This window comes from Lagenorhynchus albirostris, chromosome 3 (genome assembly GCF_949774975.1).
Source record: "Lagenorhynchus albirostris chromosome 3, mLagAlb1.1, whole genome shotgun sequence".
NCBI lineage: Eukaryota > Metazoa > Chordata > Mammalia > Artiodactyla > Delphinidae > Lagenorhynchus > Lagenorhynchus albirostris.
Window position 1 is genome coordinate 132,860,020 of NC_083097.1, and position 129,941 is coordinate 132,989,960.

A 129,941-nucleotide genomic window follows, 5' to 3' on the forward strand; every position below is an offset into this window, starting at 1 on the left:
CCAGTCACCCACTTATTCTTAACCACAGAATCCAGTGACCTTGGTCACCTTGCCCACCTATCTACTTGCATTCATCTTTGGCAGACCTGGAGTTAATATGGGTTGATGCCTGCCTGATGCCTCTGAATTCAGGAATTCCAGGGCAAACTCAGGGCTTTGTGCCAATCTCCAGATTGGCAACTTGAGCTGAACAAATGAGTTGTAGTTTGGATGTCCTTGTGTAAACATTCCCTAGATTGATTTTGTGGAGTTGGCAGCCTGATCATCATGATCATCTTGCCAGGGGCAATGATTACAAGGCCACTTAACCTCTTTCTAAGAAGAAAGAGAATTACCTGTTTATGTGGGAGAAAGAAAACAGCGAGAATGAATGAATGAGGAGGAAGAAACATTTACTCTCTGTCCTCTAGACACTTCAGTTTTGAAAGTCACCTTCCTGTGGACTTCCTGAAAAAGATTCTCAGGTAGCCTCTGGATAATCGGAACAGTGACATTTGAGTTGGAGAACAGAGGGACCAATCCTCATCTTGGGGTCACAGGTAGCAGGTGGCAGAGGAGTCCTAATAGTTCTGCCTGCCAACGGGCCAGTGGAGTTGGGCGAGGAGCAGCAGGAACTGCGTGTCGCCAAGCCGTTGGCCTCTGAAGGGGGGAGGCAGTGGGGATAGGTGGTCGAGCACTCATGTCTCCTCTTGTCCTCATTTCATGTTGTAGAGGAAGAAGATTAATTTGGCTCTATAAAGAATTAACTAAGAGACAGCCCACATCCCTGTGCCTGGTCTTGCACTGTAGAATTTACAGCCAAGAAGAAAATGTATTTTTGAAAGGGCAACGGCTGGTCTCATCCCTCACCAATTGACACCCCATCTGTCAATGCCTTTTTTTCCCTTCCTGTTCTCTTCGCTTCGTGGTAATAGGAGACATGGCTCATGTTTGGTAATTGATAAGATTTCTTTGAGAGAAAAAAATAAAGCTTTCAACTCTCTTGGCCTAATTTTTCATTTGTTTTTTTTCATACAAACGCAGTATGAGTCCAACTTTCATGTGTGTATGTCTTTACATAAGCCAGGCTCACATCCCTTCATCACAGTGGTGGTTCACAGACTTTTGAATGCAACAAATTTACTTGAAATACTCATTTAAAATGCCAGTTCTAAGCTTTCCGCATGAAGATTTTGGGGTTCAAAGGCTTTTGGTGGATAATGGTCAATGTACCACACTTTGTGTAACAGGGCCCAAATATGATATACCTAGGCTAGTACACTGTGATAGGCCAAGTAAGGCAATAAGAATGTAGCTCTTGATTGGCAAATTTAACTTAATTGTAAGTAAATTATAGCATTTTATATCAAAACAAATATAAGGTATTAGTACAAATTTTTAAGACAACTACCCACGGAAGTTTTGTGTTTTCTGTGGGTGCTATGTGATACCACAAAGGCTGTCACTTGATTTTGTTACAAGATGGGGATGTGCACTTGCTCGTTGAATTGCCAGCAGTTTGCAGGTTTGACGTTTGTGTTGGGGCAGGGGTTTTGAGCAAAGGAATGACCCGGGTTTACCTATTGAGTTATGCAGTGCTATCAGAAGCATTGTTGGTAGTTTTTATGTTATCTTTTTTATTTTGCATCATGTATTCTAAAGTATACTTCACAGCTGTATATTTTCATCCTGCTCTCTAAGAGAATAGTATTCTCTGGGGCTTCCTTTCCAGGTCTTAAGGAAACTTTAAAATATGCACAAAAGCAACTAGTATAGAATTAATACCAGTTGATAGCAGTTTGGGAGAGTGGTGGCACTTAGGAAAGTGATTTGTGTGGCCTGTAGGTGACTGGAAACACCTTGGCTCTGCTGGATGAGGGGGTAATATCTGGGCCTTTGGTGTAGAGTAGACTATTACTTTAATATCAAAAAACAAAAATATTCCGCTGAACAGAGGCTCCAAAGTACAACCAGGTTTTGAAAATCTTGTTATCTTGTCCTCCGATCGCGGCATCCTCATTTCCTCCAGGTGCTAAGCAATGCTTACAAGATCAGTGATAGTGAATTTGCCTTAATACTAGCGTCTTTCTGGTGTATGCGTAAATTTCTTTTTGCAGAGGGTGTAGGAAATGCAGTACCAGGGTCCACCCATCATCCTTCAGTTTCATTGTACACTTAACCAATATTAGTTAACATTCACAGAGCATTTATTATGCGCTCTATATGCAGTATCTCTTCATTCTTTGGACAATTCTGTGAGGTAGGCAACCATTTCTACATCTCAGATGAGAATGTAAAGAGCCAGAGAAGCTAAATAGTTGGAGCCCACCTAGGCTAAACCCCAGTGGTACTCGGCATGACAGCAAACTAGGGCATTCCTTGCCCTCTTTCCCACTGCTTCCCGCCAGCGCAAGCTAGGAGTAGAGCGCAGTTCCAGAGAGCAGAGAAATACCTGGGGAGCTTGTTAAGCTGCCGGGCCCGGGCTCCACCCCCAGGGAATCCGCACCACTAGGAAACACCCAAAGTGATAATCATATAGATGGGGGAAACACTGCGTTAGAGCAAATTAACCTCTTCCCCGAACGCTGATGCGCTGCGAGGACCGGGCGGGTCACAGCCGCTCGCCACACCCCCGGAGACGCAGAGCGCGGGCAGATGCTGCCCCCTGGCAACCAGGCAGGCGCAGCGAGACCCGCGTCGCGGCTGCGCAGTGCCGCCCTCTGGCGGCCCCCTCTCCTTCCCATCGGCCTCAGCTTGCGGGCCTTTCAAACATGGAGGAGCGGGAGAGGGGGGCGAGGTCGGCTCGCGCCGGCAGCCCTGCGCGCCCGCCCAGCCCGAGGCTGGATGTCAGCTCTGACAGCTTCGACCCACTGCTGGCCCTGTACGCGCCTCGCCTGCCTCCCATCCCCTACCCCAACGCGCCCTGCTTCAACAACCTGGCCGAGTACGAGAGCTTCCTCAGGACCGGGTGCCGGGGCGGCGGGCGCGGACGGGCGCGGGGCGCGGCCGCGGGCTCTGGGGACCCCGCCACCGCCGCCGCCGGGCCCTTGGGCAGGACCCGCCGCCGCCTGGACGTCCCCGCCCCGGACCCCGAGCGCATCCAGCGCCTCCGCCGCCTCATGGTGGCCAAGGAGGAAGGGGACGGGGCCGCCGGGGCGCGGCGGCGGGGTCCGGGTCGGAGCAGGAAGGCGCCGCGCAACGTGCTCACGAGAATGCCCTGTGAGTCCGGCGGGCGGGGCTGGGGCCGGGCCAGCTGTCGAGAAGGCGGCGGCCCTGGAGGCGTTTGCGGGGTGATAGCGGCTTGGTGCGGGTCTATGTGTATCGGGGGAGGGTCTTGGTAAAGGTTGAAGAGATAATCAGCGACTGTGGGGAGGGTCAGCTTGAGGAGTGAAGAAGGGTCTGTCTGAGCTGCGGGGGAAGAGTGGTAAGGCTGTGGAGGTAATAAATAGCCGTGGGGAGTGTCTGCTTGGATAACGTGAGTAAAGGTGATGGGGTCCACGGAACTGCCTACAGAGGTGATGAGGAGCCTGCAGAAAGGATCTGCAGGAGTGATGGGGGGTCCGGAGAGGTGGTGGGCCTGGAAACGGGACCTCACAGGTAGGGTTTGCAGAGGTGTTGAGGTCTTGGGACCACGCACGGTGCGGGGAGGGAGGGCATAGCCAATATTAGGGGTGGGAGAGTGCTTGGTCATTGAGATTTGGGGATGTTGGGATGCAGTGTGAGGAAATCTGTTCAGGTAGCACAGGAGACATGATCCCACAACCCCTGCACGTTAAGTGACAGCTCGTTCTCAGTGCTGTAAGCAGGAGAAGGGCTGCAGGGTGTTGATATACCTATGTTCACATTAGCAAGTCACAAGTCCTGGAATGCAGTAGGCACAAAATACCAGTGAAGCACAGACGCTATTTTACGGCCACTCTGCCAGGCTGAGTGCAGGACTGTGTCTGTCAGGCTCATACTACCATATGCACAGGTTATTTCATGTTCTGAAGGTGTAAATGGCACAAGGGAATTTCTTGCAGCCTCCTAACAGATCCTTAGAGTAAAGCTGTAAACAGCAGAAGTTGCTAATGTGTGTTAGGTCTTGTATAAATGGAATAAAAACAGCCCAGGGTTATATCTTTGTCATCTGGCAAGCAGTTCTGACATCTGCCCCATGGACACAATGACCTACTTAGCCATTCAGAGCATCTGTATCCTGATAGCTAAATCTTGGCATTATTAAATCACTGCCTTTGGAATGGAGGGTTGTGCTAAGCAAAGGAATATTTTGTTTCATTTCTAGAAATGTGTTTGTTAAGAGAGAAACATCCTGAAAGGCTGAGTGCTGTTAGGGGTGGCTTTGTCGGATGATTTACTATGCTGGAGAATCCCTGCCTGAGCTAGGGTTTATTCCAGTTTGCTTGCCCAGCAGTGGCACAAAGATAGATTATGCATGTTCCTAAATTAAGAGCAGTTTGGGGGACCTTATTTTGCCCATACTTTTTGCCACTATCAGATCTTTGAAATGCACTCCAAGTCTCAGATTGTAACATTTATTTCCATTTTGCCAATCATTGCTTTGCTTCCAAGATTTTCAAGAGAAAAGAAATATTTCTATGTGGTGGGTGGTTTTGCCTTTACCTGTGGAGCGCTTTGCTATATTATTGGTATGAAAGTGTGTGAAAGCCAACTTTATTGACTTCCCATGATAAATATATGCCTGGAATCAAAGTCTCAGAATGTGCCCTCGGCACTGAAAATTTTAATCCCACCACTGGAAACACTTGGGTGTACATGGTAAAGATGAGTAGATAGCACAAAGAGTTGATGACCTTCAGAAAGCGAAAAAAGTACAGAAGCGTGGGTGAGGATTAGATTTTTTCAAGAAGTAGTTCATGTATGAGGTCAGCTTTAGGTCTTGAAGTTAAGGAAGGGCATGGTTGAAGATAACAGCAATTATTTTAAAATCAGACTATTGAGGTATAATTTACACATAGCAAATTTCACTCTTTTAAAGTGAATTTTGACAAGTGTATGGTCGTGAAATCACCACCACAATCAAGATACAGAGCAAATCCGCACCAGAAAGTTTCCTCATGCCCCTTTGTAAGTCAGGTGGTAACTTTATTGTTGTTAATTATAGCTGCTATTATTGAGCCAGTATGTGCTATACACAGTGTTAAGCCCTTTAGATGCATTGCATCTCATTTTACCCTTGGATCCACTTTTATAGATGAGGAAACTGACACTCATTGAGTTCAACTTCTTGCCCAGCATCACGTAACTAGTCAGTTTGCCGCTCATCCTGGGTTGTCCCAGTCCAGGGGCTATATGCTTAACCATTATGCTAGTCTCAGGGGAGGAAGAATACATTCTAATGTTTCCTTCCTTGCTTTTTTTTTTTTTTTGGTGGGTGGAAGGTGCTGCATATGTGGTTTGTGTCCAGATCAATGAGAACTGAATTTGGGTCCAGAAAGGGATTGGTAGCCAGAATGTTTTGAAGACCAAAGAGTTTTTCTTTGACTTTGTTATGAGAGAGAGTGGGAACCATGGTGTATATTCTTAAGCAAAAGGCTTTGTAGGGCAAATGTTTCTGATTGCTGAGTTTCTAGTAGTAAAATGTGTTTGGGGAGGTAGAGTAGAGCACAGGCTCAGGGGCTTGACTGCCTAGGTTTGAATACTTGCTCCTCCACTTTCCAACTGTTTTACTTTAAGCAAGTTAATTAAACTCTTTGGGGCCTCAGTTTCCTCATAAGTGAAGTGAGGACAATAATAGAATCTAGTTGTGAAGTTTAAATTAGTTAACACATTTAAAGGTTTACAATTGTAATGTGGTCTAGCATGTAGGGAAATACTCAGTGAGTGTTAAATTTTTATTGTTGTAGATTGCTGTTGTGGTTATTATTAGTTTTAGACTCTCATAATTAAAAGCCCCAGGTCAGAATGCATATAACCTGCCAGTATTGACTGTTGGCTCAGCTGTTTACTAGGTAAGTAACTTTGAGGAAATTATTTAAACCTGTTTGAGTTGTGAGGATTAAATAATGTGTATAAAGTTAAACTTACCATAGGGCCTGGCCCATACTGAGGGCTCAGTAATTGGTGATAATGTTGGTGACAGTGATGATGATGCTGTTGCTGATGTGAAGGAGGGGAGCTAGGAGACTCTTGAAGTGAACCAGTCATCTGATGGACCCTGGACTGTATTGTTAGTTGTGGAAAGAGAAAAGAAAGGGCAGGTCTTAGTTATTGAGAATCTATTGTTTGGACTTAGTATTGGCTACAAGCAGGGAAAAATAAGAGTGGGGTTAAAAATGACCTGGATTTGGAAGTGTGTGGCCCAAGAGTAATGGCAATGGAGAGCGGGATTTGGAAGAATAACTTTTTCAAAGATAAGGCATATGTGTATGTGATATATATGTGTGTGTGTGTATCTATCTATCTATATATATAGAAGCCTGGTTCATATCCATTTGGAGTTTGTCACAGACACTGCTGCGAAGAGATTCAGACTGTGCCTTCTGATTCAGAATGTGAAGTTCATTTTTGTCTTGGCGTTTTGCTCTGATAGGTGGTGCTAGTGTTGTATTTTTGATCACATAAGGAGAGAAATACTTCCTGGAATTACACCTTATTAAATCTTTGGAAGAAAAAAAATCAAAAGAAAAGCACACATGTGAGGGTGGAAAACCTGAGTTTGCCATTTAATTAGAATAAGAGACAGTTGTTAAGATACATGCCTGTCCTTCCTCTCTGATTTAGGGGTGCATGGGGAGAAATGGTGCCCCTGTTTTCTTTCAAGTTAGAAAAAGAGTGGTCTTTCCACCCTTTGTGGAACAGATACATGTATGGTGAGAAAGGGGAGTGAATGTGTATAGGTAAACGGAATAATCCAGGCATTGTGATCAGTTTCTAAGAAATTGAACTATAAAGGCTTATTCCTTACATGACTCTAGAAGTTAACTAGTCTAACCTCATTTTATGAACGAGGAAATTTGGGCTTATAGAGAAAAAGTTGTTTGCCAAGTTCATACAACTAGTTATAATGACCTAAAAGTTGTTTACAGTGCTTGATTTGACACTGTCTATAACACATATCCAGATATATGTACATACATCCTTATATGTCATAGGTTCAAAGAATTTTAAAAGATGGCTAGAGGAGGGATAGGTGATGACGATCAGACCAAGGTTCTCATGTTCCTTTCCAAGACCACTGTTTCTGTCACTCTGCCTCCAACTGTGCCTTCTTGCTGAACCCTCAATCTGAGGGTGCTAAGTCTCTTAATCCAAGCATATCTTCTTGTGTTAATTTATCACTGCCATCATTTATAAGCCAATCTATGAGTGAGGGGTAAGGAGGTTAAGAGTAACCACCTTAGTTATCCAAGTTGAAGTGCAAGACTTTTGTTCTCTTTTATGCCACTAGAAACAAAACAGAGATTTTTTGTTTGTTTACTGTCAATGACAATAACTTCCAAAGAATTGTGCCTTGCAAACTTGGGGGGAAGAATGAGACTGTGTATGTGTGAGTGTGAATGTGACTGTGAGAGAGAGAGTGTGTGTGTGTGCACGCGTGTGCTCACGCAGTTTTCTTTAGGGAGATTTTATGTAGTATAGCCAGCATATTTTGAAGGCTAAGTTAACATGAAATAATAAAAATAAAATTCAGCCTTGCTCCCAACCTCTGAAAATAAGAGTCCATCATAGTAAAAGCTGCAGTTTATAATCCCAGCATTCCTCCCATGAGTTGTCATACTGCTCTTTTTGTATGATGCTTATCAGCAATGTCATAAGAGTCAGATGCTCAGCAGGTGCCTTTATACCAGCAAGGCTTGGAATACAACCAGGCCTCTTCCTCCTAGTGTAAAGATGATATACACTGAAACACTAGTGGCCCCAGAGAGCTTGTGCATGAAGTAGCTCAGACTTGAGAGGCCGAAAGGCCATTATTTCTTAGACGATTGCATGTGTTTCAGGGCAAATGAGTTACATGGTTCATTTCCTTTAAACCTGTGACGAGGGTTTTTGTTCTTTGGAAGGCTCAAGCTGGATATGTGGTTCATGAGCTTTATCCTGAAAAAGGTTGTCTTAACAGGGCACAGAACTGAGAAGAATCTAGCTGCTGATGCACACATTTAATGTAGTATTTCTTTTTTTCCCAAAAAAGTTTTAAAATGATGGTGCCTCTTAGAATCAGTGACATCATAGAAATAGGGTAGAGAGGTAGTGAAACATTTGGATGGTAGCCATACAGCTCGTTTATCCACGTTCCAGGGAATCTTGTTTCGATTCAGTGTGCATTGCCTACGCTAGCCATTTTGCCCACTGGGCCTTCCTGCTCCTGTGGTGTGGCTGACACTACACCGTGTTGCCTTGTGTTGCTGGAGATGGTTGGGTGGTCTTGGTTGTTAATTCTGGGAATGAGAGCAGGTGTTCATGCTGTGCTGACTGTTCTTCTTGTTTCAGTGCACGAAGGCAGCCCTCTGGGTGAACTCCATCGTTGTATCCGGGAGGGGGTGAAGGTGAATGTTCACATCCGCACTTTCAAGGGACTTCGGGGCGTCTGTACGGGCTTCCTTGTTGCATTTGACAAGTTCTGGAATATGGTAATTAAACCTTTCTCAAGGGGCTGGAGAACCTTCTAGGGATTAAATTTTTCATATATCTCAAGGACCTTATTCAGCAAAACCTCCAGAATAACTTCCCAGAGGAGCTAGAATCTTTGCACTCTCTTGGGCAATAACAAAAAAGTTCTTTTTATTGCTTTTCCCAAAGGCAGAGGCTTCCACCTGGAGTGATTTTGCCCATTCCTCCTTCCCAGGGACATTTGGCAATGTCATTTGTTTTGATTGTCACGACTGTGGGATGGGGTACTACTGGCATCTAGTGGGTAGAGGCCAGGGCTGCTGCTGCTGCACATCCAACAGTACACAAAACAACCCCCCCCCCCACCGCCCTGCCCAACAACAAAGAATTATCTGGTCTAAAATGTTATTAGTGCCAGGGTTGAGAAATCTAGCCTTAAGGAATAATTACTTATTTCATCTTTTAGTAATTTTATGTTGATTTCCTACCAACTATTTTTCATTCATTTAAAAATATTTGCTGACTTCCTACTTTGGCTGGGCACAGTGCTAGGTACAGAAATTTCAGAAAGGAACTTTTACTCTACAGCTTTCGGAAAGACAGATGTGGATAGAGGGGAAGCAGACATATTAATAAGCCAGACACTTTGCATAGTGTTTCCTTGTGAAGGAGTGTACCACGTGCCCTCAGTCTTCTAGAGGCTTACTGTCTATTTACTAAACATTTGTAGGAGAGAAGGGATATATTATAGCACAACTATGATAGGAGGCAGTTAAAATAACTTTGATAATAATACTAGTTGCTAATACTTATTAAGCCCGTGCTATGTGCCAGATACTGTACTAAGGGCTTTATATATAATATCTCAATGAATGAGTTGTGGGTCTGTCACTGTTTTATTTCACAAATGAAGCAATTGAGGCTAGCGATTTCGGAAGATGGGTCCCAGATCACACTGTTAGTAAGTGAAAGGACCATGACTTTATCCTTTCTGGCTTCGGAGACCATGTTTTAAGCTGTATGGAATCAGAAAACCTGGATTTGAATCCTAGCTTCACCATTTGGTAGCTGTGTGACTCTAGGCCAAGTAATTTCTCTGAGCCTCAGTTTTCTCATCTCTAAAGTGTAGGGAAAATATTTTATTATAATTTTACCTTTGAAGGAAAAGATTTAAAAGAATATATTTGATAACAGTGGTGGTAATCATAATACTGTCAGCTTATATTTGTAGGGTGATTCACACTTTTCAAAGTAATTTCTCATACCTGATCTGATTTGACCCTAATAGCTCTCCTGTGAGGTTGATCTCTCCACAACAAGAATTCACCAGCAATTCTATGCGTTACCCTGGTTAATCTCTATTAATTGCTGTCATAAGACATACAGACTGAAAAGGGAAAAGCAGCAGTAGTGTTTCTTAACGTGTGGTCTGAGGCTGTCCTGCATCAGAATCATGGGGTTTTTGGTTCAAGTAGAAAGTTCCTGGGCTTCATCCCAGGATGAAGAATCTCTAGGAGGATAGCCTTAGATTTGTATTTTAATAAACTTCCTAGATATTCATGCTCCCTGAAATTTATGAACCTCTACCCTGCGTTGGTAAAGTCACCTTACCATAGGGGAAACCCATCTTACATGGTCATAGCCGCTTGGAATTCCTATTCAGAGGGTGCCACGTATAACCATTTGTTTCTGCCCAAGAGCTGAGTCACCTGTTAAGGTTAGTTCTGCTATAATTAGATGTTATTCTGCCTTTTAAATTTTTTCCTGAAAGCTATAAAAATAATATTTGAATGCTACCTTATTTTCCCCACTTTGGTCTGTTTTTCTCTAGGCACTTACTGATGTGGATGAGACCTACCGAAAACCTGTTCTAGGCAAAGCATATGAACGGGATTCTTCATTGACTCTCACTAGGGTAGGCAGTTTCCCCTGACTTTCTGAGTACCCAACATGCTTTCAAGCTTAGGAATTAAGATCACTGAGCCCAGGGACCAGGGTTTCCAAGTGGAAAAGCCCTATTGCTATCAACCAGGTATGCCTGGACCACGGTCTTCATTAGTCTCTTCCCATGCATCCAGCGAATCAAAAATGAGTCTGTGCTTCTTACGTGCATATTGTTTGAACAACAAGTTACCTCTTATAAGGTTTAAAAGTCTTTCAGTTTTATACCATAGAAAAAGTGGGTGCCTTTTCTCTTGACATATTTATTGATTTATCTGAGTTACGGCTAGAAATAGAAAATTCGTTACTAACTTTTTTTTTTTTTTGCGGTACATGGGCCTCTCACTGCCGTGGCCTCTCCTGCTGTGGAGCACAGGCTCCAGACGCGCAGGCTCAGCGGCCATGGCTCACGGGCCCAGCCGCTCCGCAGCATGTGGGATCTTTCCGGACCGGGGCACGAAACCGTGTCCCCTGCATTGGCAGGTGGACTGTCAACCACTGCGCCACCAGGGAAGCCCACTAAATTTTTAAAAATTGCAAAGCAAGCAGTCCACAGAGCATGATAAAGGAATCTAGTCTGTCTTCTACATATTGGAAGAGGGATGTTGTAAGCTAAAGGGAAGGCTAATACTTGTCATTGCTTTCCTTATAGCTCTTTGATCGACTAAAACTGCAGGATTCCTCCAAGAAGGAAACAGATTCCAAGTCTGCAGTTGAAGACTCCACTCTGTCCAGATACTCCCAGACATCCACCTGGAAGGTGGCTTCAGTGTGGGGACGAGGAGACACTGACCGGGGTTCACGCAAGCGTTCCCGCTCCGTCCCTTCTTCCCTGCAGGCATCGGCAAGGGAGGAGTCCAGGTCAGAGCTGTCAGGGAGGACTACACAGACAGAAGGGTCGAGTGCGGGAGGTACCTTTTCCAGGGCCACCACCCTTTCCAGGGGCCAGCCCCGTAAGAAAAAGCGAAAGCCCAAAGTGGATTACCAGCAGGTATTCACTCGACACATAAATCAGATTTTCATTCGAGGCGAGAATGTCCTGCTGGTTCATCTTGCACAGTGACCAGCTCGGCCTCACTTGAGCTTTGGTTTTTCGAAATAAGATGCATGAATCGCTGCTATGCTATATCCTAGTATCCCAGTGAAGCTATGAGTTGGAATGATTCCCTCTGGTCTGCCATGTGCAGAGCATAGAGCCAGGCTCGGGCCTTCTGGGAGATGAGGTCCCTGAAGGGGAAATAGGCCTTGAGAGGGTGGGTGGGTGTGTGCATTAATATCAAGGCAAAAGCTGTACAGAGGTACATGCATCTTATTTGGTATCGTGGTCTACTTCAGACACTCAAACCAAATACTAGATTTGAATTAGGGAGCATGGTATGAATTGAATTCACTCCACAGACACTATAGCACGGTGAAGAAAAAAAACACCTCAAAAAGAATGATCTCGTTTCTAAAAGCTAGTGCCCTGAGTACTCATAAATTTGTTTCTAAGAGTAGCAGTATAAATCACCCTGAGCCCTGAACCCACATCTTGTAAATGACCTTTGAATTTTGCTCTACACCATTCTCTCTTGATCAAGAAATGTAATTTGTTATCTTTTAATATCTATAAGATATAAGAAGCCCACCAGTTTATGTAAGAGTGAAATTTGGGTAGGTGGTATGCTCAAAGCATCTAGCAATGAATGCTGTGTTTTTATGCCTCTCCACTTTATGGAAAAAAATATGGGACCTCGTTGTTGGTCTTCCTCTTGCCAGAGATAGCTTCTGCAGATGGTGTACCAGATGGGACTATAAGATGCTCTTGTCCTTCTCTTTCACTTCTGTGGCATGGTGCTAGTGCATGTACCCTGTGTATTGCCCCTCTGTATATAGTGTGACCTGTCCTGTGAGCTTTATGTCAGGAGACTGTGACCTTCATGTCTGGCTTCAAAGAGTTCTGCGTGGACTCAATAATACACACTCATCATGTGGCCGAGAGTACTCTTTCCAGGCAGGGCTGGCCCCTGTCTAGAGTATCTTTTAGGATGGTTTCCATGAAACAGGGGTGGAGTTTTATTCCCTTGTTTCAGACCAAAGAGGTTCTCACAAAGTACAGCGGTGGTGTCTGTAAGGGACACTTTACTCAGCCTGGCTTGAGTAACAGGAACACTAGACCACCTGCTACTACTTCTACTTGAACCATATGCTTTTCCAATCACCAGTGCAAAATAGGCTATATCTTGACACAGACTGTTAGGCAATGTTGACCTTTTGTTTTGTTAGTTTATACATTATTTGGTTTTATTTTAGATAACTTAGGTTCAAAGTGAGAATGATAAATAGCTAACTAGTTAAAACGTTTGAAAAGAAAAACTTCCTCTGCTGTATTTGTCGTGTTACTTAAATAAGCCTTCTGAGAAGCTGGTGAATCAAGTTCAAGGAGCTGGGACTCTGGCTCATCATGTAGTGAGAGGAGAGCAGACTAACCCCTCTGTGCCTCAGTTTTTTCCCACCAGACACCTACCTCACAGGGGCACTGAGTAAAAGAATTTGGGGAAGGCATTTTAAAGTCTTTTAACACGTGTAAGTGCCATGAGTGATTTTTACTCACCCTGTTTCATAGCTTGGTAAAAGTTCAGTGTTTCATGAGCAAGGTAGGTGCTATATAATATCAGAGAGTAATCTCCATAGGTGTCACAGTTATGATCTTGTTATCAAAAAGCAGTGATATCTTCAGGAACTGTTTTCCATATTCCGTTCCTTCCTCCTAAGGGACAATGGAAGTGTTCAGAAGAGTATTTTCAGTAAAGGAAGAGGGGCATTTCGTTGCTGCCCGCCCCCCCCCCCGTATCCCAGCCCCCACCCTCTGCTGGTCAGGATGAGAGGGAATTCCACTGCACTTTCTGAGGGGTTTATATGACAGCACCGAAGGAAGGATGCGCACCTAAAAACAACGCATCCCCAAAGAGGCATCTGTGGAAGTTGTTTTGTTTTGTTTATTTGATTTTGTTTCAAAATGCATTTTAAATATACTCTTTAGAGCCAGATTAGGTGCACTAAACATTTAGAGAAGTTCTAGGTTACAAACGCTCGTGAACAATTATCTTTGGAATCTGCCAGTCTAAATCTCTTCTAAACAGTATGGCTAAAATCTCAGTTCCCCAATTAGTAGTTGTCTTGTTTAATCATCAGGCACCCCTGCCTCTACCTCTTTACCAGTCCTCCCTGTTTGGCAGTCGCCATCTGTCTGTCCTCTTGTCCCTCAGCTAGAAGGTGTAATGGTTACTAGATTTTCCCAATAAAGTGGAAATTTGGAATCAAAAGGAATATAATCAGTTTCCATTCATTGTAGTGCCTGATTAAATCTAACCTGATTTATTTTAAACACATGCTCGTTTTCTAGTTTGCATTTAATTTTCATGTATCCATATAAGGATTGATTTACTGCTTTTCTGCCCAAGTTACTAATTCTGGATCTGAAAATTATTTTAAAACTGTGTGTCGGGCTTCCCTGGTGGCGCAGTGGTTGAGAGTCCGCCTGCCGATGCAGGGGACACAGGTTCGTGCTCTGGTCCGGGAAGATCCCACATGCCGCGGAGCGGCTGGGCCCGTGAGCCATGGCCGCTGAGCCTGCGCGTCCGGAGCCTGTGCTCCGCAACAGGAGTGGCCACAGCAGTGAGAGGCCCGCGTACCGCAAAAAAACAAAAAAAACAAAACTGTGTGTCATCTGTCTTATGTGCCCATATACCCCCATTTATTTGTTTGGTTTGGACAGTGATTCTGGAATGAGTATTATCTAGTAAATGTGCTGTTGTGTACAAAACATGATAACCATATTTTTAGAGAAGTAATTTTTTTTGATTATTGCTTTTTCTTTATTATGGGAGAAATTGTTCAAAAGGAATGAAAAATATGTCCTAAAAATGTATATGCTGCTCAAAAATGTGGTCATCTAGGACATTTAAATAAGTTGCTATGGAAATAGCTGAAGTCTTCCTCAGAAGGCAAGAAAAGAAAAGGGGAAAGTAAAAGCCAGAATGGTAGATTTCTGGAGGCCCCCCATCAACTCGTCGAGGGGGTCCTAAGCAGCCAAAACACAGCAAAACTGGCTTCTGGTATTCTCTAGGGATTTGGGCTTGAGACACTCGTACTTATTTTTGAACATTCAACTTTGATTCTTCAAAGTAATCTCTAGACATGGCAGTGTGTTTTCAGGGCAGTTCACAGGGCAGACCTGTACACTTGTTGAGGTCTTCTCAGGAGTATCCAGCTTTGTTAGGAAGTAACAAGGGATCGAGAAATGGAAGGTGTGGCTGCACCCCCAGAACGATTTCATGAGCCATTCTTTGTACACAGAGATGGTTCTACTGCTTCACCACTAGGAGAGACTGTACTTTTGGTTGTTTGTGCTAGTATTTGGGAAGTATTTCTGCTTCCTCTGAGAGACCATTTACAACAGGTGGGCCGTTTGTGCGATGGTTAGCTGGAGTTATCAGTGTCTAAGGCAGGTGGCCTTGGACTGGTTGGTTCCTTGCTCTCCGTGCATGGTGCATGTCAAGTCAGAAAGCCTAGAAACCATTAGCGTTAAAGTCTAGGTGCGTAGAATCCTTGCTAGAGTCGTTAGCGAATGAAGAAGGCCTTTACCTATCCTCATGGTGAAATAGTCCAGGAGTACTTTTCGAGATTGTCAGGCCATGAGCTATGAGCTGCCCTTCATCCTCAGAAGGCTTACAGAAACCTAGGTGTACTGCTTCTATCCCTTGAGAAAAAATGGAAACCTAACTTGATGTAGAGTGGCTATTTGTATTTCTGTTTGTACTGTTTCCATAGCAGCTGACATGGGCAAAACCATGAAATAGAATCTGTTCTGTAAATTACTTCTTTAAGTTTCTCTTAATTTTGCCTTTATGAAAAAATTAAAATTATTCAAAGACAGCTAGCTGTCACTGGTGCTGCCCCAAAGCTTTCTAAGCCTTTGTGTATTTTTTATGAAAGAAATGGTTGCTGAGGGAAGGTAAAGATTCACCTAAGAGTATCGTGGTATAAATGTAATGGTTTCCAGATGTTTTAATTTTCCTTTTCCTGTGCCAGATATAGAATGCAGTCGACCCCTTTTCAGTAGCTTCTGTTCATCAGCCTGTGTTCTTCTGGGCAATAACTCCCAGAAGGCTTTTCTTAGTGATTGTAAAGAAGGAAAATCCCATCTAGGCCTGTGTGGCAACGGTGAGTGGTCTGTCATGACTTTCTGGCAAATTGAGTTGATGGATTTAAGATAAGCCTTTGGGGTTCCTGCCACAGTTTTCTGGGCTCTGAGGAAGGGTTGGGCCTCCTTTACTGTCGGTGTTTCGAGTATTTTTCACATGTTTGTAAGTTCTTTTGCACTCCTCTAATAAAAATGAAAGCTCTCTGTCAAGAAATGGCTTTGGATGGTTTGGAGATCTGGGGGAGGGGGTGTGTGTGGAAGAAGTACACCCGAGACCTTCAGTTGGTCTTATTTATTTAGAATAAAGAGTAGTTTGATAAGCTACCAGAGTTAGTGCTTCTTTAAAAACATTCTCTGAAGAGATAGGAACTGTCCCTCAGGAAAGCCGTAAAAGCTGTTCCGAATACACTGCAATTGATTTTCATTTTTAGTCCTTCCAAGCAAATGTCTGATGTTATGTTTTTAGAGCTGTCGGTGGGGGGGGGATGTGTTTTAAAAAAATTTAGGGGTGATTGAAACAATGATTGTCTGGCTGAATTATGTGTGAGCTAAGTTCTAGGGCAGCAGTCCGGTTCTTGTTCTGTTGTCCTGACAGCAAAGCAGATAGTAAGCAGTGTCTTGAAAAGTGATTTGCTTATTTCATACTGACATCTAAAGGCATTAGCCTTCTGTTTGGCAACCCTGGGGATACCCCTCTGCACCGTGACTTATTAAGGTTTTTTAGACAAGGCTAAACCTGGATGACTCTCTGTATTTATAGTTTCACTGTTCATATACCAGCTGCTAAAAGAAAAAACATGACTTTTATTCTTGTCTTGAAATTACTCCTCATTGTTAAATTCACCTAAACCCTTCCTCCCAGGAAGGGTTTAGGTGGGTTGCTGCTAGTAACGTCAGCTTGCAGTGTTCTTCTGCTTTAGGTATTTGTCATATGGGAGTCTGGAAACTGTAATAAATATGATTAATACAATATACTGGCTGCTTTGTGTCTGCTGATTGGAGAGGGGTGGGTGCAGAGAAGGAGGCAGAGGAGTCTGTTACCAAGGGAAGACACTGATCTAGAAAGCTGAAACATCTCAGGCTTTCTGCAGTCTTATTGTTGTAACCTTGTGCCTTCTCTTTACCAGAGCTCACACACCTACATCACTATCCTTGAGCTTGCTTTGTTGTTCCAAGTTTATTTGAAGTTCACGCTTAGAAAAGGAAATTGGCCCACGTTGTGAATTATCTCCTCTAAGCCCCAAGCAGTGGTAATTGCTCTGTGAATTTATTCTACCTAATAGCTCACTGGCATTAATCCACTCTATTCACAACCTGCTGAGATCACCATTGACTCTGCTCACCTCGGAGGATTTTACTGCGTTTGATTCGTTGATCCTCATATGCTTCCAGGAATATCTGAATTTGCCACCAGCTCCTCTGTGCATGTACAGGAAATTGATCTGCAGAGATTTGCCACATTGATTACTTGATCTCCTCTGTGTGCTTCTAGCTCTGAGTCACCTGAGTAAGGTGGAGAAGCAAAAATGACGTTGATTCTTAGAGGGGGAAACCTCAAGTTAATTGTCAAGACCCGATTCCCTACTTTCAAAGAACACATTAAGTTGGGCGCAGCTGACATCAGGAAGTTTCTAACCACCACGGTGGAGGAAAGGGAGGCAAGACCCAGGTGCTCCAGTTCTGGCCCTTGCTTGTTTGTTTTATATCTCAAAGGCTTGTGATTAAATGAAAATGTCCTCATTAGTCAAAATAAAGTCAGAAGAGTCCGCTAGCTTGACATATAAAATGTACAGTGATGGTTAAACATTGGCAGGGAGTGGAGGCCAGTGGAATGAGATTCATCTTCTGTCACTTCTTTCCCTATGCTTCCTGGGTAGGGTGGCAAGGAAAAAACAAGTTCCTTTTTGCCCATCCCCATTCTCTTGTTGGACATAAGTGAAGCGCATTTCAGTCTGCTCAGTTACCACTAGGTGGCAGTGGTTTAAAGAGAACTGTTTAACTACAGACTCCCGGGGGGGATCTGAGTCTCCAGATCTCCAGGCACTGCTACAATTTATTGTTAAATGCTCACCAGTCTGGACTGAGATAATCAAGAAAAACAAACTATAGTCAACCCAAGTGGCAATATAAACATCTCTTACCACTACTGAATTTACATAATGTGAAGTTAAGGAAGCCTGACCGATGGCAATCAGCCAGCCAACGTGCCCGCGGAAGAGTGATGAAGAGAGAGACGGCCCGCTGTCCACTATGTTAGGGAGTCTGTTGCTGTTCTCACATTGTGGGCTCCTCATTTCTTCTCAGAATACTGTCCGCTCCGCCTGGCCTCTTCCCACTGGGTAGGAGATTACTCCAGGAAAACTGTCTTGATACCCTTATTTCTTAGCCGCTGTCTCGCTTTTGGAAACAATTCAGTTTCTTCCAGTGTTGATGCCTGAGAGCCCATTTATGAGAGAGGTTGCAGTTCTCTCACAATTCTGTGACCAGAATTAAGCCTCCACTCCAAGGCTGCAAGCAAGAAAAGTTTCTAATAGACACAGAAAAGTGTGTTGTTTTAGGCTGGGCACTGGGGGCAGGAGGGGTGGGTGGGCAGTGCTGGTAAGTCTTCTAAGCGCTTCACATCAAGGCCTTCAAAAGACCTTCCCCTCTCTATGTCAAGGAATAATTTCCCAGCAGCCTGTGGTGAAGAGGAATACAGTATGTGAAATAACTAGACGCTGGTCTTCAAATGAACAACTAAAAATAAGATGATAATAAGGAGTTTTATTTCATGCCTTTTTGGACCATGACAACTTGCATCACATTTCACTCAGTTGCGCTCCGTGAGGGGGCAGAGGACAGAGCATGCGATAAGAAGTACTGTCATTCTTGAGCATTAGAGCCCTGTGTGCCAAGTGTATTACACACATTGCCTTGTTGAGATACAGCCACTGTGAGGGGAAGATTTTATCCCCAGTATATATGTGAGGGAACTGAAACAGGTTAAATAACTTACCAACATCTCTCCTGCTAATAAATGTCAAATTTGGGACTCTGTCTCTATCTATTGATTAGATATCTATCTATCTGTTGATTGTTAGCCAGTTGCACCTTAAAAATATCAAATCTCTCAGGCATTGAGTAGGAAGCTTTGAGGACAAGCTGAGTCATCCCCTTAGACTAATCAGAAAACAGAGGGCTGAGTTAAACTAGGGCTTTTGTTTTGTGCCAAGTGTCTCTAGTTCCTTTTGCCCTGATCTTCGGCTGGAAGTGGATACTCACATGGGCCTTCATGGCTCCCAGAAAGGACTGTGGCAGTGGGCAGCCCCAGGGCAGTGGGCCAGCTGCGGCTCTGGTAAGAGTGGGTGCCAAGTGAGGGCCACTTGGTATTTCATTTCACCCACCAGTTAGTTTGGCCCTGGAAGGGGTATCAATCCAATAGTCTTGTTAAAAAAGCAGGGGGAGTGGCTAGTGGGCTTTCCCAGGTCTTCAGAATGCATATAGAAAGGCTGCCATCCCTTTCTTTCCAGTGTTCTCCAACACCTGGGAAGAATGCTTTCCCTAGGCCTTGCCTTCTTAATCTTATTATTCATCTTATTAAAAAAAAACTTTTCTAAAGGCTACACTGTGGATGTGCTAAAGCAACAGAAAAATAAAGATTACCTGAAGGCCTACAGTCTTTACCCTGAGACCTAAAAGGGGGCACAAGCAGAAAGGTTTGGCAAGCTGTCTGTCTGGTAATATTTCCCTTCTACTTGGTGATGTATTAATTTCCACAATATGGCAATCCTAGGAGGAGTGCCTATCTTAGATGCTTACTAGTGACTTCTGAGCCTCGGTTTCCTGATCTCTAAAATAGGGATAATACCACCTACCTTATAGGGTTGGTGACAGGAAGTGCTCAGCCCAGACAGCAAGCACTTACTGTCATTTATGCTATGATAAACTTGCTGTGTGATGCTCAGCTGCTTTCTTCACTTCCCTGTGCTTGCATTTCATGTCCTGAGGCCAGGCCTTTTTCTAACACACAGATGTTTGAAAGATTGTTCCCAGGCTTCCTGAGTTCTCCGTGCCGCCTCAGTTGGTTCTCCCTAGGTTAAAACTTCAGCATGTCATCAACTTCTTCACTGCTGGGAGAGCTGTGTGCTCCCCCAGGAATGACATTAGGCTCCACGGGACATTGATTAGTTGGGGTTACGAGAGGACCACAGGGCACTGGAATGGTAATTTCCTACATGGGACCCCAGTGACCCAGAGCGAGCTAGCTCAGCTGGTCTGAGCATGTGGCTAATGAGGGAAGGGTCATGGTTTCACTCCTGTGTGGGCCAATTAGTGTCACGTGGAAAAGCACGCTCCTGGGGCATCAGGCAGCAGCTTTACGTGTGTATGGCACTGGTCTCCAGGATGAATGTGTGGCCATCATCGCTATCAGAAACGCAACCCAAAGCCTACATCTTCCTTATTATTATTACCTAGCCCATGGTTTCCAAGACTTGGGTCATTTGCAGAGCATCTCCATGATTTTTGCCTTATCCCAAATAGACCACTGCATTTTTATTTATTTGATATGTTTTATACATTGACTCACTTTTTAGCTAACACTTAAAAAGAAGCTATGCATCACTACCATTAGTGCAAAATAGGGAAATTTGCCTTAAATTGAAAGTATACATGAAAATAAATAGGCAACTATTGAAATTAAAATGTTTATCTTCAGACTATAGGCAAAGACCTCCTGAGCCACAAGTGGTCAGTGTCCTCCTGTGTGTTATGAAATGCATGGATATAAGCTGCATGTGTTACGTAATACACACTATGTTCTGTAATAAAATGGTCACGTCAGCAAAAACAATATTCTAAAGCAGTTGCTTCCATGGGAGAAGTTGGAATGAGTGACTAGGGAGTTTCACACTTGAAGTGATGAAATTATTCTTGCAGGAATTTCAACACCAAAGATCTTTCTAATAGCCATAAACGTGTAGCTATAAAACCTATAGTCTGGGGTTTAATTTACATCCAGCTCTTTCTCAGAAGTCATGGCTTTTGTTCACACTCTCCATCGGCACTGTCATTAACACTGTGCTTCTTACACATCCTTATCATTATCGCCCATTTTATGATAAACAAAGCACAAACGTGCAAAGCAGATGTGTTGACCGCACATCTTTGTTCCCCTCCAGTCATGAGCCAATGCATGCTAATCTCCCCAGTTGGCCAGTTCCTTATGGAGATCAAGATATAACCGTTAGTGGTGTTGGTGATAAAAATGTATTCCTTAATTAATTGAACATGTTACATCCAATCCACTTATGAAAATGTGCACTGGAGGACAAATACACATAAAAAGACACACACAGAGACACACACGGGCCTCTTCAGTGTAGAGAGAGAGCCTGGCCATTTCCATTATTTGAGGCTTGCAATACATGAAAATAGTGAAGAAATGTCAAAGAGGCATAAATGTGGTGTATTTGTAAAATTCAGGCTGAATGACGTACAGCTTCCAATCCTCACTGTGTACCTGTGAGTGGGTGCATAGCCTCATTTGGAGGTAGAGCCACAGTCTGTATGTGAGGTGTTTGTGAATGTGAAGTCCAAAGAGTCCTCTCTCCCTGCTTCCAGGTCCAGAGATGAGCCCCAACCAGGAAAATTGTCTTATATAGGAATCTGGATTCAAATATACCATAAGGCAGAGTGTAACATTTTAGCGGTATGGAAACACGAAGTTGTCAGGGCCGTAGAAGTGTCAGCAGGTGAATAGCTTTTCCTTTTCTTTTCATGTTTCCCTTGCCTTGTGGGTTCTTGCTGCACAAGAACAGCCCACAAGAATAACTCCTGTTATTTCAGTGCTGCTTGGGTTATCCCACTTTTGTAGCTTTCTCATCCTTGGAAAGCCATGAATTAGTAACAAAAGGGCCAGACCATTTTATAAGTGCCAGAAGACTTACTCAGATTAGAAAATCAAAATGTTAAGAAGTGGGAATGCAGTTGTATCAGCTTTCTTCCCTTGTGTGTGGACCTGATGACTACTTTAACCACAAGAACTACTTTGAACGACTGTGTGCGCGTGCACACACACACGTTAAATATGACTCAAAAGTTGTAAAAAATTTGGAAGGGTGTCAGAAGAATTTTTACTTTTATTTATATCACTTGTGTGAACAAAATTTATTGTTAGTGATGACTATCAAGAATTTGAAGAGACCATGATTAGTAAGTATTGATTGGATTAAAAGTCTTCAGGAATTGCTATTTCAAGCATAAAATCTGATATTAAAAAACTATATTCATAAAAAACAAATTTTTCATTAAAAATTAAAGAGATTATTTTTTAGAAATTTTACACAAATTCAGTATTTAATATCTTCCCTAAATTTTGAATTTTATTTTCTTATAATTATATAATGAAGAGTAGTGAAGGCTTTTGCGAAGCCCCATATAGATGCCCGAGTCCCCTCGCATTTACCCCAGTGTGTGCTTTAATATTATAATTTTCTATGTGTGCTATGAAATGAAAAATGTTAGGAGCAGCAGTCTAGCCAGCAGCTTTCCCAAGGAGTCTGAAGCAAGTCATCTGCTTTTGCCCATTGGTGGCTATAGAGGATATTGGGATTTGACTTGATAAATCAAGGCATGACTGAAACAGGATTCAACCATGGTGAAAACTAATAGTACTTCATAAAGTTGTTGAAATAGTTACATGAGATGCTGCATGTGAAGTGCTCAGAATAATGCCTGGAACATAGGAAATACTCAGTGAATGGCAGTTACCATTACCTGGTACCTTGGATAACTAGTAAGTTGACAAATTCTGTTGATTCTGTGTCCACAATGCCTCAGCTCTGTTCTTTTTTTTTTTTTTTTGATAAATTTATTTATTTAGTTAGTTATTGGCTGCGTTGGGTCTTTGTTGCTGTGCGTGGGCTTTCTCTAGTAGCAGTGAGCGAGGGCTACTCTTTGTTGCGGTGCACGGGCTTGTCATTGTGTTGGCTTCTCTTTGTTGCAGAGCAAAGGCTCTAGGCACCCGGGCTGCAGTAGTGGTAGCACATGGGCTCAGTAGTTGTGGCTCACGGGCTCTAGAGCACAGGCTCAGTAGTTGTGGTGCATGGGCTTAGCTGCTCCGTGGCATGTGGGATCTTCCCAGACTAGGGCTCGAACCTGTGTCCCCTGCATTGGCAGGTGGATTCTTAACCACTGTGCCACCAGGGAAGCCCCTCAACTCCATTCTTGACTTTACTTTCCATTCGTCTTGTTCCACCCTACCATGCTTAGCATTTTATCACTGCTCACCTGACAGTTATATTCACCTCTTAATTTGTCTTTCAGCTTCCAGTATCTTCATTTTTGACTCCTCTGGTTCAGTTAAGATGCTTTAGGCAGCACGTAACAGAATATTCAACTTAAATTTATTCTTTCATATTTTAAGACATCCAAAGTTTCTAGAGTTGGTTCAGCAATTCAACAATATTAGGCCTCAGGCTTAGGGAGTATGTTTGTGTATGTATGTGTGTGGCTTTGTTCGTTTGTTTTGTCTTCCCCCTCATGGTGTCAGTATGGCTGCTATAGCTCCAAGTAGCACCACCACTCATGCTAACATCCAAAAGCATAGAGGAAAGGAGTGTTCTCCTTGTATATTTCCTTTTCCATTCTTCAGAAAGCCTCTTTCAGTTCCTCAGAACACATCTACCTTAAACCAATCATAGACAAAGGGCAATGGGATTACAACAATTGATTTGGACTTCTCATCATTTATCCCTGGGCCTTGGCCTACTTTCCCTGAGCATAGTACTAGTGCTATACCCAAATAGAACTGGGATTCTGATAGCCAGGAAAGAGTGATGGCTGTTGGGTAAACAACCAGCATTTCCAGCCAGTCCTTCCTACATACCACTGGCAGGTTCATCAGGGATTTCCTGCTTGATGAACAAGAGCTCACAGCCTGCTGGGTGAAGTCCCAGCCCCTTCACCTGGAATTAAGTGTTTGATCCCTAATCTAGCTGATGAGGTCAGATTTCACCAGCAAAATCCTGTACTTTTCCTTCATAGCTCCTTATTACCTTTTGTAATTATACATGAATTTAGGGAAGTTTATGACTAGTGTCTCTGCCCAACTAACTCCAGAATATAAACGCCATTAGGACCATGTCTGTTTTGCTCACCATTATACTCAAAACCTAACAATTCTTGGACAATTCATTCTTGAGTGAATGAATGTCTATACCTGTCAAAAGGGAGCAAGCAGCAATTTCAACAGTTAGATATTTAATCTGGCAGAAACAGGTTTCTATGCAGCTATCAACAGAAGTTGAAAGAATTTGGTACCTCAGCATCACCAACATTTTGTTAAAGGAATAATTGCCAAGCCCCATGTGCACGTGGGACCATTAGTAATTCTGTAGCTATGCAAATTAAAACAGTGATGTATGATTTATAGCTTTAATAACATTCTGAAGACTCTTAAATTTTAATCACCTGCAACATCCTTTTTCATATTCAATTACTTTATTAACTAATTAGGTCACTTGCTGAAAAAGCACATAAGGCTGGTGCTATTTTAATATCAGCTGAGCCTCACAAAATACCTTTGAAATGGTGCAAATGGTTTATTTATTTTAAACAGATCATTAAGATGCTATAATTAATAAACCAATTACTAAAAAAAGGCCAGATAGTGATAGATGCACAAGTACAATAGCAGTGTCCAATGGATTAGTCATTTTTATACACATACATCAAGGGTCAAAACTTAAATGAAAACCCACTGTAAAAAGTGCTTTCCTAAATAATTAATTTGTGCAATGACTGATAACCCTATCACAGCAAACCTGACTTGAGGCTTGTTCATTACGAAAACCTGTACTGTGTACTTTCATTTCATCCAATGACACTCACGATGGAAAACCCACAGCACACTAAGCTTGGTGTTCCTTGATTACTTATGAGGGGCTTAATTTGCAGACCAAGCTGGGCACTTCATGACTTATCAGTGTGTCAGAGTGAGCCAAGCCTCCCGGAGGAGAATCAGGAGGAGATACACGCAGGGTTGGCAGCATCCCTGCTTATTGATTTCTCAGCACCGTGTTAAGGTCTTCAAAGCAAACAGTGTGAACAAAGAAAGCTGAGGCCAAGGCTGTGGGGATTTTTCACCCAATATTCTCAAAGGAGACTGGATCGTAGCACTAAGCCTGCTTTTTTTTTTTTTTTTTTTTTTGCGGTACGCGGGCCTCTCACTGTTGTGGCCTCTCCCGTCGCGGAGCACAGGCCCCGGCCGCGCAGTGAGCCTGCTTTTGAGGGCACAGAGATGTTGGGACTATGGCTGAGGATGGGTAGGATGCAGCTCTGAGGCTTGGGGACAAATTTTATTTCTAGAATCAGGGTGAGGCAAGAGGAACCAGATTCTTTTGCTGGCCTGGGAAAGAATGTGGTCAAATCCTAGAGGCCAGGTAATTTTTCTGGCTAACAGCAGTATGATAATAAAACCATAATAACCACCATGTATTGAGTCCTTACTATCTACTTCCTAGAAACTGTTGGTTGCCCGTGTCATCTGTTGGATATTTCAGGGTATTTGTTGAGTCAACATTTATTAACTGAGCGCCTCCTGGGACCAGGCACTGTTCTGGGCACTGGAGATCTTGGAATGAACCGGACAGGCAAATCCCCCGCTCTCATGGTGTTTACATTCTATTAGAGAAGAGAAATAAAAATCATACATCACGAGAAAACAAAATATAAACAACCACTTTAGACAATGCAAAGTGCTAGGGCAAAAAGTCAACCAGGAGAATGGGAGAGTGTGATAACGGGTGACTGGGGCAGCTGTTTGTGACTGAGTCGTCAGGGGAGGCCTCTCTGAGGAAAGTAACATGGCAAATAGACAGGGGAGTCTTGAACAACTCAGAGTTTCCACCCGCCCAGCCACCCCATTTCACCAGTTGTTCAGTTCTTTTCTGCTTTGTGTCCTGTTCATGTTAGAGCAGGAGGGTGGCGACGGCAACCAGGGAGACAGACAGGGAGGCAGGGTGGGAGTGAGAGTGGAAGGTGAGAGAGACTGAAAGAAAATGGAGATGGTATCATTACGCTGCCATCATTAGCATTACTATTCTTTTGCAAGTGCGGGCTCTTTTTTGCAATCAGACCCCAATATGAACTTGTGTGCATTTTGTTGTTAGTGTGTGTACGTGAGAAACTGCAGAGAGAGCTATTTCTCTTCCCTTATGTCTTCCTGCCACTGTCATCCTCTGCAAGTGGTTACAGCTATGTTTTATGTATTTCCAATCTGTTTTAGTGCCTTCATGATGTGTTGATGAAACTTTAAAATATTCATAAATTTCCACATTGTCCCATGGATTCTAAGTTCTTTGGGAAAAGCGACCTAGCCCAAACAATAAATCTGATGTGTGTGCTCCTCAGATACGTGGAAAAAGTATCATCCTGCCTGGGTCCTTAAGAGAAAGCCTCAGAAAGGACCCCCATAATCTCTGTCAATTGTAAACTAAACAGTGGTCCAGTAAAGTGGAACCTTAGCTCGTGAACCATTGGGCCTTTTTTTTTTTTTTTAACACCCATGAAGAGCAGTATATACCCAACTCCCAACACCAGCTGAATTATCTCTGAGAGGTGTGTTGAGAACATAATATTTTAATGAGACAAGAAAAGGTTAAATATAAGCAGACTCTTATATTAATGAATAATTACTTTGGTGGGTGAAGTTCTGTCGGAGTCAAATGAATCTTTGTTCTTTCCGTCTTTACCAACCCAAGATGGATGCTAATCATGAATGTAAGTGAAAGGAGTGTACTAGTGACACTCTAGTATTAAGGAAGAGAGGCGCTGTGAGTTTTGCAGTGAACTTGGACAAGAAAAAGCCAGTTCTGTGTATCTTTCATGTCCTCGAAGGAGACTAGAAGCCATTTTCCAAGTCTTCATGAAAGTCTCTATTTTTCATTCTCATGGTTTTCTCTACCTACAACATGGTTCAAAATACATTATTCAATTTTTGTTCCATTAATCACTAGTATTGTAACAGCATTATAATCTGTAAATTGTCATTGCAAATGTCTATTTCTGCCATATTGAGTATTAAATAGATCTCTTCTAAGAAAATGAATTACTATAAGCCATTTTTATAGAAAAATTAATTCTGAGTTATAGATGAATACTAAGAAGATTTGGGAACCCAGTCCATTTGTGGCTTGGGTCTTCTTTCCTTTTTGAAATTTGGAACTGGAACAAGATGGTTGGGTTTTGAGATCTCCAAAGGACTGTAAAAAACAGCATATGATCCTTCACATGTGAGGGTGACCTCTTGGACACACATCTTTTATTCAAGGGTGGCTTCTTCAGGGTCTTCTGCCCTCTCTCACTTCACCCTTCCTCAGGGATAGATAGGGGGGGAGAGAACAAGCCTGCCTAGAGAAAACAGGTCGCAAATACACCAATAGTGCAAGTCCTAGATCTAATCAACCCCTTTCTCACATCTGGTAGTAATCATACCTTTTTGATTGAATGTCCTATTTGTAAAATGGTGTTTAGTGTCCCACTCCCAAATGTGTACACTTACAAAATAGACATCTGCTCTATTGTCAGTCTGTGTATTAATCATTAGCAAATTTATTTTTCTGTATTTTATTTTATTTTTTATTTTTTTTTGCGGTACGCGGGCCTCTCACTGCTGTGGCCTCTCCCATTGTGGAGCACAGGCTCCGGACGCGCAGGCTCAGCGGCCATGGCTCACGGGCCCAGCCGCTCCGCGGCATATGGGATCCTCCTGGACCGGGGCATGAACCCACGTCCCCTGCATCGGCAGGCAGACTCTCAACAACTGCGCCATCAGGGAAGCCCTGTATTTTAGATTAAAAAAATACAAATAGATATTCCAGCCTTGTCATGCCTTGCGGATCCTCTGGCATTCACCCAGGGCCTGTGTAAACCTACCTTTGAAGATCACTGCACTGAACAATTGACGTAACTTGTGGTAAATAACCAAGGGTTCTTGAAGAAATGTGCCTTATGTTGATGGGGAACAGCTCTACTGCTAGGAGCACCTTAAGAAGATTCGGGGCATTTCTTGCATAAGAATCTGGATGGAAAGTGCATTAAACAGAACATTCTGGCCTTTGACCTTCCCTGGAGTTTCTTTTGGGATCACTGGTCAAAGCTTTCAGAGATATGCAGTTATTTCATATGCCAGTGTTTCCCCAAGTTCTGCCCTGCTCATATTACCATCACAATTTTTACCTTGTCAAAGTACCATGGCATTATTATTTTAGAAATACTTGTCTTTAAATTTTCTCATTTTCACTTAATATATTCAAAAAGATTTTTTATATCACTGCCATAAATGGAATGCCAACCTTACTTGCCATAAATAGGAAGAAATTTTTTAAAACAACTAAGTGTGTAATTATTAAATGTTTTAAAACCACAATGAGATGTCCCCTCACACCTATCAGAGTGGCTATTATCAAAAAGACATGAGATAACAAGTGTTGTCGAGGGTATGGAGGAAAGGGAACCCTCGGGCACTGTTGGCGGGAATATAAATTTGTGAAGCCACTGTGGAGAACAGTATGGAGGTTCCTCAGAAAATTAAGAACAGAACTACTGTATGATCCAGCAATTCTGCTTCTGGTGTATATCCAAAGGAAATGAAAATAAGGTGTTAAAGAGAGAGCTGCGCTCCCATGTTCACTGCAATATTATTCATAATAGCCAAGATATGAAAACAACCTAAGTGTCTATCAATGGATAAAGAAGATGTGGAATATATATACAATGGAATATTATTCAGCCACAAGAAAGAAGGAAATCCTGCCATTTTGAAAGCATGCATGGAGCTTGAGGACATTATGCTAAGTGAAGTAAGTCAGACAGAGGAAGACAAAACTGCATGGTATCACTTATATGTGGAATTTAAAAAAAAGTCAAACTCATAAAAACGAAGAGTAGAAAAGTGAGTGACAGGTGCAAGAAACAGGGAGAGATTGGTAAAAGAGTATAAACTTTCGCCTGTATGGAGAATAAGGTCTGAGGATCTGATGTAAAACATGGTGTCTGTAGTTGATAACATTGTAAAATTGAAGTTGCTAAGAGAGTAGAACTTAAATGGTCTCACCAAAAAAAAAAAAAGTTAAATATGTGAGGTGATGGATGTGTTAATGAACTAGATGGGAGAGAATCCTTTCACAATGTATATGTGTATCAAATCACCATAATGAACACTTTATATAACTTACAATTTTGTCAGTTATACCTCAATAAAGCTGGGGGGAAAAGGCTTTAAAAATGCCCCCCGCAAAAAAAAAATCTTCCGTGTGCTACCCCAAATCACCAAACCAACTCAAACAAGCAAAAAACCCAAAGCACCACATGTTGGGAAAGATTGCCTTAAGCTATTTAAAAACTAACAATGTATCTGCTAGACCTTCTTTAAAGGGTTTTGCTGGCTATCTTGACACGTGTAATCAAGCAACAGATTATATCCTCAGCTCCATGAGGAGCTTTCCTCTTCCATTTGGAAGCTGTAAAATTTAGTTCTCAGGCTCCTCCTAGCTCTGCCATTGATTGACGTGCTGTGTGATGCAGGACCTCGCTTCCCCCAGCCATTCACTGATCTGAATCACTGAGAAGTCAATATTCTCAGCTCTGTCAATGCCGATGGTTCTCCTCCCATATCATAGATTTCTGTTTAAAAAAAAGATCTCATTTGGTGTTAGCAGTGCTAAATATTTGAGAATTCACTTGTATATTCTCTGGAAATATTTAGTCCCAGGTTTTCTCCTAGCTCTATTAAGAACGTTATGGGACCTCAGTTTCTCCTTCTGGAAAAGAAAGTTAACTTACTAGTCAGCCTAGGGTAACAAGCATGATGGGCAGAAGAGTCCCTTTTTAAAAAAAAATGTTATTTTATTTATTTATTTATTTTTGGCTGCGTTGGGTCTTCGTTGCTGCGTGCGGGCTTTCTCTAGTTGCAGTGAGCGGGGGCTACTCTTTGTTGCGGTGCACAGGCTTCTCATTGCAGTGGCTTCTCTTGTTGCAGAGCACGGGCTCTAAGTGCGCAGGCTTCAGTAGCTGTGGCACGCAGGCTCAGTAGTTGTGGCACACGGGCTTAGTTGCTCTGTGGCATGTGGGATCTTCCTGGACCAGGGCTCGAACCCGTGTACCCTGCATTGGCAGGCGGATTCTTAACCACTGCGCCACCAGGGAAGCCCCCTTTTTTTTTGAAAAGAAAAAAGTATGCTGCCTGGTGACGGAAGAACCAATCTATGTAACACCCAAACACCCAGACAGGCATAAATCCTGGCAGCCCAGCCATCACATTTCCTCAGGGCTGTGTCCCGAGTGCCGTGGCAGGCCAAGTCAACAGGGCCTGTACGCTCCACACATTCAGTATTGTGGAGGAAAGACGATGGATAGCCACAAGTCAAGGCAGCATGTGGGAAACATACTCAAGCGCAGCTAGAAGGGGCCACACTCCACACCTTCAGCAGCCTGGTTAGCAGCGTGAGCTTGGGAGTTAGATCTGGTGCAACTGCGGGGGCTGCCAGGACCGTGAGCCATTTTCTCCAGCCCTGCTGAGCCCCAGTTTGCTCCTAATCTGGAAAATAAGGCGTACACTGTGGATTTGCATGTTACTTCAGTAGCACTTGAAAGAGTATAGGCTCTTTCAAGGCCCTTTCTTCTTCGTGCATGTTTGGCCTGAAAGGGATGATGGGAGACCCAAGTCTGCTGTTTCCTCTGCTGGGTTCAATTTCCACCTGACTCTCTTGTGAACTTCGAGTGTGTCCTAGTGTTTAAAGACGCAGGGCCGGGAATTCCCAGATGGTCCAGTGGTTAGAACTCCACGCTTCCGCTGCCAGGGCCTGGTTTCAATCCATGGTCAGGATTATGCTCCACTTACATATGTTTATTATATGCTGTATATAACGCTATATGTTTATGCATATATAGTTATGTAGGTTTATGTACACAAAACCATGTACAATTTAAGGGATTTTCAAGGGCAATTCTGACCCTACCCAACATCTACCATATTCCTGCTTCTACAGTCAGACCTCCACAGGAGCTGTAACTTCATTGTAAGACCAGCTGACAGGACATCATGAGAATTCAATAGGAGAATGTACATAAACTTTTTAGCATAGTGCCTTACACATAGCTAATACTAAAGGTTAATAGAACCATGATTATAATGTTATTATTGTTTTCCATCCAGAGAGGGAAATATCAGCTGTAAGTGCCTCCTGGTTATTATTAATATAATTATCTAAGGAAAGAGAGACAGAAATCACTTCCCCTGGGGTTGCTCAGTCTTCTCAGAGAAGTATGGGTATTTCAGCTGATAGACACTGAGTCCCGGTGAAGGCCTCCAGGGTCCTGGTTCAGGAGTGGCCTGAGCAGCAACGGGGAGGAGAACAGGCACTGAGTGTGCCAGGACTGGGAAGCAGTTTCCTTTGGTTGGCACATGAGAGCAGAGCCAGTGGATAAAATCTGGAAAAGTACCCTGGGGTTAGATGGCCTTGAATATCTAGACTTGATTCAATTGGGAGTGGGGAGCCACTGACGATTTATGAGCGGGGAGAGATGCACAGGATATCTGAAGTGAAGGTTAGTGAAGTTAGAAAGTGAAGGTTAGAAACACGGAAACCGGTTAGGAAGCTGTTACAAGGTGTTTGTGAGAAGTCTTTCTGAGCTCAAACGAGAGATGGCAGAAGGAATGGAAAAGATATTAGTTGATTCAGAGCGATTATAATCCTGTATATTTCCTGAGCAAATCTTGGATTTTTTATTGTTCTTTTTTGCTATAAATAGTTATATATTCTCATATTTTCAACCAATAACAAATTTTAAAAAATCCTTTTAAAGTATAAATATGTAATTTTGAAAGCTACAATAGGAATTTAAATAATGACTTAACATTACTGAAGAATTTTACCAACCCCAGCACCGATGGCTGAATCCTGAGAATGCAAGTGGGAAGCCCATGGAAAAATCCCCAATGTGGGGACCATACTTGCCATATAACAATAAGAATATAACATATAACCTTGGCAGAGAAAAATACCATCATCTCAGATTACACTCTTAACTGAAACCAAATGAACATATTATCTGCTCCCAAATAATTTTGTAACGTGGTGAGGTAAAGGAGGAATAAAAGAATAATAAAAGGAAGTTGCCTTGCAAATATGTTACAAGGGGTGAATGAATATTATTATTTACATTGTCTAAGTCATTTATTTGTTAATGTTTAAGATATGCAGGTGTACGTACAAGATGCAGCACAATTTTTAAAGAAATTTTTTTCTTTAAAAACAAAAATTTAATTTTTGTAAAACTTGTATTGAAAATGCTACAGGTATGATTGCATCTGCCTAATAGTGTCAACCTGAGTATGGCCTTGGAATTCCTTCAAATAAATGTCTCCCCTCCCATTCAGAGTTAGAGAATATTATTGCATATCCAAATATATGATTTCCTACTAGTTTGTGGTATAGAATATTGTCATAGTGACATGAACAGTACAACCTGTCCTTCCCTACAAAACTACTTCCATCCAGCACTGAGCCAGTCCACGATTTGAAATTTTTGGTGTTTGGCTTTCCAACTGTAATGTGAGCATATTAAATGGGGTGGTAGTTGTGGTGTCAATTTTTATAGAGTTTTGGGGGGAAATAGATCTTACATTCCTACAAAAAATGTTATAATTTCTGTGTAGGAATTCAAGGTGATGTTTTATTTAACAAAGGAGTCACTCATACAACTGAGAGATTACAGACTTTTACATTTGTATTTGATGTATGGGTTCTTTCAAAGACAACAAAATTCTCAGCTTATAACAGAATACCACATTTGTAATAAATCATTTTCCTGTTGCGGGCAATGGGGGTGTCTTAATTCCCATTTTTAAACTTATTCCCATGGTGTGCATTTTCATTTATTTTCCAGCCATGAAATGAGAAAAAAAATCAAAGTAAAAAGAATAAAGCCTAAGGTTGTATTGGGCTTTTTCCTTGAAAAGACCAAGGGGAGAAAATGGAACCTGATTAAGGGCCCCATATCAAGGTAAGATGAACAGAAATCCAAAATAAGCCAAATGACACTTCCTAAAACATAGAATTATTACATGATCCAGCAATTTCATTTCTGAGTGTATACCTAAAAGAATTGAAAGCAGAGATTCAAACAGGTATTTATGCACCCATGTTCACGTTCACAATAACCAGTAAGTGGAAACAGTGTACATTTAATTAACAGACTAATGGATAAACCAAATGTGGTATGTACACACTATAGAATATTATTCAGCCTTAAAAGAAATGAAATTCTGACATACTCTAAACCTTGGATGAGCTTTGAGATATGCTAAGTGAAATAAGCCAGACGCAAAAGGACAAATGGGATACGAATCCATTTATATCAGGTCTTTAGAGTGGTCAAATTCAGGCAGAAAGTAGAGTGGTGGTTTCCAGAGGCTGAGGGAGGGGCGAGTGGGGAGTTAGTGTTTAATGGGTACACAGTTTTGGTTGGGGGAGATGAAAACGTTCTAGAGATGGATGGTGGTAATGGTTGCATAACAATGTGAATGTATCTACCAGAACTGGACGCTTTAAAACAGGGGTCCCCAACCCCCAGGCCGGAAACGGGTACCAATCCACAGCCTGTTAGGAACCGGGCCGCACAGCAGGAGGCGGGCGAGTGAGCAAAGCTTCATCTGCCGCTCCCCGCCGCTCCCCATCACTCCCCATCGCTCGCATTACTGCCTGAACCATCCCCCCACCCCCATCCATGAAAACAGTGTCTTCCATGAAACCGGTCCCTGGTGCAAAAAAGGTTGGGGACCAATGTTTTAAAATGATGAAAATAGTAATTTTTATGTTATTTTACCACATTTATACACAAAAATTCACCACATTATACACATAAAATATGTATCTTTTACCATAATTTAAAAAGAGAAGCCAAGTGAAATAGAGAAGTTAGTTGAATTGAATTTATGAGAATTAATGTCCAATTTTCCTCATTGCCCTTAACGTTCTCCCAAAATATATATGTAAGCAAGTACTTCAGTGAGAACAGAGTGATGGGTACACATTTAGTTTTGAAAGTGCAAGCTCTTTTAGGTATAATCTCCCCTTATCTAGGATATAATCTCAAACAAGTCTTCCATGAATATGTCCCTCAAGAAATCTCATCGATAAACTGGGGAAATATGGTCCTGATCACACAACTATTAATATTAGGTGGGTGTACCACTTACTTGAGGGTCTCATTCAGACAGCTTATCAATACCTGACTCGCTGCCTGCACGGGGAGTGAAGGGTTCCCTTAGAGGGACCCAGCAGTACCCAGGTTACCTGCAGACACACAGAATTTTCATTCTAAATAGTTTCTAATTCACTGCAAGTCAATCTTGCACCAACTTGACCCTGATATTTCCTGCCTTTCCCATTTGGAAAAGTCTCCTTTGTTTTAAAAGAGTCTTGGCAAACGTGTTGTTTAGTGGAATAAAACGGAAGACATTTTTGAAACACAGACATTGTAAGCTTCAAATCAGGTGCGCAGGAGAAAGAAGTGGTACACTGGAAACGTGGCCACCAGTTTGGAGAGAGTGTTAGCAGGAGTGTACAGCTACAAAGACCTGAGTAGCTAACGGTGGATTATTAACCTCCCAAACTCGATTCAATGTGACAGTGACACTTCACAGCACATTGCATCCAATCTCATTTGAAGCTGACAAAGATTGTTTCTGCTTTACATCTATTGGTTTATTAATGGTCTACAGCCTCTTAAGCAGATGCATATTCATTAGGTAGCCAGCTGTTAGGAGGTTCCCAGGTGTCGAATGTAACTCTGTCTTGGAACATTTTTTTTTTCCTTATCATGAAACAAAGTAATTGAGGCCTTATTAAAGAACCAGTTAATTACTAAAGCGATACCTTATGGCACCTTTTTATCATTCAAATTTGAGAGCTCTTGGGACATCTAAAAAATTTGGTAAAGAGACAATATTTAAGAGCCAACCTTTATTATATAATTATAAATATAGAGAGACTGATATTGTATGTGTGGAGATATACGTACACACCCTTCCGTGTTGGAGAAATTAAAAGTAAGTGAAACGTTCCTAAAACTGAAAAATTTCAGCTACAATATCCTTTCCTTGGTTCATTATAGGAATTAGGTCCAAAGGACAACACTGATGAACCTAGTAAATTAATTAAAGCTACTTTAATATTTCTTTAATCTTAATCACTTTCCTATAAAAGATTACTTAAAAATGGGTTTTGTGTAACTTATGCTTCAAACTTACTTCTTTTTAATTTAATTTAATTAATTTATATTTTATACAGCAGGTTCTTATTAGTTATCTATTTTATACATATTAGTTTATATGCATCAATCCCAATCTCCAATTCATCCTACCACCACCACCATCCCCCCAACCCCCCCGCTTCCCCCCTTTGCATCCATACGTTTGTTCTCTACATCTGTGTCTCTATTTCTGCCTTGCAAACTGGTTCATCTGTACCATTTTTCTAGATTCCACATATATGCGTTAAGGTACAATATTTATTTTTCTCTTTCTAACTTCACTCTGTATGACAGTTTCTATGTCCATCCACATCTCTACAAATAACGCAATTTCATTCCATTTTTATGGCTGAGTAATATTCCATTGTATACATGTACCACATCTTCTTTATCCATTTGTCTGTTGATGGGCATTTAGGTTGCTTCCATGACCTGGCTATTGTAAATAGTGCTGCAATGAACATTGGGGTGCATGTGGCTTTTTGAATTATGGTTTTCTCTGGGTATATGCCCAGTAGTGGGATTGTTGGATCATATGGCAATTGTATTTTTAGTTTTTTAAGGAACCTCCATACTGTTCTCCATAGTGGCTGTATCAATTTACATTCCCACCAACAGTGCAAGAGGGTTCCCTTTTCTCCACACCCTCTCCAGCATTTGTTTTTTGTAGATTTTCTGATGATGGCCATTCTGACCGGTGTGAGGTGATACCTCACTGTAGTTTTGATTTGCATTTCTCTAATAATTAGTGATGTTGAGCAGCTTTTCATGTGCCTCTTGGCCATCTGTATATCTTCTTTGTAGAAATGTCTATTTAGGTCTTCTGCTCATTTTTTGATTGGGTTGTTTGTTTTTTTTTAATATTGAGCTGCGTGAGATGTTTATATATTTTGGAGATTAATCCTTTGTCTGTTGATTCGTCTGCAAATGTTTTCTCCCATTCTGAGGGTTGTCTTTTCGTCTTGTTTATAGTTTCCTTTGCTGTGCAAAAGCTTTCAAGTTTCATTAGGTCCCATTTGTTTATTTTTGTTTTTATTGCCATTTCTCTAGGAGGTGGGTCAAAAAGGATCTTGCTGTGATTTTTGTCGAAGAGTGTTCTTCCTATGTTTTCCTCTAAGAGTTTTATAGTGTCCAGTCTTGGATTTAGGTCTTTAGTCTGTTTTGAGTTTAATTTTGTGTATGGTGTTAGGAAGTCTTCTAATTTCATTGTTTTACATGTAGCTGTCCAGTTTTCCCAGCACCACTTATTGAAGAGACTGTCTTTTCTCCATTGTATATCCTTGCCTCCTTTGTCATAGATTAGTTGACCATAGGTGCATGGGTTTATCTCTGGGCTTTCTATCCTGTTCCACTGATCTATATTTCTGTTTTTGTGCCAGTACCATATTGTCTTGATTACTGTAGCTTTGTAGTATAGTCTGAAGTCAGGGAGTCTGATTCCTCCATCTCCGTTTTTTCCCTTCAAGATTGCTTTGGCTATTCAGGGTCTTTTGTGCTTCCATACAAATTTTAAGATTTTTTGTTCTAGTTCTGTAAAAAATGCTACTGGTAATTTGATAGGGATTGCATTGAATCTGTAGATTGCTTTGGGTAGTATAGTCATTTTCACAATGTTGATTCTTCCAATCCAAGAACATGGTATATCTCTCCATTTGTTTGTGTCATCTTTGATTTCTTTCATCAGTGTCTTATAGTTTTCTGAATACAGGTCTTTTGTCTCCTTAGGTAGGTTTATTCCTAGGTATTTTATTCTTTTTGTTGCAGTGGTGAATGGGATTTTTTCCTTAATTTCCTTTGCTGATATTTTGTTGCTAGTGTATAGGAATGCAAGAGATTTCTGTGCATTAATTTTGTATCCTGCTACTTTACCAAATTCATTGATTAGCTCTAGTAGTTTTCTGGTGGCATCTTTAGGATTCTCTATGTACAGTATCATGTCATCTGCAAACAGTGACAGTTTTCCTTCTTCTTTTCCAATTTGTATTCCTTTTATTTCTTTTTCTTCTCTGATTGCTGTGGCTAAGACTTCCAAAACTATGCTGAATAATAGTAGCAAGAGTGGACATCCTTGTCTTGTTCCTGATCTTAGAGGAAATGCTTTCAGTTTTTCACCACTGAGAACGATGTTTGCTGTGGGTTTGTCATATATGGCCTTTATTATGTTGAGGTAGGTTCCCTCTATGCCTACTTTCTGGAGAGCTTTTATCATAAATGGGTGTTGAATTTTGTCAAAAGCTTTTCCTGCATCTATTGAGCTGATCATATGGTTTTCCTTCCTCAATTTGTTAATATGGTGTATCACATTGATGGATTTGCATATATTGAAGAAACCTCGCATCCCTGGGATAAACCCCACTTGATCATGGTGTATGATCCTTTTAATGTGTTGTTGGATTCTGTTTGCTAGTATATTTTTGAGGATTTTTGCATCTATATTCATGAGTGATATTGATCTGTAATTTTCTTTTTTTGTTGTGTCTCTCATTTTGGTATCAGGGTGATGGTGGCCTCGTAGAATGAGTTTGGGAGTGTTCCTTCCTCTGCAATTTTTGGAAGAGTTTGAGAAGGATGGGTGTTAGCTCTTCTCTAAATGTTTGATAGAATTCACCTGTGAAGCCCTCTGGTCCTGGACTTTTGTTTGTTGGAAGATTTTTAATCACATTTTCAACTTCATTACTTGTGACTGGTCTGTTCATATTTTCTATTTCTTCCTGATTCAGTCTTCGAAGGTTATTATACCTTTCTAAGAATTCGTCCATTTCTTCCAGGTTGTCCATTTTATTGTCATAGTGTTGCTTGTAGTAGTCTCTTATGATGCTTTGTATTTCTGCAGTGTCTGTTGCAACTTCCCCTTTTTCATTTCTAATTTTACTGATTTAAGTCCTTTCCCTCTTTTTCTTGATGAGTCTGGCTAAAGGTTTATCAATTTTTTTTATCTTCTCAAAGAACCAGCTTTTAGTTTTATTGATCTTTGCTATTGTTTTCTTTGTTTCTCTTTCATCTATTTCTGCTCTGATCTCTATAATTTCTTTCCTTCTCCTAACTTTGGGTTTTGTTTGTTCTTCTTTCTCTAGTTCCTTTAGGTGTAAGGTTTGATTGTTTATTTGAGATGCTTCTTGTTTCTTGAGGTAGGATTGTATTGCTATAAACTTCCCTCTTAGAACTGATTTTGCTGAATCCCATACATTTTGGATCGTCGTGTTTTCATTATCATTTGTCTCTAGGTATTTTTTGATTTCCTCCTTGATCTCTTGGTTATTTAGTAGCATATTGTTTAGCCTCCATGTGTTTGTGTTTTTTACATTTTTTTCCTTGTAATTTATTTGTAATCTCATAACGTTGTGGTCGGAAAAGATGCTTGATATGATTTCAATTTTCTTAAATTTACTGAGGCTTGATTTGTGACCCAAGATGTGATCTATCCTGGAGAATGTTCTGTGTGCACTTGAGAAGAAAGTGTAATCTGTTTTGGGATGGAATGTCCTATAAATATTAATTAAATCTATCTGGTCTATTGTGTCATTTAAAGCTAGTGTTTCATTATTAATTTTCTGTCTGGATGATCTGTCCATTGGTGTAAGTCAGGTTTTAAAGTCTCCCACTATTATTGTGTTACTATCGATTTCCTCTTTTATAGCTGTTAGCATCTGCCTTATGTATTGAGGTGCTCCTATGTTGGGTGCATAGATATTTATAATTGTTATATCTTCTTCTTGTATTGATCCCTTGATCATTATGTAGTGTGCTTCCTTGTCTCTTGTAACATTCTTTATTTTAAAGTCTATTTTGTCTGATGTGAGTATTGCTACTCCAGCTTTCTTTTGATTTCCATTTGCATGGAATATCTTTTTCCATCCCCTCACTTTCACTCTGTATGTGTCTCTAGGTCTGAAGTGGGTCTCTTGTAGACAGCATATATATGGGTCTTGTTTTTGTATCCATTCAGCGAGCCCGTGTCTTTTGGTTGGAGCATTTAATCCATTCACATTTAAGGTAGTTATCGATATGTATTTTCCTATTACCATTTTCTTAATTGTTTTGGGTTTGTTTTTGTGGGCCTTTTTCTTTTGTGTTTCCTGCCTAGAGAAGTCTCTTTAGCATTTGTTGTAGAGCTGGTTTGGTTGTGTTGAATTCTCTTAGCTTTTGCTTGTCTGAAAAGCTTTTGATTCCAGTGTCTTCCTGTCAATGATTGTTCAGCAGTTAGTTGTGATTCCGTTGCTCTTGCAAGAGGGAGCCCAAACTTACTTTTATATTTTCATTAAAATTAGTATTTTTTCCCTGTCAAAAATAAGATAGTTCAGGGCTTCCCTGGTGGCCCAGTGGTTGAGAGTCCGCCTGCTGATGCAGGGGACACGGGTTCATGCCCTGGTCTGGGAAGATCCCACGTGCTGTGGAGCAGCTGGGCCCGTGAGCTGTGGCCGCTGAGCCTGCGCATCCGGAACCTGTGCTCTGCAACGGGAGAGGCCACAACAGTGAGAGGCCCACGTAACGCAAAAAAAAAAAAAAAAAAAGATAGTTCAATTACTGGCAATCAAACTAGTGTTTTCAAATTGCCAAGTATTTCTAAATGCCCTTTATAGCAGTGTGTGTGGAAACAGACACTGCAGAAATACAAAGCATCATAAGAGACTACTACAAGCAACACTATGACAATAAAATGGACAACCTGGAAGAAATGGACAAATTCTTAGAAAGGTATAATAACCTTCGAAGACTGAATCAGGAAGAAATAGAAAATATGAACAGACCAGTCACAAGTAATGAAGTTGAAAATGTGATTTTGAATGTGCCCTTTAAGAGTGAAGTCTCTGTTTCCACCAGTCCTGTTGGACTCCCCAAACTAAGTGCCTCTGGCCTTCAAAGCCAAATGCTCTGGGGGCTCATCTTCTTGGTGCATGACCTCCAGTCTGGGGAGCCCGACTTGGGGCTCAGAACTCTCACTCCTGTGGGAGAACCTCTGCAATTATATTTATTCTGCAGTTTGTGGGTTGCTTACATAGAGGAATGGGACTTGATTATATTGTGAGTCTGCCACTCCTACACATCTCATTGTGGTTCCTTCTTTATGTCTTTAGTTGTAGAAGATCTTTTCTGGGAGGTTCCAGTCTTTTTTTATCGATGGCTGTTCTGCAGATAGTTGTGATATTGGTGTGCTCGTGAGAGGAGGTAAGCACACCAAGACTCAGGGTCTTTCTACTCTGCCATCTTAACCCCTGAATGTCTCTAAATGCCCTTTAAAAATCCTATTCTAAAGATGTCAATTCAAATATTCCCTTAAGAGCACCTTAAATCTACAATCTCCACTTCTACTTTTATTTGGTGACTGGGCATCTCAATTCTATTTCTCAAGTGCAAGAATCACAGGAGCAAATTAAAAATAGCCTAGAGCACATAATCTTTAGAAAACATTGCAGTACTCTTTTTAAAATGGATATCCTAAACAAGTAATCCAAGACCATCCAACTGTACTGTGGCTTGCTCTTAATATGTCTTCCCATCCCTTGAGGAGCCATTATATTACACTAGTCCAAATCTGCTGGAATTTTCTGCCTTTGAGATTTTTTTTTTTTTTTTGCAGTACGCGGGCCTCTCGCTGCTGCGGCCTTTTGCGTTGTGGAGCACAGGCTCCGGACGTGCAGGCTCAGCGGCCATGGCTCACGGGCCCAGCCGCTCCGCGGCATGTGGGATCTTCCCAGACCGGGGCACGAACCCGTGTCCCCTGCATCGGCAGGCGGACTGCCAACCACTGCACCACCAGGGAAGCCCTGCCTTTGAGATTTTTTACACATTATTTAGTTAATTTATTTTTGACTGTGTTGGGTCTTCATTGCTGCACATGGCTTTCTCTAGTTGTGGCAGGCGGGGGCTACTCTTCGTTGTGGTGCGTGGGCTTCTCATTGTGGTGGCTTCTCTTGTTGTAGAGCATGGGCTCTAGGTGCACGGGCTTCATAGTTGTGGCACGTGGACTCAGTAGTTGTGGCTCAAAGGCTCTAGAGCGCAGGCTCAGTAGTTGTGGTGCCTGGGCTTAGCTGCTCCGCAACATGTGGGATTGTCCTGGACCAGGGATTGAACCGATGTCCCCTACATTGGCAGACAGATTCTTAACCACTGCACCTCCAGGGAAATCCCTGACTTTGAGATTTGGTTAATGTCCTGTGCAAGTTATATCACCATTCCTGCAAAAGAAATCAAAGGTTTACTCTTCAGAATAGATCAGTTTTTATTCGCTCTGTGGCTCATCTCCAGCTGGTAACCTTTAGAAAATGTAAAAAGACTTCATAAACATTCAGTGCTTACTTAAAAAACATAATAGTTAACCATCTACTAATGGTCTACTATGTGTGGCATCTGGGACAGTGTGGTCAGAGATCAGGGATATGTAACAAAAAGCTGACAGTACATCTGTATGGCATGTACAGTCTTTAAATTGAAATGTCTGAAATATTAATAGAGGAGTAATGAGGGATAGTGGAATAAAACTGGATTTGGATTCCAAAAACCTATCCTAGGAGACATGGCTTCACTGACAGCTTTGCTCTCTTGGAGCCTGTTTCCTCATCTTTAACAAGGGGATAATAACTGTTTTACCTTCTTAGCTTAGGGCTATTGTGAATATCAGGGAGGAAATGAGTGTGAATCCATTCTGTAAACTAATATGCAAAGGCAAGTTATGACTTTGAAATACTCAACTTGTCTTTATAAATGCCCCTTAGATACCAAAAATATATATTTCACATATAAATTCACTATTAATGTATTTCAGGTTCAACAATAAATATCAAACTTTTGCCATACAATTTTCCACTCAAGTTTTTAAAGTCCAAGTAAAGTTTTTAAACGGAGCCCTGTGATACTCTGTAATGACCTATATGGGAAAAGAATCTAAAAAAGAATAGATATATGTATATGTATAACTGATTCATTTTGCTGTACAGCAGAAACTAATACAACATTGTAATCAAATATACTCCAATAAAAATTTAAATATAAATAAATAAAGTGAGCCATATGACAACCATGGCAATGAAAGCAAGCCATGCCTTTAGAACAAACCACCTCTGGTGGTCATAGTTCCCTCTGAGGAACTTTTGAGGACAGTGGAGTAATCACTTACCTCAGTCCCCAAAGCAGCGATTATTTCTTTTAAGCTTTTAAACTCTAGTACAAATTATTAAGAGTATAGGAGACCTTCAAGACGGCAGAGGAGTAAGATGTGGAGATCACCTTTCTCCCCACGAATACATCAGAGATACATCTACATGTGGAACAACTCCTACAGAACACCTGAACGCTGGCAGAAGACCTCAGACCTCCCAAAAGGCAAGAAACTCCCCACGTACCTCAGTAGGGCAAAAGAAAAAAGAAAAAACAGAGACAAAAGGATAGGGACGGGACCTGCACCAGTGGGAGGGAGCTGTGAAGGAGGAAAGGTTTCCACACACTAGGAAGCCCCTTCACTGGCGGAGACTGCAGATGGCAGGGGGTGGAAGCTTTGGAGCCACGGAGGAGAGCACAGCAACAGGGGTGCGGAGGGCAAAGCGGAGAGATTCCCGCACAGAGGATCGGTGCCAACCGGCACTCACCAGCCCAAGAGGCTTGTCTGCTCACCCGCCAGGGCGGGTGGGGGCTGGGAGCTGAGGCTCAGGCTTCAGTCCAATCCCAGGGAGAGGACTGGGGTTGGCTGCGTGAACACAGCCTGAAGGGGGCTAGTGCACTGCAGCTAGCCAGGAGGGCATTCGGGAAAAAGTCTGGAGCTGCCTAAGAGGCAATAGACCATTGTTTTGGGGTGCGCGAGGAGAGGGGATTCAGAGCACCGCCTAAACGAGCTCCAGAGACCAGTATGAGCCGTGACTATCAGCACGGACCCCAGAGACAGGCACAAGATGCTAAGGCTGCTGCTGCAGCCACCAAGAAGCCTGTGTGCGAGCACGGGTCACTATCCACTCCTCCCCTCCCAGGAGCCCGTGCAGCCCGCCACTGCCAGGGTCCCGTGATCCAGGGACAACTTCCCCAGGAGAACACACGGCACGCCTCAGGCTGTTGCAACATCACACTGGCCTCTGCTGCTGCAGGCTCGCCCCACATTCCATACCCCTCCCTCCCCCCGGCCTGAGTGAGCCAGAGCCCCCTAATCAGCTGCTACTTTAACTCTGCCCTGTCTGGGTGAAGAACAGATGCCCTAAGGCAACCTACATGCTGAGGCGGGGCCAAATCCAAAACTGAACCCCAGGAGCTGTGCGAACAGAGAAGAGAAAGGGAAATCTCTCCCAGCAGCCTCAGGAGCAGCGGATTAAATCTCCACAATCAACTTGATGTACCCTGCATCTCTGGAATACCTGAATAGACAACGAGTCATCCCAAAATTGAGGCGGTGGACTTTGGGAGCAACTGTAGACTTGGGGTTTGCTTTCTGCATCTAATTTGTTTCTGGTTTTATGTTTATCTTAGTTTAGTTTTTAGAGTTCATTATCATTGGTAGATTATTTTATTGGTTTGGTTGCTCTCTTCTTCCTTTTTTTTCTGTTTTTTATTACTTTTTAATTTTTTATTTTAATAAATTTATTTTGTTTTTTTCTTTCTTTTTTTCTCCCTTTCCTTCTGAGCCATGTGACTGACAGGGTCTTGGTGCTCCAGCCGGTGTCAGGCCTGTGCCTCTGAGGTGAGAGAGCCGAGTTTAGGACACTGGTCCACCAGAGACCTCCCGGCTCCACGTAATATCAGGTGGCGAAAGCTCTCCTAGATATCTCCATCTAAACGCTAAGACCCAGCTCCACTCAACGACCAGCAAGCTACAGTGCTGGACTCCCTGTGCCAAACAACTAGCAAGACAGGAACACAACCCCACCATTAGCAGACAGGCTGCCTAAAATCATAATAAGGTCACAGACACCCCAAAACACTCCACCGGACGTGGTCCTGTCCACCAGAGAGATAAGATCCAGCCTCATCCACCAGAACACAGGCACTAGTCCCCTCCACCAGGAAGCCTATACAACCCACTGAACCAAGCTTAGCCACTGGGGACAGACACCAAAAACAACAGGAACTACGAATCTGCAGGCTGTGAAAAGGAGACCCCAAACACAGTAAGTTAAGCAAAATGACAAGACAGAGAAACACAGAGCAGATGAAGGAGCAAGGTAAAAACCCACCAGACCAAACAAATGAAGAGGAAATAGGCAGTCTACCTGAAAAAGAATTCAGAATAATGATAGCAAAGATGATCCAAAATCTTGGAAATAGAATGGAGAAAATACAAGAAACGTTTAACAAGGACCTAGAAGAACTAAACAGCAAACAAACAGTGATGAACACCACAATAAATGAAATTAAAAATTCTCTAGAAGGAATCAATAGCAGATTAACTGAGGCAGAAGAACAGATAAGTGACCTGGAAGACAAAATGGTTGAAATAACTACTGCAGAGCAGAATAAAGAAAAAAGAATGAAAAGAACTGAGGACAGTCTCAGAGACCTCTGGAACAACATTAAACACACCAACATTCGAATTATAGGGGTCCCAGAAGAAGAAGAGAAAAAGAAAGCGACTGAGGAAATATTTGAAGAGATTATAGTTGAAAACTCCCCTAATATGGGAAAGGAAATATTCAATAAAGTCCAGGAAGTGCAGAGAGTCCCATACAGCATAAATCCAAGGAGAAGCACGCCAAGGCACATATTAATCAAACTATCAAAAATTAAATACAAAGAAAAAATATTAAAAGCAGCAAGGGAAAAACAACAAATAAACACACAAGGGAGTCCCCATAAGGTTAACAGCTGATCTCTCAGCAGAAACTCTGCAAACCAGAAGGGAGTGGCAGGACATATTTAAAGTGATGAAAGGGAAAAACCTACAACCACGATTAGTCTACCCAGCAAGGATCTCATTCAGATCTGACGGAGAAATTAAAAGTTTTACAGACAAGCAAAAGCTAAGAGAATTCAGCACCACCAAACCAGCTTTACAACAAATGCTAAAGGAACTTCTCTAGGCAGGAAACACAAGAGAAGGAAAAGACCCACAATAACAAACCCAAAACAATTAGGAAAATGGTAATAGAAACATACATATTGATAATCACCTTAAATGTAAATAGATTAAATTCTCCAACCAAAAGACATAGACTGGCTGAATGTATACAAAAACAAGACCCTGGGCTTCCCTGGTGGCGCAGTGGTTGAGAGTCCTCCTGCCAATGCAGGGGACGCGGGTTTGTGCCCTGGTCCGGTAAGATCCCACATGCCGCGGAGCGGCTGGGCCCGTGAGCCATGGCCGCTGAGCCTGCACGTCCGGAGCCTGTGCTCCACAACGGGAGAGGCCACAAGAGTGAGAGGCCAGCATACAACAACAACAAAAAATAAATAAAATAAACCAAGACCCATATATATGCTGTCTGCAAGAGACCCACTTAAGACCTAGGGACACATAGAGATTGAAAGTCGGGATGGAAAAAGATATTCCATGCAAACGGAAATCAAAAGAAACCTGGACTAGCAATTCTCATATGAGACAAAGTAGACTTTAAAATAAAGATTATTACATGAGACAAAGAAGGACACTACATAATGATAAAGGGATCGATCCAAGAAGAAGATATAACAATTGTAAATATTTACGCACCCAACATAGGAACACCTCAATACATAAGGCAAATGCTAACAGCCATAAAAGGAGAAATCGACAGTAATACAATCATAGTAGGGGACTTTAACACCCCACTTTCACTAATTGACAGATCATCCAAAATGAAAATAAATAAGGAAACACAAGCTTTAAATGATACATTAAACAAGATGGACTTAATTGATATTTATAGGATATTCCATCCAAAAACAACAGAATAAACTTTCTTCTCAAGTGGTCGTGTAACATTCTCCAAGTTAGATCATATCTTGGGTCACAAGCCTTGGTAAATTTAAGAAAATTGAAATCGTATCAGTTATGTTTTCCGACCACAACGCTATGAGACTAGATATCAATTACAGGAAAAAATCTTTAAAAAATACAAACATATGGAGGCTAAACAATACACTATTTAATAACCAAGAGATCACTGAAGAAATCAAAGAGGAAATAAAAAAATACATAGAAGCAAATGACAATGAAAACATGACAACCCAAAACCCATGGGATGCAGCAAAAGCAGTTCTAAAAGGGAAGTTTATAGCAATACAATCCTACCTCAAGAAACAAGAAACATCTCAAATAAACAACCTAACCTTACACCTAAAGCAGTTAGAGAAAGAAGAATAAAAATAACCCCAAAGTTAGCAGAAGGAAAGAAATCATAAAGATCAGATTAGAAATAAATGAAAAAGAAATGAAGGAAACAATAGCAGAGATCAGTAAAAGTAAAAGCTGGTTCTTTGAGAAGATAAAATTGATAAACCATTAGCCAGACTCATCAGGAAAAAAGCGGAGAAGAATTCTATTGAAATCAATAGAATTAGAAATGGAAAAGTAGAAGTAACAACTGACAGTGCAGAAATACAAAGGATCATGAGAGATTACTACAAGCAACTATATGCCAGTAAAATGGACAACCTGGAAGAAATGGACAAATTCTTAGAAACTTCCAAGGCTGAACCCGGAAGAAATAGAAAATATAAACAGACCAATCACAATCACTGAAATTGAGACTGTGATTAAAAATCTTCCAACAAACAAAAGCCCAGGACCAGATGGCTTCACAGGCGAATTCTATCAAACATTTAGAGAAGAGCTAACACCTATCCTTCTCAAACTCTTCCAAAATATAGCAGAGGGAGGAACACTCCCAAACTCATTCTATGAGGCCACCATCACCCTGATACCAAAACCAGACAAAGATGTCACAAAGAAAGAAAACTATAGGCCCATATCACTGATGAACATAGATGCAAAAATCCTCAGCAAAATACTAAGAAAGAGAATCCAGCAGCACATTAAAAGGATCATACACCATGATCAAGTGGGGTTTATCCCAGGAATGCAAGGATTCTTCAATATATGCAAATCAGTCAATGTGATAAACCATATTAACAAATTGAAGGAGAAAAAACATATAGGATCATCTCAATAGATGCAGAAAAAGCTTTTGACAAAATTCAACACCCATTTATGATAAAAACCCTCCAGAAAGTAGGCATAGCGGGAACTTACCTCAACATAATAAAGGCTAAATATGACAAACCCACAGCCACCATCGTTCTCAATGGTGAAAAACTGAAACCATTTCCACTAAGATCAGGAGCAAGGGCTTCCCTGGTGGTGCAGTGGTTGAGAGTCCACCTGCCAATGCAGGGGTTTGTGCCCTGGTCTGGGAGGGTCCCACATGCCGCAGAGCGGCTGGGCCCGTGAGCCATGGCCGCTGAGCCTGCACATCCAGAGCCTGTGCTCCGCAACGGGAGAGGCCACGGCAGTGAGAGGCCCGCATACTGCAAAAAAAAAAAGATCAGGAGCAAGACAAGGTTGCCCACTCTTACCACTCTTATTCAACATAGTTTTGGAAGTTTTAGCCACAGCAATCAGAGAAGAAACAGAAATAAAAGGAATCCAAATTGGAAAAGAAGGAGTAAAGCTGTCACTGTTTGCAGATGACATGATACTATACATAGAGAATCCTGAAGATGCTACCAGAAAACTACTAGAGCTAATCAATCAATTTGGTAAAGTAGCAGGATACAAAATTAATGCACAGAAATCTCTTGCATTCCCATACACTGATGATGAAAAATGTGAAAGGGAAATTAAGGAAACACTGCCATTTACCATTGCAAGCAAAAGAATAAAATACCCAGGAATAAACCTACCTAAGGAGACAGAAGACCTGTATGCAGAAAACTGTAAGACACTTATGAAAGAAATTAAAGGTGATACAAACAGATGGATGGATATACCATGTTCTTGGATTGGAACAATCAACATTGTGAAAATGACTATACTATCCAAAGCAATCTACTGATTCCATGCAATCCCTATGAAACTACCAATGGCATCTTTCAGAAAACTAGAACAAAAAATTTCACAATTTGTATGGAAACACAAAAGACCCCGAATAGCCAAAGCAATCTTGAGAAAGAAAAACGGAGCTGTAGGAATCAGGCTCCCTGACTTCAGGCTATACTACAAAGCTACAGTAATCAAGACAGTATGGTACTGGCACAGAAACAGACATATAGATCAATGGAACAGGTTAGAAAGCCCAGAGATAAACCCATGCACATATGGTCACCTTATCTTTGCTAAAGGAGGCAGGAATATACAGTGGAGAAAAGACAGCCTCTTCAATAAGTGGTGCTAGGAAAACTAGACAGCTACATGTAAAAGAATGAAATTAGAACACTCCCTAATACCATACACAAAAATAAACTCAAAATGGACTAAAGATCTAAATGTAAGACCAGACAGTATAAAACTCCTTAGAGGCAAACATAGGTAGAACACTATGACATAAATCACAGCAAGATCCTTTTTGACCCACCTCCTAGAGAAATGGAAATAAAAACAAAAGTAAACAAATGGGACCTAATGATACTTAAAAGCTTTTGCACAGCAAAGGTAACTGTAAACAAGACAAAAAGACAACCCTCAGAATGGAAGAAAATATTTGCAAATGAAGCAACTGACAAAGAATTAGTCTTCAAAATTTACAAGCAGCTCATGCAGCTCAGTATGAAAAAAAAAAAAAAAACCCAATCCAAAAACGGGCAGAAGACCTAAATAGACATTTCTCCAAAGCAGATATACAGACTGCCAACAAACACATGAAAGGATGCTCAACATCACTAATTATTAGAGAAATGCAAATCAAAACTACAATGAGGTATCACTTCACACCAGTCAGAATGGCCATCATCAAAAAATCTACAAACAACAAATGCTGGAGAGGGTGTGGAGAAAAGGGAACCCTCTTGCACTGTTGGTGGGAATGTAAGTTGATATGGCCACTATGGAGATTCCTTAAAAACCTAAAAATTAGAACTATCATAGGACCCAGCAATCCCACTACTGGGCATATACCCTGAGAAAACCATAATTCAAAAAGAGTCATGTACCACAATGTTCGTTGCATCTCTGTTTACAGTAGCCAGGACATGGAAGCAACCTAAGTGTCCATCGACAGATGAATGGATAAAGAAGATGTGGCACATATATACAATGGAATATTACTCAGCCATAAAAAGAAACGAAATTGAGTTATTTGTAGTGAGGTGGATGGACTTAGAGTCTGTCATACAGACTGAAGTAAGTCAGAAAGAGAAAAACAAATACCATATGCTAACACATATATATGGAATCTACAAAAAAAAAAAAAGGTCCTGAAGAACCTAGGGACAGGACAGGAATAAAGACACAGTTGTAGGGAATGGACTTGAGGACATGGGGAGGGGGAAGGGTAAGCTGAGACGAAGTGAGAAAGTGGCATTGACATATATACACATATATACACATTTTACACCAAATGTAAAATAGATAGCTAGTGAGAAGCAGCCGCATAGCATAGAGAGATCAGCTCGGGGCTTTGTGACTGCCTAGAGGGGTGGGATAGGGAGGGTGCGAGGGAGACGCTAAAGGGAGGAGATATGGGGATATATGTATATGTATAGCTGATTCACTTTGTTATAAGGCAGTAACACACCATTGTAAAGCAATTATAATCCAATAAAGATGTTAAAAAAAAGAGTATAAAGTGTTTGTGCATTTTTAAAGGGAGGGACTGTGACTCCTTTTTTAAAATTGAAGTATAGTTGATTTACAATGTTGTGTTAATTACTGCTGTACAGCAAAGTGATTCTGTTATACACATATATACATTCCTTCTTTAAAATATGTATTTTTTTCCATTATGTTTTATCATGGGATATTGAATATAGTTCTCTGTGCTATTCAGTAGGACCTTGTTGTTTATCCATTCTATATATAAAAGCTTACATCTGCTAACCCCAACCTCCTACTCCATCACTCCTCTGACCCCCTCCCCCTTGGCAATCACCAGTCTCTTCTCTATGTTAGTGATTCTGTTTCTGTTTCATAGATAAGTTCATTTGTGTCATATTTTAGATTCCACATATAAGTGGTATTATATGGTATTTGCCTTTATCTTTCTGACTTACTTCACTTAGTATGATAATCTCTAGTTGCATCCATGTTGCTACAAATGACATCATTTTGTTCTTTTTTATGGGTGAATAGTATTCCATTGTTTATAGGTACCACATCTTCTTTATCCATTCATCTGTTGATGGACATTTAGGTTATTTTCATGTCTTGGCTATTGTGAATAGTGCTGTTATGAACATAGGAGTGCGTGTATCTTTTTGAATTATATATTTATCCAGATATATGCCCAGGAGTGGGATTGCTGGATCATATGGTAATTCTAATTTTAGGTTTCTGAGGAACCTCCATACTGTTTTCTACAGTGATTGCACCAACTTACATTCTCACCAATGGTTAGGAAGTTTCCCTTTTCTCCACACCCTCTCCAGCATTTGTTGTTTGTAGACGTTTTAATAATGGCCATTATGACTGGTGTGAGGTGGTACCTCACTGTAGTTTTGATTTGCATTTCTCTAATAATTAGTGATGTTGAGCATCTTTTCTTGTGCCTGCTGGCCATCTGTATATCTTCTTTGAAGAAATGTCTGTTTATGTCACCTGTCCATTTTTGGATTGGGTTGTTTGTTTTTTTGTTGTTGAGTTGTATGAGCTGTTTATATATTTTGGAAATTAAGCCTCTGTCTGTCGCATTGTTTGCAAATATTTTATCCCATTCTGTAAGTTGTCTTTTGGTTTTGTTTATGGTTTCCTTTCCTGTGCAAAAGCGTGTAAGTTTGATTAGGTCCCATTTGTTTATTTTTGTTTTATTTCTATTGCCTTGGGAGGCTGACCTAAGAAAACATCGGTACCATTTATGTGAGAGAATGTTTTGGCTATGTTCTCTTCTAGGAGTTTTATGATGTCATGTAATATGTTTAAGTCTTTAAGCCATTTTGAGTTTATTTTTGTGTATGGTGAGAGAGTGTGCTCTCACTTCACTGATTTACAGGTAGCTGTCCAGGTTTCCCAACACCACTTGCTGAAGAGACTTTTTTCCCATTGACCCCTTTGTCGAAGATTAATTGACCATAGGTGTGTGGGTTTATCTCTGGGCTCTCTATTCTGTTCCATTGATCCATATGTCTGTTTTCTGCCAGTACCACACTGTTTTGATTACTGTAGCTTTGTAGTATTGGCTGAAGTCTGGGAGCATTATGCTTCCTGCTTTGTTCTTTTTCTTCAGGAATAGCTTTGGCATTTGTGGGTCTTTTATGGTTCCATATGAATTTTAGGACTATTTGTTCTAGTTCTGTGAAAAATGTCATGGGTAATTTGATAAGGATTGCATGAAATCTGTAGATTGCCCAAAGCACCTATTATTACCATGTCCTTGCTTATCTCCCCAGTCCCACTCCTTCTACATCAAGCTCTGGACACACCCTACTAAACTTCTGATGTTTCTTGTCCACTTGGGGTGTTCACATGTGTAGTTCACAGGGATGGCTCCTTCTCATCATTCTTCAGATCTCTGCGTGCATAAACACATGGAAGAACGTGTGGGTGGTGGTCCTCTGGTTTAGTGGCTCATTACCACGTTGTAGTCTTGTTTCGTAGCTGGGAGTGTTTGGACTTTACACTTTTATCATGACTGTTTTGTGATTGTTTTCCTAGATTTAAAATCTTGATGACGGAGAAGTGAAATATCATGAAAAAAATCTAGGAATACTGGAACTCAGTCTACTACCTAATATTTTAGCTACATTTTAGAAAATACAGTCCAATAAAACTGGTTTTTAAATTACCAGACACAAAAGATCAAATCTTCAACACTTCATTCATTAACAAAAGCTGATTCTGTGACTACTGTATGCATGTTTCTAAAACAGAGCTCTTCCGATATGGGAAGGAATTCTGCCTAGGATTTCCTTCCTATTTCCATGATTAAAACTCTACCAGGGGCTTCCCTGGTGGCGCAGTGGTTGAGGGTCCGCCTGCCGATGCAGGGGATGCAGGTTCATGCCCCGGTCCGGGAAGATCCCACATGCTGCGGAGCGGCTGGGCCCGTGAGCCATGGCCGCTGAGCCTGCGCATCCGGAGCCTGTGCTCCGCAACGGGAGAGGCCACAACAGCGAGAAGCCCGCGTACCGTGAAGAAAAAAAAAAAAAAAAACTCTGCCAGGCATACTTACTGAAGGCTGATCAGGGTGATCAGTTACTGGAAATCTGTTTTGGGGACCCTGCACAACAATCTTTGCAAAGCTACTTTTGGTTAATTTGTTTCTGACATGCCTGTTCTTTATTTATCAGAGGGAGGTCATTGTTCCATAGGTTATGACAATGAAGGGAGCTGATGTATATAAGGACGGAGCTAGCTACCGCCATTTCATGAAGAGGATGGAAATTTTGCTGGATTCCTCCTCTGTTAGGGATAAAATTTATCTAGGATTCATAAGGATTCACATGCATATGAATGTGGATGCACTATTTCTATAGCCATATCCTTCTGTGAAGTATTTGACAGAGAACAGTGTACAAAGTTGCCAGGCCCCCTTGCAAATAACTCAGAGGCCTTCAGGTTTGACCCATTTTACTCTCCCTTCTCAAAGGATAGAAAAGGAGGTTCAAAAGGTTTATAATTCACAAAGCACTCAACACCCAGTCTCTCAATCTAAGCTTTCCTAAAAAAACCTAAAATGGGTAAGAAACTCACTTCTTCATAATTATAAAAAGCTAGTAAATATGCACTATGTATCAGAAGAAATAATGTTGAAAACTGAGCAAGAGCTCTGGTGTCACCAACTTTTAATATTCAGGGTCCAGAGAGCAAGTTCATGACAGGCATTTTGCTTGTGACTGAAGTGAAAGGCAAAACTAAATTTTTTGTACCTCAAGCAGATCACCTTATAAACAGAATAAATCAAGTAAATGGATACGTAGTTACTAAGAAATACTTATCTGTTAATTCTCAACAGACAGGAGCAGTTACCCGTGGCCTGAGGACAACTGGGGACCCCTGAGACCCATTCAGGGGACCTGCGAGGTTCCACCTTTTCCAACCACATATTTCTGAGGCCGGACTTTTTTCATGTATTTCCACCAAAACAACATGGCACAGCAGATCGAATGCAGAAGCAGGTAAGAGAATCCAGCTGTATTCTATTAAGCCAGGTAATAAAGAGATTTTCAGAAATGTAAAACAATGCCACTCTTCTCACAGATTTTTATTTTGAAAAAGTTTTTAAATAAAACTGTAATTTGGCAGGTGATGGGCTTGGTTACTATAAAACCAATTAATATTTTTAAAGTTTCTCAGCTTTTATTTCAAATTTTAAAGTTTCTCACCTTTTATTTCAGTTAGTATTAACAGATATGACCCACATAAACAAAAGTTCTTTGGGGTCCTCATTAGTTGTTAATGGCATTAAGGGCGTCCTGAGGTCAAACTGTTCTATATACCAACTCTAAGCACTCTTATCTCAAATGGAAGAAATGTGCTTGGAGCATTTAAAGAACACAGATGGACAGTTAAGAAAAATCAAATGGAAATGTAGGGTTCCATAGTCCAGAACTCAGTTATTTAAAGTAATGACATTTATGATTTTTATTTTTTTGGCTGCACTGCACAGCTTGCAGGATCTTAGTTCCCTGACCAGGGATTGAACCCCAGGCCATTGCAGTGAAAGCGCCGAGTCCTAACCACTGGACCTCCAAAGAATTCCTGACACTTGTTTTAAAGGGTAACAAATGAAAATTATGTTTGCCCATCAGGACTTTCAAATCCATTCAAAATCCCTGGGAAACTTAGCATCTGAATTGGCTGCATGCTGATTCTTCCCCCACTGGGGTAATCCAGTGCAGTGTGAAGGGGTGCTAGGAGTTACTTATTATGTCTCTGAGAGCAGTGCATTAGCAAGGCTGCCATTTTCATAGAAGGAAGACACATAAGAATTAAGGTCATAATGAGTTAAAAGTAAACATAAAATCTTCTTTTAGGGACTTCCCTGGTGGTCCAGTGGTTGGGACTCTGTGCTTCCACTGCAGGGGGTGTGGGGTTTGATCCCTGGTTGGGGAACTAAGATCCTGCAAGCAGCCAAAAAAAAAAAAAAAAGAAAGAAAAGAGAAAGAGAAAATAATCCTCTTTTATGTTTTTGTTCTTTTAGTTTTTATATCAGATTGCTTCTCTGGATATTAGAATAACAAGATCTTAGTCAAGAAAATTGCAAGAAGTCAATAGAAAAATTGAGATCTCTACTGCTTCTAAAAGCTGAGAACATTCTGAGGGTTATTTGTGTGGCAAGTCGAGAGCTCACTTTCATAGTTCTCTCCCTCACATCTGCACTAATGTGGTAAGTATAAGTGACTCAATACATTCACAAAGCAGTTCGTTTACAATTTGCTTGTCGGTTAAAAAAAGAAAGTAGAATTAAATACAGGCAGATAGGAAAATCCTCAATTAGAAATCAGCTTAGTAACAGTCTCTCAGGCTTTCTTTTATTTTTAAACTTTTTTTTTTAATTTATTTTTGGCTGCAATGGGTCTTCGTTGCTGCGCGCAGGCTTTCTCTAGTTGCGGCGAGCAGGGGTTACTCTTCATTGCGGTGTGGCGGCTTCTCTTGTTGCAGAGCACGGGCTCTAGGCGTGCAGACTTCAGTAGTTGTGACATGCGGGCTCAGTATTTGTGCCTCGTGGGTTCTAGAGCACAGGCTCAGTAGTTGTGGCGCACGGGCTCTAGAGCGTAGGCTCAGTAGTTGTGGTTCACGGGCTTAGTTGCTGTACAGCACGTGGGATCTTCCTGGACCAGGGCTTGAACCCGTGTCCCCTGCATTGGCAGGTGGATTCTTAACCACTGCAACCAGGGAAGTCCCTCTCAGGCTTTCTTAACTACACACTCCTTTTAGGAGTATGAGGTTTGGGGGTTTGCTATGCAGATTAAATGACGTGCATGTGAAACGGTTAGCACAGTGACTGGCACATAGGAAGTTCCTGATATGTAAGCACATTTGCATAAATAATAAAAATGAGAGGCAGAGAAACATTTACAGCATATATATGTCAGTGCTGCTGATAGCACTTATTTTAATTATCCAACACTTCCATATTTTAAGTTAATTTTAGAAAAAATGTATTTGGGCCCAGAAAAGTCAGGTCAATTGATCAGGGTGTCACACAGACAGTGAGGGCTTGAAATGGGATTAGATCTGTCTCCTTCCAAGTCCATGCTCTTTCCACAATGCAGTGCTATCTCCCAGGAGAGCTGAAACACAAAGCCAGTTTATTTCAGAAATCTATTTACCATAAGGTATGTTCTGTGCTTAGGACAGTTAGCTTTATTCTAGTGTTTCAAAAATATTTGAGAAGAAAAAGGTATTAAGCCTTCCCTCCAAATATAAGTAACTGTAGGCCTCAACTTATTAGTGACTAGCTCCTAACCAACAGCATTATGGGGTATCATTCAGGCAATTTATTTTAAACAAAAAAGTAGACATCCCAAGTACTGTACAAGAACACTGTGTCTATTTATGGTTCCTGAAGATCATATCAGAGAAGTAAAAAACATTTTAAGAGGGAAAAAAATGAATCTGGAATGGCAGGGGAGTTTCACACATTATATGTAAATTGCAAGAAGAGTAACTAATTCCTTCTCTCCACAAAATAGTAGGCAAAATGAAAAACAGATACAACAGAGAAGCTATTGAAAAAGGAAAGAGGTACAGGATGGGCAAAAGGGAGCCCAAAAGACTATTAAAGGAGTATTTTCTTGCCAGCTCCAAACTGTTTTGGGGTATACAGACCTTTCTTTAGGTATCACTTAATAACCCCTTCAGAGACAAGTCATTAAATTGAATGGAACCCCAGTGAGGCAATTCTTGTTTTCTTCTTTCAAGGGCTCTGAAACAAAAATAACTGGTAAGACAGCAGACTGTATGTTGAGGTACAGTAATAACTAAGGTAGGGGTTCCCTTCTGTCTTCAGAATACAACATTGGAAGAAGGCATAGTAGTAAAGAAAATGCTTTAGAAATAAATCAGTTTTATTAGAAAGAAATTTTAAACACAAAAGTTTAGAAACAAAATATTTATTTCCTTTAAGAACCATACATATTCGAAAAGGTGATGCCATACCTCTCAATTTAAAGAAAAAATTCATTTAAGATTGCGGGTTTTAAATATCAGTGAAGATATTCTCCAAACTGCCACCAGAGCCTGGCTTGATTGCTCTGAAGTAACAACACTTGAAAGCTCTTATTCTTTGAAACTAATTTAAACACATTGAATTGTTGAAAGATTAAAAACCACAGTCAGCTAATTACACTCTCTCTCATCTCTTATTCAGCAAATGAATCACTTTTCATTACCACTTAGCTGAAGTACATGAATTTCTGCCTAATTAGAAATGTTGTAGATGGAACATTAGCAAGAATGGAGCAGGTCAGGATATCTTTGCTGCTTCATTTTTAATTCCTAACAGCAGTCTGATAGGAAGGAATAGAGAAGTCATTAAATAATTTTAAATTATTTATAAAAATTACTTTGCCCAAATTATAATTATTTCTTCCCCAAATGGTCTCTAATGTCTAACATAATGAAAGAAAAAGCAGTTCAACATTGATTTTAATGAACATTTTAATGTTATGTATAACAGAACTATATTATGAATACAATGGGAACAAAGTTTTATCAATAAAAAAAATTTCAACACAAAGTGGGGAGGTAATAATTTGATGCCTATATTATAGTATTTATTTTAAAAAATATTCCCAGCTTAAGGGTGAAACAATTTTGCATTCCAAACTCTAGAATCATGATTTTCATGTGACCTTAATGCAGAATTACAGCAGGAAAACAATTTAATTAATTTCCTTTATTTGCCATTAAATCGATAAAATCTTTGACTGCTACAGGTCTCCTTTAATAATATATATATTTAACTCCTCTCTATTGGAACCATATTGCTAATGCCATATTATATACACTCAAAACCAAAACAATACTGTATAAAATCTAAAAGCCAACATTGTTGAGTTCTAACATTTATATTGAAGGTCTTAATGGATTTTTACCCTTTTCAAAAATTTTTTGAAGACACCAAAAAAAAAAATAAATATTTTTCTTTTTGACTGTTCCTGACTATTACATGGTGGCTACAGGGATAAACACAGAAGGAAGCCTTGCCAAGTTATCACTGCAAAGTGTAAATAATGACTGCTAAGAACAAATAAAAATACTGGAGGTTTGTTTTTTCTTTTCTTTTAAAGGAAACCATAGAGCAGTCCTGAAAAAAATATTTTTCCGAGTTCTGCACAGGATAATTATAGCAGAAGAAATGGGAAAAGTCCCATAGCTATCACCAATTGCTTAAAGAGGTTTTGTTACAGTAAAAATTTGGATAGTATAATAGCAGTATTGCTGGAACATTAGCAAAAGTATATACATTCCAGTTACCTTTGATTTAGCCATAATCACATATGTATGCCTTTTTTGGACAAAAATATATATTTTTATAAAAAACTGATCATCCAACTTTAATGATTTCATATATGGACTCAAGAGTGGTAGTAAAAGGAACAGACCCAATTGTGACAAGGCAATTCAGGGGCAGAAAAATCAAGTTCTTCAGGAAAAGAAAAGTATAAAATTAGAGATTCAAACACATTTATTCAGCCCTATTCTAGTATTCCCACATATTATGATATTAAAATGGGCTCCTCAATTTATAAAGGCTTTCAGTGGTCTCACTGCCCCATTTGTGGTCTAAGTCTCACTGGGAAAAATGATTCTGACTGCCTCATCTGAAGCGCCCTTGCCTGGCCATCTGAAATACTAGATATTTTGCTTTTATAAAACAACCTTTTTGGTTCTTAATGTAGGTTTATTTTAATTAATTGATGAAAGAAAGGGGAGTTGACTAGCATTTTCCATCCCAACATCACCTATCTGCACCACTAAAAATCCTTCATTCAATCTGCTCCTTTACAATCTCTTACTTGCTAAAGTTGGCGAAATTTGCAAAGGCATCTTGCTTGGGTTGCACAGTTCCAGAAGTCATGGCTAAGTTGGGCATGCCCATTCCCATTGTGCCTGTCAGGCCCATCCCAGCAGTTGACATCCCTATGTTCATGTTCATGCCCATCATGCTCTGGTTCATCATTGGACTATTTCCAAGAGGGGCCATTCCCATGGTGCCAGTCATCAAACTGGGCATGCTCATAGGCATGGGTCCCCCCATCAGAGGGTTAGTTTGGGGCCGGACAGGAAGCATGTTCGATGGAGAACTGAGGTTTACAGCTCCGAAACTTTGGGTCATCACATTCATAGGCTGTTGCATATCTAACAGCAGAAAAGAGACAAAAGAACTTTATCACACTGAATTCTTAGATTCACAGAGCAGAAAAATACAATCTTCCTGACCATCAATACTTGTAAGCTCCAATAAAATTACTTTATAGTGATTTTTTTATAAGAGAAGTCAATTAACTTGTATTGTTTACTCTTGAGAAATATTCAGTGGCTGTTAGCTCTGATTTCCCCAAGATGTAGAAACAGTAAGAGTGGGCTGGCAGAAAACATCAGGCAATTTAAAACCATTCCTATAAAATCTATTACTGAATCCGACCTAACAAGTTGTCAAGAGCTACTGTGTATCAAAAACCTTAAAAAGTTTATATCCTTTGACTCCCTCTATTTTTAGAACATTATATTAAGGGAAAAAAATCACAAGTAAAAAGATTTATACAAAACCATGGAGTTATTTATAATAGGAAAAAAGCTGGAAACAACTGAAATAACCAGCAAGAGAGGAAATGCACACTAATATGATGGATAACTACAAAGATCCAAAAATCACGCTTTCTTTTTTTTTTTTTTTTTTTGCGGTACGCAGGCCTCTCTCACTGTTGCGGCCTCTCCCGTTGCGGAGCACAGTCTCCGGACGCACAGGCTCAGCGGCCATGGCTCACGGGCCTAGCCGCTCCGCGGCATGTGGGATCTTCCCGGACCGGGGCACAAACCCGCATCCCCTGCATCGGCAGGCGGACTCTCTATCACTGTGCCACCAGGGAAGCCCCATGCTTGCTTTCTTTAAGAATATTCAACACAGAAAAAACAATAATGTTGAATATGAACTGCAAGAAACAAAATATAGACAGAATGATCTCAAGTATTAAAAATGTGGTTAGAAAAGATGGACTGTGAAGAAATATGAATTAATGGTGATTATCCCTGGATTATGGAGTTCAGATGATTTTTATTTCTTGACATATCTGCCTATATTAAAAATTTTTTCTCAACAAATACTTTTATTTTAGTGATCAGGCTCCCAAAACTCACCACCATACAATAAATGTTAACATGTCAAGAGCAGAATACAAAGCAATTCAATGTGCCAGGAGGGATACCAGGTATTATGTGAAAACAATCTTAAGTGAATACACAGTTGCTTTCAGTACAGTTTTATTTCATGGCTTGAAGTAGTCCTGGCATAAGGGCAAAGGATTACAAATACACAAAGAAATGGGATGTCTTGCAGTAACTTACTCTGTTGTTGAATCATTGTATTGAGTGATGGCTGCTGGGGTTTGGAAGGCTGCATACCAGGTAGTAAGTTGTCTAGGCTGATGTTTACGCTGGGGTCAGACCAAGTAGAGGGCAGGGTTTTGCTGACTGACTTCTGGACCATATCTGTATTCTGATTATAGAGAGGATTAGGCTTCTGCAGCACTGTGCTAACATTTTGCAAAGGCTGGAAAATAGAAAAATGCTCTAAAAATTAAGCATCTGCTCTATAAAGATTACCAGACGGCAATTTAATCATAGTAACTCGAAATATATACGAGACTTTGTAATAAACTCTTGAAACCAATAAGAACAACAAATGTTCTACATTAAGGTCTTCAATATCCTGAATCACCAGCTTCCCATAATATTCCTCTGAAGTCCAAATCATGTTTGGGGTGGGGAAAAAACATATGTACACTAACAGTTATCCTCCCATCACCCCAAGTCTAGAAGCCACAATCCTGGGGCAACTATTAACTTCGGGTTAGTACAACTTTAAGGAAATATACAAGTGGAAATTTATTCGTACAAAATGGAATTCGGGGTATGATTTCTCATGTTAAAAAAACAAAACCATCAAAACAGCAAATTACATTCCACATAACCTGACTGACATATCCCTGCTCCATGTATATTTCTATTGCCTAAAGCAAGCAACACTAGTGGAATTTGGTACAGTATGGACCAATACAGAAGAAAGGAGAAATTCAGGAAAAAGCAGCAGAGGTGCCTGGTAGTTACTACCAGAATAATTGTAACAAGGACAGAAAAAGGGAAATAAATACAAATAGGAAGAATAATTTAAAATGGACCAATGCAAAGACTCACAACACAGTTGCAATTAAGATTGAAAATTAGTAGATTGGCTTTATGCTTAGACCATATGAAAGAAACAGTGAACTGGCTTGAGTTTGTTCAGTTCAATTTAATGGTACTGGTATGGCTTTCATGTCCTTTTTCTTAATGTTAGGTCTAATATCTGTTATACAGATCAGTCACCTTTCTGCTTCTTTCTTCTCTTCCTTCATCCTAACATCCAAAATAGGAGATTCTACATATTAAAATGAATAATTAGCATCATAAACAAATATTCAGAATAGCCTGAGTCAAAAATAGCAAGTTCCTGATACAACTCAGACACATATATTCTGCACTTGTTTGAATTCTAAGCTAGTATTAGGTAATTTAGATTTAATTTTAAAAAGTGAATTTAAAAGTTCCTGTTTAGTTATTTTCCTTTATGAAAATAAGAGTTGAAAGAAGAGCCTATATAAACATTATATAATGTAGAGCAGGTCCAGAATAGGGAAGAACATTCATTATTTTAGAGAATAATTTTCTATATTAGCAATATATCTCTATTCCTTCTTCTTCTTGTTTTTTTTTTTTTTTTTTTTTTTTTGCGGTACGCAGGCCTCTCACTGTTGTGGCCTCTCCCATTGCGAAGCACAGGCTCCGGACGCGCAGGCTCGGCAGCCATGGCTCACGGGCCCAGCCGCTCCTTGGCATGTGGGATCTTCCCGGACTGGGGCACGAACCCGTGTCCCCTGCATCGGCAGGTGGACTCTCAACCGCTGCGCCACCAGGGAAGCCCCTCTTCTCTTGTTTTTAATGTCTTTAATTTTTTATTTTTAGGCCATGCAGCACGGCACATGGGATCTTGGTTCCCCAACCAGGAATCGAACCCACATGCCCTGCAGTGGAAACGCAGAGTCTTAACCACTGGGCCACCAGGGAACTCCTCTATTCCTTAATCTTAAAAACAATTTTTTAAACTATTAAATTCCAATTAGTTTATTAGTTCAATAAATTTTCAACAAATGCCTCCTCTGTGCAAGGCATCACACTTGGCTTTGCATGGACAGCAAGAAGAGTGAGAAGGCCTTGCCCTGGAAAACCCAAATGACTATTCCAGGGTAGGGACACAAGGTAAACGCAATGTACAAAAGTAATCTATGTGTCACTTGCTTATTTTTCTGTTTTATGCTAATCTGCCATTAGATAGTTAGAGCATCTCAAAGATTATGAATCACAGTTTCCAAGGGAGGCAGACAACTTACCTGTGATCTTGACATGGGCAAACCCACACCTACAGTATTAGTGCTCATCATAGAGAAATTCATACTCTGGGAAGATGTCATTGTTGCCTGCGATGAGCCCATAAGATCAAATAGGTCTGAAGAATTTGAGGCAGCTGGAGGTGGGCCTAAAGCTGGTTGTGAGCTACTGACAAGCTCTACAGCTGGCTGTGAGGCACTGCTGAAGAGCTCACCACTGGCAGCAACAGGGCCTGACGGGGCTTGGTTGAAGGCACTCCAGTCACCAAAGTCTCCATTCCCACTTGCTGCTGTTACTGAGAAAGAAAAAAGGGTAAGAAAGTTTCTGAAATGCACAGACAATCTTCCAACTGAAACAAATTAGAGCTGATCTGTGTCCATCCAGATTAACATCTGCAGGTACCATCTCCATCTGGACATTATTCTTTCTCATGAATATTCCACCAGTGTTAACAAGGTGGCAAAGAAAAAAAACTTCCACATATAAAGTAAAATCCATCTCTTGGCATTGGCAGGTCTGAGGTGACACAAAGAAATTACAGAAACTAAAACTTTCCTTCAACCTAAGTTTGCATATCAAATAAGTTTCTAGCTAAACAAATATGAACTAGCCTGAGATCCCCAAAAAAACAAGAAAAAAACCTCTAAACTGGTTAAACTCTTTGCTGGGAGATCCAGAATCTTCATGCAAGGAGTAACTCAGTAAAATCAGACAGTTCAGCTCATTTTGTTCAATCATTATTTGGAAAGGTTCAAAGAGAAATCAGACTATGATTTATACCATCTCATGTAAATAAAACCCCAAATTCATTAAAAAGAAAAACCCAAAAACTCAATAAAATTAAGACTAGGATTACTAAATTTCTGTAAGAAGTTCTCACCCATTTGGCCATGCTTCCACTGACAACACAAAGGCTACAGAGAGCCATGATATATAACCTTAGTACATTGTTTACTTCAAATGGGACTGTTCAATCTATTTAAGTAAAAAGCGGGGTATAGTCTTAAGAGGGGAACTCATGCTAATATTTAAAAAAAGAAACAAAACTATCACTATGCTTCAAAGTATAATTATAACAAGTTTAAGATTTAATGCATAGAAAAGATTTAATGCATTTAATAATACAAAAATTAATAGGTTAGGGCTTCCCTGGTGGCGCAATGGTTGGGAGTCTGCCTGCAGATGTGTGGGACGTGGGTTCGTGCCCTGGTCCGGGAAGATCCCACATGCCGTGCAGCGGCTGGGCCCCTGAGCCATGGCCGCTGAGCCTGCGTGTCCGGAGCCTGTGCTCCGCAACGGGAGAGGCCATGGCAGTGAGAGGTCCGTGTACCGTGAAAAAAAAAAAAAAATTAATAGGTTAATTAATAGACTGAAATATTTAAGAGAACGGATTTTGTATTTTACTGGCTGTGTGACCTTACTTAACCTTCTCTGTGCCTTTGTATTTTTATTTTATTTAAAGGAGAGCTTTTATTTATTTATGTGGCCACACCGTGAGGCATGTGGGATCTTAGTTCCCCAACCAGGGATCGAACCCATGCCCCTGCAGTGGAAGCATGGAGTCTTACCCACTGGACTTCCAGAGAAGTCCCCCGTGCCATACTTTTTAAAAAATCTAAGTTGCGAAGACTGAATAACTTAATATATAGTAAGTGCCATTTGAGGTTTATTGTTACTTTGGATTAATTGTGAAAAGACAGAGGAGAGGCAAAGCATCACACTTTCTTTCCTTTAGGTATGCCATATAAAAGTATAAGTCAAGCTTCTATAAATTCTGCATACATAATACTATTTGGAACACAATAAATATAAAGGCAAGTGATACTTGCAAAAAATTTTTTTTAAACTAGGCTATATTAAGTAAACAAACCTTGCTTTAAGAAAGGGACAAACAGATAAATATGAATTAATGGAAGTTGAAAAAAGCAAAGGTGAAGAAAGAGCTACATATAAACTGTCATCTGAAAGCGAACAGTATGTAGCTTAAGTTAATTTCTTTGCACTATATGTTCACTTACAACTAGGAAATACATTTTGTCTAGCCTAAAAGGTAACCACCCACTATGATATTGTCTCATTATGCTAAATATCAAGAGAACAATAACATCGTCTTTAAAATTATATGTTCTATTACCATTTTATAATGTAAGCACCCTCAAAAGAGAAAATAATTCACTTAGAAACCCCAAGTTCTACCAACAGTTTAATATAAGAACTGGGCTGATATTCATTACTTCCGGGTTTTGCTAAAATATGTCTTTGATCTTCTTTACAAAAAGACTGAATTAAGAGTTTTACAATTAGTTCTATGTATTAAACAATTTAAACTAATTTAAGGAAGACTGCTGGATAAAGGTAAACTTTATGCTGATTTTCTATCTGCTTGATCTAGAAAACAGGGTAAGAATGGAAACTGGGGCAAAATGTGTTGCCCCATCTGAAAACTTTATCTGAGATGATTAATCATGGGAGGAAGAGATTTCTAGTGAGGCATATATTGTTCAGCAATCATTAATCATTGTTGCAACAGTTTCAGCCCCTTGCGTAATGGTGATCAGGTTATGTTAATCACATAAGATGAAGAGATGTTATCACTTAGCAACATTAACATATTTGAATTATTTGCATAGTAGCCAACTTTATATACATAAAAACTTTGAGAATTACACAGGCAGTCTGTAAAATTAGGGCAATGTTCATTTTCCACTTTGATTTGCCTATAGCAAGGTATTAACCCTTACAAGGTATAACCACACTTCTAAAATGAAGCAGTTCATTACTCCACAATCCTGGTTTCTGGGAAATACTTGGAATTTACACAAGTGGTCCAAATAACCCAAATCACATTAAAACCTATGCGTCTTTCTTCCTAAATCCTCACTAACCTAAACTAGACAGTACTAAATATAAATTTTAATCCAATTAATGGGGATAGATGACTCTACTTGAAATGAATAATAAAACTAATTCAGTTAAATATTTCCTCCTTGCCTCACCTCATGTTTATGATTTTTATAGCTAAATTTTTTATATTATCTCTCAAACTTCAGACTGACCAAATTTTATGGAAAAAAACATTAGAACCAACCCCTTTACAACCTAAAAGACACTTAATAATGAACTCAGACCCTATTCTACACGTCTCTACAGACGTTACTCTATCCTTATAAAGAACCATGACAAATAGCATTATTCCCAATTTTAGAAAGGTGGAGGCTCAGAGGCTTTCATAAAGTTAAATGGCTACCAAAGTATATGGCAGAGGTAGTAAGATAAAAATATTAATAATAAGGGGGAAAAATACAAGCCCTTCACCTCAGTCCATTATGTTTAAGCCTATATTCTGCTTGGATGTTAGTTGTTTTTTTTGCCATTTTAAAAAAATTGAGGGTGTTAATTGACACATAACATTATATTAGTTTCAGGTGGACAACATAATGATTTGATCTTTACAAATATTGTGAAATGATCACAACAAATCTAGAGTATTTTAAAATTTCTAATTTAACATGGAATGAGGAGTTCTTTTTTGCCTGAGGTTCAACTGCTCACATTTAAGGATATGCCAAAATGAAATTCAGTTATTTTTCATAGAAATTCTTTTAAGATGTCTAAATTATAAAGAAATGAATTTTGGTAAGATGGTCTGCCCAACTCCAATGTCCCTGAATTTCATTCAAGAAAATCATATAAGCTAAACATAAACCATAATATTCTTGCTGCTAAAACGAGATTTATACTTATTCACACTCCCTATGCACCTACTCCCTGCCCCCCCCGCCCCCCAAAATAAAACAAGAGTCACTTATGAGTGAGGGCAGTTTTATTTAGGTGTACCTGAGTAGTCTGCAACCAGATTAATTCGTCTGGCACATTTAGGATACTGGCCCAATAAAGTACCTTTGTGAATAAATTCTTTGGGAATTGGGAATTATAAATACTACTACAAGTAGAAAATGGCCAAAAGAAGCAGATGGGGGTGGGGTGGTGAAGGGTTGTTTTGTTTTGGTAACATTTCCAATGCCCCTAGATTTCTGGCCAATCAAATCATATCGTACCTTGGGAAGGGAAATTGCTTGATGCAGCGGCTGAGCCAAAGTCAGCAAAGCCTCCAAATAAATCAGCTGATCCTCCTAGAAATTAAGTATGAGGAAAAAAAACTGTCAGAACCACAGCACAACTGATAGCACTTTTAGGAAGCCATTTTAGCACTGCACTCAAAAAATACCCAATACTAGAGCCCCAAGACCCATCATAACAGCTAGTTAGTTGATCCAGCTTTTCATGTCACCATGTCACCCTTTAAGCTACCACAGGACAGACTCTCTTACAGTATCCCTCAGTTCTATAACTAGTAATATAATAGATACTACAACTGTGGTTACAGTTACCCCTTACTCACATTTCACGAACATAATGTAGGCATGCAGTTTATCTGGCCAATTATGCTCTTTATAAGAATCTTCAATGGATGCTAAAACCTGGGTAAAATGTTGCTGGGTAATCAAATCATCACTCCACAGATTACAAATAAAAAGAGATTAAGCTACTTTTACAGTGCAGAAATCAGATAGATACCACCTTAAACAAGTGCTCAAACTTAATGTCACTAATAATCGGACAAAATAGCACTCATGGGTCTTCTAATATAAAGGGACTAAAAAAGAAATCATCACCCAAATTCTTCCCAAAAATATTTAACCTGACTCCAGTCATGAAGAATGAATCAGACAAATACAAATTGAGGGACATTCTGCAAAACAGCTCTCAAGACTCTTCAGAAAATGTCATCATAAAAGAAAAAGACTAGGACCACTCCAGATAAAAGAAGCCTAAAGAAACATGGCAAGTAAATGAAATGGGTGATCCTTGACTGGACTCTGGATATTTAAGTAAGTGCTATACTGAAATGACGTAATTGAGACACCAGGGAAATGTGAATATGGTCTATTATACAACAGTACTGTTAAATTCCCCAAGTATGATAATTATATTATGATTGTGAAGGAGAATGTCCTTGTTGTAAGGAGATATACGCTGAAGTATTTTAGGGGCAAAATGTCATGATGTTTGCAATTCTCTCAAACGGTGCACAATAAATAAACAAAACCAAAAAAGAACTAGAGAGAGACAAAGAAAATGTGACAAATTTTCTGCAGTTTGACTTTTTTTTAATAAAAGGGGAAAAAAAATCCCCAAAAACCCTTGAAGTTGATCTGCATAGTAATCAGTTTTAATAGCTATAGGAAGAAAAATGAATGCAATGATTTACGTGGACTATTTTTTCCTATTGTTTACTTGCAAATATTTGCAAAATACTTGCATTTTTAATCCTTGAAAAAAAAACCAGTAGCTTTTTGCTACTTCCAGACTGGTGTTTTTAAAGGGGTGAGATTCAAATCATAAGGCTGCAGATCAATCTGCATGCATAACATCACATTCTCATACAAATTTTCATTTGTAAACACTAAATAGGTACGAATATTTACTTTTATCTATAATTTGAACAGTAACATTGTTAAATTTTATATTCCACTTCTCCTCAATTCAGTTATCAATGAAACAGCAATAGTCAAAGGATCTAAAACCTTAAATAGTTGTCCTTATTTTTGTCCTTAAAGATTTCACCTCTTAAGAGTCACAACCTTAGAAATTTAGAGCGGCAGTTCAATTATAGTGCTTTTACTGTTATGTGAACATTATATAGGTTACATCACAGCTGCTTAGCCTGCAGTGCTTAGAAACTAGCCAGGTGGGACTAGAACATCTGGGCTGCACTCAAATACCACCAGGGACAGCTTCCAACATCTGGTGCCATTTCTGAATTGTCTTATCGCTGCAAGACATTCTGTCCCATCTGCTACACTCAACTGGGTTAATTAAACTAGAACCATCTCCCCTTCTTAATAAATAGCCAGCAGTAATAAAAGGAACAAATCAGTTTCTGACACAGGTGAACTTGGTATTTCTTTTTAATGCACATTTACTGTAGTCAACTATCAGCAGGCCTAACAAATTCCTTATTCCTTCACTTCATTACAGATGCACATATTCACATATATACTCACTCACCGTGAACTAACTTCCACCAAGGCCAAGGTTCTCTACTCCTAGCAACAACTACAGCTCATATGTCTGTTTTTGCTTTATCCAAAGGAAAATATCACAGTGATTTTTCTCTTCTTTAAAGGTACATATGTCATAATAAATGTGACAATAGGTACAAAAGATCAATGAGCTATATTTTTAAACTATATAAACAAGCACATATATTAATAAAATCTAGCAGGGAAATCAATGGTGTGAACAGTTGCTGCTTAATATTCATAAGTATGTCTTCTGTAATATTCCTTCATGTTAAAAATATTGATCAAAGTATACTGTTAGGTAACAGAATGATAGTTCATCTTTTATTATAACATTAAGGGATTTGAAAATAGGGGATTATTTTCATTTTCTTCATCCAAGCAGTGAATAAACATCAATATGTAATTTATTATGCCAAATGAGTTCGGAATTTTCAAATCTTATCCAGTCTGGGCTACAAAGAAAATTCATGCTGTGGAGTATAGCACTGAATACTGTGAATCACATCTTCAAACTGGGTGACATATTTTATTTTTGTCCTATCCTGAATTTAATATTTCAAATAATTATTTTGTTATTCTATTGCTCTACATTCTAACACCTAAGCTAAAATTATACTATGTTCATAACTTGTCTATAGCAAATATTATTCTTTCCATCCACACTACAGGGAGTTTAATTTCAAACATGACTAATTTAAGAACACTGGAGGTAAAAGAGTGGAAACACACATAAGAATTTAACAAATAGAAGCCACCTTTCCTTGAAAAGGATTTAACTTTTCTCCATCTTCTGAAGTGCCACAGATTATACTTCTACTGTGTTTTACATAATGTGATCCTCAACTTTGGAAACTATCTCAGAAATTAAAAATCTCTTATTTCATTTAGGAAAAGTTTCTCCCTCCTAGGAAGGACTATCCAAACCTATATGCATGATGTTATTCATACCTATGCCTTAAATTTAACAGACATTTTCTATACTTAAGCATTTTTCCCAGATAACTTCTATCTAAGGGAATTTAAATAAGAGTCTACCAAAAATTGCTGCATGTGGAAGACTGCTAAATTTCACAATAAGAGCTATCCTTCAAGATTCCCACATGAGAGGTGTCATTATAAATGAACCATTTCCATCTGCCTTTTCAGGGAAGCAAGGTTATTTACAATCACCAGCTGGGAACATGTATTTTCCAAAGCAACACTGTGAACAGGAAAAATATAGTTGAACTAGACAGTGCTTTAACTATAAATGGAAATATTCTTTAATGAAGAATTTAATCTAGATTACGTTATGAAAACTTTTGCACAAGGAGTTCTAATAAATACAAATTTAATAGAAATGACAAAAAATTGTAAATATATGATGAAGAACTAATATAAATAAGTTTTTAAAAAATCGATAAGGATAAACAACCCCAATTTAAAAAAAAAGGACAAAGGACATGAATAGACAAGTTACAACTAGCAATATAAAACCATGAAAAGTTTCAAAGTCAGTCATCAAACACATGCAAAATAGAATGAAATATTATTTTCTCCTTACCAAAATGGAAGATTTTGAAAGATGCTACTTCACTACTTTATAACAGAGAGAAGTTTGGAAACAAATCAAAACCTAATGTCCAAAAAATAAGAGGCTGACTGGTCAAGTAAATTACAGCATATTTATATAATGTTAAGATTATAAAGCAATTAAAAGGTCTGTAAAATACCAACTATAATAAGGAAATGGTCATGAGATTTTAGATGAAAAAGAGTTTACAAAAAAATATAATAACAATAAAATCTTTATCTAGAAGCCTGAAAAAGATTTGCAACATAATAAATGCTTAATTTACAATGCTTGGTGTCAGTTTATTTATCTCTTGTAAAAATAAAATACAGTGTGTGTGAGTTGTGAAAAATAAATAAATAAATGCTTAAATAAATATATTGACTGATTATATAGAAAATGTTTAAAGAAAGACTATTCACCAAAATTATTAATAGTTAACTTTATGCACCTAAGTTACGGTGAATTACTTTTTTTCCATAAAATTTCTAAAATGAGCACACACTACTTTTATATTAGTGAAAACAGAATATGGTAAAACATTTTATTCTTAGTAAACTTAGGTTGAACTAGAGACAACGCCCACGAAAATTCTAATATGTAAGTTGGGTTGTAATAACCAGTAACTTGGCTATAACAAGGTGGTTCACATCCATGTAAATATCCTCAACTAACTTTAGTGATAACAGAGTACAAGGCAACAGGTTCAAATGTAAATGTAATGAACATTTTGGATTTTATACACGTTAATCTTAAAAGATATTTTTTAACAACCAAAAAATCAAAAGATATTGCAAGCCTTGTAAAGTCTTTATATTTTCTCTTCAACCTCATTCATTGTACTAGAAACAACTTATGTAGTAGTATGTTAATCAAGATCTAAATTCCTTAATTACAAAAGGAGACAACGAAAACTCTGAAGACGAGATATACTAAAAATGAAATGGAATGGTTCTTGGCATTATATTTGTAACTGGCTTATTTTCTAAATACATTATTATTCATTTAAAAAATGTTTACTTAGAAACATACTATGTATAAATGCCACCAAAATATCATTTGAGTACAGATTTTAAAAGAACATCACCAGAGTGGGACATTTATCATCAGAGTCTCAAGAAAATCTTGATGAATGGGTTTCACATGTGTACTTTTAAACTTGGTTGATATTCCACAATGATTTTACCACATATACTTCTGAAGATGCTAACAAAAAGGATGAAATAACACATAAAAAAAGAAAATCTGAGCATTTTCTCCAAGGAGACATTTATCTGGTGAATGGAACAGAAGCTGTATCTGCTTAGGTTTACAGTTCATGTCCATATTACTTGCATGACAGCAGTATTATAAATATAGGCACATATCGGAAATGACACCCAAATGGCATACCAAATAGCAATGCTGATATGGTAGATTCTTAGACTTTCTTACATGTAGGTGCTAAAGAGTTAACATCCAATTTTTTTTTCCACTGCTGAATTCAATTTAAAATATATTACTACTAAAATATTTAAATAGAAATTCATAGTAATGAAATTCATCTTACTGATTGGAGGGGGTTCTACACAAAGTGGTTAAACTGTTTCAAACAGGAGTGAACTTTAAAAAATAATTATGGGGACTTCCCTGGTGGCGCAGTGGTTAAGAATTCTCCTGCCAATGCAGGGGACACGGGTTCGAACCCTGGTCCAGAAGGATCCCACATGCCGCGGAGCAACTAAGCCCATGTGCCACAACTACTGAGCCTGCACTCTAGAGCCCACGAGCCACAACTACTGAGCCCTGTGCCACAACTACTAAAGCCCGCACGTCCAGAGTCCGTGTGCCCCGCAACAAGAGAAGCCACCTTAACGAGAATGCAACGAGAAGCCCGCACACCTCAACAAAGAGCAGCCCCCGCTCGTGGCAACAAGAGAAAGCCCGTGCGCAGCAACGAAGACCCAACGCAGCCAAAAAAAAAAAAAAAATGAATTAAAAAAAAAGAGTGACCGTAATAATAAACAGTGAACAATTAAAAAAAAATTATGATGTCAACCCATTTTCGGTTGGTTTTTAGAAATTATTAAGATAAAAACATTAAGGCAAGAAATATTCCAAATTTCATTCAGACTTTGTCTCAATTACTGTATTAATATTAATTACTACTTCTATTTAATTAGCCAATCTACTGCTTGCACTAGAGAAGAAAAACCACTCAAAGGTTTCTTGCCAAGCAAAGGAAGCATGCTGGTATTTAATAATTCTCTCTGTTCAAAGCAATCTGGCTAACACCAAGGAAAAAAGTTAGATTCACTCATCTGACCTTCCTAGTTAATTCTTCTCTGATTGCTCCATTAAAAATTTTCACAGATGCATGAAAAGGGCTCTTTAATATTTCATACCAGGAAATCCAAAATAGTTGATATTCTGTGACACTAAGTCTGTATTATATGCCTACATGCTAACTACCAGTTAAATACTACTATGAAAATCTTCAATGTACAAAAAGACAGCACATAAATTGTTAAACAACTAATGTAGTTGTTTGCAAACTTGGGCATGACAGTTCAATAGAGTTTAAGGAATAATTTTACCAAGTTACATTTACAGAAAAAAGGGAGTGGGAACTGAAGAATCTCAGAAATTGGATTGAACCAGACACCCTAGTAAGTTCACACCTAGTCTAAGAATTAATTTTATGATAGTAGGCAAGGACAGGGAGAAAATAATAGGAGACTTTAAATTAATCATATGTACTAAACTATCAGTGAGAAGTAATTTTCATCATAAACACTAATGTAAATTTTAAAACAATTCAGTTTTGAAAAATTATTACACACAACTAGAAACAACAGATTTACTTTGACATTATTCCTATGCCAATCTCGCCAGTTACATTTTAATGTGAAATGAACTTTAAACATAAGTTTTATTTCTTAAGCTGTTTTGACTTGCAGTACAGTTTATTACGACTCCATAATCATCAAATGCAACCTAAAATAATCAATTTTCTTGAAAACAATTTATAGGGAATTACTCAAAAAAATCTAGCACATACTGGACATCAAACTGAAGAAACCGTTAATCTTCTCTGTGAGAAAATCTTGGTAAATGGACTATTCTTTTGCTGCAGCCCTCTTTAAAATATGTCACACTTTCACAGAATGCCCCTTTCCTCCAAAGCACTCTGTATGTTTGTAACTAGGTAACTATTTGTGACTCTTTGGTTAATGATTACTTCCTCCACTTGACCTTACCGTGAGGGCAAGAACTGTTTTACTAAGCATTATACTGCAAGCACCCAGGCCAGTGTCTGGTTCGATAAATGTTTAGTGAATAAATGAATGAAAAGTTTAAATGAACTCTAGGCGTGGGTAGTTTGACAGCCAGAATTAAGATTTATGGAAAGACAGTGAAATGGGCAGAGCAGTCCATTTTGCTTATAGAAAAAGCAAAGGGACCCCAAATACTCAGTGCTAAAGAAATTGAGAGAGATTACCGAATTACCAGTCAAATATTTAAGTGCTCACCTTCCTTATTTAAGGCAATTAAACACTTCCTCCCAAATAATGCTCAAAGTGAATTAATTTCACATTAAAAATAAATCTAATGCAAAAAAAATTTTTTTTAATTTTCATTCCATCTTTTATTTGCCATTAAAAAAAATTACTCTGAAACCAAGAATACTATTGATAAAAAGAAAAAGCCAATATGGAAGCTTACCTGTTGATTGGCTGGTGCCATCAAACAGATCAACAAGGTCACCAGATGACTTACTGCTAGGCACTGAAGTCTGAAAACACACACAGAACTAAATAAGCTTAGAAAACATATTTCTACTATTTTTTTTAAAAAAATCTGCTCTACTCATCTTTAATTCCCAACTGAGACACAAATACCTGTAATTATCTTAATAAAGGTAGATTTCCTTTTCTGAAAAAAGAGAAGTGACCTTGAATCCTTATGGAGAGATAATATTTTTAAATGCCTACCATTGTAAAAGTCCCTAACATCCACACTCCTCTTTTCCCTAACTCACTTCTTTTCGGAGATCAGACAAGATTAGGCATGTCCACTACTCCTGGGTTACTTTCTCATTTCTTACTGCATTTCACTCTGAAAAAACATACCTTCCAGATCCCACTCATATCTTAACACAGAATCACTTGAGAAGCATTAAAGAAATATATACGCCCAGCTCCATCACAACATACTGAATCATAATTGCCCAGGTTGGGATCTTGGTCTGTACAGTCTTAGAAAGCTCCTTTAAGTAATTCCAATGCATAAGAAGGTCTGAGATCTACTGGACTGGAGGCCAACATCCTATCTAGCTCCTATCTAGCTCCGGTCAGTATAATTCTATGTTGGTCTGATATACCTTGACATCTGTTTTATATTTAGTTCCCAAACTAAACTGTGGGGCTGGAGTTGTAATATGATTTTTCTCCTATACATAGTTCTAAGCACCCTAATGCATAGGTCCTCAATGTTCAATACATACATGTTAAATTAGAACAGAAGTGCTAGGCAACAGGAAAACACTGTAAATTCCTAGGCATGTTAATTTGAGCTTTGAAGATTAAAAACTATATCTTTGAATATTAAAAACACTTTGAAGATTAAAAACACTATATACTGTGGTTCAAAAAGGCCTTGAGGTTGAAAGAGATCTGAAGCAGCTGAGTAACTTGCTGAGAACTTCAGAGTTCTATGCATTTTTTTTGGTAATAAAAACAAAGTCAAAAAGCTTACACTATAAATTTAAAGTATTTATGGCAGGGACATACATTCAGGCTGTACTACATATTGATACTTAAAATCCTTTTAAGATATAAAAGTCTCAGTTTACTGTTAAAAAAAAATTATACAGGTTGGATGATTTTCCCCATGCAACCATAAATGAACTCTTCATATAACAGCCATCATGTATTATTTGGGTTTTAATTATGACTATCTACCAGATCTTAGACAGTCATCAGTAAGCAACTGTATCCACAGCAGGGGAAAACTAAGACCACAAGGAAATAACACATCCATTTCCCCCTTTTAACTACAACTAAAGTTGAGTTGTAATTTTGAGGTTTTCCTCAAAACTAAAAAGAGCACAATATGGGTGAAATTATACACCAGAAGATATGTGGGAAAACTTGACACAGTTCTTGACACTAAGTAGGACTAGCTTTATTTTTAGAGTCACCTGCAATTTGCAAGATACATTAGAAAAATATTTTCCCTAGCTTTCAGCTACATTTGATGCAAAGATACAAGCTGGGTGAATACTAGTAGGGGGAGAGTAACAAAACAACTATTGAGGCTTTCAGGGCAAACCTCCCTCTTAGGCAGATTTCTGTCCAAAAGACTAGCTTGCAGCCAGGTATCTATCAATCAGGTGGATTTCATTTCTGTGCGGAATAAAAAGTGAAGACAGTTACAAGAATTAGTGCTGCTACTAATCAATACTGACCACAGGGCAAATAAACCTCCTTTTCAGAGGAATGATCTCTGTATTAAACAAGACCAGTTCCGCTATATAACTACTTGTCATATATACAAGTGGTCATTTCTTACAATTTCCAAACACTACCATGTTTTCCTTAGTGAATCTCACATTTGGTACCAGTGGTGGTGTCTAGAAGGAAACAGATGCACTACATTCTGATTCACAGCCTTTCCCAAATGAACCAAGAGTGTTATTACTATTTTCATAGAAAGTACATAGATAATCATTCAGCAATTGGACAGGTTTCTTCCTCCAAAGAGATTTCTTATTATTAATGACTAATACATGCCAGATGATCTATAATTAATATGATTACCTAGAAATGCCTGAGACTACTAATGCAGTAATTCTAAAAGTAATTTATAAGAATAAAACTGTGTATAATGTGTAAACTCGTGCCATTCCCACCTTAACTGAAGACTGAGGTGTATGAGCTGAAGCATTCTGATCTGGACTTGCTTTGTCCCCTGTGTAATGTGCTGCTGCTCCAAGATCAATGGTTTTGGAAGGATTTGCTGTGCGCTTGTGTCTTGTGGTGGTGGTCTCTGTGGCCTGTGTGATATGGATATGTTTTGTCGTCACAGTCTCCTCTTCATCTTTGAATTCACCTTTGGGAGATCTGCCTCTTCTTGCTTTCTTTTCCTCATCACTGTCACTAAAAGATATTAAAAAAGAAAGAAAATAATAAGACTAGGGATTACTTTAAAATGGAGCCCTCAGTGATTTGAGCTAAAGAATTTCAAATGCAGTAACTCCAAAATTCCATACTTTGACTATTTGACAGGGATCAAGAGAATGTTATCTAAGCTATCTGAATAATCATATGTATGCACTGGGGAGCGGAAGTGGGAACCCATCAAATTCCCCAGGTAAGTCTAAAATACTGCTACAAAAAAGTATTTACATAAATGTGTACAAATAAAAAAGCCTGAAATAATTCAAGTGCTTATTTATTATAGATTTAAAGCTTAATTTAAAAATAAAATAGCAGGGTTATTCTCATATCAGAATCAATTGATTAGAGTCTAGGAGCTCAAATAGCTGCATTTGATAACCATTTTCTTGAAATGGACTGTGCAACAACTACAGTTCCATTTATATAACATGATTCTGTCACTCTCATATACTAATGCAAATATATAATAAAATACTATAATTTCGATGGATATCTTTTAAATATTTATCCTATCTGCATTCAAATGATTAAACTCTCATCTGTAAATGCAGAAAAATGAGGTAATGCACTTTACAAGAACTGTGCTCTATTTTACTATATAGAATCGCGAGATCAAACTTTCACAAAACTAAGAAAACTGCTTTACAGAACATTTAAATATATTTAAAATATTTTAGAAGAATTCCTTTTCAGGCACATTCAAAGATTTTTTCTTCTTCTTAACATGCGAAAGGAAAAAAATACAGAACGAGTAAAAGAACTGTGTTTTTCATATGCCCCAAATTAAATATGTCAGTACTAGTGTGCTCTCCAGTAATGACGCATTGGGTTTTTTTTTCTGGTGCAAGTAGGACAGAGAGAGAAATTGCCTGAAATACGTTCCATTACCTATTATTTCTTAATTTAAAGAGTAGGTGGTTTAAATTATAAATATTCTGAAGTAAAATACTTAAAATTCTCCTTAAAACTATGACTATTATTACTGATGCAATTTAACTTGGACTAATCTAAAGCAATTTCTACTTAAATATAAATCAATTTGGAACCTGTATAAATCAAGAATCAAGAAGAATGGCTTCCCACACTGAGCAAAGGGGTTAAATGTATTTTTATCTACAAACATTTTAGGGAATCTACAAGTTCTGATCAAGTGTTCAAAACCCCTTGTCACTTACTAATTTCTCAGCAATAAATGACCTAAAAATTACCACCATCAGTCCTATATCTAAGACTGAAACTTCTTACCTTTCTGATGTCCAATTTGATTATAGTGCAAGGTAATTTCTTTACAAGGTGAGAATATAAACCTTACTAGCACACAATGAAATGAAAGCTTCAGATATGATCAGTGTTCAAGAATTCCTGAATCTAATAATGAGCTATTAAGTCTAAAATTCTGATAACATGCCAGATAGGTCCCATGCAACTTTGTCTAAAAATCTATTCTTCTCTCACATATACTCCAAGATGTAAGTCCCTGGTTTGCTCTTTAGTTACTAAAACAAATAACATACACTACATTTTCACTCTTTTAAACCTGAATATATAAAAGATTTAGGAACTCTAGCAGATCCTGTCTTAGAGGCAAATGTACAAAAGAAAAAATCAAGGAAGAAACAAAACAAAAAAAAAAGAATAGGAAGACAAAGCAAGTAAAGAAAAATTGTGGGTGGAGGGCAAAGAAGAGAAAACAAAACAAGAAGGTACATAGTTAGATTTCTAACCAGCCTACCTACCTGATTCCCATACTTCTTCAGGAAATAGCAACAGAATATGTGGCCACTATGTTTTCTAAGTCAAACCAAAAGTGTGAACACAAAGGCCACAAGAACATTAAAGAGGGAAAAACAGCACAGAGTATTTGAGGTAGGCATCGTTTTCCATAGTTTAGTTATTTTTTATTACCATATGCATACACCTTCAGTATAAAAGAGCTAAAAATATAGTTGTAAAATATATTCAAAGTATTAAAAATAAATTCTGGTTCTTCAAAGGTCATATTCCAGAAACAGACAGGAATTCCACAGATTTAATAAATATGGAAACGTAATGAGAAGACACTAAAATATTTTAGAATCTGAATAGTTTCAAAATTATTATTTTTATTTCTTTTTAATGACCCCTAAATCTGAACTGTTAAGATTTTTTTATAAGAGAAAAAGAGATGGTACTTAGTTACAAGAACTCACTTGAAGTTTTGGTTGCATCTCTGCATTACTTTAGGCAAGTTCCACACAGCCTGACTGGGCTTCAGTTCTTACTCCCCAAAAATAATGGTAAAATCCTTGCTCTAGACTATCTAATAGAGATACAGTGAGGCACAAATGACAAAGATCTTATAAAACTTGCTTTGCAAATTAAGTGCTACATATATTGCCCTTATAACTGGCAGAAAAACTAGTTAATAGCTATATTGGTAGGTAAGAAAAAGTGAATGCTAAAAGGTTCCTAGTACTGTTCTATGTAAAACTAAATACAAATACCCCACCATTAGAAAATGTAATCTATGAAAATATAGGTCATACTCGAAAACATTTTAGTCCAAATATCCATCTGGAGTTTTTTTTTTCTGGTATAAACTGACACAGAATCTTAATGAAATGTCACAGGAAGAATTTTCAAACCCCTAACTTTTGTTTAAATCTAATAAAATAATAAACTTCATTATCCCTCAGCAATACCTTAGATCCCTGGATCATCAGATGCCCAACTGCAAAATAAGCTATCAAAGTTCTTACTGGGAAAAAAAATTCCAATAAATAGCCTGAATAAAAACATACAGGAAATGTGATCAATTTTAGAAATAAATGGACACAGACAAGGAAAGTGTGTCAATACTAAATGCAAATGTCTGACACAGCATCTTATAAACAGCTGCACTGTATATATGTGTGTGTAAATACACACACACACACTATATATATGTATAAATCAGCAGCAAATATACTAAAAATGGAACAATACAGTGAAAATTCGCATGACCTGGGAATTCCCTGGCGGTCCAGTGGTTAGGACTTGGCACTTTCACTGCCATGGTCTCGGTTCAATCCCTCGTCAGGGAACTAGATTAGCCTGCCCCCATGCAAGGCTGACATGCAAATTCATGAATTTTTCCATATTTTTGCACAAGGCATTTTTAGGGGAGTGAAACTACTCTGTATGGTTCTGTAATGGTGGATACTATGCATTTGTCAACTATACAACACAGTAAACCCTAATGCAAACTGAAGAGTTTAGTTAATAATATTGGTTATCAATTGTTAATAAATGTACCACACTAATGCAAGATGTTAATAACAGGAGAAACCGTGTGTGTGTGCATGCATTCTTGCACTCGGAGAGGTGGGGTTATGCAGCAACTCCCTGTACTTTATGCACAATTTTTCTGTGAAGCTAAAATTGCTCTAAAAAATAAATTAAAGAAACAAACAAATAAAGCTGAATTTCAGATAATGCCAACACCCAAAACAAATAAAAAAACCCAAGACCCAGCTATGTCAATTTAGTTCCCTTTCCAAGAGACCCAGGAGACAAAGTGTTAATAATACCTGCATCTTTCTGGAGAGTCTTCTCTATCTTTCCTCCGGAACTTGCTGATGGTGTCGTCAATTGTGCTTCCAATTTTATCACTCAGTTCACCTAATTTATCACTGAATGGAAAAGCACTCTTGCTTTTATCCCAGTCCTCATCCCATTTTGATTTAGGCTCAGGATCATATCGTTCACCTATATAAAGCATTAAAAAAAAGAAGCAACTCTAAGGACATTAAATTCAAAAGGTGTCTATAGTCCTTATTTCTGAAACTTTTCCTCATAATAAAATAGTTTTCAAAGGAAAACAGAAAGCTCCCACAGTGCTGAATCAACACAATTGCAGCAAGGCACAGCATGTAGTGCCAGTCATTAAGTGGCAGGAATGCAGATTCAAAAGCTTTTGTTTATGAAAACTAACACAACCTTAATGCACAGCACAGCATATCAGGAAGTTCTTAAGGGCTGCTGAAAGGAGTAGAGGAAAACACAAAAACCAACACGAGCTATATAAGCAAAAGAGAAATGGAAATCTTTTGTTTTCACAAAAGTCACTTAATGCATTATATTTCATTCCCATTTCTTAATGGTTTTTCAATTATTAGAAAAGCACTGGACAGCAACAATCTCTTACAAAACACAAACTACAGGAAACACTACTCTGAATGCTACATATCCCAATATACTGTAAAGACTCATAACTGTCATTCTTTACCATCAAACTAGAAAAATAAATGTAATTCATGGCATGGGAAAGCATCCTTCAATTATTTTAAAAAGAAAAGAATATTCTAACTACCAAAAACTATACAGACTAGAATCATGAAATATGCTCAAGCAGTTCAGAACAGTGATGATCTATTCAAACACCAAGTCCAAACATTATGCTGGGACTGGCAAAACCTAGGGAGCCTCTGTGTGAATTTGATAATGGAGATAGTAGATCACTGGCAGTGAAAAAAAGCCCCCAAATGTCAAGATTTGTTTTAGTCCTTGACTTTGAGGGCCTAAAGAAGAGACAGGAATTACAGGCGCTAAATGGACCCTTTTCCATTTTCATGTCCAAACTCAACAAAAGAGGCAAGAGTACAAGGTGCAGAAAAATCATGCGTGGTTAAAAAGAAGACCGAAAATTAAGGCAGGGTGAGGAGAAAAAGGAAGATCAATGAGAAACAGCAAAATAATCAAAAGGTGGATAACTGAGCTTTTGTTTAAACTTTGGTTAACAAGTTCTGATGGCATACATGCCCTTTGGAGATCGAACAAAACCATTTTGCTGAATTACTCAGTAAAACTGCAAAGCCAAAATTTTCTGTGAGAGTTTGAGGATTTAAAAATACGTCTACTAAATCTGAAAGTGACCACCAACTTAAAGAGAACATGAAAAAAATGTTTTCTAGACAAAATTTAAGCCAGGATGGTATTATAAAAATGAATGGCTCTCCAACAATGTATATGTACACTTCAATAACAATGTGATGAACTAGACTTTGAAAAGAAACAAATTTACAGGATAAATGAAAGCAGGTGAAAACTAAATTAGCACGGTGGACATCATACTAAATGAGTGCCAGAGATACTGGATATTGGCAAAACATTATCTAATGTCAAAATAAAAAACATGTAAAATAGTTAAAGTTGATTAAGTCTCTGAATAATATATATAACATTAAAAATAATTTATAAAAGAAGGCAATGCACAGGACATTCAACTCTATCTCTAATGCAGATGATGTAATTAGTTCACTCTAAGTCTAAAAACTTACTCAATTGTCTAAATTTATCTAATTATATATTGTGCTGATTAAAAAAAGGACTACTAGCAAGTAGAATGAGGAAAGGAGTGGCGAACAGCTCTTTCTACTCAAAAACACATTAAACTGCTAAAGCTACTTTGAAAAATCTAAAGAATAAAATATTTACTTGGGTAAATAATTGAAAGACTTCTTACTCCCCTAAACAAATAAAAACTCCAAAACATATTTATGTGATTTATTTAAGAGAAACATTTTTGCCCAATTCAAGAACTGACTTAAATGTGATATGGGACATTAAAAAAAGGAATTTTTCTGCTGTTAGAAACATTAACCAATTAAGTGCAGTATTTTTAATTTGAGGGCAAGAAAGCAGAGGAGAAAAGGAGCGAAGACATTTTATAGATACTCGCAAGGTAAGAAACAGAAAATTTTTACACAGTTACAATGAAGGAGTTACGAGATCTCAGTATAATTCAAATATAAACAAACTTAGATATGGTTGGGGGGCAGTTAGAGATCCCCAATATGCAGCGGCTAAGTATACGTGGCACTGGCCTGTCTGTGTATATACAAAATGACAATGGACTGTCAGTGTTCAGAGAAGACAGAACGAGTCCAAAGGAACATGAAAGAGAGTTCTTATTTTCTGTATCTGTTTCAAGCACCTGCCTAGTGATCTATTTTAGGAAAGCCATATTATTACATTAAAAATAAACATGAGAGATGAATGTTCTAGCTGTTCTTAAATATGTTAGGAACAATACAGTGTAGGCCTAGATGAAAAACTGATGGTATTGTCAGTTACCTTTTTCTAGATCAAATTAACGCAGTGCTTAATTAAGGGAACAGACTCAGGATGGACTAAACTGTAGCTCTATTTTTGGCCAAAAATAGAACTAAACTGGTTTTGAATTAGGAGGATGAATCTCTTCATCAAAACTTTTTTTTTAATGCTCTACATGGTAAGTTACAGAAATCCTTTTTTTCCTTAGAATGGGAACCCCAAGAGGAAAGGGCATATATCTATTTTATTCTCTGTATGTCAACTCAAAGTTTCGTCATTCAATAATGCTTAATGGTTAAAATCATATTCTTGAAACACAAAAGTAAAAAATAGAAAGATTCCTAAGATCCACAGGAGCCAAAATGAGTATTACATATATCTCAGTATTGTATGTATTCAAAATAGCATTTTTGTCTCCTGTATTTCAATGATTCTTAAAATACACCCAAGAAGCTAAACTGATGCTTAGGTGCCAGTCTGTCTTTGATACTCACTGTATCTGAATCCTCCAACACTGTCTGAGGAAACCCCAACATATTTGTCTTTGTTCTTCTTTGCTTTCTTTCGCTCTTCACGAAGCCTGTCATCATCCTGGGCAAATTCAACCAATTCTTTCACCTTCTGGCGAATATTTATACCTTGATCCTTGCCATGCTCATCTGTGAGGATGGTAAGGGAGAAACAAAACCTTAAGAATTCAGTTAATATGTATCAAACTCTTTAACACACACAAAAAAGACATGAAAATTTCAACACAAGAAACCAACTTCAATATTTTAAAGTGAATAAAAAGAGGCAAATTGTGTTACTGAATTTTGTCATTTCCTCATCAAATCCTAAGTCTTGAGATGCAATTTTGGCTTATAAGAGAGTGCAAAGATGAACTAAAAAGGACCACAGATAACAGTTCTATGCAAAATCAATTAAAGATCCACTAAAAAGGATTACTAACAATAACCATACAAAATGGACTAATATCCAAAAATGTTATTTTCTTTTTCTATGGTATTTTAACAAAACAAAACAAAACGTACATTTTAATGACTGAAAAGCACCCAAACGCCTTCGTCTCCCCAATACAAGTTTGGAAAACACTAATTACCAGGATTTAGTGTAGCTGAAAAACTGAATTTTTAAAATGCTTTCAACTGGGGTATGCTACAAAATGAAATGTGGTTCATTCTGTATCCTCTTTCACATTCAAAACACACTCTGGCCTTGCTGCCTTTGCACAGTAAATATTATTTGGTGGGAGGAAAAAAAACCCCCAGCTTCAAACAGATGTGTGTGTTTTGGAGCTCTAACCTTTTCTTCCCATATGATTAAAGCTATTCCTTTATGGACACCACAGGGGACCAGTCTCCAGTGCATATTTTAATATAAACCCGAACACTCATGTTGTGTTGGTTCTGTTGTTATTAGCCAGTATTTTCTGCAAGTTCTTGTCTTCACTAATTAATACTCTAGGGCCCCACGTCTTGGATTCTGCACTCGTCACACAACCAGCAACAGTCACATTCTAATTAGAGCGGAGAAGCTTCTAAGCTGGTTCAGGTGACTGACAACTCCAACTACTGTTTTAATTTGCTTATAGGTTTTTCCATTGCTCACCTACAAAGTGGTAATTTTCCAGGGATCGCAAATCATAAATGTGTTCTCTGGCACTTGTAACAACACGCTCTGATCCATTCCTTATGAGGTAAGCTAGGAGCAGCAATGACTGTAAAAATACAAAGCACCAAATGAGATTTAATGAAATAAATTCTGGTACAGCTCTGGTAAATGGCTAAAAAAAAAAAATTCTAACATTAGCAAATAAATAATCTTTGTGTGCGTATGTGTATGTGGGTTCTTTACCTTACATTAGACTTTAAAAGTACCTTTAAACACTCTTATTATCAATTTAAAGTTCCTCTTATACCAAGCATACTAAGTAATTATAAACTGTCCACTGGATACACGTGTCAAAAGATTAAAAAAAAAACTTAGATGTTAAATATCTGAATGTATGATATAAATGAACACTAAGCTTTTTAGAAAGCTGGTTCAGTTTTAGTGTTAGAAGCATCAGTTTAAAGAGAACAATTATTTGGTAATTATATGACCTCACAGCATTTTTCCCCAGATAAAATTTAATTTGGGAGGTTTATAATGTGGCTTTTGTTTAAAAAACTTGCTGCTTGCTTTGGAAAATATATTTTCTGCTAAAAAGGTGATTTATGCTGACACGTAAAAAAAAAGAATCAAAGAAAAAAAAAAACTCGCTGCCAACAAATATGAGAAAAGAATGTTTACGGGATTTCTTTTTGAAGTGATGAAAATGTTCTGGTTTAGACATTAGTAACTACTACACAACTTTGTGAATGCACTAAAAACCAATGAATTATGAATTCTGAACTTAACTTTGTTTGGAACAAACCTCACATAAAGATGATTAGATCTATGAAAATCTAGTTAGGTTGAAGAAATTGAGGGGCAAAAAACCCTCATTCTACCAGGAGTTTATTCGTTAAAAAAGTAGTTTACCCAAGAATTATTAAAACAAACAAAAAGCTCTAATTTAAAAAAATTAATTTATAGAAATTTAAACTATTTCATCACTACTACTGTATAAGCTAAAGGAATGACAGTGAATGTTTTCAGAGACAAACAACATCAAAAACATGGAACTAAATAAAGCATTGATTTTCAATACTGAAAGCCAGAAACGTTGCTTTCAAAGTTTCAAATATAAATATAATAACACCATTTTGGAAAGCACAGAAAAACTTTCTGAGCAGCAAGAAAATATCGTGGGGATGGAAGAACAGATTACTATCTTGTTTTAGAATTCTACATTATATGATGAGATCAGTATTAAATGAAAGGAATCTAACAAAAGAGTACATATTTGCAAATTTTAAAAAGTTAGAATTTTAATGCTTTAGAATCTCCTGTTATACTTAAATTTAACACATATTTTTGGTGTACAATACTGTAATAATACTGGCAAATTTTTATGTAGAGATGACAAAGCATATTAGAGGGTGGTTTTCATCTTAATTGCTCATACACTAAACATGCATACTACTATAGATTCATTACTTTCGATATGGACAAATATATGAAGAGTGGTTTATGGTGACTAGAAAACAGAACACAAACAGCAAATCTACTTCTTTTACCTGTTTTAGAATATTCTATTCTAGGATTCAACATCCTTCATAATCACTTATGTATGTACACCTTAAAACTTCAAGCATTTGTCTTCAACATGTCAAATAATAAATACAGACTAAAACCCATACCTTATAAACTCTTCTCCAATTTTTTTTGTTGTCTTTTAACATTCGTGACCAAAGCATGTTCATAAGTTCTGGAAATTGTTCGTACATAAATGTAGCCCTGAAAAAAGAATAATTTTCCTTAAGAGTTTGCAGTGTGTTAATTCTGACAGTAGATGGCAGGCTTGTTCTGTGTTTTCCTAAAGAGCTTTAAAAAATTAATAAGCTTAATTCAAAAAACTTTAGATATGCTTCCTTAAAAATGTCTTTCTTATATTTTATACAATATTGAGCACATTCATAAGTCCCACTAATTAATATCATATTTTACAAGCCCTTCATTCACTGGCGTAATCGTCCAGATGTTCATCAGGAAAGAATTTTCCTAGCTTTAAGTCATTTTATATGCATTTGTCAAAATTTTAACAAAGTTTGTCTAAACTTCATTGAAAAAGAAAAATTTTGTTTTACTTTTCTGAGCTAATATCTAAGGGGAATGGTTCCTCTGTAAAACTTCCCCCACTAATATATGAATGATTATATGCAAAATTTATATCTGGCAGCTAAACAGTTTAAAACTGAAAGCAAATTTCACATTTCTGGGTGAAGATAGCTGCATTCTTTCTGCACTGCTGAGTCAAATTATCACTTACTTGGCAATCTCTCCCATGAGTTGCCCAGAAGGTCCCCAAGGATCGTCATTCGTTGCTTCTCGAACCTTAGACTCTATCTCTGAATAATTCATAACCACATTGGTGCTGCAGAGAAAAAAAATGCATGCACATACGCACAAAGATTAGCATCAAAACTGAGAAACACATGAAAACTTAATAATGACACTACTGGGTGTCCTAATGAGATACCTCTACAGGGTGGGAAAGAAAACATCTTTTGTGCACAAGCTACCCTGAGGACACTATATAACACATTTAAGTTATCTTTAAGAAGATTTTACTATTCCATTAGGCTTCAAGAATACAGATGAGAGATTACATTAGAGCTGGCATAAGTCCAGTAAAAAATGGCTTTAGGTCAAATTAAAAAGGAAATTGAACATGCTACAGTCTATTATAAAGCTAAGTTGTCATTTTGCTGACGAGACCTGGTTTACATGCAGTCTTAGGTTTCCTGTTCACAGAAATTCTTTAATGAGCAAAATTATATAAAAGCTAAATGTTATTTATACTGTATAAAAAAAGCAATGAAAAATCAAAGATAAGTCTAAAGATGTTTAGAACCACTATGAACATTTAACTGTAGTCCTTGTCTTCTTTCACTTACTGTACCACATGTGTTTTCTATGTCACTGTGTAGTCACTGTAACCCTCAGTGGTTGTTTTTTTTTTAAATTAATTAATTTATATTTTGGCTGTGCTGCACAGCATGTGGGATCTTAGTTTCCCAACCAGGGACCGAACCCGTGCCCCTGCGGTGGTAGAAGCGCAGAGTCTTAACCACTGGACCGCCAGGGAAGTCTCAGCCCTCATTTCTAATGGCTACATAATATTCCATCTGGAGACTGTATGATAATGTATTTAACTTTCACTTAAGACTTCAGCAGTGGTCAAGAACATGGATTCTAGGAGTCAGAAAGATCTGACTCCAATTAACTTACGTTGTGATCTTTGGCAAAATTATTTTGTGGGCTGGCCAAAAAATTCGTTCGGGTTTTTCCCATAAGATCTTGCAGAAAAATCTGAACGAACTTTTTGGCCAACCCAATACTTCTCTTAATGTTTCCTCAAATGTAAAATGGGAATAAGGAAGAAAACTACTACTATCTCAAAGGGTAACATATCAAATGATACACAATGGTACAGTGTCTGACATATATAGGAAGTGCTCAATAAAAGTTAGCTATTATTATTAGAGATAATATCACCTATTAGAATTTAAAAATATCAATATTAAGTAATATTTTTATAAGAAAGAACTAAATTTGAAAAGAATACCTTACAATTAAGAGATGAGATGGCAAAATGTGTGGTTGTTAAAAAAGAATTTCTCATGCTTATATGGATTGAAGAATTCAAAGACATTCTGAGGAATACATACTATGGAAATGTGACATATTATAGTAGTACTCATTTGACATGTAACACTCCAATTATTACTGAACAATTGTTATAACAGATGCCTGTAAATATGGTAATTCAAATCTTCCACTTAAAATTGAGTTTTAGAAATAGTGAAAAAGTAAGAATTTGGTAACTCTTATTAGTTATATCTACCCCACTTATGCTGTACGGTTTTTCAGTCATCAAAAAGTTGTTTTAAATAAGGAAGGTTTGATTATAATTGGCACTCGAATCTCTCAAATATAAATTTCAAATTTATTACAAATACTTCAATTAATAAACAGTTCAAATTTTAAAGGAACCATTATGCATATATATGACTTGACAAATCACAGAATAAATATGGCTTCTAGATTTACATTCAGAATACTGTTCTATTAAGGTAGAAAAGCGAAATCCTATTACTTTCTTTCTCCTAAAATATCAACTGTTTGATAACAAATACAAATTATTTCCATGGCACTAAAATAAATCCCTGGTCTCCACTGCCTCCTTCAAAATTTAAGACTATTAATGAATGGATTTTTATAAAAACCCTATAATCATTCTATTAAAAATTTTATGTATAAATATAAAGAAATAGTAACTTCTTTTCTAATTTTGTTAACAACTGAATCAAAATAAAATTAAGGCGGGCAATGACACATTTGCAATTTAAGATGCCACAAAATAATGGATTTCAAAATGCTGTTGTTTATCTTACTGGCTGAAGAATGCACGGCTTAGGCAGTTAAAAGTGTAGCTGTGGGAATGAACAATAGCAATTAGAATTATAATTCATCCAAGCATTTCATGACCAAGAATGCACTTGAAATTGTTTGCACTGTTTAATTTGTTGGAGAACAAGATGAAGAGTTAATCTCTAGCTCATGTACATGAAATATTTTTACTAGAGCCTTCATAAATGCTGTAGCTTTCCGAACACTACTTTCCTTGTTCAAGCTACAAAAACCCATGGGTCAAATGAGAAAGGTCCTGTTTCCCTAACCCTTCGCAAGATTCTTAGCTGAAGGCCTATATGTGTTTGAGTGCTGTGTGTTTAAGAGGAAGAGGTGGCAGAGTGCCAATAGCTTAAGAATCTCCCTATTTCCTTGGTTGAGAAACAATGGGAACTATGTAAAAGGACAGCTTGCCATTAAACACACAACATAAAATATAAAATGGCAACAACATGGAAAACTATGGCAACAATAGTAACAAAAAGTAACAAAGTTAGAACACCTCCATGAAGATTATCAGGCTCTATTTTAAAACCATTTTCTAACAATACCGCTGCTTTCCAGAAACTGGAATGCTCAAGATGAGATCCGATGGCATAAAGAATTCCAAAGCAAAGTATTTTTAAGCTGCACTTAATTCAGAAACAAATATAAACTAAAACAAAACAACACTGTATAGTTTGGCCTTATTCCAGGTCATTTAAAAATAACTGTTTCTAAAAAGGTAGAAATGGCATTTTGATCCTTCCTTTCCCATGTTTTCTACTGCCCTCAATCCACACCCTACCCATAATTCCAGTGCCCTTTTTAAGAAAGGAAAATAACTCCTCCCCTCTCCCCCAAAAAAGAAAAGTTAAAAAAAAAAAGTTATGTCCAGATGTGAAAGGAAAAAACATTCAGCTTAATTCCTAAAACTTCTTATGATTGACACAAATGTTTTAAAATGGATAATTCAGACACTAGAGGGGGATCTCTCATCAGTTTTTTAAAACACACAAAATTCAGACAAAGGTCAAGGATCTGTTCTGCAAACAAAATTAAAGGAAATTACCAGGGAGTGACCAGAGTGAAAAATATAAGCAGCTGCTCATGTTCTGAAGATTTTTACCTTAAAGTAATATTGAACCACTGCTTTTTTTTTTTTTTTTTTGCGGTACGCAGGCCTCTCACTGTTGTGGCCTCTCCCATTGCAGAGCACAGGCTCCGGACGCGCAGGCTCAGCAGCCATGGCTCACGGGCCCAGCCGCTCCGTGGCATGTGGGATCCTCCCGGACCAGGGCACGAACCCGTGTCCCCCGCATCGATCGGCAGGTGGACTCTCAACCACTGTGCCACCAGGGAAGCCCGAACCACTGCTTTTTTATAAGGATAAAATCCACAATTAAAATCAAACCACAGTGTTTTCACACACTTCACGTGTGCTCCTCACAGCACCCCAGCAACAGGCAGGTAGGACAGGACTAAGAGTCCCCAGAGAGAGTACTTAACTCTGCACTACCCAGCACTATGCACTCAGTTGGATTTTTAATGCTAACTACTAAAAGTTACCATCCTCAAGTCCTGTACACATGCTTCTATGGCTATATGAACACAGCCAATATAATAAGTCAAGGGTTGATTATTCAATTTGTTAATGATTAGTGTTCATTTGGGCCCTCCTCTTTATTCCCCATTTTCTGCTTGTATCACTGGTCACTACTGATAAATATCAAGTTATTTTACTCAGTAACAGTTTGGGTCCAGGTTTTAGAGGCAAAATTGGTTGAAAGTAAAAGCTAAAATGGAGCTTTACCTACAGATGGTCAGTGATTCTTCTAATCTGCATTAAGAATAATCAGTAAAATGACTGACAAGAAAAAACTTGAATAGTCTTATGGTATTTTTTTCCTGCCAAAAGTTCAAGAATATGCTTTGCTAAACAAAACGACAGACCAGGAGAAAAGGTAAAGTACAGGTATAATCCAGTCTTAACTGCTAACAAAGGAATACGAAAATTGAAACAGATTTAGTAAGAAGCCTTTTTCCTAGCCTGCCTTTTAAATTTTACTTCTTTCTAAACAAAATGGAATCAAATGGGTCTGTATTTTTAATATGGTTTCTTTTTGTTTGTTTGGGGTTTTTTTTTGCGATATTTGGGCTTCTCACTTGTTGTGGCCTCTCCCGTTGCGGAGCACAGGCTCCGGACGCGCAGGCTCAACAGGCATGGCTCAAGGGCCCAGCCGCTCCGCAGCATGTGGGATCTTCCCGGACCGGGGTACGAACCCGTGTCCCCTGCATCGGCAGGCGGACTCTCAACCACTGCGCCACCAGGGAAGCCCCTTCTTTTTGTTTTAAAGTTATTGTAAAGACTTTATTCATTCCGAGCTCAGGAAAAAATATTCAGCAGTATTTTCTATTAGATGGTTAAACTTGTGTTTTTTCATACGACCATCCACACTTACAAACACAGGAGAGTCAGAAAAACAGAGGCAGCAAGAGACGGAGACAAATACAGCATTCAAAGTAATGGCTTTAAATAATGTATTTTTTTTTCTTCAAACTGTGTTTTCTTTTTTTCTATATTTTCCAAAATTTCCCCTATGAACATTATATTGTAACCAAGGGAAAAGTATTAAAATGCCATTAAGAATACAAATCGAGTACTATATCATCATTAGCAACACTTTAACTATTTATAGGCAAATAAGCATCATGGTAGACCAAATTAGTATTATTTGTACTTCCAATGTCTTGTTATCAGGCTAGTAAGTGTAGCAAACTAGTAACTAAAATATATGTATACAAACTAAAATATGTATACCAAATGCTATGTGTGTAAAACCACAGGGGCAACTTAGGTACATAATATTGAAATTAATGTGATTAAAAAAAAACTGTATTAGGGAAGAATAATTCCCAACATTAAAATCTATATTTAAAAGTGACCTCTTGATCTTAATGCCACAGATTTCAGAAGATACTTTTACGATATAGGTAAAACTATTACGCTCCCTCTAAAAATATCAATCTTTAAGAAACTTTTTAAAAACAATAAAACACCCTTAAAATGAACAGTGAAAAAGACAGTTTTCTCAGGTAACAAATTACTTATGCCAGAAAAATCTGTTCCTTTTTAAAAATGTTTCTAACCAAAAGAGCAGAGAAACAGTTTTAAGAATACTTGCTCTAAAAGCTAGATAACGGACCATGTGACATTCATTTTTCATCAGGGGATGATGGTCTTCACCACATTACCCTTATCTGCAAGGTGAACATTTACAGGTTCAATACTCATACTGCTACCCATCCAAAAAAAAAAGCTTTTTCTTGATCTGAAAATGAAACACAAAGCAATGAATTATGTCTTAACACAAGCAATCGTTCAGTAGAAGAATTAATGTTGCTAAAGCAGATGTTATCATATTTGATTATACAGTAACATAGTTATATAGCTACAGTGCTAAAGCAAGGAAAAAACTACAGTACTCCATCCATATCATAAAAAGAAAACTAATGAAATATTGATAAGTACAGAAGAAGCAAATAACAAATCTGATGCTTGCCACTTTCTCTCTAGTGCTACCACACTGCCATTACTAGCAAAAGCCCCCCTACCAAAAAATAAATAATTTAAAAATTTGAGTGAAGAGAGAGGGAAAAATATTTAATAGCATCTCCTTAGTAGAGAACTTTAAATAAACTTACACTCAGGATCACATGACTAGTAAATAGCAATAGATGTCCAAATTTTGTTAGGCTTTCTAATTCTAATTAAATGTAGCCCATTTTCTATTATGCCATAATGCTCTAAAATCAGAGAATTAGTAGTATCATCTGAGCTAAAAGTCTACTAATTAATATATAAGATGACATCACAAATTGTGCTACTAAAAGAACTAAATGCTGAATTAATGTTTAAAAAGATATATTCTCGGTCATGGAAATTACATTTTCTTTGGTTTTAGTAAAATTAAAAACAAACTATCCAGCTGAAAAGAAGGAAATCAATGTACCCCCTCTTAAACATACATATTCTTAAAAGCAAGGTAAAGAAAACAGTTTAAATAGGAAAGAACTGAAATTGAAGACATCTAAAACCTGAGGCTCTCAACCATTCTTCTGCAGTAACAAGATTTCAGAAAAGAATAACCTGCTTACTTAAAAGAAAATACCCTATTTCAATCCACTTATAGGTATGTACTATGCTCATGTGCATATTATTTATGACTTCACCTATTTACACGGAGGACTGTGCTGGATTATGTACCTTCTGTTTTCTTCTTCACTTTTCAAGAGGGAACATTAAAATGCTAAATGCTACAATATTTAATTGCTACTTCTAAAAATAATCAACAAGAATATGCACTGAAATATTACACCTCTTCCTTTAGCTATCACAGTAAAAAAATAAATAAATAAACCCAAATAAATATTAAAGAGCAATCTGCTGCCAGGTTTTATTGAGGGAGGAAGGGGGCCCCATAGTCCTTTTTAAAGCTTCTAACTTTTAAAATATGACATTAAAACCATAGAAAATGTATTAATGTTCAAAACACCATTTTAATTGTTCCCTCCCCACCTATTATTATGAAAAGTACTCCTAACTGACATAACTATTTTTGAAATTCTAATTGTTTTAAGTTGTAAGAAAATTAAGGACTTTATACTCTTTTCTTAATCAAAAGCTATTCTCACATCAATTCTACTACCAAATTCTTTGATCCATTCTGAGTGATGCTGGCCTTCAATTTCAATAAATAGTTCAGACTAGTATTATCATGGGGTGGAGAAATGAACTATAGAATTTTAATCACCTGTGATGTTTTACTATTACTGAACACTGTTGATAGATATGGCTCAATATTCTTGTAATCTTAACTCAAAATTTTACACTGCATTTGTACTACTTACAGATAAAGTGGAAAGATAAATTGTACAAAATTGTTTTCTATAAAAGTATTTTTCATTCCGGGGGGGGGGCAAGGCAAACAGAGAGCAAAATAAACACTAAACACTACTCTGCAGGTAGAAGGAACTATAATAAACCCCTAGCATTCTTGAAAGATGAGCTGAAGACCTTTGTGTATCTTTAAAATTGTGAAAATAAAAATGTTAATGTAGACTCCTGACAATCTCCCAGATTCAATAAAAAATTAAAGTATCCTGTGCATATTATACTTCCTTAACACAGGGTAACCAATATTTAGATTCACTAGATTTTATTTCTTAGGTGAGAAACTTTTGCATGGCAGAACACTTTCCATACATTTCTTTTACTGATTCCATATGGATTTGATTGTGTCATCAGTCCAAGGTACTACCAAACCCTTAAATGTGTTCCTCTTTAAATACGCGTAAAACTTCTGTTTTCTGCCTGTGAATCATCATTTTCTTAGGCTCTGCCACATTCAATACCAGTACCAGAGGTTGGCTTTCTTTTGAGTCGTTTTTCACACACAAAAAGTTAAGGTGTTACCACAGCCCCAGAACTGGAGCATAACAGGGCTGAGCTGCAAGGTAGATGCCAGTGACTGGCTTATTAGCTAAGTGACTAATTCCCATACTGCAAGTCAGATTTGGATCATGACAAAATTATACATTATTTTCTGTTAACAAATCTTCTAAGATCTGTTATAAAAAGTCAAAACTCTGAACAGAAAAATCTATCAAGACTCTACCGTAATTTAGAAAGGAGAACGGTTACACAGTAGGAAATGTAATGTAAAAAAATTTTATCTAAGAACTTTTATCAGTAACTGACACCGGTTTATAACGTACTTTCTCTTCCCGTCTCTAAAAACAGCCATTACAGATTATCAGTATTCTAAATGATATCTTTATCTAAAGATTTCAAGCTTAAAAACCAGCATTCCAAATCTACATAATTTCACAATGTGCATTAAAAAAATACTTGGGCCCTTGCTTATGTAACAGTTTACCAAACATTCCATGAAAATTTCCAGTATTGATTCAGTATCAGTTTGCACAAGCCAAAATTAACCAGACCCACATCTAAAATTTCTGAGATTCCTAACTGACTTGTTCATCATTTAAGTATAAAGTAGTCCTAACATGTAACTAGCAGACATAATAAATCTTATGAATTTTCCCCCCCAAAACCCCCCCCCAGAAAAATCATTATTTTATGGTTTATGTAGAATTCAAGGTAAGGGTACATAAGATGAACAATCATTAAAGAAGTCAATACTCCAAATTTAATTTCAAATAGCAAACTTTATACCAGACTAGAATGTATACATAAATTGATCACTGGAAAGATAATTTACAGAAGCAGTAACTAAAATACCTCATTTTATATGAAAGATCATTAAATATTTATAGTCCAACATAAAGTCTTTTGGGAAACACTAGAAACCACATATAATTATTTCAATTTTCAAAAAATACAGGAATTGATCCAAAACAAAAAAATACTTAAATTGGGATAGTAGTTGGATTTCTGCCCCTCCAAGTCTGTCATTTAATTCATTTTTCCAAAAGGTACCAACCCCTTGATCACTATTAAGTGTGACTTAAACTGGCAACTTTTCAAGAAAATAGTTTAGTAATTTATGTAACAGATGTGCAAAGGAAAACTACATGGATGAGATAAGCCAAGAAAAACATCCTGATGTCCACAACTAAATTATGACCTGTGGGAGAAACTATAAAACTACTTCCCTTTCCTTACAACTTCAGTGGTTAGCAATAGCAAATTACATAACCCATTTTATAGCAGCCCTTATTCAGACATTAAAATGAGCCTTGACTCCAGGAACTGTTCCAAAACACAAGGGCCACACTAGAGGAAAACATTGCACATCTATGTATTTTCATGATCTGATTCATCTTTTATGGTTATTTTGTAGAAAAGCAAAGTAATATGTATATTAATTGATCAATAATTTATTAGAAATGAATAGGGCCCATATCTTGTCTCTGATCCTTGGACAAATCAACCACTGATGTGTCTCAGTTTCCTCATCTGAAAGGTAGTTCCTATGTATTACAGAGATTAAATGAAATGACATGTAAAGCATTTAGCACACATTGTTACTTTTCTGCCAGTATTTATCATTTTTAGTTTGAAGATATTCTTTATATGGCTCCTTAGAGTACACTGGTATTCATACTTATTACTTACCCATCTCATTCACTGCTGTGGGACTTTACAGTCATGGTAACTGGCAGCCTATCTGACCCCGGTGTGCACACTGAAATGAAGATTATTGTAACTATACAACAAGGCAGGATGGCTATTACTTAAAAATGGCCAAAGATCTGGAAATGAGTTTCACTAAGAGACAGGACAAGTATCAATACAAGCCCTAGCACAGAACTGCCATTTTATGCTTAACAGAGTTTGTATTTTGAAGTTCACTCTCCTTAATCTTGGTACACCACCAACCATGAGCTAGGTTTTTATTTTTACATTAAGCAGCAATTTCTCCTGTGGTGGTAATCTGACATCATCTGATAATGTCTCTAATTTTTTTGGATTCACTAAACTAACTCATAAATATCAGCTACTGAAGCCACACATCCCAAAGCAAATTACCCAAAAAACAAAGACTTTTAAGCTATTATAAGAAGAAACATATTTAGCATGAAGTTTATATCTACAATTTGGGGATACTGAAAAAGTTGCAGAATTCTGAGCTTCAAAGTACCAAAAATAAGGCCCATGTAACTCACTCCATGAGGTGTCTAGCTGAACAAAGGATGTTAGAAAAGCCATGACACCCAGTTTCTCTATCCTGTTTCCTCTGTAACAGCAAAATCATTATACTAGGAAATGTCTGGATGTTCACAGGTCTTGATGGTTTATATGGAAGCCCTTCTAATGTCTCTCTAGCATAAGCACTGCTAACATGACCTGGGCAGCAGACGATAGGCTTAGAAAAAAGCTGTCCCAACATAGGCTAGTCCCACAATGCTAAGGAGTTATTATTTTCCAGAGAGGCACTCTGGCAGCAGTAAGGTTTGGGAAGGCTGGAAAAAGGGAAGACTTTTTGAGTGGTTCAGGGAAGCAGAATGAAAAGCTGCTCCCAAGATGTTGCAGAAATGGTGCTTGGAACAATGTAGCAACAGAACAGGAAGAGGCAGCCACCACTAGGAAATTCTTCCTTTCATGGCCATAGGAAAAAAGCTCTCACAACACAAAATTGTATGAACATTAACCACTACCAAGTATATAAAAACACATGTGCATGTGGACAAAGCATAAAGGAAAAAAGCCCATAAGAAGTGTTGGGGTGGAGGCACATTTGTTTAAAATTTCACTTACACAATGAAAAAACATGATCTTTTTTTAAAGAAAAGAAAAACAGTACTTGTATATAAAACTTCTTTTCACTTGCTAGGTAAGCGTCCATTGGCTGGAGGAGGATCAGCTTGCACTCCCCTGCCTCAGCAGCCTGTGTGTTATAGCAATGCTCTGTCTGCACAGATAAAAAGCTTTCTAAGAAAACAGCTATGGATGGAGGGCCAGAAGGTAAAGGTATCAGGTTGCTCTCTGCCCCCTGGCTCCTGCAGAACACTGCTGCCTCAACAGGAGACATACCCAAGGAATGAATGCCAGTCCCAACCCAAAACCATTTTCTTATTTCCAGCTGACTTTTTTTTTATCACATAACTCTGTAACTGTTAAGATTTTCATTTTTTATTTTCTTTTGAAACAGTACTCTAGTGTTTTGTGAAAAATACTCTGGGAGACATTAATAGGTGTGTGAGAAATGTGTTACATGGTAAGGTTTAGGAAATGTTATGTAAAACAAAGGCAACTTTATTACTGCAACACTTGTTGGAGGCTTTACTATTCTCAAGTGTATTATGAATCTCCAACAGGGACTATATTAAACATTTCTAAAACTTTGGGGACAAGACACCTTTTCCCTTGGGACATTTTGAAAGTGTCCCAAGAAACCCACTTTGATGTATTTTTTTTAAAAGGCCCTTTTTTCCAAACTTCCAAAAATATTGTCAGTTGATACCTTTTACCTTACCATTATTTTTAGTATCTGTTATTTCTCATTTTTAACCTAATGAAAACCTTTTATTTTTTAAACTCTTATCTGTTGACTGGCTTTCAGCCTTTTACCTTGCTTTATTTCTTATTTTTATCACACTTAAAAAAAAACTCCTGATTGAACTTTATTGTTGATCTAAGTAATACATATACTTTTTCTTTTTTTTAATTTGGCTGTGCCATGCAACTTGCAGGATCTTAGTTACCTGACCAGGGATCGAACCCAGGCCCTGGCAGTGAAAGCACTGAGTCCTAATCACTGCACCGCCAGGGAATTCCCTCAATATTATTTTAAGACTCATCTGTTTTACTCTTTTTGTAAAGTCCTTTCTGCATTGGGTTTTAAAAAACTTTAAAACTTTATTCCAACCCCTTCAAAGTTCTCACTTTATTTCAGCTTCAAGTTTTAATTTCTTAATCCTCATTTAATAACCATATGTTAAACATCTTTCCTATATATTTTACTTATTTTATGATATTTTATAATGCACAGCTGAACAAGAAGAACCACAGCAAAGAGCTCAGGAAAAGCGATAGATGGCCTCTCCCCATGGCCCCTTACTCTCACACTGGTAGCTGCTTTTCTAGGCTCCCTCATGCAGAGCTAACATTTTTCACAAGGATCAATTAAATACATATATGAGATACCCCAAAAGAAAGTCCCAAGAGCGGGAAAAAAATGATTATTCTTACAAATTAGTGCTGCTTTTTAACAATAAAATGTTAGTTCCTATGTATTTGAGAGGTAGCAACATGAAGGTAGCTTCACTGTTTTGCATCCTGATATATAATCTCAGGGCACATCATAAAGCTGGGCAGGCTGGGTGCAGTTGTTGGGATGTCTGAAGTCATCTTCAGGAGTCTTTTCCCTCAATGTCTACTTCCCATTAATTTCCAAAACCTGTTCAATCTGCATTAAAAATACAGGCACTACCTCTAGCCTAGACTCCTACAAAAGCATTTAACAATCTGTCCATTTCAGGTGTATTCTCCTTTTATTCATCCTCCAAAGCACAATCAGATTCATCTTCCTAATATTTAGTGTTGGTCATGTTAGTCTACCACAAACTCATTACCACCTTCCCCTTGAAACATCTTCCTCCTCCTGTACAGTGAACAGTACCATCCTGGGTTATGGCTTGAACATCACTATTGATTACTTCTCTCCCGTCTTCTAGCTAGCATCCAATCCATTCCCAGGTCTTTTCAACCCCATTTTTTAAGTATCTCTCAAATACGTCCATCCACTTCTAGCTACACACACTGCCACTACCTTGGTCCAGGGTGACCACCATTTCTCACAGGGATTCCTGCCAACAACCTTGTAACCAGTCTCTCTGCTTCCCCTCTATCTTCCAACAGGCTAGAAACAAAGTGAACTCTTGCTGAAATACAAATCCTATCTATCTCAGCTCCCATTTTAAATCCAGCAAAGTCTTCCCTATTACCTTCAAGATGAAGTCCACATTCCTTCATATGAGATACCAATTTATTTCTTCAGTCCCATCACTGTTATTTTCTCCAGGTCTCTGCACATGCTATCCCTCTGTTTCTAAATCCTCTGCCCAAACATCCCATTCCCCCCACCTAATCCCACCTTATCATCAGATTTTAGCTTAAATGCTACTTCTTCCAAGAAATCTTCCTTCAACTCTGGGGATCTGCCTATGTGCTCTACACAGCAAAGCACATTATGTGCTTTCTATTACCTTGAACTAAAACTAAAACCAGTGCACTATATAATGGACGTGTTTGTTTACTTGCCTGTCTCCACTTCTAGACTGAAAACATCCAGAGGACACAAATTTTCTAACTCACTTAAAATCCCCAGTACCAGGAACAGGCTTGGTGACAGCAGATGTTTAATAAATATTTATTGACTAATTAAACAAAAGAATTAAAATCCTTATAGCTTCTTTCCTCTGACTAAAAAAAGTCCTTGTTGATCATGCAGGTGATCAGGACCTACATAATCTGGACTCAACCTATCTGTCTAGCCTTTTCTCCCACTACTTCTGTTTCATTTACTTTACAGGATAATCATACTGTATTACTAGTTGGAATTTAAACATGCCCTTTACTTTCTTACCTGAGTAACTGTTCACTCCTGGAATCCCCACCTCTTCTTTCAGTTAAAATCAAGCCTAGTATTAAACAAAGATGCAAAAATGAAGAATTCCTGACTCTTTCCAGCCCATAGTCTCCCTTTCCTATGAAGAAATAAACATTATGAATTATATTCTGCCCGTACAATGGCTATGTATGAATTTATCTTAATTCCCTTAATAAAATATAAGTTTTTAAAAAGCAAGTAGAGTTGATTATTTGAGGACTCTGTATTTGTTAGTTTATATTTGCTCACTGAAATGTATTTTTAACACCAAAATCAATATTCACAGTGCTTTTGTGGTCATTTGTGAAGAGTGTAGCAAAACATTTGAGTCATCCGTCATGCATTCCCAGATGAGGTCAAAAAGTTGATGCTCTGTCTTCTTGTTTGAGTTCTTGTACTGTAAACAAACGTCCTTTCTCTGGTCTATTCAGTATTGCTGTTTCACATCTTTATGATTTTTCTTGATTTCATTGTTTAATATGCCCCCAAGCTGACTGCTGAAGAGATGTCTAGTGTTTCTAAAAGTAAGAGGCTTATGATGTGCCTTACAGAGAATATACCTATGTTAAATAAGACATGAAGTATAGTGTACTTGGCCCTGAGTTCAATGTTAATGAATCAACAATATTAGAGAAGGTGACTTTAAACAGAAACACATATAAAAGAAGGTTACTAATTGGTTGATGAAAATGTGACCAGAGGCCTACAGGAAACTAACCCTGTACTTCCCCTATGAACAAAGGTTCAGTGTTCACAGTGACTTTTTAAAACATAACTACCTCAAATAATCAGAATTGACTGTACTCCATGTTATGCATTTTTGTTTCCCTCTCAGTGCCTAACAATGAATGCCTCACATAAAACGGGTATTTAATAACTGACCGGTGAATACATAAATGAAATCTATGATCTCCTGGTAACAGAGAGGGGTGGATGGAAGATAAGGAAGCTGAGATTAAGATATGAATAGAGAGGACTAAAATAAACACCCACTGACCAACAAATACACAAAAGAGAATGACATAAGAAATACTACCCTCACAAAATTTCTTTTTTAAAAAGCTGACATAGAATGTTTCAATCTCAGGCTTTTTGGAATCACAGCAAGAAAGACTTGTTAATTTACTGTATCCCTTAAAATTAGCTTACTGACCCCTAGCAAAGACTTAAAAAGTTAAGATACCTTGGCAAAGGACTTCTGTGCCCCACAGAAACATGTAAAGAGCTAAATATGAAATTGAAGGCTAAAAAAACCCCCCAAAAAACTTCAAACACTTTAAACTTCCTACTCATGCTCAGTATCAACTATGAATTTGAGAGCATCATGAATTTCACTTCTCTAGATGCTGGAATTCTAATATACAAGCAGCCCTCCCTTTGCATGGCACCTTGTTAACTGAAACTCATACATACTGGACCAGGCCCTCACTTGGCACAATCTATTACCACAGAAGAACTGAGCAAAGCAAAGACTGCATAGCAGTAATTCTTGTGTGTTCCTTCCAAAGTAACACAAATGGCAGAGGTAAATGAGGACATTTTATTGCCTGCTTCACATTCTATTCCATAAGATGGCCATATATATTTGTTTATTGGTTCTTAAACACTTATGTAACTCTACAGGCCAGGCAATGTCTAAGCCCTTTAAAAACAATTCATCTAATTCTCCTAACAACTCTATGAGACAGTATTATTATCCCCATTTTACAGATGAGGAAACTGAGGTACAAAGAGGTTATCTCACTCTAGGCACACAACCATTAGGGACCTCAGTATTTGAACCTAGATGATCTGACTCTGGAGATAAAGGTCCAGAGCTTACACTCCTAACTGCTATGCTATAATCATGACTTTAACCAGTGCCCCCCTTCTACTCTTGTCCCCACCCTCAATCTATTATTCAACTCAGTACCAAGAGTAAGGTACATAAGTGAGATCATTTCACTCCTTTGCTTATCAAAATTCCTCACTGGCTTTATACACTTAAAATAAATCCAAACTCCATGCAATGGCCTACAAGTCCCTGAGCCTATCACTTCTCTTCCACATGCTCTTACCATATTGTTCTCTAACTTTCTCACCAGCTCTTTCCCCACTCTGGGTCTTGGCTCACTCCATAATGCCCTCTCTCTGGAACACTCCTCCTTTACTCTGTGTGCTCTAAATTCTTTAAGTCTTAAGGTAGATACCATATTCTCAGGTCTCATCTCACCACCCTAATTAAAACAGCCCCATTCATCATTCTCTACTTCAGCCCCTTTTCTTCATAACACTCAAAAAATACGTAATTATTTTGCTTACTTGTTCTTTTTATCTCTCCCCACCAAAACTTGCTTACAACTTACTTCAAGTATCTGAAAGACTTCCAGATGATCAGTAAATATTCATTAAGTGAATAAGCCAGGTTGTCCTGTGGCTTCCTGCAATCCTTAGTACAACACCCCATTCTCTTTGTTGTATGGGTATCTGACATGAGAAGCATACCTATAATTTGAGTTTTCTCTATCAGAGATTATCTAAGCATTAAGAATATAACTCATTCATGAAAAGATGATCATCACCATTTATTCTAAAAAACTCATCTGAAAAATATTATCAGTCTAAAGGGAATGTTAATTATGTAGTTATTATTTTCAAATTATTCCTTATAAATCTCAACATGACCAAAGGGATATTACCTATGTTAAATTCAAACACCAGTGTTGTATCTCCAGCAAATTTCTCAAGCTCTTCTAACTCTTAATGTTCAAATTACTTTTATTTAATTATTTAAAACTGTGTAATTTTGCTGCGTTTTAACATTTATGCATATATAGTTATTTTTTTAATTGTTCAGAAAATGAGACTCTCAACTATGGCCAGTTTTTTCCAATTTAAGTCAAAAGTGTTTCATATTCCAAATGAGTTATCTATTTGGTTTGGGGGTAAAGTAGGCATAAGTCTACACTTAAGCTATACATCCTAAGATTATCTACAGGAAATTAATCTTCAATACTTACTTCTACAAATATCACAAACATAAGTATTTTACATTTGCTAGCTAAATAAAGCACCAACATCCAGCATTCTAATTAGAACAGTACTGCCATAATTAAGTGAGACTTAAATTACTCAGTAATCAGCTGCTAGTATAAACAATTCAAAAGCCAAACAGGAGATATAATAAAAAGTATGTGAAGTACAGGTAGATGGTTGTAACATGAAATACCATTAGGAAAAGTGTACTCTGTGACAGCATTTTATTGACATAATCAGATTATCTACAATGTATATACTTGTATAGCAAGTGCTTTGATTTTTGTCTTTTCATACTTAATTGATTCACTGAAAGCAAATTACATTGCTGGATGTGGGAATAGCAGGAGAGAATAGCAATGCAGCATCCTTCACAAATCTTATTCTCTTAAGGTTTAAAAATACGAAAACAAAATGTTAAACTTTAATTATCCAAAAGAAAAATACCACCACCACATTTCCAAAGAGGTCTTTACCCCATGTGCCACCTCTCTGTACTGTAGGTGTTCCTACATGTAAGAAGTTCTAGCAACATCTTAATTATGACAAAAATCTCTCTAATCTACCAAAAAATCTCTTTTTAAAATCTGTCCCACTGCTAAAAAGAACCAAAGCCAGGGGTCCTTGCAGAAATGGCTGACTCCAGAGCTGAAGCAGTGAAAATACAGGACAAGCTTGAAACACCTTGTGCCAGAAAGGGCGAAAAAAAATAAAACGGCAAGACGAAAGGATACAGGCCAGCTTCACGGGGCTCTCACTGGCTACATCAGTGACAATTTGAGTCCTGAAATAAGTGGCAGACAGTAATGGATTACAATCCACTGAATAAAATGAAAATCCATGAGAGAGGGATGGAGGAAAGAAAAAAAGTAACAGCTCTTGCTTAAAGTAAACTGATAACTCTGAAGAGAAGGGGAGGGATGAGCATCACTATTTTTAACCATTATAGTAAAGACTGGCTCAAGCAATCATCTGTAGATGCTAAATCCAGGGGGGAGTCTGATGAGGAGGGGGTCTCAGAGTATCTCCCCACAGATTGCTTATTACTTGCAATTAGATAAATAGTGACTATATGGTAGAGGAGTCAGACAACACCTTGACTGAGTGACCAAAATCAACATCACTATTGAGCAACATACAGAAATTGTTTTCCCTCTGAAAAGGACACAGCATCACTTAATGTAATTTTCCAGCTCAGAAAACATAACCCGAGGAAGTATCAGCTAAACTTAAATTGAGGAATATTTTATAAAATAACTGGTCTATAACCTTCAAAAGTGCCAGTGTCATTTTTGTTAGGAAAGAAAGGTTAAGGAACTCTTCATTAAAGGAGAGTAAAGAGTTATGACAATTAAATACATGATCCCGGATAGAATCCTGTATTGGAGTGGGATAACTGGCAATATTGGAATATGAGCTACAGGGAGATAAAATTATTGTTTCAACGTTAAATCTTCTGAATCTGCTAACTATATCATAGCCATATGGAGAATAAACCTTGTTCTTAGAAAATACACACTTGAGGCAAAGGGGTCATGTAACCTACTTTCAAATGGATCAGATGAGTGAGTGAGTGAGTGAGTGAGTGAGTGAGTGAGTGAGTGAGTGAGTGATAGAGAAAGAGAGAGAGAGAGAGAGAGAGAGAGAGAGAGAGAGAGAGAGAGAGAGAGCGCACGCGCAGAGAAATAGAGAGTAGAAGAGGAGGGAAATGACAAGTAATTATGGCAAAATCTTAAAAATTGGTGAATATGGATAAAGGGTATACAGGTATTCTCTTTACTATTCTTAAAACTTTGATTTCAAAATAAAAAGTTATTTAAAAATCTGCCTCACTGCACAACACTGTGAATGTGCTAAACGCTACTGGATTCAACACTTTAAAATGGTTAATTTCATGCTATGTGAATCTTAACAGCAATAGAAAACATTTTTTTCCCTAAAACTACCCCTCTAAGTAACACAAATAACTTGGAACAAAGTCAAACTTCATGAAAAGATTGATTGGTTTATTTCTTTTTCATTTCAAGCTGTCATTTTCTTGATTCTATAATTTGGAGAACATTTATTTCAGTGTCAAATTAGGCAGTAACTAGCTTTTTCAAGTGCAATCATTCCTCCATTAAAGCATCGAAGAGTTTTGATAGAGTGAACACTACACATTATGCTTTTAGATATAGAATGCATCAGTTTTAATGTAAAGGAAGTTTATCACAGTTAAAATGCATTATGAAATTTAGGCTCACCTGACTTTTTATAATTAGTATCATTCTATTTTATAATTAAATTATAGTAAAAAAGAACAATTAGTAGCATAGCATATGCAAATCATTCTTTTGGTACACCAGCTACCACACACCCCCCCCAAACCACGTTAACATGTCAAGCAGTGTTAAGTACTTATATGAGTAAAAAATCCTCAAGGTTAAACATTTCACACAACTTATAAATAGGCCAATCACACCCTCAAGGACTCTCTTAGGATTATTCTAGTTACAAAGTTCTCATGAAAAACAGTAATCTATTACCATTTTTTTTAATGACAAAAGTTAATAAAAGCTAGCTAAATGTTATATTTAGATACAACAGTAATGTTCTATTTATGACTCTAAATAACTAGGACACCCATTCCCACTTGCTAGAAAAACTTTTAGTTAAATATTTAGCATAACGTATTTATTTGAAAATTGTTCTGGAAATACCAGTCATTTCAAATTCAACTGTATATCTTATGACACACGTTAACAATTCAAGCACAAGTTCCTCAAATGCAACTTCTAATAAATTTTGAAAGCGTAAGCTCCTGAGGTCCATATTTTTTTTAAAGTATGGGAATATTATTCCTATTCAACAACCAGAAACAGTCCTTCTCTACTTTAAGCAGCTTCAGACTTGCATTGTTTTGTGTGTAAGTTTAATTGCGAAACAATCTTTCCTATTGCTGACAGTTGCTTAAGGTCACTTGCTCAGGTTACTTAGTAAATCAATTTTTTTTTTCCAAAAAAGAAAGGACAGTGTGATGTTTTTCTTATCAAGAGATGTCATATGTTAAACTGGTTTCAGAAGCAAATCAAATAACCCAGTGTATTAAAAAAAGAGTATAGCATAAGAATTGTTAGCATTATAGATCCCAATTCTAGTTTTTACAGGTATAATAAAAGAGTAGCTACTAAAATAACAGTAAAAATTTTACTGTTAAAGGGGTTTAACGTTTATTAAAATTATTTGCCAACTTTTAAATTCCTACTCTTTAGAACTAATCTAAGGAATGACAGTTTTTGTTCACCTATATCTTTTAATTTTAGGTTACACCTTTTTAAAGCTATCTCATAATGACCAAACAAAACAAAAGAACAAGAATTTACTGAGAACACAATGGTAAACCTTTTCACAATATATTAACTCATTTAATTCTCTCAACATTCCTGGAAGGTAGACCTTATGCCCATTTCATACAGAAATGCACAAAAAGTCTCTTGACTTATGATGTCTTCCCTCAAATTACTCCTCCCACCCCTCATTTAAAAATAAAACTGAAACCCAAAGAAGTTTGCTCAGCTTGGGCATACTCATAACAAATTATCTTTTAAAATATGTGGCACCCTATTTAAAATACCTTATTAAGGTAAGTTTATTAACTGTATTATGAGACTCCTTCAGGAAAAAAATCTAAAAGAAAGTACTAAAATTACTTAAGCTTAAAAAAAAGCATAAAACCCTTCTAAGAGAATGAGAAAAATTATGAAACATCCTGCACTGGGACAATATGTGAAAACTACATCTTTGTAGACACAAATGCTTGACGTTGTAGTTTGATCACATCACTTATAGATGTTTTCACTTCTATGTGATTAAGTTCAGATGCACTGCCAAATATCAAACACTAACTGAAAGTATATAACTAAGAAATCCTATCAATAGAATAATAAAATGAGAAATCGTGCACCTCAGCAGTGATAAGTTTGTAAAACTACCTGTAAGTGAACTCAAACAATTAAAAAATTTTAAATAAAATTTAAAACTTAAAAATATTGTCAGCAATAGTCTTTTCCCCCATTTTCATCCACGATCGATTAAACTTAGATTTACTCAAATGCATTTCCAAATCCCAAAAACTAGGCTCAATTTTTCTGACATGAAGGAAATTGTTTCCAGAACCTCACTACTAAAATTTTGAAGGCTATATAATTTATTTCCCCTCAAACTCAAACAAACACAAACCACCAAACATCTACACTTTAAATTATTTAATCTGGACTATGTGATTGGGGTAGAAGGAGGACCTCCCTTTGCAACAGAACAGCTTCTTAGACAGTATTCAGTAATGTCATCCTCTGCTTGGAACCATTTGGGAGTAGGTTCTTATCAGTGAGCCCACATCGTTTGACCTGTGTTTAAGATTTTTCACTCCATGTTTGATTCCTTATTTGGCCTTATCCTCCTTTCAGCAAACACATATTTTGAAATACCAGGATCTATCTTTTTCATTAAGCCTTTGCTCTGTCTTAATTGTTCTTTCCATTCTCTGAATTTCTACAGTATATATACCTATACCCCAAATTCAGATATCATATCATCTTATATTATTCTGTCTTTTTCATGTGCTTGTCATGTGCATCCACTTCACAGAATCATAAGCTGCTATTGGAACCATAAGGTCTGTCAGTCAGTTTACAGTACTGTACAGTGCTTGTTGTAGATATTTAATAAGCACTCACTGAAAGATCCTTATAAGATATGGTGAAGATTAGTAAGGGTATCAGTAATGTATTTTCAGTTATTATATACCATTTAAACACAACCTATGCCAAAAACATACTCCTTGGATAGGTACATAACGAACTAAGGAAAATTATTCCCAAATTATTCAATCTGAGCATAAGAAAAATTGGGAAAAGTTGTACATAAATCAGGGTAATAAGACATAGCACTACAGGCACAGTTAACTGACCACAATATAAAGATAAAAAAATTGTGTGAAACTTATTAAAGTTGTGGAAGCTGGCTACAGGGGACTAATTCTGAAACACATACTACAGCTCATGACTGTCATAACATTTTTTTTTAGGATTAATTACAGTGAGCAAGTTCATTACAAGAAAAAAAAGATTTCCTTTTTCACCTACAACTGTTTGCTTCTCGATCATTGAGGGGCATCCTACTTACATTATTCAGAGTATTAAAAGAGTCCAGAAAAATTTTCTTTTATGACTGGTACATATATGGAAGAAAGGAATAAATACTCACTGAATTTGGTTCAGAAGCTTATTATAAACTTTTTTCAAGTAATTTTTAACTTGCTTAAGGCATACACTAGTAATTCACCTCTATTACAGTGAATAATGTCTTGTACAAGCTAGCAAAAACTGTTAAATATATGTTCTGAAAGCAGACACTAGATTTAAATCTAGACTCTTATTTTCTAGATGTGTTACTTCGGGCAAGTTTCTGGACTTCTCTGTGGTCATTTTCCTCAACCACAAATTCAGAATAATAATAATGTTGTCACTATTGTTCTTGGCACATGACAAATGCTCAATAACAATTTGTTTTTATTAGAAATATCTGTACTTAAAAGATTTCCTCAGTAATATAAAACAACTTACCAAATTTAACACTCATTCAAAAAAGTATTTATTGAACACCTACTGTACGTCACACACTGTACTTGGAGTAAGTAATATAGCAGTAAACAAAACGAAGTCCCCGCCCTCAACGAGCTTATATCCCAGAGGCAGCAGACGGAACAGATTATAGGATTAAAATTTTTATTTGGCTTCATGAGAAATGAGCCACACTTCAGAAACCCATTCAGTACCAAACTTATAACTATAAACCAAACATATCAAACTAAGGATATTATTTTTAACCATTATGGTTTAACTTCAAGTAAAAAGTTTTAATCATACAATCTTAAGTCACTTTTAAAAATTACAAGTGATGAATATGCACTGTTCTTTAATGATTTGCTAAAACTGCTAAAACTGCATAGAAACAAATAGCAAGAAAAATAAGAAATTGAATTTTAAATATATGTCTTCTTTCTATTATAAAAATAAAAGCTACCTAAGGGAATTCCCTGGCAGGCTAGTGATTAGGACTCCATGCTTTCACTGAGAGGGTCCCATTCAAGCCCTGGTCGGGGAACTAAGATTGCATAAGTCATGTGGCATGGCCAAAAAAAAAAAAACCCTATCTGGACGAGAATTTTTTTGAGTGAAACATTTTTAAATGCATACATACACGTTTATCACATATTGGTGAGTTTGTGTGGAAGTTATAAAAAAATTATTTATATTAGAATTAGGTAGAACTTACTCTCCTAAGAATTTCTAAACTAAATACAATTCGTATGTCAAGAGAAGACACTCCAAAATAATTGGCTAACTAGACTTCTCTTAAGTACAAAACACTCTTGGCTATTGTTGCACATTAACAAAATCACTCATATTTACTATAGTCATAGTCATGAGGAGCTATCAATACATGGGAATGCATTGTTATTTTACCTGTATGAAATTACCTGGCTAAAGGGCTCTGGTAAGCCAAAAGAATTTCTTGCCAGTTTGGGAGAGTGTACTGAAAAACTGGAAAGCACACTGCAATGTGCTTTCCTTATATATACTGCTCATCCATTATCAGAGATTATGAATTGGATATCACATTTTAGAGGATTCTTTTTCTTGATTTTGTTCAGTTTCTTTAAGGATAGACTGTCAACTTCAAATTGCCCTCACAAAATATATCTTTTTATATTTTAGAAGAAATATTTTAGATTAGCAGCATCTTTAAAATCTTGAGAAAATACAAAACAAGCTGAATAAAAATTAGCAGATGGAAATGCAATATGTCCTTCCAAAGACGTTATTCCTTACTTATGTCTTTTGAAAGAGTTATTTCTGTAATATGCTTTACAATATTAAAGGCATTTGTGATTTGGTGAACACAACATAAGGCACATATTACAGATATTTTTATAAGTTCTCCTATACATTGCTTAACATGTCTATTGAGGTGAATATACATTGAAAATGATGACTTACAGATTAAGACACAGCTCTTATATACTTGTAAATAATCTACTTTGACATTTTCTTTACTCCTTCAAAAACTATATTCCTTTCACTTTTTTCTACACGTTATAAATTGTTATAAATTACTTTTTTAATTATACAATAATGACAGTGTTTCAAGACTTTATTTTATGTCAAGTGCTATGCTAAGTGTTTCACATAAATATAATCCTCACAAGAACCCTGTAAAATAAATACCATCCTATTTTATAGATGGGAAAGTTTGGAGATATTGTCCCAATCCCCAAGATCACTATTTCTTAGTGGTGGACCTAAGATTTCAATCCAGTTCCGATCTCTGAACCACACTTCTTCCCAGATCCAGTAAACATCACATGGAGGTGTCTAAATATAAGTGTGTGTAGGACTTCCCTGGTGGCGCAGTGGTTAAGAATCCGCCAGCCAATGCAGGAGACATGGGTTCGAGCCCCGGTCCGGAAGATCACACATGCCACAGAGCAACTAAGCCTGTGTGCCACAACTACTGAGCCTGCAAGCCACAACTACTGAGCCCACCTGCCACAACTACTGAAGCCCACGGGACTAGAGCCCGTGCTCTGCAACAAGAGAAGCCACCACAATGAGAAGACTGTGCACCACAATGAAGAGTAGCCCCCGCTCACCACAACTAGAGAAAGCCTGCATGCAGCAACAAAGACCCAAAGCAGCCCAAAAAAATTTAATAAAAAAAGTGTGGATAGCTAGCAAATTACTATAAAAATATATAGATGGGACTTTCCTGGAGGCACAGTCGTTAAGAATCCACCTGCCCCATTGCATCATCATGCCAGCCTTGGCCGCCAGAGGCTCGGCCCACATTCTGTACCCCTCCCTCCCCCCAGCTTGAATGAGCCACAGCCCCCTAATTAGCTGATCCTTTAACCCCGTCCTGTCTGAGTGAAGAACAGACACCCTCAGGTGACCTACAGGCAGAGGCAGGGCCAAAACCAAAGCTGAACCCCAGGAGCTGTGCGAACTAAGAAGAGAAAGAGAAATTTCCCCCAGCACCCTCAGGAGCAGCGGATTAAATCTCCACAATCAACTTGATGTACCCTGCATCTGTGGAATACCTGAAGAGACAACAAATCATCCCAAATTGAGGAGGTGGACTTTGGGAAAAAGATATATATATTTTTTTTCCTTATTCTCTTTCTGTGAGTGTGTATGTGTATGCTTCTTTGTGTGATTTTTGTCTGTATAGCTTTGCTTTTACCATTTGTCCTAGGGTTCTGTCTGTCCATTTTTAAAAATTACTTTTAAATTCTTTTATTTTTAATAATTCTTTTTTATTTTAATAACTTTATTTTATTTATTTTCTTTCTTTTTTCTCCCTTTTCTTCTGAGCCATGTGACTGACAGGGTCTTGGTGCTCCAGCCGGGTGTCAGGCCTGTGTCTCTGAGGTGGAAGGCCAAGTTCAGGACATTGGTCCACCAGAGACCTCCTGGATCCACGTAATATCAAACGGCCATAGCTCTCCCAGAGATCTCCATCTCAATGCTAAGACCAAGCTGCACTCAACGACAGCAAGCTACAGTGCTGGACACCCTATGCCAAACAACTAGCAACACAGGAACACAACCCCATCCATTAGCAGAGAGGCTGCCTAAAATCATAATAAGGCCACAGACACCCCAAAACACACCACCAGACATAGACCTGCCCACCAGAAAGACAAGATCCAGCCTCATCCACCAGAACACAGGCACTAGTCCCCTCCACCAGGAAGCCTACACAACCCACTGAACCAACCTTAGCCACTGGGGATAGAAACCAAAAACAACGGGAACTACGAACCTGCAGCCTGCGAAAAGGAGACCCCAAACACAGTAAGTTAAGCAAAATGAGAAGACAGAAAATCACACAGCAGATGAAGGAGCAAGGTAAAAACTCACCAGACCTGACAAATGAAGAGAAAATAGGCAGTCTACCTGAAAAAGAATTCAAAATAATGATAGTAAAGATGATCCAAAATATTGGAAATAGAATAGAGAAAATACAAGAAACATTTAACAAGGACCTAGAAGAACTAAAGGGCAAACAAACAGTGATAAACAACACAATAAATGAAATTAAAAATTCTCTAGAAGGGATCAATAGCAGAATAACTGAGGCAGAAGAACGGATAAGTGACCTGGAAGATAAAATAGTGGAAATAACTACTGCAGAGCAGAATAAAGAAAAAAGAATGAAAAGAACTGAGGACAGTCTCAGAGACCTCTGGGACAACATTAAACGCACCAACATTTGAATTATAGGGATCCCAGAAGAAGAAGAGAAAAAGAAACGGACTGAGAAAATATTTGAAGAGATTATAGTTGAAAACTTCCCTAGTATGGGAAAGGAAATAGTCAATAAAGTCCAGGAAGCGCAGAGAGTCCCATACAGCATAAATCCAAGGAGAAGCACGCCAAGGCACATATTAATCAAACTATCAAGAATTAAATACTAAGAATAAATATTAAAAGCAGCAAGGGAAAAGCAACAAATAACATACAAGGGAATCCCCATAAGGTTAACAGCTGATCTTTCAGCAGAAACGCTGCAAGCCAGAAGGGAATGGCAGGACATATTTAAAGGGATGAAAGAGGAAAACTACAACCAAGATTACTCTACCCAGCAAGGATCTCATTCAGATTTGACGGAGAAATTAAAACTTTTAAAGACAAGCAAAAGCTAAGAGAATTCAGCACCACCAAACCAGCTTTACAACAAATGTGAAAGGAACTTCTCTAGGCAAGAAACACAAGAGAAGGAAAAGACCTACGATAACAAACCCAAAACAATTAAGAAAATGGTAATAAGAACACATATATCAATAACTACCTTAAATGTAAATGGATTAAATGCTCCAACCAAAAGACACAGACTGGCTGAATGGATACAAAAACAAGACCCGTATATATGCCATCTACAAGAGACCCACTTCAGACCTAGGGATACATACAGACTGAAAGTGAGGGGATGCAAAAAGATATTCCATGCAAATGGAAATCAAAAGAAAGCTGCAGTAGCAATTCTCATATCAGACAAAACAGACTTTAAAATAAAGACTATTAGAAGAGACAAAGAAGGACACTACATAATGATCAAGGGATTGATCCAAGAAGAAGATATAACAACTGTAAATATTTATGCACCCAACATAGGAGCACCTCAATACATAAGGCAAATGCTAACAGCCATAGAAGGGGAAATCAACAGTAACACAATCATAGTAGGGAACTTTAACACCCCACTTTCACCAATAGACAGATCATCCAAAATGAAAATAAATAAGGAAACACAAGCTTTAAATGATACATTAAACAAGACAGACTTATTTGATGTGTATAGGACATTCCATCCAAAAACAAGAGAATACATTTTCTTCTCAAGTGCTCGTGGAACATTCTCAAGGACAGACCATATCCTGGGTCACAAATCAAGCCTTGGTAAATTTCAGAAAACTACAATAGTATCAATTATCTTTTCTGACCACAATGCTATGAGATTAAATATCAATTACAGGAAAATATCTTTAAAAAATACAAATATATGGAGGCTATACAATACACTACTTAATAACCAAGAGATCACTGAGGAAATCAAAAAATACCTAGAAATAAATGATAATGAGAACACAATGACCCAAAATCTATAGGATGCAGCAAATGCAGTACTAAGAGGGAAGTTTATATCAATACATCCTTCCTCAAGAAACAAGAAACATCTCAAATAACCTTACCCCTAAAGCAATTAGAGAAAGAAAAAGTAAAAAAACCCAAAGTTAGCAGAAGGAAAGAAATCATAAAGATCAGATCAGAAATAAAAATGAAAAAGAAATGAAAGAAGCAATAGCAAAGATCAACAAAACTAAAAGCCGGTTCTTTGAGAAGATAAACAAAATTGACAAACCATTAGCCAGAGTCATCAAGAAAAACAGGAAAAAGACTCAAGTCAATAGAATTAGAAATGTAAAAGGAGAAGTAACAACTGACACTGCAGAAATACAAAGGATCATGAGAGATTACTACAAGCAAGTATGCCAATAAAATGGACAACCTGGAAGAAATGGACAAATTCTTACAAAAGCACAACCTTCCAAGACTGAACCAGGAAGAAACAGAAAATATAAACAGACCAATCACAAGCACTGAAACTGAGACTCTGATTAAAAATCTTGCAACTAACAAAAGCCCAGGACCAGATGGCTTCACAGGCAAATTATATCAAACATTCAGAGAAGAGCTAACATGTATCCCTCTCAAACTCTTCCAAAATATAACAGAGGGAGGAACACTCCCAAACTCATTCTGTGAGGTCACCATCATCCTGATACCAAAACCAGACAAAGATGTCACAGAGAAAGAAAACTACAGGCCAATATCACTGATTAACATAGATGCAAAAAACCTCAATAAAATACTGAGAAAGAGAATCCAGCAGCACATTAAAAGGATCATACACCATGATCAACTGGGATTTATCCTTAAGGTTAAAGACTAAATGTAAGGCCAGACACTATCAAACTCTTAGAGGAAAACATAGGCAGAACACTCTATGACATAAATCACAGCAAGATCCTTTCGGACCCACCTCCTAGAGAAATGGAAATAAAACCAAAAATAAACAAATGGAACCTAATGAAACTTAAAAACTTTTGCACAGCAAAGGAAACCATAAACAAGACCAAAAGACAACTCTCAGAATGGGAGAAAATATTTGGAAATGAAGCAACTGACAAAGGATTAATCTCCAAAATTTACAAGCAGCTCATGCAGTTCAATGTCAGAAAAACAACCAACCCAATCCAAAAATGGGCAGAAGAGCCAAAGAGACATTTCTCCAAAGCAGATGTACAGATTGCCAACAAACATATGAAAGAATGCTCAATATCGCTAATCGTTAGAGAAATGCAAATCAAAACTACAATGAGGTATCACCTCACACCAGTCAGAATGGCCATCATCAAAAAATCTAGAAACAATAAATGCTGGAGAGGGTGTGGAGAAAAGGGAACCATCCTGCACTGTTGGTGGGAATGTAAATTGATACAGCCACTATGGAGAACAGTATGGAGGTTCCTCAAAAAACTAAAAATAGAACTACCATAGGACCCAGCAATCCCACTACTGGGCATATACCCTGAGAAAACCATAATTCAAAAAGAGTCATGTACCACAATGTTCATTGCAGCTCTGTTTACAACAGCCAGGACATGGAAGTAACCTAAGTGTCCATCGACAGATGAATGGATAAAGAAGATATGGCACATATATACAATGGAATATTACTCAGCCATAAAAAGAAACAAAATTGGGCTTCCCTGGTGGCGCAGTGGTTGAGAGTCCGCCTGCCGATGCAGGGGACGCGGGTTCGTGCCCCGGTCCGGGAAGATCCCACATGCCGCAGAGCAGCTGGGCCCGTGAGCCATGGCCGCTGAGCCTGCGCGTCCGGAGCCTGTGCTCCACAACGGGAGAGGCCACAACAGTGAGAGGCCCGCGTACCGCAAAAAAACAAAAACAAACAAAAAAACAAACAAACAAACAAAAGAAACAAAATTGAGTTTTCTGTAGTTAGGTGGATGGACCTAAAGTCTGTCATACAGAGTGAAGTCACTCAGAAAGAGAAAAACAAATACCGTATGCTAACACATATATATGGAATCTAAGAAAAAAAAGGTAATGAAGAACCCAGAGGCAGGACAGGAATAAAGACGCAGACGTTGAGGATGGACTTGAGGACACGGGGAGAGGGAAGGGTAAGCTGGGACAAAGTGAGAGAGTGGCATGGACTTACAAATACTACCAAATGTAAAACAGATAGCTAGTGGGAAGCAGCTGCATAGCACAGGGAGATCAGCTGGGCACTTTGTGACCACCTAGAGGGGTGGTATAGGGAGGGTGGGAAGGAGACGCAAGAGGGAGGAGATATGGGGATATATGTATAGGTGATTCACTTTGTTTTAAAGCAGAAACTAACACACCATTGTAAAGCAATTATACTCCAATAAAGATGTTAAAAAAAAAATTAGTAGAGGGCTTCCCTGGTAGCGCAGTGGTAGAGAGTCCTCCTGCCGATGCAGGGGACACGGGTTCGTGCCCAGTCTGGGAGGATCCCACATGCTGCGGAGTGGCTGGGCCTGTGAGCCATGGCCGCTGAGCCTGCGCATCCGGAGCCTGTGCTCTGCAATGGGAGAGGCCACAACAGTGAGAGGCCCGCGTACCGCAACAAAAAAAAAAAAAAAAAATTAGTAGAAAAGAAGGAAAAGAATAAAGAACACTGTCACCAGTCAGAAAAAAAAAAAAAGAATCCACCTGCCAATGCGGGCCACACGGGTTCAAGCCCTGGTCCGAGAAGATTCCACATGCTGCGGAACAACTAAGCCCCGGTGCCACAACTCCTGAGCCTGCGCTCTAGAGCCCACAAGCCACAACTACTGAGCCTGTGTGCCACAACTACTGAAGCTTGCGCGTCTAGAGCCCGTGCTCTGTAATATGAGAATCCACTGCAATGAGAAGCCCGCGCGCAGCAAAAAAGCCCCAATTCAGCCAAAAATAAATAAATAAATACATTAAAAAAAAATATATATATATATATATGCACACATTCACATAATTAGACTAAACAATGAAAGCTCATATGCAGTGACACGTTAGGAAAAAAAAAGAATAAACAGTTAAATACATTGTCCCAGAATGTTAAGTAATGTCAGCTGAGACTAAAGAGAGCTAAATCTTTATACATAAGACCCATTACAAGTACTAAAAATGTACTTTGAATCTATGAAGTAGTCTTGCTGCCCCCCAAATTGGAACTTGAATTTATCAAGTGAGTAGATAAAATTACCAAATTGCAGGAAATACAGAGGTTAGAAAAACACTTAAACAACCCTATGGGATCCAATTAGCAAAAACCAAACTGAGGAAAGTACAAAAAACTCAGTTTCTTTAACACATAAACCTTAAGAGGGAAAAAAAGAAGACAGAGATTGAGCCTACACATTAAAAGAATCAAGAGATATACCCACCAACTCAGAAACATCAAAGAGGAATCATGAGGCAAATGAGAAACAAATGCTGACTGGGCATTTGATATTAAGTAATCATCCTTTTTAAAAGGTGTGATAATGGTATTATGGTTATGATAAAAAAAGTTGACTCTTTACTTTTTGTAGATTGATATACTTATAGATGAAATGATACAGTGTGAGGGATTTGCTTCAAAATAATACGGAGTGGGGGTGGGAGGCAGAGGCACAGATAAAGCAAGACTAGTCAGACTGTTGAAGTTAGGTCTGTGTACACAGAGGTTCATTACAACAGTCCCTCCAGTTTTGGATATATTTGAAATCTTCCATAATAAAAGCCAAAAAGTAAATTCCAACCAGACAGATCTAAATATTAAACAATAAAATTTCTTCAAAACTAAAAAAAGTTATTTAAGCTGCCTATACTCTTCCTTTTTTTCTTAAAGGAAATAGTAAATAAACATTGGAAATAAGTAAGAAAATAATACAAGAGCATAGAAAAAGGTTCAACTGTGGAGTCATACTGTAAAACCTAGGAGTGAGTACTATTAAGTGGTACTTAAAATTAAAAAGGCCAAATACTTTGAGTGGATGCATAGTAAACAAATGAAAAACTACTTGAAAACAGGAAGGGCACAGGAAAATGTAAGAGGCAGCTAAGAGCTTTTTAAAAGCACCTTGGCAATGGTACTAAACAGACTAATTTGAACTACAGAAAATCACTCCTAAGAAATGCTGGCAAAGATAAAATCATCTTTCTTTGCAATTAAATTCTTAATATCTACTTGTGTCCAGTTACTAGAAGAGAGGAAGGAAGGATAATGAATTTACTGTTTCAGCAATAACAACTGGTTTAAAGAAAAGTTGATAGGGGGAAACTAGAAAGCTGAAAATCACCTTTGTTTTCAAGTTCTAAGAAGCAAACTGAACAGAGATTTACCGGTAAGATACGGAAATAGGGGGAACACATCCGAGGACTGAAGTGGAAAACCAATGATAAGTTCAAGTGCACCAATTTGCAGTGGCAAATTTCTTGAAGGCAGGTATTGTATTTTTCAAGTTCAGAAAATACAGTACTATTCCAAGAAATAATAAATGTATTATCTGTTGAAATAACTGAATGAAATATTTTCCGTAAAAGCAAAGGGTTCTCCCTCTGGAGTCAGCTAGACTAGATCAGTAGTTTCTACAATTCTATTACATTATGTGACCATTTAGAAACTAAAATCATGCAAATAACACCAAAAAAATCAACTTATGGGGGGAAAAAACGCAAGCTATGCTTAAGAGAATAACTTAAAATGAAGTATCTATAGCAGTTGCCTCAGGACCTTGGCCAGCCCTGTTTGAATCACTATCATAAAAAAAACAGGGGCCACTGATGAAATAGATTTACTGTTAATACTACTCCCTGCATGAAAGAGAAGGATTGGCTGGGCTTGAACAGTAAGTAGCAGTTTGACTGACCACTACCAGGTTACCTTCACTGCATTTCCAAAATTTGAAGAAAAAAGACAACAGAACTGTAGCAATTTATACGATAAATTTATACGATAAACAGGATAACAATTACAATATACAAAATTGTATATTGTATATAATATACTATATATATAGTATATGTGTATATATACAATATACAATAAACAATATACAAAAACAGGATAACAAAATATAAAAGTGTTCAATTTTATTACAGCCTCAAATAAAGGGAGGCAGGTCAAAGGATGACAATGGTCAAGCTTTTCCCAGTTGGTGGGAGTGGTGCCACTTATCCTCTCCTGCCACAGCTCTCTTTAATGCAACTCGAGTACAAGTGGGAGGAAACTGGCACTCCAAGCTCTGGCTGGCCTATGGTTTTATCTGCTTTTCCTCAGTTCCACAATGTTCTGCAAAACAGAGCCATTTAATACCACCAGCAGGTGCAACAATTGTGGAAAATACCTCCCCAACCTTCCATAAAATCTCAAAAGCCAGTATTTGAAATATATCATTATACTTAAGAACTGCCACCATGCTGGATCTAACAGTAGCTCCAGAGGACACATTTTGAAAGACCACATTTTTCTTTCTGAAGTAAACCTTAATGGGTAGGGATATATGCTAAGTGAAAGTCCTAATTTTCCAGAGTCATGGGTTGCACTTATTTACTGCATAAAGCATTTAAGTATAACATTTATTGATTGCCACATTTAAACAAAATTCCTTTTTCAGCTGAAACTGTCTCTGGAGGATAATGACTTCCTAAAATTTATCTACTCTTATGAAATATCTGCTGTTTCTTTGCCCCCTGATAGAAATTCATGCCTCCAATATGCCAGTTGGCATATTGGCATATTGTTGGCAAAAGTCTTACTCTAGCCCAATCCCATCAATTTAAAGATAAGGAATCCAAGGTCTAGAGAGTCATATGAGTCTGCCTCAGATCAGACATATGGCTAATTTAAAAAGCAGTATCAGAATCTGAACCCAGGTCTCCTAAACCTCTAGCCAGTGCTCTATCATATAAAGCCTCATTTCTATTCAACAAAGCTCTCAGAGCAGTCCTTAGTCACTTCATTGTTTCCTCATTTGCAAGTTTCCTCATCACCTTATCCCCTTGATAATCAGAACAGCGGTTCTATGGATCTGCTTCATCTTCATTATGGCAATTTAAGGTGAAGAGTCTATATGCACACAGTGCCACAGGTACTGGTTCTGTAAAATGCTTTCATTTGGGGGGAACAATTTCTTCTCTCCTGCCAGTGAAAGATGAAAATTAAATTCTGAGTATTCATCAGTAAAATAACCTCATGTTGTAATCCTAATATCATGTGTCAGACACCCACGAAATCTTTAAAAAGTCCTTGGTGGCAACGTTCTTACATGTTCTTGAATAACTTGGTTCAAGTCTCCATTCTAAATTGGGTAGTAAAAAGGAAGAGAGAAGTTATTTTTCAACAGCAGCTCTTCCATTAGATTGACTTGCTAACTATTTATGTGACAAATTTAACCTGAAGCACTTGAAAATTAGTAACAAAGGTGTTAAAAACAATATGAAATGAACAATTAAAGCAGAAATATTGCCTTGATTTGTCTCCTGAAAAATGTACAGTCTCTTCAAATTTTTGAGTACTACAGATTTAGTCCCCTAAGATAAGAACGTGTTTTTTTAGTGGTTTTTCTTCCACTGTCCTCTGGCTAAGAAATAAAGAGAGAGTTTTGTAGAGGCTTTTGGATTTTTAAAGACTATTTAAGCTGGTATCCTAGACTTACACCAAATATTAAAAAACCAACGAACCTGGATCTGAAAAAATAAGCAACATGATTTTATTTTATCTTTGGAAAGCAAAGGTTATATAAATAGCAAAACAAACCTAAAATAAAGGACTGAGAACTTAACGGTCAAATAAATAGTTGATAAAGCAAAATCACCAAATCACTTTCCAAACGTGGAGCTTCTCTCTTAATGAAGTTTAATCTTACTCTAGATGCAGAACATCTGCTATAGTTATCAAAAGCATACTGATCTAAACCTACTGTATTAAGGGCTTTATATGCTATCTAAGTCCTTAGCCCTTAATTCTCACAACAACACTTTAAGTATCTATCATTATTTTCATACTGCACCTGAGAAAACTGGGGCACTTCAAGGTTAAGTAATCTGCCAAGGTTACAGAGCTTGAATCCAGCTCTGCAGGTTCACAAACCTGTGCTCCTTAGGCACTCTACTGCCTTCTTGGTAGCACAGAAAACTTGAAAATATGGTCAGACTCTAAATTCTATCTGACGTATTACCCAAGCCACTGTAAATTTTTTTCTTATTGAAGTATAGTTGATTTATAATATTAGATTCGGGTGTACAACAGCAATTAGATATTTTCATATATTATACTCTGTTGAAAGTTACTATAAAATATTGGCTATATTCCCTGTGCTGTACATTACATCCTTGGATCTAATTTATTTTATACCTAGTAGTTTGTATCTCTTAATGAATTATTTTTTCTGGGGTCAAGAAAGCCTCAAGAATTTGCCATCTACACTTCCTGATTTTAGGTTGGGTGAGTGGCACAAATGAAATGTTTTTGTCACCACACGTTGTATCATCACTAAAACCCGAGAGAAAGGGGAAAATTCTTAAACTTTATTTCCTGCTGGCCTAGCAGACCTTACTTAACCACTGTTATATCTATCTGATACACTCAATTAAGTGTAAGATACTAAAGTTACGACTTAAATCTTAAAGAAAATCAACTATATATTAGTCATTTTACCTGTCAGGGAAGTTAAAAGTAGATCAACAGGATATAAACCTGGGTTGTTTCCTTCTTTAGGGGAAATTTCTTGTTAATTCAATGACTTCTTAATTAAACCAAATGGAACAAGTGGCCCTCCAAAAATGAAGTGTAGTGGAAAAGGACACAGAGGAAAAGAGTCACAGTAAGCTATGTGGTGATCTACTCTCACTGATGTTAGAAAAGCGCAGGATGAGTCTCCTCTTGAGTAACTTCACTCTGACCACAGTGGCCACTTGTTACACCTACCACCCACTCCAACACTTCAGGTTCATTAGGAATTAAAAGAAACCCAGCAAGGTAAAGGACACCTCCCGACCAGGCCTAAGGTCTCTGCACCACACTCTGAGGTGCACAGAGAGCCAGTGAAGTGAGTCCTCCACCCACAAGCTTTCGCTGCTGCCCAGGAGTCAAAGCCCAAAGCCTGGGGCCAAGACAGCTCTCCGGCCAGGGCACTGACCCATCTCTAGACAACCCCGCCCCCTCCCCGACCAAAGTGTCTGTGCCTAGAAGGGTGGGGGTAGGGGCAGGGTGAGGACGGCCTGCATAGGAGAGAAGGGGGCTAAGAGGATGTTTCGAACGAGGAAGGGTCCCTTCCCAGACTGGCGGTTCGGGACGCGGCCCGGGGCCGAGGAGACAGCCGGACGCCGCCATGATGGGGCCGGCCAAGACGGGGGGCGTGACGCGGGAGGCCCCGCGCGCAGACCCGGCTCCCCTTTCCCCCCGCCCCTCCCCCGCGTGGGCCTCGGCCACAACTGACCCCAGATACTCACGCTTTGTCCACCAGCTCCCGCACCTTCCACATGTTCAACATCGTGCCCCGAGCGGGCTGAGCCGCCACCTCCCTTTCCTGTTCCCCACGGACCCCAGAACCCTTCCGCGCCGGGACAGATCGAGGCCGGGGTCGCCGCCGCCTCAAACTCCCCCAGTCAGCGCCTTATCGTGCCACAGCCGCGGCGCCGCCAGTGACACGTCGAGACGCGGGGACAGAGGCTCTGCGTGGAGCGGAAGTGCCCGACTTTCCTCCCGCTGCGCGCGGGGCACGCTGGGACTTGTAGTTCTTTCAGCGCGCCAAGCGGGCCAGTCAAGCTGAGAGAGTTCCTGAGGTAAGATTAGTAGGGCTCCTCTTAAACTCTCGGGGTTCTCCGCACCCCTCCCCAGCCCCCGACCCACAGAACCGGAAACTTTAGGGTTGAGGTCGGCAGTCTGTGCCTTAACAAATCCTCCATGCTCACATTTCAGAACCACCGGTATAGAATCTCGTCACACAAACTTGTTTTTCCAATATAAAGCATTATTATGTTATTAATAATGATTACATATAAGGAAGTGTGATTGGTATATGTATTCCTCATTGACAGAAGCAACGCTGAATTTGGTTCCAAATGTCCAAATATACTTCCTTCCCAGGGCTTTAGTTTACATCCTTGTAAATTGAAGAGATTGTATTTTAAAACCTATCCCACTCTAATTCTGTGATACGGGGCTCTTATATTTAGACAGCTATTTGATATCCTTGTTAAATACTGTATTATAAAGCTCGGAAATTCAGTTCATACTCCCTGGGAAACTGTATAAAAACAGCAGTACAACACTATGACAGGCCCAAGAACTTGGCAGGTGTATATTCTTAAAGCGTAAGTATACATCCACACTGCATTCATTGTTTTATTTAAATGGTTGTTGTCATTTTATTTTTAACTTACTCATTTTTGACAGTGTTCATGTTAAAGCCACAAGCAACCTTAAAGTTCATTTGGTCCAACTGCTTAAATTTTATAGTTTTTTTCATTCTACAAATTTTTACAGAGCATTTTCTATGTGCCAGGAGTGGGGAATACAGCTGGGAAGAAGACAGACAAGGCCTCAGCTCTCTTGGATCTTAAAGGTACTCTGGAGGAAAACATAGTAATCAAGGGAACATTTACGATAATTGCAGATAGAAAGTGCTTGAAGAAAACAGAAGATAATGTTATGAAGAATGATGTTAGAGGAAAATAACATTAGGGAGTATTTAGGGCCTCTTTGAGGACTTTTTTTTTTTTTTTTTTGGCATGAAGGATCTTAGTTCCCCAACCTGGGATTGAACCCGTGCCCTCTGCAGTGGAAGCCTGGAGTCATAACCACTGGACGGCCAGGGAATTTCCCTGATGACATTTTATTTAAGCTGAAACTTGAATGATAAAAAGGAGCTGGCAAAAAACAAATAAACAAACAAAACAAACAACTGCAAGAAAAGAATTCCTGGTGAAGGGAACAGATGATGACTCTGATTCACAAAGGAGACCTGAAATTGATTGCTGCTAGTCATGAAGCTAGGTAACAATGATCTCAAATCAAGAATCTAGAACATGTGACCCCTTAGTTAGTTCTTGAGGTCAAATCACCCCTTCATATTGCATCCACTTAATAACTGGAAGCAACTCTGAAAAAGGGTTTCAGTAAGACTTCTGGGATTTCAACAAGACAAGCAAGTTGAAAGAATTGCCAGGCAGAAAAGTACAAAAAGCAGAAATCAGGACAAAGCTATCTGAGAGCTTTGTCAAGATAGGATTGCTCAGGCAGACAGAAGTAAAGTGAGTTGGAGAGTGGGTGGGGAGGGGCAGGTAAAGAGATAGGCAGAGAAATGGGGCTTTCGAATGAGAAGTTTGTGTTTCGTGTTGAAAGGACTGTCCAGCTCAAGATTCAAAGGGTGGAATATGGCCTGGGGAGATAAGAAAGGGAAACTGCTTCCCATAAATAAGAGCTCAGCAAGTTAACTTTCAAACAAGCGGGTTCAGGGTACACCAGAAGAATGGGCCTGGCATAAAAATAACCACCTTCCCTGCCCTCGGCCTGTTTGCACATTCGTAGTAATTCATAGTCAGCTTCACCAGAGTTACCCAGAGAGTACAATACTGTTATCTACTTTGCCTGATCCAACAAGTTTGAAAGTGTCTAGATTTATTCCAGAGTCGTCACCTGTGGTGTTTTCGCAGTTGACCAATGCCATCTAGAATATAACACAAAAAACCTGCCTGTCTACCTTTGATTTAAGAGAGCCCTTAATGGACTCAGAAGAGCCAGACAAGGAGAGTTTGTTAAAAAGTGCTCTGGTCTCTAAAGACTAATCATTTGCATTTTAACAAAGTGTTCCATTTTTACCCTTTATCTTGCAAGTTTGGGAGCAGTTTCCATAGTAACTGCTTTGTGGCAATTTAAATGTGTCCACAGAAAAATAAACAAGAAAAAGTCCCACCTACCCCTCTTCAGGAAAACATATTTTTCACTAAATGGGCTTTTAGTAAGGCCAAACCAACACAAGGTTTGAAAGCAAATGTACTCAGCAGTGTTATTTATGTGACAGGAGCAATTGTAAACACTGCTTCTCTCCTATGACTGGCTCCTTGGTGTTTCCTCCAGAGGAGTTTGATTCCTAGTACAGGGCTGTGGCAGCCATGGGAAGGCTCCGGCCAGATCTATCTTTAAGAGAACCAGTTGAGAGGAGTGTGGATGACCAGCAGCTCCGACAGCCACTTCTTGGGGATCAGCCACAGCATTTATGCCAAGGCTGTGCTGTCACTGGGCTGCTCCCAAGCAATGACTGAGCAAGGTGTTCTGGAGTGAGGCTGTTTCTGCCCAAAGCAGGACTCCTCTGCTGGGCCAGCATTGCCTTGGGTCCCCACTGACCTGGCCCACATTTCCTCGGAGCTTTGCTGCAACTGGACAGATTCTCTTCCAACCCAATCTTCCTTCTCCTTTCTCTCTTGACAGAACTTCCTTGTAGTCTGAAACTCTTCCCACATACTCCTGTTCTTTCTTCCATTTATCCTTCAATAAATCTCTTATACTTCTAATTCCATCTTGGCTTTTGCTTCTTGCAGTATCCAAACTGACACAAGAGGCAAACAGTTGTACCTTGGTCTCAGTATTTGGCCCAGCGAGGGCTGTTTCTGATCACACCTAACTATTCCTCTCTAGAAGTCAGGATACTTGGTTTCGAATCATATTATGAGGGTCGCCACAAGAGCTATGCAGATTGTATATTGCACGACCCCAGGACCATTTATGTGGACTACCATGAACTGTCAGACAATTAACCACAGGCAGGAAGTATAAAGTAGTGGTTAAAAAGTGCAGATTTTGGACTCAGACAAACCTAGACCCAAATTCTGTATCTGCTATTCGGTAGCTTGGTCATTCTGAATAAGTTAATTAAACCGGTATAGCATAGTGGTTGTGAACTGGGACGCTGGAGCCAGATTGCCTGGGTTTGAATCTTAGTGTTGCTGCTTCCTAGCTATGTGACCTTAGGGAAATTATTTGACATCTCCGTGACTCAGTTTTCTTATCATAATGGGGATAACAGAAACCTACCTTAAAAGCTTTTTCAGACAATTAAGCTAATGTTTAAAAGAACTTAGAATAGAATCTAACACAAAATAAACACTCAGTAAATGTTAGTAACCTTGCTGCTACTACTACTGCTGCTGCTAGTAATTGTATTAATCTGTAAAATTTATTCAATATTGCAAGTATTTAGTAATCTCCTACTATGTTGCAGGCACTGTGCTAGGTGGTAAGGAGGTAGATGTATAATTGTAGATAAAACAGACACAGTAAACAAGCAAATAGATATGGTAAACATACTAAATTCAAAGTGATGTGCTGAGGATTGAATGAAGTAATACATATAACTCATTTCACATTGAGTCCTGCATGTAGTAAGTGCTCACTAAATTCTACCTCATCATTATTATCAAATCCCTTATGTGGATCTCAGCTTTTATCCTTATAAGGTGAGGGGTTGGTCTATCAGAATATCCTAAACCTAGCCATACATCAGAAATCCCTGCACATCTTTCAAAATTTCAGATTCTCTTTCCTAACCTTTGAGTTATTGACTCAGTAGATGTATTAATCCCTATACTTTCGGTCACAGATGACAGAAACTCTCAAAACTAGCTTAAGCAAAGCAAGAGCATTTGTTGACCCAGGAGACAGAGGAGTTCGGAGATAGAACTTGCCTCAGGAACTTAGCAGATATGGTCAGAACTCTCTCTGATTTTCATTTTCCTTCATTGCAGATAAGTTTCTTCTAGTTGGCAGGAAATAGGGCTACTACTGTGTGGAGAGTGGGTTGCATTTTTTTCGATTAGGCAACCAGTGGGAAAGGGACACTTTAATCTTTCCTCCACTGAGTCTGATAGCACTGGGAATGACTGATTAGCCCAGTTTGGATCATGTACCTATCTTAGGGCCATGCATTATGGAATTGCTAGTCCTAGGAGAACCATGTAGACTGGGGAAAGAAAAGTTCTCTGAAGAAACGCTGAAGAAAGCCATGCCTCGACAGACAAAAGCAATAGTTATTTACTACTGCAGGTCTAAGGTAGGGTCTAGAAATCTGTATTTTAAAAAACCTCTTAAGTGATTTTGCCAGGGCTTGGGATGCCTTGGGTTAGATGACACAAGGTTCTTTCTAGCTCTGACATTTTTTTTTTTTTTTTTTTTGGTCCACATCACACAGAAGTTGGGTTGTGGAGAGCAAAAGAGAAAAGAGTGCCATGGGGATAATTGAAAAGAAAAAGAAGCGATGAAGAAGTAAGGAGTTAAGTGGAGCCGCAGCACTGTGCAGCAGGTAAGCTGGTAGGAGGGCATGCCCTCCCTAACTCTCTGTTCTGCTGACAGTTGGGCTCTTCTTGGCTGAAATTCAGTCTCCTTTCAGGGCTGTTAGAGGGCTTGGGTGAACCTATTCAGAGAGCCTGGTAGGTTCTCTAAAGGGCTAACACATTCCAAGTCCTTCTGCAAGAATGCGCAGGTGCTGGCAGTAGGTGAGATGGAGGCAGAAGTGCTCTTGGAATCATTTTTCTGCCTCCTGGAATGCTCTCTCTCCTTCTGTCCCCTGACCACAGGGGAGCCCAGAGTAGATGTGCTGCTCCCAGTGGCTGGGCCTCTGAAAGCTCTATTCACAGGAATCCAAGTTGCCGTCAGTGAAGCAACTAGGCAGCCTGTGACTGTGGGAACTGATCCTGCTTTGTCAAGTGAGATTCAGGGCTGAATTGGGTGGATGTCAGAAAGGATGGGCTGGCTGGTTTCTGAGGCAAGGTCTTTCTGCATAAGGGCAAGCGTCCTGGGAAAGCCCCCAGGTGTTCAGAGTTCACAGGAGGCTTTGCTGGTTCTTGAACTCTTTATCAGTTCATTAAAAGAATTGTGCTGTAGTGGAAGAGCTCACTGCAGTGGACATCAAAAGAGTCTGACTGAGAGACCACTGTTCTTTAATAAACAGAATGAATGTGGGTAAAGACTGGAGGTGAAGGGAGAGGTCAGTCAGCGCAAGACATGCTTTTCTGGTAGGAAAGAGTTGACGTTCAGTGTTTATAGAGCATCTGCAATGTGCGGTGGGGTTAAATAGTTGACTAAAACCTGTTGTTACCCAAGGGGCTTATAGTCTAATATGGAAGATAGACTTATAAACAAACAAGCAAAAACCAGAGGGAGATGTGTAATGTGGGGGTGGTGGGGGGAGGAAGGTCAGAGCACCGGCTGTGATATCAGTGGGATTTGGTTCACAACCCATAGCTGTGTGACCTTGACTGAATTCCTTGACCTCTCATGCCTTGGCGCCCTTTCTGGGTAAATGGGGCTGAAAAGAGTCCCTGACTCTTAGGAGTTTGCTGTGGGTGGTGAATGAGATGACATACATTAAATTTCTAGCACACTGATTGACATGTAACAAGGACGGATTAAATAAGATCTGTTATCATTGCTAAACCGTTTGTGTTCAGAGATCATGGGTGACGTGGAGAGGGTATTATAACAGGTTCATTAAGTCTTTAAATAAATATGTGTTTGGGCATTTACCCCACTGCCAAAATCATCCTGTGAAAACAGACACTAATTCCTGTTCTCATGATGTTTAGTCTGAGGGAGTAGGTGGATGTTAAACAAATAACGCTGCGGTAAAGCTATCATTGCACACGATGAAGAATGCTGTAGAAGAAAAAGAACAGGGTGCTATGAGAGAATGTAACAGTGGTGTTTCCTGAAGATGGGATAGGGACAAGGGCAGGGAAAGGCCTCTCTGAGAAAGTGAAGGTGGAAAGATAATTTTGAGCTAACAAGGCAGAGAGAGGAATAGTATTCCAGATAGAAAGAACAGCCTGTACCCAGGCCCAAGGTAGCATGCAGCTCAGCATGTTCCTGGACGTGAAAGAAGGCTCAGTGTGGGGGTGAGGGGAGGGAAACTGGTCAGAGATGAGCTGGGGAGGTGAGCAAGGGTGTGCTGGTGAATCAACTGCTCAATCGACTTCCCAGGGATTTCTCTGCCTTTCTCTGTGCCCTCCTGACCTCTGTGGAGTACATCATCTGCATTCTCATGGCTTCTGGTTTCCAGTTGGGTTCAATGTTGTGAGGGTGGATCAGAAAACAGGGGGAGAGATATTTCTTTCTCCTTCCTTCCTGCTTTAGCAACAGGGTTCTGGCCCTCTGTGGCCACTGCTGGTGTCAGGTGGCCCCCCTTCCATGGCTCCAGCTCTAAGTTTCCTTCCCTTTTCTCTTCAGGCTTTGTGTGGCAATGTTTTCACCCTGAAGCTAACACCTGGGTGCTTCCCCAAATGATGTGTTTCCTCACCCTGCCCACACGGCTGTAAACTGTCCCATTACGGTGTTCTCTTCAGCTAAACTCTGAGTGTGCCAGTGTCTGCTACTGGGAACCTGACTGATACAAGTAGTTACGCTACGGAGGGACTTGTATGGCAAGTTAAGAACATGGCCTTTTAGATTTCTGTCTGCAGTGCAAAAGAAGCTACAAACATGCTTTAGTCACTTCCTTGTCACTTTATCTTCTTCCTGCTACCGCCCCGTTTCTCTGCTCCTTTTAACAGAAGGCTGTCTTCTTCACAAACAGGCTCCTCGTCAGTACTTCTGAAGCTACAGTTGATCACTTCTTCCTTCTCAAAAACTCCCTCTCTCTTAGCTTTCATGACCCCACAGTCTTTTAGGTCTACATGTCGACTCCTTCAGAAACCCTTTGTTCCTCTCCCTGGCTTGTAGATGTTGAGGGGCTGCCTAGGACTTCTCTCCTTCTCCACTGCCATCGTCAACCATAATCATTTCTCATCTGAACTACTGCAAATGCTTGCTAATTTATTCTTCCAAGATCTTTTTGAATCATAAATCAGACCATGTTACTACTTGCACAGAATACTTTATTGGCTTCCCATGGCACTTCGAATCCAAACTTGAACTGTCTGAGGTCCATCCCTGGTCTAAACAGCTGTATCCTGGAGGATATACTGAAACTGTGACCCTCTTACGGGTTAAGACTCAAGGCCGGTTCTGAGAAAAAGGGTGCTAAAATCTGTCATTGACAGTGTGGCAGTACCCCTTTTTTTAACACTTAAAAAATATGTTTATTCCAGCCAATCCTTCCTAGAATAGGTCTTCATGGTATTGACTGGATTTTTATAGCATCTTGGACTGTCAGTTTAAGTTTGGAAAGTTGCCAAGGTTTGGTTCACAATTTGTTTGTAAACCCTCCCTTGCAGTAGGGTTACTTCTGCTACTCTTGTTGATGTATTGATTTGACTCGTTTCTTCTTTTTCTTGCTAAGTATCTATTCTGGTGACAACTTGTTATTATAGAAAAGGAGTGTCATGAGTTTTGTTTGGTTTGCAATAAGTTTCCGACTATAGAAGCCGCTTTTCCTGTGTGTTAGCAGTTCTCTTGAATTATCATTTGAGTCTTAAGGCTTCTGGTGGGCGTTATCTAAACCTAGTTCCTGTTGGGCAGGTATAACATTAGAATTTCCCCATCTTTGATGATTCATCCTGAAAAGTAGTGGGTCACTGATCTGGCCTGGGAAGCCTAAGAACTGACAGATGCAAACACCTATTGGGAGGGGAAGGATGGAGAAAAAGTTAGCAAGGATTATTATCTTTTTGAAGTACAGATTCATCCTCTTCCTTCAAAATTTTTTTTTTTTTTTTTTTTGCGGTACGTGGGCCTCTCACTGTTGTGGCCTCTCCCATTGCGGAGCACAGGCTCCAGACGCGCAGGCTCAGCGGCCATGGCTCACAGGCCCAGCCGCTCCACGGCATGTAGGATCTTCCCGGACCAGGGCATGAACCCGCATCCCCTGCATCGGCAGGCAGACTCTCAACCACTGCGCCACCAGGGAAGCCCGTTTTTTTTTTTTTTTTAATTACCAAAATTAAAATATGTTCATACATCCTCATATATCTACCCTTTGACCCAACAATTCAAATCCTAGGTATTTATCCAAGAGAAATGGAAATCTATGTCAAAATTCTTGTGCAACAGAGAACTATATTCAGTATCCTTTGATAAACCATAATGGAAAAGAATATAAAAAAGGAGGTATGTATATGTATAACTGAATCACTTTGCTGTACAGCAGACATTAACACACTGTAAATCGACTATACTTCAATTAAAAAAAAAATTCTCATGCAAGAATGTTCACTGCAGCTTTGTTCACAATAGCCAAAATCTGGAAACAACCCAAATGTCCATCAGCAGGATATGGACAAATTGTGATACACCATTTGAATGGAATACAACTTAGCAATGAAAAAGGAATGAACTACCAATGTATACAACAACCTGGATGAATCTCACAGGCACAACAGTGAACAAAAGAAGCCAGACACAAAAAATTATGAATCCATTTATATAAAATTCTAGAACAGTTAAAATTAATCTAAGGTGAAGTAAGTCAGAACTGGTTGCCTGAGGTGGAAAGAAGGGTGGGGACAGCAGAATTAAAAATGAAAGTTATATACACTCATTTCAATAAATGAAACAGTCCAAAAATATGTAAAGAAAAGTTGATCCTTTTCCATTTATTTTCACCCCTCTATGGTAATCCTGTTAAAAGCATATGTATTTTTCCACACTGTCTTCGT

At 38.5% G+C, this 129,941-nt stretch overlaps 3 protein-coding genes and 1 pseudogene across 13 annotated transcripts in view; 3 read left to right on the forward strand and 1 right to left on the reverse strand.

The window, feature by feature from the left end:
- THG1L (tRNA-histidine guanylyltransferase 1 like) overlaps window positions 1-986 on the forward strand; it is a 7,501-nt gene extending 6,515 nt beyond the window's left edge. For all 4 annotated transcript variants that reach the window (XM_060146507.1, XM_060146511.1, XM_060146508.1 and 1 more), the window contains one exon: window positions 1-986. This exon is cut by the window's left edge and continues 1,224 nt beyond it. The gene's annotated coding sequence lies outside the window, so the exon portion shown is untranslated.
- A 1,764-nt stretch (window positions 987-2,750) lies between these two features.
- Window positions 2,751-11,554, forward strand: LSM11 (LSM11, U7 small nuclear RNA associated). The gene is made up of 4 exons (XM_060144135.1): window positions 2,751-3,198; window positions 8,431-8,570; window positions 10,382-10,465; window positions 11,144-11,554. The coding sequence occupies exons 1-4, from the start codon at window positions 2,751-2,753 to the stop codon at window positions 11,552-11,554; spliced, it is 1,083 nt and encodes a 360-aa protein (XP_060000118.1).
- A 44,501-nt stretch (window positions 11,555-56,055) lies between these two features.
- CLINT1 (clathrin interactor 1) lies at window positions 56,056-121,047 on the reverse strand. 8 transcript variants are annotated; one of them, XM_060144130.1, is made up of 13 exons: window positions 120,807-121,047; window positions 98,638-98,692; window positions 85,398-85,502; window positions 84,769-84,865; window positions 83,093-83,201; window positions 81,976-82,140; window positions 78,958-79,135; window positions 75,142-75,388; window positions 72,954-73,023; window positions 65,666-65,740; window positions 61,610-61,902; window positions 59,529-59,733; window positions 56,056-58,322 (listed from the first exon to the last, which is right to left on the reverse strand). In XM_060144130.1, the coding sequence occupies exons 3-13, from the start codon at window positions 85,487-85,489 to the stop codon at window positions 57,976-57,978; spliced, it is 1,878 nt and encodes a 625-aa protein (XP_060000113.1). In that variant the 5' UTR covers window positions 85,490-85,502; window positions 98,638-98,692; window positions 120,807-121,047; the 3' UTR covers window positions 56,056-57,975. The 8 variants fall into 8 exon arrangements, with proteins under 8 accessions (XP_060000113.1, XP_060000116.1, XP_060000111.1 ...); XM_060144133.1 differs by lacking the exon at window positions 98,638-98,692 and having other exon boundaries at window positions 59,529-59,679; window positions 61,610-61,896; XM_060144128.1 differs by lacking the exon at window positions 98,638-98,692 and having other exon boundaries at window positions 61,610-61,896.
- LOC132518920 (U6 spliceosomal RNA) lies at window positions 78,332-78,532 on the forward strand (annotated as a pseudogene).
- Window positions 121,048-129,941: the final 8,894 nt, after the last annotated feature.

What these genes read in the sequence shown, in the direction of transcription:
- CLINT1 (XM_060144127.1), bottom strand. Translation starts at nt 120,847, where the DNA reads ATGTTGAACATGTGGAAGGTGCGGGAGCTGGTGGACAAAGC. An exon ending in CACCTCAGTCTTCAGTTAAG is followed by an intron (nt 73,024 to 75,141) that starts GTGGGAATGGCA and finishes GTGTGTTTTCAG; the next exon opens with ACTTCAGTGCCTAGCAGTAA. An exon ending in TGCCCATGTCAAGATCACAG is followed by an intron (nt 59,734 to 61,609) that starts GTAAGTTGTCTG and finishes TCTATTTTCCAG; the next exon opens with CCTTTGCAAAATGTTAGCAC.
- LSM11 (XM_060144135.1), top strand. Translation starts at nt 2,751, where the DNA reads ATGGAGGAGCGGGAGAGGGGGGCGAGGTCGGCTCGCGCCGGCAGCCCT. An exon ending in CGTGCTCACGAGAATGCCCT is followed by an intron (nt 3,199 to 8,430) that starts GTGAGTCCGGCG and finishes TTCTTGTTTCAG; the next exon opens with TGCACGAAGGCAGCCCTCTG. An exon ending in TTGACAAGTTCTGGAATATG is followed by an intron (nt 8,571 to 10,381) that starts GTAATTAAACCT and finishes GTTTTTCTCTAG; the next exon opens with GCACTTACTGATGTGGATGA.